The following is a 144,179-nucleotide window of genomic DNA, read 5'->3' as shown; positions in this document are numbered from 1 at the left end:
GCAGACTTGTGTCCTTGGTGATTTAGGCACCAGGCGAACACTGGCGAGTCGCGGGCCCCTCTTTATCCTCCATTGCCTGAAGTCTGAATCGCAGCCACAGGCTGATTAATGGTCCTCCTGATCTTGCCAATGCACATGCATTTCAGGTCTTATGGCCTTTCTGAGATGTTTAAACTGGAGGTAAAATGTTTATAGTGAAGCTTTCCATCAAGGCAGTGGTAAGCTGAACTGAATTTGAATGAGACTGAATTTTTCCAGCCTGAACCACAAATAACAAAAAACAAACAAACAAGCAAAAGTAAAACTTTAATCAGGTCTATATGATTCTGCATGTCATCAAAAATTTGTGGTAGGTTACCATATATTATTTAGTCCATACCTTCTGTGAAGTCCAGAATTATTGGCACCATTGCCTGAGCTGATGAAAAAAAACTAGAAAATAAATACCGCAGGTAATGAGCTACAGACAGGTGACAAATTAAAGGAAAAACTTGACTAAATGAGAGGAGAAACATAACAAATGCAGATGCTTTCATACAGGTGTACTACATAATACAATTACGCTACATCCTACCATGATCTGTGGCAGGTATAAAAATACTAAGCAGGCCGAGTAGACCTTGATTTTGTATCAAGATGGCAAGAGGAAATGATCTAAGGGACTTTGAAAGAGGCTTCATTATTGGGGCATGGATGGCAGGAGCTCACAAAGACTGCTCAACTGACTAGTGTTTCAATAGAAACAGTGACTAAAGTGACGTCTGCATTTAGATCTATGGGGAAAACATCAGTAAATAGGGTCAGAAATTGTGGTCAAAAGTACATATTTGATGACTGTGATGCTCATGCATTAGTGCAATATGTAAGGAAAAATGGAAGAGCAACTCTTCCTCAGGTGACTGAGAATGTCAATGCAGGACATTATCTGACTGTCAGCAAGAAGAGACTGTGGACAACTACATAGAGATGGATATTATAGTAGGGTTGCATTTCTTAAACCCCTCATTAGAAAGATAAATGCATATTTGAGATGTTCAGTGGTGCCAGAACCAATAGGCACTGGTCTACAGAGATGAAATGGTATGATATGGTAAAATGAGTCATCCTTGACTATATTCTCGACAAGTGGGCAAGAGCATGTGTGGAGCACACCAAGAGAATGGTACAGGCCTGAATTCTTGACCCCCACAGTCAAGAAATTTTATGCTGTGGGGGGAATTTTTCTGACATGGTTTGGGTCCACATGTCCCCTTAGAGGGAAGGGTCACTGCAAATCAATACAGTTATTCTGAGGGATCACCTTATGATGACACATTTCTACACTGAATGGTTTGATGAGTATGAATATGATGTGAATCATATGCTATGACCTTTGTAGTCACCAGATCGCAACCCAATCGAACACCTATGGGAGATTTTGGACTGACGTGTTAGGGCTCTCCACCACCATCATCAAAAATATCAAATATCTTTTGGAAGAATGGTGTTCTGTCCTTCCAGAGATTTGTAGAATTTTCCGGCAGCTTGTGGTGGCCCAACACCTTTCATTTGTCACCCGTCTGTATATTTTTTGCTCAAAAGGATCAGAGAAAAAGTATTGTTCTTAACAAGTAGTACTTTTATTTCCCAAAAAGATAGGAGTCAGAATTATTGGCATCCTTGTTTTCAGTTCTTTGAGCACCCTCCTTTTGCAAGGATAGAACTACTGAGTCATCATCTATAGTAATCATATCGGGGTGGGGGGTATTTGACTAACCTTTTGTCCTTGTTGGAGTGATTCCATTAGCCTTAACAAAAACTCCAGAGTAAATGTAAAACAACCCTATAACATCAAGGGTTCCCCACTCTATTTCACTGTAGCTACATAAACAGGATGGATTATCTGGATAACAGGATGCTGTATCTCATTTATCGTTATTTTGTTTTACTTTTCTTTCATGACACCAGCCTTAGTGATTTTTGAATGGCAGTGGCTTCAGTACCCAACCATTAGTAAGAATACAAGTATGGAGTATACAGAGCTGCAGGTCTTCTACATTGAGCACTACAGTACAGGGGCCAATGTGTGGGGCAGAGGCTTGGCTCAAGAGTGATTCTGCCCCCTTCTGAAACAATGGCATCACTACAAGTCATAGAAGTGTAGACAAGGTATGTGCGCTCACGCACGAACACCCATAGAGTAAATTAGAAATTGGCAACCCACAACCCCTAATCTCTGTTATAGATGCATACACATAGCTTACATTTTAGGTTTAAATGGAGGATCTTCTTCTGTAATAACTTCCTTGCTTGGCATGTTTATGTTTCTGTCCTCTACCTGTAAATGTCAATGACTGTTGTAAATTGAAAGTGTACAGTAAACAAGAACAGTTTGGTCCAGTCTATTGCTGGCGTACAGTGGTGTAAACACAACCAAATGGCCAAAGCCTATGGTCACTCAATTCATAAGGGTTATGGGGGATTCTCTAAATTGTGTGAGCGCACTATAGCCGAGGCCACAGGGAGTATCTTTGAAACAGACCACCATTTCAAGGTTAAAGTATTCAGGGCTGAGATCTCTCTCTCTCTCTCTGTCTCTCTCTCATGGTCTTTTTTTCTCTTGCTACCTTTTCCTGCATGTAGTCATCTGTGTCCTAGTGTAATTGACAACCTTCCATCACCCCCTATCTCCCTCTCCCACTCCACGGTCTATTCTACCCTCTCCCTTTCACATTCAAATTGAAATGGCTTTGCTGGTATAACAATAGAAATCCTTTATTGCCAAAGCACAAACACATTTAAATATATAACAATCAAAATAATAGCGAATAGGAGTAAGAAATTAATTATTCACTCTTTTCCCCCTAATGAAAAGGGGAGTTATTGTTCATCTTCGAGACCTGAATTGACGGTACATTTATTAACCTCTGCTTCTCTCCATCATCCTCTCCCTTGACTCCTCTCTCTAAGCACGTAGATAACTGTATCCGGAAATAATGGCTGCCTCTCCCTCCCTTTGTCTCTCTCTTCTCCTCCCACTTTCTCTCTCCCTGGATGTAGTACTCTGCATCCTACCTTATCATTTTACTTATAGTATAGAGTACTGTTCAGCAAGCTGTGTCAAGTGGGGTCTTGAGTAATCAATCATTCTCATTATGCTGGTAGTAAGTGAAAATAGAATTGGTGCACTCAGTCAATAAGTGTTGCTACAGGTGTGTGTAGCCAAAACCGATAATGAGAAAAAGAAAAAGGTGCCAAGCCCACTCTGCATATACCATTGGACACTGTTGTCTAGAAAAAATATATTCATTATAAGTATAAAATCACAAAAAGAAAAAAGTTCCAGTGAAAAGTGCTAGACAGATCTAGAGCAAATGTTTCAGCTAGATCATGCTTTCTTCACTGCACAGAAAATGGCGATACATGGTTCACATGAAGTAGGAGTCTACTAATGAGATGACGACATACAGGTGGGGTAGTAAGAGGATCACATTTTTTTTCAAAAATAAAACTGATTCACAAGAGATATGAAGTAGATATCTCAGACAGACTGAAAGGACACTATATCTACCAAAATATATAAACATGATAAATTAGAGAAAACAACTAAGAATGAGATCTTCATTCCTGCCATAAGGGAGCAGGGACTGGAACTCATACACTGTGTCCAGAAGGTTTCCTTTCGTAGTAGTATGACATCAGAGTTACGCCCTCTATGATGTATAGGAATCCTTTCAATGCCTAAAAAACATAAACATGCAAGAGAGCCAAAATGTCTGGAGTCAAAACGATTTTTCGTTACGCCAATGAATAGTGCTCATATGCCCTGTAATTCCTGTCCATGGAATTGTATATGTACCAATGATTTACAATTACTTTTTAAATATCATTATTTTCTTATTATACAAAGACTGCTCTTTTCTGTATCTTTTCTATAAAGAGAAGAAACAAAATGGCTCATTCAAAATCATTTAGTGTACAGAAAATTTACCTGGGTGATACCCATATGGTGAGTGAACAGAGGATCTTAAAGAAATTGTGGATATAACAAAACAATCATGAATGTACCTTTTAAACAAAACAAATGTTGAAAATGGGTTATTGTTAAAAATATACATATATTCCAGATAACCAAGGCTGGCATAGTAAAGGGCCACCCATGGCTGTGCCCACTGTAAATAATCCATTATCTATACCTGCTCAGGGTTGCGGGGGGTGCTGGAGCCTATCCCAGCGTGCATTAGGCGAGAGGCAGAAATTCACCCTGGACAGTACGCCAATCTGTCACACACACACCATTCACTCACACCTATGGGACATCTACACATTTAGACATTTAGTCTCCAATTAGCCTTCCTGCATGTCTTTGGACTGTGGGAGGAAACCAGAGTACCCGGAGGAAACCCACACGGATACAAGGATAACATGCAAACTCCACACAGAAAAGCCCAGGCCAGGATGTAAACAATCAGAATTCTCAAATAAAAAAATATTTCTGGTGAGGGCCAAAAGGGCCATGTCTATTATGAATTATGTAGGCACAGATGATCAAAAAAATATTTTACAGCCACGAGACCTTCATTGTGAGGAACATTTGTGTATACAGAAGTAACATCCATAGCTAAAACATTATAGGCTAATAACATTTGTCATCTAATGCAGCAAGGCACTGAAGAAAATCACTCATATCTCAAAGATAGGACACGAGAAGTAATATCAGCCTTAAAACAAAGTCAACAAAATTAGAGAGGCTTAGTTAAACTATTGTTGCCAGCCACAACTAGTCATTCTTGTAATAATATAGTGAGAATGCACATCTGAATATTTCAACATCTTTTGGAAAATGTATGATATGATCCGATGAGAGACACTTATCAAGAGTGATGTTCTGTAACAATCTAAAATGGCCCCTTTTCACCTGCACTTTTTTTTCTCAATGTGTGTTTTGTATGTATAATAATAATAATGTATTCTTGAATTGCATTGGTAAACCTGGTAACTGTCTCCTGTTCAGACTCTTGCCTGCCTGAACACTGTTCACCAACTCTCTTTTAAGACATGCTTCAGAGAAGCAGAGAAATTATAGGTGTTCTTGTGTCCTCCTTATGTGACTTGAATATCCACAAATAATCTACAAACTAGCTGTTTCATACAGCCATTTTATTTACAAGCATATTGATACTCAGCAGTTTATCAGGCCCTTGAATACTAGGCATGACATTGTCAAATTGTGGTTCATGAAGATCTCTGAATGTTAGGACCCATGAAGGATAGCTCAGTGTTCAGCCAGTAGCAGAAGGTTCACCAGCGTTTCACAAGACCAGCTAAGACCAGCTGGGATTCTAAACTGGTTTAAGCTGTGTTTTCAAAAGCTGGTCAAAGCTGGCTTGACAAAGCTGGTCAAAGCTGGTTAAACTGGTAGAATAAACTGTTGGTTAAACCGATGGACTAGCTGACTAAATAGACTGGGAAAATACAGTTTAAACCAGCTTGACCACTTTAGGCTGGTTTAAGATGGAATTTTCAGCGGTGTTACTATAGCAGGCCACCAGTTGCAGGACTATACTGATTAGCTTGCATTCTCATAACACCTGATCCTCCTCTGGACTGCCTAACTTCGAATGTCCTCTAGCACACTGCCATAATGCGGATTTGCAAAGTGCTGGGGGCTGACAGCTCAGCTGAAGATGGATCGCAGGTGGGCGGTTAGCAGCCATTGTATGCTTGTTCGCTCAGTCTGTAACAAACTACAGAAACTGGACTCAAGGACAACATACTAGAGGTAACTTCCAGAAGGGCCTGACACACTACAGCTTCAGGGGAACAGCATCAGCCTAGTTTTATGCACTCAGCCTCAGTTAGATCAGACATCAACCTATCAACACAGAGGGAATTAGACTACCCAGCTAGCACGCACATAGAGCTAACTAACAGCCCGCTAACGGCTCACCACTTCCCCATCTATCCGGCTGACAGTGTTCAGTATTACACGCAATTGAGGTGCGTCAGTATATATGAGGCGACATAGCTCAGGAGGTAGGAGTGGTTGTCTGGCAGTTTGAGGGTTGCCGGTTCAAGCCCCACCCTGAGCGTGTCGAAGTGTCCCTGAGCAAGACACCTAACCCCTAAATGCTCTGGTGAATGAGAGGCATCAATTGTAAAGAGCTATATAAATACAGTCCATTTTTTACCATTTACCAATATGAAAAGCAGCTGTTAAGAGAAGGCAAATAGTTTTCTAAATGGACCTGCCATCTGCGGTCCTCTGTGGCACCTATTTGTGAAATGCTGTTGGAGCAACAGCTAGCAAAGACGATAGTTCCATAGGAGCTTGTTTTCTGGGCAGGTTGTTTTCGCCAATCTCAAAGATTTTCTGACTGACAGTGTTCACACACTGGTGAAGCTTTTGTACTGTATATTGTTAAGACCTCTGTCTTTGTGTATACATACGTTAGTCCTTGGGGTTTATGTAAGTGTCTCCAATTTTCTTCTGGTTTGTCATCAAATTAAGCTGTTTTCATCTCCAGTTACTCGGGTTGAAAAGGCACGGTTTGCCATTCACCTGTGGAGACTCGCCCTTTGGATTTGCTCTGTGTTCATGGATTGTGGATTACGATTACTTTGTTGATTTTGCAAGTTTGCTCTTATTTTGTTCGGCTAGCCATTCTAGTTTGTTTGCAGATGGGTTTTGTTTGACCATTACCTTGTTCTATTCAGCTCCAATTCTTGCCTTTGTCTGCCCAGTGATTTACATATGTTTCACTCTGTCTCATTCAATTTGACATCGACTCTCGTTTAGACACACTGCTCACTGTAAAGTGACTCTGAATAATTAGAATGTTCCCGGCTGGATTACAAATCTTTCCGCTATTTTGTTATTTTTCTTTGTTATTTTTGAAAGTGACTCTGGGTGGAATTCTATGGGATCTATTTTCAAGAATCTGTTTCAACACTGTTTAATGCAAATGCTAATGATTTCTACATTTTTGTAGATATGTAGATATGTATTACATATAATATTACATTTATTATGCCAAAAAGAGATTGATGCAAAATGTTAAACTCTGTTTATAAAAACAGTCTATCTATAATTTGTGCCAGTATTGTAGCTGTCATTTTAACTACAGTCAATTAAAATTAAACGATTGTTCAAGTTGCTTTTATTGTTGCTTTTATTCTTCTCATTACAGATGGGTGTAAGAAAAATAATGAAATACATTACCACAGGGACCACAATGAAGTGTAAGAACAGCCATAAACAATTTAAAATAGAAATGAATACCGGAATTACTATTATAAAAAAGGAAGGAAAAAAAAAAACTATGAACAATAAATGCAAAGCATGCATTTTTCCTTCTTCTGGGATTTATATCTGTCAAATTGGACAGCATATGATCCATGAAAACCATTGATTGGCTTTTAAATAGGCTGTGATCATGCACACATCACATGGGAAAGCCCTGAAATGAGCAATCCGCCCTATGCTGGGCAGTGATTAACACTGTAGACCTGTCTTGACGATCAGCCACAACATTAAAACTACCTACCTAATATTGTGTAGGTCCCCCTCGTGCCGCCAAAACAGCTCTGACCCGTAGAGGCATGGAATCCACCTTGAAGGTGTCCTCTGGTATATTTGGATTTCTGTATATATTTGTATCTACTGTATATGTGTATCTGATATTTTGTATCTACTGTAAATTAGTATCTGATTGTGTTACTTTGTTGTCTTTGATGCTGCAACAGTGCAAATTCCCCCTGGGGATCAATGAAGTACACAACTACTACTACTACTTATTACATTATTGGTTTTTATTACATAAAACATTTGAAATGGATTACATTATTGGGAGTTATTACACTATTGGTAGTTTATTACATTATTAGTTGCTACAGGGCTATAAAAAGCTAAGATATTGTTAGAGGGTGAATTATTTCCACATGATTTTAAAAACTCTCGACGGGTCAGAGCTGTTTTGGCGGCACGAGGGGGACCTACACAATATTAGGCAGGTGGTCTTAATGTTGTGGCTGATCGGTATATATATATATATATATATATATATATATATATAAATGCCTTCAAGGTAGCTCATGTGTAAAAATGTTGAGCAGGCCTAGCTGACCCTGATTTTAGCAAAGGTTAGACAAAAAAGACACATTTTAATGATCCACTGCATTGTTATCTTTGCATAGCATTCGGTCCGCCAAAGAAGCGGATTGGTCTCGGTTGTGCTGGCTGGTGGAGAGAGCACACGCACCTGGGCTGCATTAACAAATCAGCCCAGGTGCTTAAAGGTGCGCTGCTCTCTACAGTACGGGGCCGCGACCGGGAGCTCACATCGAGAGCGCGTTTATGATTTTAGTATCGTTTTATTTTGGAGGTTTGTTCGAAGCAGGAAGGATAAATGAAAAGAAAGTATTCCTCAATTTGGATGTTGGAGGAGCTGGAGCCAGCTGGGAAAGCGGGCCAGCTACGGGTGGGGCACGGGAAAGTGGCCATGCCATTTTACTTTTTTTTGTCTTTGTTGATTTAGTTTATCGTTTTTGCCCGGAACCTGTGAGGGGGAAGGGTGAAGGTGTCTGTTTCTTTTATTTTGTGTTTGTGTGGGTGCGTTCTCTCTCTCTCCATGCAGCAACCAACGGTGTTCCCCGGCACTGGGAACCCTCCCTCCCAGAGGTGTCACGTTGACACTTTGCTGCGGTAGGTTGATGTCTGATCAGTGTGACATGAAAGGATGCAGCCAGGCTGACCATGTTGACTGACAACAGCACTGAACTATGTGTACCGCATACCATGATGGCACACAAAACACAGCCAAGCACTGCCTGTTAATGAGGGCCTGAAGGTCTGAACGCCTGAATGCACACCGCTACACACTGCTGAGTGCAATCCTCTGAAAGGTAACATTTACATATCAACATTCACCTTATACGTGTAAGGCAGCTTGAGTTCCCAAAAATACAGGTACTCCAAATGAAAATATCCGTAGTTTTTTAACCATGCAGCAGTGCTATACATTATAATGATTCAGGTCATTTCATACTCAGCGAAATGTAAATTATTTTACAAATGGTTTTGTGCCTCTTAAGTTTCCTTCTGTTCCTGAACCTTTCCTCAGACCTGTTTTCGACTCTTGTCTCCTCCGCTCCCTGTTAAATCACTGCTCTCTGTCAGGGCGATCGATCAAGAACGGAACGTCCCTTCCTCTCGCCTCATTTTCATCATGAAAAAAATGACAAAACCTGCACTTGGTTCTGAGGGATGGGAAATGGGCAGTGGGGCCATGGTATCAGGAGGGAAGATTGATGAGTTTGTTTGGGAGGTTTATTTCCTGCAGGTGAAGTGCGTCCGAGGAGACTGGACTCGTTAGACTTCAACTATGCCAGGGAAGATAAGAACTGGCTCAATGCTGACAAGCACAAGGCCTGGAAAATGAGGCAGATAACCAAGGCTGTGTGCTCTGCATGCCAAACATTCTCTTGCTCCACAGTCTGCAAGCAATGGAGGGAGACCTGTTGCTAAGCACTGTTGCTATGGAGAAATGTTTTCAACTGACACTCTCACATTGTTCACTCGCCAGCTGTACACACTGAGGAGTTGTCAACTGAGAAACCATGACTTGGCAAAACCAGATTTCGGTCATCACAGTACCAATAGAAAAATTCCCTACATCGAAAATTGAGAGCGTGATATAACGGGTGGGCTGATATTGCCATGCTACCTGCATGCCAGTGGCAGCTGCTGACCAGAATTTTTGATGAAGCAACCCCCAACCTCCCCGTGAAAATGAAAAACCATACCCCTGCTATTGCCATTCTCCATCTGGCCATTTCTGAGATGTTACACACTGACTACATCACATGGCCAGCTGTAGGCAGAAAAGAGCTGGCAGCCCATTTAAATTGCTTGACAACTCATCACTATGGCTGTGCAATTTAAATTGAGCTTCTCTCAAAGAAACATCAAATAGAATACAATGACAAGTAGTCATGTACTTACACTTACAAGTCAGATTCTCTCATCACCTATGCATATTCAGTAGATAAGCAAAATAATGTAATTTTGTAATAAGTTCTAACAGTGCCATGAACAACTATTTGCCCCCTTCCTGATTTCCTTGCCTCCTCCCAGAGAAGGATATGTTGATGTATGCTACTGCAGAAGTATTTTCACATTTTAAGGTGGCACCATTGTGCTCACGCCCACATATATTGAAAGACCATTACACAGAATCTGACACAATCCATTATATGGTGCATATGCATGAATGGATTTATTCAATCAACGATTACCAGTGGACGTATTTATTACGTACAGATTTTATTACAGATATTGATTACAGTGGGAAATAATTGTTTTTCAGTGTGAACACTTAACATTGGGAAACAATAACACATAATGGACCTATGTTTCACTAAACTTCAGAAAGGTTTCTGAATTAGACTGTGAAATGCAATGAACTGGCAATAAAATGTAGCTAGGTTGTCAGTGTAACTAACATGCAGTAGCCTATATGTGGCGAATCAGTGCTCTCCATGTTCAGACATCGGGATTCTGGAATTACATTTAATTGTAATGTTTGTATGCTTTGAGATCCAGCCTACTTTGATCTAATGTTCCCGATCACATATTAATTAGAGTCTCGACGCCAACCGCAATATCAGGTTCATGTAGTTTCCTCTCTTATCCAAAATTTCACTCTGGTTATGCCCCCTAAAGGCCAGCTCCTGACAACCCAATAATTAAATTGCAATAATCAAACTCTTTAGAATGTCACGGTTTTTCCGCACCACTTTGCTATGCTTCGGCAGTTGGATGTATGCACCTTCATCAATCAAATGATCAATTCTCACATTTCCCAAAAGACTCAACTGCATGGTTGCACTGACATACTACTTGATTTTGCACAAATCTTAACATATTTTAAATTATGTAAAACCATCAAATCAAAACTATCTCTTTGATAACTTTGATCATCCATCTCCAGCAGCAGCACACTTAAACAACAGACATGGCCAGCAATGCATGCGTAAGCAAGCTATCTGCTAGCTAGCCACACCACCTGGTCGGACCATGAGCTATCTTAAACTCTGACTTACCGAGCCCACTCGCTGGACCATCTTAAACTCTGACTTAATGAACCCATTCACTCCCCTCTGCCTTCATTCCCACAGAATCCTACCCAGGCTGTTTACATCCAGATTGCATTTTCTGCCAAAAGATAGTGTAATGGAAAGTGAGCTAGTTTAGGTTTACATTAGCAAGCTAGTTAAAGTAATAATCTCAAAGATTTTCATTAAAATAAATGTCACTATCTATCGCCGAATTAGGTAACACAATGTTATTATATTCATTTATATTATTATTATTATTATTATTTATGATTAAAGAACTGGGTGTCTGTGGCGACATTCCCGGGAAAAAATCACAAGCGGCGCATAGTTAGTGATGCGTTTTCCATCACCCATCAATGGTTGGTCCGCCAGACAGGATAGGCGGATCTAACGCAACAGGCTGGCTCTTACACTCACTTGTGTGTGAGTGGCGTACTGTTTTTTCTGGTGTCTGCTAGCAGGCACAATAACAGAGGGGGGGGGGGGGGGGGGGGTTATGGAACCATAAAAAGTTTTTGTGTAACATGAGAGGTCATATTATTTGTTGATGTAGATTTCGTACTACATTTGATGACAATGTAACGTTACTAAATTACATAGCTATTTGCACAGCTAACGCTAGCTACCGGACCATGTCAAGAAAGGCAACATTAGTTTAGACAACGTTGCACACAGTATCCATCTCTCATATCAGGTAACATTGCGTTAGCTAACAATTAGAAAAAACGCTAGCTAACGCTACCGACCGGTACCGACCTCGCAAACCGTCTCTCGAATGCAATGCTACCTTGTTGCAACGTTGCAATGTAGCTAACTAAAGGCCAGTTCAGATCAATGATTTGCAACGAGACTGGATGCAACTTGCAAAATTCCAATACGTCTAATTGTAAATGTTCTAAAACTGCACTTGGCGATTTGACAAGGTGAGTCTTTTGAGACACCAGGCAACGACTTCAGACGCTCTGCAACTAACCAGTTCACACCGCTGCAATTTTCTCTGCAACATTCTAAAACCGTTTTGTCTCGTTGCAAATCATTGATCTGAACTGGCCTTAACGTTACCGTTATTTACATTGCCATCAAGTTCATCAATATATTATAATGATCGGAATAAAGCCGGGGAATAGGTGGAGCAGAGCCGGGTCTGATTTCTGTGTAAAGATGTCAAGCCGGAGAAAACTAAATAAAAGAATACGGCAGTATGGATTAGCGTTGTTATTATTTTATTATGCTTCCTCATATGTTCCTTCAGCCTTGATGCCCTTTTTTGATGAAATCTCCTTTGTTTTTGTTTTATTCTTCTTGTTCTGATTGCTAATTTAACACCCAGCTCAGCTTCATCCTCAAACAGTTTAGCTAGCAAAACCTGAAACACAGGGGGTAACATTTTGCAAGGCTGTTGTTTCAAAAATATCACACAACAGTCATTCACGAAAAAGACTGTTTATTGTGCATGAGATACATAATTGCACGAGCCACAGCGAATCCCGCGAATTCTTCTCTGCAGTGTAAAGATACCGGGCAAAAGGTGGATAAAGAACGTTTGTGGAAATTGATCATCACTAATTCTACCCCAGGTCTGCTGCAGCATTTTAACCCGGCTCGGCAGTGTAAAGACAGCTTAAGTTAGCCTAATGTTAGACAATGAATGAGTATGTACATACTTTTATAACAACCATTTTTTATTCAGTAAATAGTAAGTGTTTAGTTGGCGTGGCCCAGGTGCCAACTGGCTGACGTTACACAGGCGACACTGGTTGGACCCGGTTGGATCTCTGGGAAGTGAGGTCCAAAAACACACCTGCAATTACTGCTTCTCGCCATTGGTACCGCCAAAGAGAACAAAACGGAAATCTTCGAGATTGTAACTTTAAACATGAATGTTAGCAATTAGCTAGTTATTAGCTAGCAATTAGCTGGCTATCTGAGGTCTTGGTTTAATGGAAAAACATAGGCTAACACTACAACACCGATATGTTTAAAAAAATGATTTACGAATATATGCAAATCACCAACGACAATGACACATCTGTAAAAATCCAACAAATCGCTATCCCAATAATCGCTCGCTCTCTCTCTAATACAGTAACTAACTTGCCTCTACTAGCCAACAAGGAAATTTGGCAACGAAAATTTCTATAGCTATCTTGCTGGACTGCTGAACTCTTGTTTTCAATCGGTAGATATTGTGTTAATCATCAGGACAAGAATGTGCAAAAGAGCATGCATGATTGGAAAGACTAGTGAAGCACTGTTTCATGAGTGGGCTCAAAAATGCATCACAATCCATAACTGTCCAATAAAATGTTATAAAGTCGTCCACTGATGCACATTGTCTAGTGAAGCAAGCAGAAGTCTTGCCACACGGAAGTTCCTTTCTAAAAATCTGATGGTGTTGCTGTTTGGCAGGATACCAGGTATGTTTTTTGAACCAAGGCACTTTTTTTAAGGAAAATAGTAGTTTTGGTGATAATTTAACATTAAATGATTTGTGGGGTGTGTTATACATGTTCTTTTTTTATGGTGAAGCATTGCTTCACCTGTTGTCTTAGAGGAACCTCCTCTGCAGTATGCCAAAGAACTATGCCAGAGGCTAAGCATATTACTATTCTTTGAGATTGCCATGTTGGTTTGAATGGCAAGGTGTGGCCCTGTGTTTCTCAAGAGGAGGATGTGCCCTCTGGTTTCTCCACAGGTGAGGTGTGGCCCTGGTTTCTCCAGAGAGAAAGTTGTGGCTTTAATAATGAATTAGTCAACTTTTTCTGGTCAAAAAGCTAAGACGGACAAAAGTGAGAGTGGACCGAAGGTAAGATTTGGCCCCAGTTTATCCAAAAGGAAAACTGTGGCCATAATTTCTCCAGAAGAGAACACATGGCATTGGCTTCATTAGAAAACATGTTATGACCCTGAAGTCTCTGGACAAAAGGATGTGTCCCAATTCTTTATGTCACCGTTTACCAGGGTAGATACCATCTGCTATGCAAACATAGTAACACTTAAAACACAGTCCCAAGAGGATATGAAAAGTGACTTTTAGTTGCTCTACATTTTGAGTTCAACTGCTGCTACATTTCACTGACACAACCAGCTTTTTCAGTGCTCTGAATCTGTATTCATAACCTGTATAAGAATCATATAATGCCACAGGTTATAATTACGTGAATCAAAGGCATCAAATATTTCCCTGCTATTTTTTTTAAAAACAGCTTTAAAAAATATTGCCTATGAAAAATATTTTCAAAATAAGAATATTGAGTATCAAAGCTATTTAGCCATCAACTAGCCATTTTTTAAAAACCTTTTGAAATATAGATTATATTTATTTGTTAAAGATAATTTACATAACTCTGAGTAACCTATACAACGTTTTACATAGAACTCACACAGCAGGATAGATACTGAAGCAATGCATGTTAAGTACCTTAACCTATACAGCTTTTTACATAGAACTCACACAGCAGGATAGATACTGAAGCAGTACATGTTAAGTACCTTGCTCAAATGTACAATAGCAGCGTTATACGACATTGTACTACACAGCTGCCCGGAATACATATAATGACTAAACAATTCACAGTGCATGTACAAGATCACTCATGTGCTCTCTCTCTATCTCTCTCTCTCTCTCTCGGGCTTGGGAGAATCCATCAATGATGAGTCTGTGCAGCACGATTAAATTATATCGCCAATGTTAGGATGTTGCTAATGGTAAACAGTGAGAACACTCTCTGTGCCTCTCTTCCCATGGTGCACCTTGGCAGGAAGCTTCAAGGCCGGTGGTGAGCCCGCTCTGTGATCTGTGTATTATTCAAAAAGTTTCATTAACCTCAAATAAGGACAGGCTATAGTCTGTTACTTCATGGTAATGAGCATGTTTTATGAATGCAATTTACCAACAAAACTCTCAATATCATAAGTGACATGACCACAAAACAATCGTTTCAATCATAAAATGCCTGTATCAACTTCTCAGCCAAGTGAATCTGTCTGAGGAAGCTTACATTGTGAGTCAGTGTTATTGTTTATCAGTACCTCAACAGGGACACTGGGATGTTAAACTAAAAGCTGGTGTCTGACACAGGCAAAATACTTGTAATAATACTTTATAAATTGGATTGGTTTGATTTACATGTGGTGTTATTACAATTAAGACACTAGCATGGCTATGTTTCATTCCAGGAATCTGTGCGTTGAAATAAATAATGATATAATCTGGACTCCTCACTGGGCTTTTATACTTCAGTGTCATGAAAAGGACTGCATGCCACATGATGAAAAATGATCTCACCAATGAGTTTCATTTTCAAACAATATAAAACTTTCCATTAACAAGGTCCAAGTATTCACTGTAGGCAGCTCTGCAGGAAGCCAAAGCTGCAAACCTTGCACAATTTAATCAGGAGAAACTAGAGACAAAAATGACAGGAGGAGCTATTGCAAACACGCTGTGCAAATACCAATCTGTGAAGAAAATATAAATACATCAGTCTTAGTAAAAATAATTCTTATATACAGTGAGCTCCATAATATTTGGGACAAATACATTTAAAAAAAAAATATGGCTCTGTACGCCACTATTTTAGATTTGTAATGAAACAATTCACCTGTGGTTAAAGTGTGCATTCTCAGCTTTTATTAAAGGGTATTTTTATACATTTTGTTTTCACCATGTAGAAATTACGTCACTTTTTTATAAATAGTCCCCCAATTCAGGGCATCATACTGTTTGGGACAAAACCAGGTGTTCCTGATTAGTCAGGTGCATTCAGTTGCCTCCTTAATGAAGGTATAATAAAGCTTTCAGTGTCTAGTTTTTATTCTAGCCTTTTTATTGCCTTTTAGGGGTTATTCTTGATTATGGTGAGCATTCCTTGGCATTCCTTCACCTACCAGGCCCTTGTCGGAGGTCACCAGTGCTCTCTTTCTTCTTAATATTGTTCCAAACTGTTTTGGTTGGCCTATGTTTCTGACTGTTTTTTTTCTTCTTACTTCTCATAATGGTTTCCTTGACTTTCATTGGCACAACTCTGGTCCTCATGTTGACAAATGTCAAAACAGACTTCATAGGCAATCCAAAGACGAGGATCAAAACTAGATGCTGAAAGCTCTCTTATACCTGCACTAAAGAAGCAATTGAACACACCTGACTAACACCTGTGACTGCTACTTGTCCCGAACGCCCTGAAATGGGGGGACTATTCATCAAAAGTGCTTTAATTTCAACATGTTGGAACAGAAATATATAAAAATTGCCTTAAAGGCATACTATGCAGAATTTTTAGATTTCAAGGGAGTGTTCATTGCTATAGCTATAACTAGGTGATGCAATGGCCCAGATACATCGACGCAACAAAGACAAGCCGACAGGGCTTGTTCAAGAACTAGTGTCACTGTAACCTTGGAATTGCTTTTCCTTAGTGATGTCAGCTGAAGTTTGCCAAGGGGATGAAAAGCAACACAGAGTCTATGCAGCTAGGGTTACCAGACATTTTTTAAATGTAGCCCAATGTCCAGTTCAAGTAATTGATGGGTGAAATTCTAATGAATTTGCATGTCTGTGCCTCTGTCCGGCGCTCAGGGGTGAGTGGGCAGGGTTGAAGATGGAGAAGGAAACTTCTTGGATTGTAAACACAGGCTAAAAAATCTTGTATCGTATCCCTTTAAATAAAAGCTGAAAATGTGCCCTTTAACCACATGTGAATTGTTTGATTGCAAATCTAAAATTGTGGAGTACAGAGCTAAATTAATATATATAATATATAAATATATATACACAATATATATCTCTGTGTGTGTGTACGTGTGTGCATGTGTGTGTGGACATACCCGTTTTTGGTTTCTACTTTTTTGAAAATGTATTGATTTTGTATTCTAGCCTACCTTCAATTACTTTGACACCAGTTTATTTATTTTTATTTTTTTTTAGTACAGAAAAACTCCATTATCCATAATCTCTATTTTTGCTAACAAGTGAACCGCATGTGTTTAGTGGGGCGATTGACAGTGCTCCATTCAGAGGCTGGTGGAGCTGAGTCACTGGGCTGATGGTGTGCCTGTGAGCGTGTGGTACAGTCCTGCACAGCATGGTATCTTCCTGGCTGATAGTGGTCTGACATCACAGGAAGTAGCAATCTCAGCCACCACTGCCGCATCAATACTCCTCCAAGGTCAATCCTGCCTGCCGACAATACCAGCACTGTGCTGTGAGCAGAGTCATTCTAACATGGCAGGCAGCGCCCTCCACTGTAATTGCTTCCAGTGTTCCAATGCGCATGCATAACTGCAAGCAGTCCACAGTTTGGTTGCATGTCATAACATCTCTTTTGTAATTATCAATATAAGCGCAATTTATATATTAGGTTGCTTAAGGAATTAATATTTCAATGCTTTTATGTTTAGGTAAATATAGAGGTACGTGGAGAGATAATTACTCTTTACAAATCCTATATAATCACCAACAATGGTAAGGTGTGCTTACTGAAAAACACTAGTTGTGTCTACATGTAGAGAGGTCAGTTTTAACAACTCTAACAATAAAACTATTTAATGAAAGTAGAGATCTGTGATTGTACCACTAAAAAGGATGTTCATGTATTCACTATTGTTCTCATGAACTGGTCTCATAATTGGTCTCAGAGATATACGTTTGAAAAAATCACTCATTCATCTTTGTGTGACAGACTTACCTACAAGCTAGAAAGCCTGACAGTCGACTACGTCAAACCTGGACTTGAATACCCCAAATGTCTCTGCCTCTACTACATGACCTAGGAAGCTCTTCTAGGTTTTCAGAATTCTTTGTGTAAAAAAAACCTTCAAAAATAACTGAAAAATAGCAAATCCCACCTGTGCTAACTTGTTACACCAACTGAAAATCTTTTTCATTGCACATCATTAATCTCTTTTACAAATTTCAGTCAAATGACTGCAAGTCTGAGGTGGCAGAGTTCCATAATGGTTAGAAAACTAGGGCCACAACTCCAAGATTGTAGGTTTGACTGCCAGGTGGAGAATTGCCATTGTACCTTTGACAAAAGTACTTAACATTAATTGTTTCAGTAAACATGCTGCTTCATAAATGGATTGAATGTAAATAATATAAACTGTGTAAATTGCTCTGGATAAGTCTGCCAAATGCCTAAAATGCTAATTTAATGTACATGTCTTAAGTCTCTTCAAGCTCTGATCTGCGTGTCATACAAGGATAACTGTAGCATGGTGTGGAATGTAGCGATTCTTTTAGTATACTGACTGCAAAAAAAAAAAAAAAAAGCACTAAAAGGGATAACGGATTTCAGGCCTTCTGGCTGTTTATATTTCAAACAAATGTTTCACAGTGTTTCACAAGAAATGCTAAACATTATACCCAGAATTGTAATAGCTTCCAACCACACCTTCTCTGGGTCACAGCCCTGCTCAAAAAACACTAATGTTACTGCTTATATTTGAAACAACCATCAGTATGGTTTTCAGGAGTATTTGTCCAGTTAGATTGTCCAGAGCAGGTCGTGGTAAGATAAAAGTATCTTTGATAATGCTATTTAATGAAGTAGTTGCATATTTTCACAATAATCCATAAACTGGACAGTGCTCAAAGGCTCGTTAGATACGAGATGAAAGGGTGGCCTCAGGGAAGAGGCCCAGTGGAAAGACTATCCATGTGTGAAATGGGGAAGGACATCCGCACCTCATGTGGTCTGGGATTGGTCAGGCAGAGCTGGGCTGTGGTCCGGGTTATCTTACATGCCTTCCACACCAACAGACGATTTTTGCTGTGTTTCAAAAAGAAAATGGTGTCACATTCCATTACGGTCAATGGCGTTTTTCCACACGCACGTGCCAAACCCCTCCCCCACTTGTCACAGAACTTTCTCATTCTGCTTGATCATGCAGTTTGGCTGGATTTTGTAACATTGCTAAACTATTTCTGCACAGCGCCAAGCTCCACATGCCCACATTTAAACCACATTAACCTCCTCTTATGGATAACTGCATTCAGACACGATTCTGAAAGAGTTTACAAAAGATCATATCAATAGGGTCTACACATCTAATTTTAAAGTGTTACCTTAGGTGTACAAGCTAATTGGAGAGCAACAATCAGTCAGATCCTCTATTTTCAGGTAGGCTATACCGAGCCTCCTGAATGGACGCACAATGCAAAAACCAATCGTGAAGGAATCAGAACAGTCGAACTTGGGCTTGAGACAGGAGTCTGCAACCGTGGTCCTGTAAGGCTACTGCAGGGTCTGCTAGTTCTTTTTCATAAACTCAGCAACCATGTTATCCCATGAAACCGGGTGAGTTGAGCTAATGTGAAATCATCTGCCTTTATTGGTCAATGCCTCCACCCCCCCAGAGCTTGAGAGGTGTTACAGGTGCGCTAATCTGTGCATGCGGATGTGCTGTTGCTGGTCCAGGCCCCCATGATGCCTGAGCTGGGCTTTGTATGCTGTAGCTGAAGAGACAGAGACAACATCTGTGCGGCAGAGAAAGTGAGTACGGGGCCTCACCCTCACGCCCATAGATCCAGGGGAAGTGTAACCATGGCAACAGGACTTCCATTAAAAAATGGAAAAAAAGGGGACATACAAAATACCTTGATTCAGACCTGGAACAGACAGCACATATCCAGATATTCAAAGCATCTCCTCCCATTGCTGTTAAAAAACAATGGATTTACCGAAGATCTACAGAAAAGATATATCCTTTGCTTTTTGTTTTTTCTAACCAATTACTGTTAATCAGCAGTGGAAGTGAAGCCCTGCAGTATTGATTTCCTGTATCCAGTATTGAAGCAGCCTAGACTGTTGGCCTCTGGCTACAGATGGCTACATTTTCAAGCAGGGGGATGGTGCCCTTGCCTGAGAATGACATTACTGAGTTTGATAAATATACAGTAAATCCTTTTCTCTGACGTGGCAACAGTGTCGAGCTGAAAGAATACAGTTGTTTTCCCTGAGAGTATAGATAAATTCCACCGTGTTAATGTGTGTGTGTGCCATGTGAATAACAGCTAGGGTGGACACTGACAAGGTGAAACTGAGGAGTGAGTTCCAGCCAGCAGGCATGGTTTATTGAATACTGGAAGGTTGCCAGGGTGCAGGAGTTTGGGCGGAGCTCAATTCAGAGGCAGGGACAGCTTCCTAACAAAACAGCTAGCTGGCTTCAGGAGAGATGGGGAGGTTTTAAGGTGAGGATACACCCCTGCACATGGTGTCGCTTTCTGTCTCTGTGAGGAACTCACATGGGGGGTTTGTGTTAGTTAGGAGCCTACGATAGCTCACTGGAGAGTGAGCTCTAGTTGCTTTTAAGTTCTCCTTCAAGTAGAGTTGATGAGCAGCCCCTGGGGCAGATGACGAGGGATGGCTGGTCACCCCTGGCTGAGTGATTGTCTTCCCTGATTGAATGATTGCCGCTGCAACAAGCTTGTTAGTTCGCTACGGCTGCAGCTCCTGGTGGTGGCACAGAGATACAGGGAGAGGTGGATGCAGCGCCACTATATATATATGTATATATATATAGGCATTTTTTTAAAGCTGGTACTCAACAAGTCACATGTAGTTAAAGTGTACATTCTCAGCTTTTTAAAAGTTTTACACTTTGGTTGCACCTTGCAGAAATTACAGCACTTTCTATACATAGTCCCCCCCTTTCAGGACGCCATAATTCTTGAAACATATTAATGTTATGTAAGTGAAAGTAGCGATGTTAAGTACTTTGTCACAAATCCTTTGCATGCAATGACTGCTTGAAGTCTGTAACCAATAGACATTGGCCAGTGCTGAGTATCTTCTTTGGTGATGCTCTGCCAGGCCTGTACTGCAGCCATATTCAGCTCCTACTTGTTTTGGTGGCTTGTTGCCTTAAGTTTTCTCTTCAGCATATGAAACAAATGTTAAATTGGATTCAGATCGAAAGGCGTGGCCAGTCAAGAATTCATTTTCCAGATTTTGGCTTAATTGCTTTTGCAACTCCTTTATTGCTTTAGCAGAATATTTGGCATCATTGTCCTGCTTTAGGATGAAGCACTGTCCAATGAGTTTAGAGGCATTAGCTGGAACCTGAGCAGATACAACGCTTCTGTACACACCAGAATTCATTTTCTGCCTTAAGTTGTTACATCATCAATGGAGACAAGTGAGTCAGCACATGTACAAGCCATACATACCCAAACCATAACACCCCACCACCATGTTTTACAGATGAGGGGGGTTGTTCTAGATCTTGAAAACTTCCTTTTTTCCTCCAAACTGTGCTTTTGCCATCTTGGCCTCATGTGTCCACAAGACCATTTTCCAGAACTCTGCAGGTTCTTTTTAATACTTCTTAGCAAACTCTAACCTGGCCATCCTGTTTTTGCAACTAACTACTGATTTGCATCTTGTAGTGTAGCCTCTGTAGTTTACCAAACACCCAGATGGCACCACAAACAAAACATAGACAATATGTCTTTTCTATATTGGAGCGGCATAAATGCAAAGGGCAGAGTCACATGCATGTTGGCAAATACTGTGTTTCCACACAGACTGCGTGTAACTATTTTTAACATGTATGTCAGCATGTTTCCCCACATTGTTGGCAGTAGACAGACTTTCCTTCCAGCATGTAAAACAAAATGAAGTCAGAATGCATGACTGTGTCATTTAATACTGTTAGCCAGTAGTTTATCTCTGTATTTCCCTGGTGTTAATGTGACACATAATTCAAATTGGTAATAAACCAGTTTTATCTACAATTATGTTGATGCGCACATCAGTCAAACTGAATTGCCATCTGTTTGGGCTCCCATTAAAATTTCAGTCCGATAAATTTTTCATGCAAGTGTAAGGATTTAGATTTGATCGCAGGGAGGAGAGTGAGATCTACTGCTGCCAGGCATTCATCTAAGTGTTCTTTTGACACTAAGACCTTCTAACCTAGTAGGTGAATGTACACCTTGTCCGGGAATCTTGCAAATAATGTTTCTGTGCCATTAAGGAGCGACTTTAACTTGAATAATATGTCTGTCCAGCTACCGAAACTAACAGCTATACCAGGGATTCCTAACTAAGGTTACTCCATCTGGCGAGTGAGACTATCTAAATATCCCAGACCATATTATTTTCTGAAATAGCATAATAACACCAGGATCACACCTCACACTGACTCGAACACCCAGAACATCTGCACATCCGGCTTGTGAACCTATTAGTATGCCCAGGAAGTAACCAGTTCATGTTGTTACCCCAAAAGTGCATATGAGTCCAATACACTGATTGGTTCTCGCAGGGATTCACACTCCAGTCAACGTATATACAAACCACATACTGTAGGTGCACTGAAAAATGGAAAACAGTTTATAATGACAAAATATGACAGTTGGCAATAACCAAGGATGGGAAGTTCCAATGATGCTGAAAGATATACATTTTATTTTCAAAACAAGACAAATAAAGACCACCATTTTATATGAAGAGAAAAGACAATTAATACAATTTAACAAACTAATACAAAGAAAAGGAAGACAAAGAGAGTACTGATGTATGCCCAAAATGCTCATACAAGAGGACTATGGTAATGGCAGTTTCTTTGGAGTTCCCTTAAATGCAATCCTGAGCAAGCCTTCTACATTACATGCTTCCATTTGTTTGGCCAAGTAAGGTCTGAACAGGAACAGACTTGTAGGACTCCTCCAGAAGTCGTGATAGTAATATGATGCTTTGTATGATGGCGCATGATCTTATGATTGTACCTATCATTTCTCTACCTTTCTATTGAGGTCCCTCTGTGACCCAGGGACTTATGCAAGCATACACATCAGTATATAAATATCCTTTACTTTCCCCTTCATACATACTTGAGATCATAACCTCCCTATACCATGTCATAACAGCTCAGTGTGCCTGTTTATGTACGCATTTCAGTTGCTATTATTCACAGTCCACCACATTTATCATATCATCCCCTGTTATTTACATATACATACATATAATGCTTTCTTTCAGTCCAAAATGTGGGCATTGGTCAGCCAAGTTCCCATCTGACCCAGGGGTGCCTGTGGGAGTCCTGCCCATCTGTTTAGTCTCATTCCTTCAGGCCAGGAGTGTTGGTGGGGTAAAAAGGTCACAAGAGTGTCCCACGGCCTGAAAGTTGTTGTGACCCTGTTATATTGTCTTTCCAGCTGCCAGCTACAGCCTGCGATATTTGCAACTCCATCAGTGTGCTGGCAATGGAATTATACAGTGTGAAGATAAAAAGGTGCAATTTCATTAGAATAGTCAAAGTTGCACCTTACACAAGCATAAAAAGGTGCGGGGGACAGTGTCTGTATCACTGTGTTACAAACTCAAATAGACAGACAGACAGCTTGCAATCATCATGATTTGGTGCTTTCTCATAGGGCGACTGAAATTAATATTTCACATCTGTAAATGTTTATTTGTCTCATTAAAATATTAAATAAAATATATTAAAATATATTGCCATATGATGTAACTCAAGCTATATTTAATTGTATTTTGCACTGCAATTTTTAAACTGTCTATTTATAGAGCTGGAAATTTAATGTGGAAATTCAGGTTATGTACTCCACATAAAGGTCCTACTTAAGAATCTATCCTGGAATCTCATAGTGATACTATATTTCCAGCTTCAGTGTGGCTCTATCTCAAATCAGGATGGAGGTTAGACTGTGACCTGCCAGGTTAGAAATATCATACTGTACATCTTTTTAACAGCTGAAGATCATTATCTCACGATACTAGGTCTCTGTGTCTACCAAAATGTTTGATACTTCTCTTCACCTTTCCAGATGAGTGTCAGTATTAGAACAGGTTCATATCTGTGGCTAAATTTGCATAGGTTGATACCTATATTCTGTAGACATCCCTACCAAAGTTCAATGAATAACTAATGAACAATATGGTACTCTAATGACCAAGAATGAGTGTCCATTATTTTATTTCAGTAAACCTCATTTAAAAGATCTTGATACTGATACTGCAGTTATTCACACAATAGCTACAAAGAGGTTCAGATCTTTCTCATTACATATACTAGTTGCATTATACTTGTTTCCCAGTAATTCAGCCTGTTTTCACCTCCCTCTCTTCATTCTCCACTTTACTGATATTGGACCTCATTCACAAACCATGTGCACAATCACATTTGATCATAAATTGCGTATAAGAACGTATTTCAGCATTCATCATTTTTTTCTTATCTGTATTTGGTCATGGCTGTTTCCTTATGGAAATCACATGAACAGGATTGTACACAAAATTTACAAACAGCCAGCGTTCATCATCTCATACACCTGGGATATGCACAAAAACAAAGGTTTGCACATGAGTCATTTATCTCGTATTGTTTCATCGTAGGAACATTTTAAAGAACAAAAGTAAGAATAATTTAAGGAAGGTTTTGTGAATGAGGCCCATTATCTGTTTCTGTAGTGAAGGTTTGCCTTTAAAATTCAGTGTGCTGAAAGGGGTGGATAAATGAACACAGTCTTTCATTCTTAATGGTGGTTCTACAGCATAAAAGGCATTCGCAATCAGTCACTCATTGTCACACACACACACACACACGCACACACACACTCACACAAAAATTAACCAGTTATTTTTTGCCTTGTCTATCCACTGTCCATCATGTTCAGAACATTCTGTCTACATTATGTTACCTCTCCCTTATTGGCTATAGCCACTGTTCTCCTCTATGCTGTACGCTCACTCATAATTAAGATATGGGCTATATTTTAACGATCTAAGCGCACAGTCTAAAGTGCATGCCGCAAGTGTATTTCGGGCGTGTCCAAATCCAATTTGCTAGTTTAATGGCGGATAATCTGAGCGCAAAGTACGGTGCATGGTTCAAAGGGGTTGTACTTAGTCTCTTAATTAATCATAGGTGTGTTTTGTGCATAACATGAAATAAACCAATCAGAGTGTCATCTCCCATTCCCTTTAAAAGCCAGGTGCGCTTGCACCTTGGCGGATTGTTATTATAATGGTGGATTTGCCAAGTAGTAGAAAATAATATTATGACTAGCCATTATGACATGTATGTACGCCCTTAAAATAACAGTAAAATACTGTGCCATTGACTTAAGACCAGGTTTTTGTTGGTCAATCATGCAATTGCTTTCCATTGCGCCAACAATGCGCCTGACCATACCTCATTTTAAGACCAACATGCCCATGGGCGCTCAGATGGGCGCAAGCAGAGGCGTCACTAGGGGGGTGTGGGCGGTGTGGAGCGTACCGGGTGACACCATCAAAGGGGGGTGACACCGAAATGACTGGCGATGACTGTGCTTTTTGTAGCGATGGTTTGAAATAGCTAATTTCTCCGATGCAGTTTACTGCTGGTTGATTCAATTAGCAGTATTAATGTGACGAGAAGCGTTTTGTCATTTGAATGCATAACAAGCAATTCCTTGTGCCTCCCCCCCCCCCCCCCCCCCCCCCCCCACCCCCCCCAACGATCAACTGCACCGGGTGTCACCAACCCTGGGTGCAAGTACATTTGCTATTTAAAGAACGTGGGTGCTGGACAGGAAAATGACCACTGCGGCGGTCTGAAACTAGCAAAGACACTTGCGTTGCGCTTGGCGCCGCTTTGCACCGGGTGTAAGATAGAGCCCATGGTGTTCTGTAAGCAGTAGATATGTAATTATCATCAGAACCTGTGCCACTTATCAGACACTTCTTTTCACCACCTCTTCTGTCACAATGAACTAGACATTGCAAGTGGGGTGGAATTATTTGTTCATGTACTCCCACCCTGGAGCACTTATACACCATCCAAAAACAGACCAGAGCATTACACCATCTCAACAGAACCCAAGCACAATGAAATCCCTCAAGACTCCCAACTGACCACAAGCCTGCCTCAACATTATGCAGAATGAGAGGTTGGGTATGGAAAGGTAACTGTAACCTAAATGGTTTAAAAATGTCCGACTACAGCCACTGTGAATGGACAGGGAGTAGGGTTCACCTTAATCCAATTCACTGGGTTGTATCGCATGTTTGAATGAGGCAATGTAGGAAACACTTTTCCAATATAGAGGGGTACCTAAATCACCGTGGCACTAAAGACCAGCCTTGGGGAAGCTATGTTGGTGGAGCCCAGACTCAGTGGCACTGCTGTGGATCAGCTGGATCTGCAGGGCCCTGATGATATCGCTCGCTTGAGGGACCCAGGAGATTCACAGTGCTCTGGTGGCTGCAGACGCCCGGGTGATTCACAACTCACAGACGCCACTGCAACGCGCCCGGGGAGTTTATGGCAGACACTGCTGATGTCATCTCTGGTGCATTAGCGCCACATCTATCGCATGGTTCTAGATGTGCGATGTAGCGAACAGCGTGAAAAGAAAAGATGAAGGAGGGAGAGAGGGATAAGAGGGGAGCTTGCAGTAGGAATTCGCTAGCAGCTATAATGGATGAGGCCATCATGCTCGATTCCTGAAACCTGGCACTCTGCAATCTATTTGTGTCGTCCTTGTCTGTACTCCATTAATCAAAAAGCAAGGTAAACATGCATACCCATGGGAATGGGCTGCACAGTCCACGCTTTGCTAAATGTGAATCAGAGCAGTCCAAAATTATTCACATCTTTGATAAAAAATGAGCAAAGGATGCTGCATAAAATAAAAACGCAATTAATGAGTTATATTTGTATGCTCAAAAATTGGAAAGTTATATTATTTTATACAAGTACAATTGTTCAGAAAAACATTTTTAACAAATAATATTTTTTCTCAAAAAAATATGTGTCACAGCTACTGCACAAATGTTCCACAACTGATCTCAGGGAGCGGTATTCTGGCCTCCCACGGATTCCGGTTTCATTGGGTCATTACAAAACACGCATGTAAAGTCCGTGTGTCATCCACCAGCACAGAATATGCAAAGAACCCTCAGAAGGATACAAAGGTTTGTTGATCTGCACTAGTTAGAGGATGGGTACATTTTTCACTATTAAAGCAATAATTAATAAAATTATTAATAAGCCTAAACCACTGGAACGGTGGTAAACATGCCTGGTGTATCTTGCCCCCACCTGCACTGTGAGATAGGAAGTCCCCCCCTCCCCCCCCAAAAAAACAGCCTCTTTTGAGGGCATTTAACAAAAAGCATCTGGAGAAGGCTGAACAACACTGGAACTTAAGTTAGAACCAGATGTAATGGTCAAATGAGACCAACATTTTGGTGTTTGGTGTGGGTAGTACGATTTTTCTTTTTTAAACTCCTCATAACTACACTGAAATATGGTGGTTGATCTTTCATGTTATGGGATCTTTAATGGCTCTGGGCTTCCGGCGCTTGTTAGGGCCAAAAGAAACATGTATTCCACCTAGTGCTAAGATAGTTTGGCCAAAAACCGAGTGCCCTCTAGCAGCAAGCTGGAATTTGTCTGCAGTTGGATCTTCTAGCAAGATAAAGATTCTCAAGTATATTATTGTTTTGCAATGGGCATCTCAGTTTCCAAACTTTAATTGGATTGAACATTTGTGGTTAAATTGGAACGTACAGCTCATAAGCACAGTGCATTTTTAATACTAACATTCCACTAGAAAAATTGTATAACCCAACATTACTGTACATGCATTTCTCAATAAGCATGCAAGAAATGACAGTGCTGTCCCCTACAAAACAACGTATGCATAAGTACGTGCCACAGGCTCCTGATACAAAGAAAAAAAACAGGAACTGGTTAAGTCGACTGACAGAATGTCTCTGGCCGCAACAGATGGCGCATACAAACATGCTTTGCACGTTTTATTCATTTTTCAAGGAAAATCAATTACATCAGATTTGAAGGGAGGCTGTTCCTTCAGTGCCATAGCCTGGAATGGAGCTTCGAAATTTCAAAACGAAGAATTTCAGAATAGACAAGATATTATCAAGCCCATAAATTGCTTTTCAGTTGCGAATGACATGGACATGGCAGTTGAATACTGAGGTGGATTTCAACAACGTGAAAATTGAATTTGTCTTGGAATTCAATTTGAATGTTAAAAGCATACCTAGGAACATTCAAAAGACATCATGCCAAATGCAGTCCATTTTTGCCTGCAATGATGCACCTGTGAGTGGCATTTTGCCAAGCAACTTCCCTAAAGTATCTAAACTTGTGGGAGTTATTAAAACATTTTTAAGCATTGTTTAAGCAGAAATTAGCATAGACAACATTCCTAAGGAATGCAAAAATGGGAGAAAGGGTTAGATCTTCATTGCTATTATACCATTGCCAATACCTCACTTTCTGTCATGGAGATGGACATCTCACCAAATACTAGTTTGCTGGAACCATTGTGTAATACCAGTTTAGGGGCACAGCTCATATTGATCACAGAACATGGCACAGAAAAGACTTGTTGAAATGATCTGCTTGTTTGAGAGTAAAAAAAATCATAAGTACAAAGAGACTACATTTTTTTTTAAATAGCCAATGCTTCAAAACACTTAAAGCAGATGCAGTTAAACTTACAACATATTATAGGGAGCAAGTTTGATGTCATCAAGCAAGTCTAGTATGCTTGTAATGATTGTTTCTGGAAGATCTACTCTCCTGCACACAAAACATGTTAGGAAGGATTTTTTTCATGCAGAGAGTAGTCAATGTGTGGAATAGCCAGGTCACGTAGTAGAGGCAGAAACTGTGGATTTTTAAGACTAGGCTTGATACGGTGTTAGATTCCATCTAGTCTGTAGGTAATCAGAGCATTAATTTAGTCAGGAAAATGGCGAGCATTGTTCTCGTTGTCGTCATTATGTTATGTTATGTTATGTTCCTCCTGTGACTATAATGGCTGTCATGGTCATTCACACGTTTATGCATTGCATGGCTGTGAAACAGACTGTGTTGCATTATCAGTAGGTTTTAGGTTGTCTTAAAAATCCAATCTCATTGTCGGTGTTATTTTGCGATCATTATTGTGAATCAGAGATGTACTATATTAAGGTCCAAATGAAACGTTTTGGAGCTGAAATTTATGCATATAACACAACTGAAATATTCACAAGCCAGACAGTGCACTGTGTCGCTATTTCCCGAGTAGTGCAGTTGCTTGCCCTTTTCATCCACTGCTGTGTGAGTCATACGTGTTCTTTCTTAATCTTGCAACAGTTTAACAGTGCTTTAACAGGTGCTAAAGCATCACAGTCCTCTTGTGGATTCCCCCAGTAGTATTGCATCTATGAAGGGAGGGTGCACAAAGAACTGAAAATAGGGGTATGAATATTTATCACATATTGTTTTACTAAATGCATTTATAATTTGAGAAAATTGTGATTCCAGTGAATCATTATTAAAGTATATTTTACATGTTTCATATATACCATAGTACTTGCATTATTTATTTTACAACAATCATGTTTATTCATGTTTATCAAAGGTGTGAATTATTGTGGACTGTCTATATGAATGTATGTATGTATGTTCTAGGGTAAATATCCTTCACGGTGAATGTTGTACTGTATTTTGAATTGATTTTCTGTGGATAGAGAATGTATTTCTATGAGGATAGAATCCAGCACAGATGATGTCAAAGATGAAAGAACACTGACTTTGCTGCGGCACACACCAGCCTGCACAGAGCAACTTGTGATGAGTCATCCTCTGTTGCCTGGGCAACTGCCAATGGAGGGTTTGCCTGTTCAATTACCCCTGTCAGGCGATGCCACAGCCCCCTCCCTCTACTAAAAGGAAGGGTAAACACAGAGAACATTAACTATGTTAATGCAGAGATGGATCATTTTGGTTTTACTTGGAATGACTGATTTATAAAATCAAGCTACCTAATAACAAGTTCATAAGAAACTGCTATTGTGAATTCACCACATTGTAGATTGATTTGGTAAAACATAAAAATGAAAATGAATGCAAAAAACCTATATTAATGCATAATTACTTAAATACTCATAATATAAGAGAATACAAGAAAGTTATTAAAATAAAATAATTATTTGCTTTAATTTTCAAATGACAGGTTCTGATCCAAAAGCAAATGACTGCATGTTCTTTTTTTGCTGCTTCTCCATGCCACCGCTTGAATTTTTAGCCATTAAAATTGTGCATCGTGCATTTGCAGCTGATGTGTTCTGTGTGCATTCTTTCTGATAAAAGCAAACCAAATTAAGAATGAGAATAATTATTATGTGGATGTGTTCATTGTCTCAATAACCTTCATAAATATATAAGATTAAGAGTCCAATATATTTGTCATCATACACAATGATTTGTTTTCACATTTCATAATTCTTTCCCTGGTTATTATTCTGTGTCAGAGGAAGAATAGGTTTTTGAAGCACTCGTGTCCCTGTCTTATGATTGTATTACACATGAAATGTTTGGGCAGGACACAGTTGCTGTCTCTCCTCTGTGTGGTCTTTATGTCTGTGTGGCAATGTTCTCCATTTTAGCAAAAAATAACTATTTTACCAAATCAAACAGCCGCATCAAAAAACACAAAGCTGCTTGCTTAAATGTATGACTTTTAATCATTGATGCTTTCTCCATCGATAGTTCATCTGTTTAATAATATGGAATACAAATTCCTCCACATAAGCCACCTTTTAGGTAATGCTTACCATGTGTGCAGTATTCACATCAAATGCAATTTGAGTTAAATGTAGAACTCATACAATATACCATTTCAAGTTTGTAGTAAAACATACCTAGGCAATGGCAGGTACTGCATGTGCAGCTATTAACAACTCAGTATTTACAATCCAAAGACCACTGCAGGATACAAAAAAAGAAAAAGAAAAAGAAAAAAAAGAATACAGCAGATTTTCCCCTTTGTACAGGGAGTGTAGACTGCAGTGGGTCAATCAAATAGAGTAATTCTACCACCTAGTGGTCTCTACAGGCTTCCTGACTGCTATCCAAAGACATGTTAACTTAAGGACTTAATTTATTAAACAATACAAATGTGAACAGTGCAGTAAATACAATTATACCATTTTGTGTTTTTCTCTGTGGTAGTTTTCTCTTTATTTACATTTAGGGTTTTTAAGATGAGTTTTGGATATAAGCCAAATATATAATTTATGGTCATTATGAGTTCAGGACAGAAATAACTGGCTTTGTTCTTTAAATTATAATTGTAATTACAACGAAACAATTCATTTTCTATTTGATATTTAATAAATATCATATCTCACACAGAGCGCATGTTATGGAAATCCAATATGCGCATTAGAATGTATTTCTATAAGATGAAATCATGCACAACATCTTAAGCCAATGAGTGAAGGGGTATGGAAGAGATTGGCTAAGAAATATGCGCAGTATTGATTTTATTATAGCTGCACATTTCCCTAGCTCTTTTTAGTTGTGTTAAGTTGCATTTGTTGAAAGTACCTGTTAAATGCTTAAATTGATAGAATTGATAGATTTCTTATAAAATTAGATTTTATCTATTCGCACATATTGAACGAAAAACATTTAAATAGCAGGTGAGGTAAAAAAAAAGAGACATAAATACTTCACTGTACTAAAGAGATACACAGCATAATTACAAGGGCAAATTGCCATTGTAATTTGACAGAATACACCGACAGAATGTAAAATGGCAGTGGTGTTCACTCCTGGCCCTGGTGATCCACAGCCCTAATGTTCTCCAGGAGATGCCTTTTGCCAGCACCCACATCAATTTGGCATTCAAGCTCCCATCTAGTCCTTTGCTCCATTTATGCAATTAGCCAAATTTTCACTTAGAATGGCATGAATACATTGAACACAAGGCAAGCTTACATATAATTTCAGCTTTATTGAATCGTTAGAAAGACATGAATGTGATACTGAATGTATATAGTTATTTATCTGTTATATACAATACATAAAATGGTATTGTTGGCAGACTAAGCCCATATCTGGGTGTATCTGCTTAAATTGCTGCACATCATTAATGTGGTAAATATGAAAGAAGTTCATGTCTGGTTGGTCTTATTGCTGTCAGTTTGCCTGAATGTTATTGCACTCACAGCTTTGAATCAGTGCACCCATTTAAAAATTAGTTACTTATTGCATGTTATTGCAGTACGCACTAACCAATAACAGTCATAATCTCTCAACATACAAACTCAAAAGGCAATTTCTTCTGGGTATATTCAGTGTATGAAAGGAAATGCCTTCATAAGCTTATTTCAGGTGTTAGTTCTCTGGTTCTTATATTTTCCATGGCCCCTAGGACTGCACTACTAGTAATCATAACCACAATTATACATTTTTACTCATACCCATGTCATGTAACTTGATACTAGAAATATACTAGTATTAAATTGATCTTAGCTGTGGTTAGCAAGCAGATGACAGGTAAGTGAGGTTTTAAGTCACTAATTCAATTTCTATTTCAGCTGTTCAGTAACCACATTGGCAAGGAACTGACTGAACTGTATTCATCTGTAATTATGAATGTTAAAACTAAAATGTATAAACAAAACAGATAATAAATAAGAAAACAATACACTGTTACAATGACAGTGTTTTAGCCTTGTACCATCACAACTGCTTGCCAACTAGTCACAAAAAAATAATGAAGGATTATATGTAAATTACAAAATAGGCAGCCATGTAATCACTACATTTCTAACAGCTCCATGAAATGAAAAACTGATGAAGGTCTTAAAACGCTGATGTGGGAATTAATCTGTATCACACTTTCATTACACCTAATGCCATCACTCTATAAATGATTCATTATTACACAAATAATATAAATAAATAAAGAAGAAAAACATTTTAAATTATACTGGGAGACTACACTTTTTTCACGTTATTCAATTCAAACCAGGAATTTCACTTCAAGGAAGCTAACCGTACTGCATGAAGAACCCTCAAATTGGGAAATACCACATTCCTGCTACATGAAAAATAAGTGCAAACATTTGAAGCTAAATCAATAACGAACCATTGACATACAAAATAAACTGTGAGATAAAACACTTCAGTTACTATTGTTAACTCTTTAAATAATTAGTGTGCGTCAGTGACTGCGCCATTCTCAAGTGTGGCACGGACTTTTTCCTTAAGGAAAAAAAAGACATTTCATTTCCTCTGTTGCAGGATAGAATGATATTGTGGGGCGGTAGGTGTGACACCCAGTGGTGTGGGGTTGCACTGAGTCCACAGAACTGGACCAATAAGGGAGCAGCTTATGTCTGTGTTGTCTTCTCCTTCTGCTCCTGATTGTACCTGAGAAGAGAGAGTGATATGTTTCATCAACACAGAAGCCGGCCCTCCTTCAATTTAACCAAAGGGGATCAAATTACAGATGAGACAGGAGTGTGTGATGATTGCTAATCCATTTAAGGATTCCGTGCCAACTTTTGGTCTTAGTCATTTAATTATTTCAATCGTTTACTTGATCTGACATGGTTTTTAAATCACAAGATGCAGCTGAATGTATCCATGAAGGAAAACAATTCAATCTGGATACATAAGTGACCCAGGGGGGTATTGCACAAATTCGGATTATGGAGTTAGCTGGATAACTGCACGGAGTAAAACCCGGAGCAGCTTTTTTTACATCAGTCTATGTTCTAGACTTGGAGGGTTCCGGGTTTTGCTTTGTGCAGTTATCTAGCTAACTCAGTAATTCTGCTTTGTGAAACAGGGCCCAGTGCTGAATGAAACAAAAGCCAGCATAAGTACGGATTAGAGTTTTGCCCCCTGCAGTAAGCTTGTAAGGATGGTAAGTTTTGCTCCAAACAACATGGTTGGCTTAATCAGATAAACTTTTTATTACATTTATGCACACAAACACACACACACACACACATGCAAACACACACACTCACTCACCTCCATATCCTGAAGAGTTGAGAACTGCCTGCAGCACCAACAAAGAAGTTGACAGCAAAGAGGTTCCAGTTCTTCGGAATGATCACCAAGGAGTACCTGGACCAGATCAGACCTGAAATGATTAAAGAGATTAAAGGAATGTATGTATACTCTGCTGTTAAAAATTGTCCCAATAATATGTTTGGGTGTTAAACTGAACCTAGGTACCCTTGAACCTAGGGTCTAGGTAACAGCTTGGAAAAATGAAAAAAATATGACATACACAAACATATGTATGTACACGTATGAGCGCACACACACCGATTAAAAAAAAATAATAATCTTGTTCACAGTGAAAAGAGGAACAAAAAATGAAGGTGGATGAAACAGAAACTACCAAAATGTTCTGATTTGAAAAGGTAGGAAGAAGAAGAGCAAGGTGAACCATGATGCTATACCTTTGTAAGCATCTCCAGACATAGCAAGCAGTGCCTGCCTTTACAACCAGTCCTGGCAAAAGTAGTAAGCTACAACTAGGCTAATCACCAATTAACCTCAGCTGTGCATGCATGTACAGAAGGTCAGACCACCACTGTCCATGGTCCTGAAGGACAAAAATCAGCCATAGTCGACAGTGAGTGTCAGCTGCATAGTCCTCAGTGTCTACAACCCATGCTAGAGTAATTTACCACATCGCAACCCCTGGGTAGTCCTGGGTCTTACGTAATCATGAAATTCAGATATTTCTTTTTCTAAAACATATCCTCGTGTCCGTTGAGCTGTGAAATTAAATAAAATGACAAAAAAACATGGGCGCCGATGTGCAATCCCTCCCTGGAATACCGCACCTGTGGCCGTCAGTACTGCTGACTGGGAGGGGCTAAGCTTCTCCGCGGGCCGGGTCATGTCCGCCAAACCCGCCAGAACCAAGCCCTGAGGAGGAGACGGAGGAAAGAGGGTTTCACACACAGTCCCACTGACAGGACTACACCCATGCCAATGTACAAAATGCATCATTATCAGGTGCTATTTCTGCAGAACTGGGTGCAAATGCGGGGATAGTATACATGCAGATGGGTTTGGGGGGAAAGGGGACAATTTGCCTCATGTCATACTCCATGTGTCCATATATATATAATGGTGCTGGGGGTTTGAGGGTGATGCACCCTAGCTCGTTTATGGGGGGAAGAAAACCCTGATTTTAAATCAGTTTGAAAAGGCAACTAATCGGACCACTTAACTTACCCACTTAAATATGGGTGCCCAGAAAAAAACTGTCTTGGGTCCTGTTGAAGAAAGACATCAGAAGAAGCGGCTTTAGCAAAAATTTCAAGCAAATATGTAGCCTACACTGATCACAACAGCATGATAACTGTGCTTTAACACAATTAAAATGACCACTCTGCACTGTGATCAGGCTATACTGTAAACAACCTTCAAGCTGTAAAGAATCCACAACATCATTTTGATGGACATGTCAACACTTCCTTCCAATAGTTCTCACAAGTACATCCCCCACTCCATGTTAAGAAGCACATCCCCTCCCCCCCAAAGGCTAAAGCTTTCTGTAAAATTATACCTGAGGTGCAATCTTACACAGCTGCACACAGCTCATTTTAATCAAAGGGAGTGCATTTTCTTCCCAAGCTTCCTTCAAAAGGTAGTCTACTGTTCTTTGTGGAAGCCTAGTAGATTGCACCTGAAACACTATATCCCTGGTGGCTGAATAATTGTTCTCTTCAGCATTGAGCTAATGGAGAAACAGTCCAGTCCAAAAGTGCTACAAAGAGAGGGATGCTTGGGTGGGACTCTACACTGTGAGGTCACATCAAATTCTACAGAAGGGCTATTGACCTGCTGGTCTGTGGACATGCGAAGAACACTTCTCTAACGTATAAAAAAATCCAAGTCTGCACCTGCACTATTTCAGCATACCTCTTACTGGTAACAATAAGTAGACCTAAAATTAAGCATGATTTAAGAGAACATATTCTATATTTACACATGTAGGATCTTAACATGTTATAAACAGTGTGGGAAATCATTGACCTATGTGCATGATTATCAAACATTATTTGGACCCCAGGAGGTAGTAAGCTACTTGAACAATACTGTACTACATTCTAACACATGCTTCAAATTACAACAGAGAGATATCTCTTTTTGGGCCTCAGATCAGTAGCTAACCAAAGAAGGCATGCTATGCAGTGTAGTATAATAGATAAGGAACTGGTCTTGTAACCTAAATGTCACAGATTTCATTCCTGGATAGGGCCCTGCCGTTCTACCCTTGAGCAAGGGTACTTAACCTGCACTGTTTCAGTAAATATCCAGCTGTATAAATGGATGCGATGTAAATGCTACGTAAAAGTTGCGTAAGTCACTCTGGATAAGAGTGTCTGCTAAATGCCTGTAATGTAATGGAATGTTATGGCTATCTGGCCCATACTTTGTCTTGACTCAAAATCCAGTATCTTTTCACCTATGCAATATGTTACTTCAAAAAAGAAAAATAATAATAAAATAAAATAATAATAATAATAATTATTATTATTTACCATCTTACCATCACCCCTTTGTGTTTAGTGCTTGTACATTATCTGTGACAGGAGCATGGATTTCAGAAAAGATTTTCGGCAATCCATGCAAAAACCCTGCTGTTCAGAAGATGCCGTCTCTGATGCTGAGAATTAATTCTGATGACCTATCTGACTTTGTGGTCATTAAGGCTCCCGTTACACTTACCAGTGAGGGCACAGGGAGAACATGTAAACTCCACGCAGAAAGGTCCAGGCCGGAATTCAAATCCAGTACCTCCTTGCTGTGAGGTGACAGTGCTACCCACTGCACCATTAATTCATTCCATTAATAATAATAATAATAATAATAATAATTCATACTGTTACTTTATGGAACCCTACGACCCTGTGTTTCAAAACTACAGGTCCTTAGCTCCAGAAAATAAAAACATAATGGCTCATTACAAAATAAATGCATTGCCAGTCTTTGAAATGCATGATATACAGATTATTTATGTACGGAAACAGATGCAGTACAATATTCGATGCAACACTCGGGTTCCTGTGTTGTAGACAAGCTCCATGCCTGGGCAGGACACAGTGACCTCTTTTTTATCAGTGTTCAGCCAATCAGCACCAAGGAATATCTACAGCTAGTGACATCAGTCCGATACAGTCTTTGTTTTTGAGTCACCTCTATATTAGACACACATTATTTACCAACACATAATAGACAATGCTGATATCCGAAAATAAGCAGATTTAAACAGTAGTGCTTACAAAATATGGCATCGTTCAGTCGCATCATTCAAACGTTGCATGTAGGCTACACCATGTTAATTATGGAAGCTTGCAACTCAATATATCATCAACAACATGTGTCAGGCTAGAAGTATTATTGCGAAACGAACATACGGACATACATGCTTTATTCTAAGTTTGCATTGATGTATTGTATTAATGTTGAGTCGCATTAATAGGAGGTTGATGTGTCCATTGTTTAACAACCGTCTGAGAACAACAATATCTGAGAACATCCGAAAATGCCCACGAGAGCGCTATGGCTGCTAGGAAATGTTATATACATATATTACCTGCTGGATGACAGTAAAAAGGCCTCAGTTTAGCCGGTAACATATGTTCGATTTTATCCAGGATCCTGTGATACGAAGCTCTCAGTCCAATCGAAGCCATGCCTGCCAGTCGATTGACAAAATTTTGCTATGAACAGAGAGATAACCAATATGACCGGTATCTCGTTAAACTAGGCTAACACTACTGGATCAGTAAAACGTAATCTAAAGCGCAAAATATTTTATTGTAAGGACAGCTAGACAGGAGAATTTTATTATGGTCGCTTTCTCCACTCGTCGGGTCCTGATGTCGACCCTTTGTCCCCTGCGCTTCCCTCTGTCTACAGCTAAAACTGAATCGATGCGTTTGTGTACAAACGTGATAGTGAGTTGCCAAGGGGGCTGATGAACCACAAAAGGGCGTGTTTTAATTGGTCTGCTACGTAGCACCACATCTATGCTTCTATTGGTTCATTCCGGGATGAGACAGGATTTAGAGGGATATTCATAGACGTAACATCTGAGGTTTAAAACGACTGAAGGGAGATGTCAAGTTTAAACGAAATAATTACCTTTAAATGAACTGACCACAGAGGGTAAATAGAGTAACTGCTACATAAATTACCTTTATGCAACAAAATATTTTCCATATGGACATTCCATAATTGGATTTACCATGTTTTGTGACAATGTAGCCTTGTTTTGAACGTATTTTCAGCATCATATCAATCATATCAAGATGAAACGTTGCACTTATTTGCTAAACAAGTAACTGTAATGAATAGCTAATATACAGCAACACAGCATACAGGTATATAGCAAAATACACCAAATATTGCAGCTTTTATTTTTTCTTCTTAATTCTGTCAGTGTTTCAGAACTTCCTTAGGCTACCAATAGTGACTGTTACGTCAACATTAGGCTGTTCAGTTCAGACCATTCCAAAGACGTAATCTTACACCGTAAGGGGTTAATAACGCTTTTACATTTTTAAATTTATGCATCTTTGTTATCTAAGCGGATGACATTATTTTATTCCTCATCGGCCAGAAACATTACACAAAATTGCATCCATGTGTCACATGAATGCGATTTGTTGTAGTTCTGTACTATAGTAGGCTATACTGTGTTGCAGTCACAAGTGAGTAGCCTACACATTCTGATTCTTTGGAAATCAAAGTTGTCAACAACATTGTATGTCCTCAATGGCCAGCTGAAAGTAGCGATCACTGGTTGAGATTGTTTTATAACAGTTTTGGAAAAGAGATAGGAATCAGTATTTGGTAATGTCATAATACCACATTTTATGTTTGTGGTATTTAGTTTTGTGAAACAGAAGTAGCCTACATTTTTATCAGTTCTGCTAACGTTGATTGTCATTCTGTGTCACTTAACTGCTCTTGTTTTGGAGGACGAAATAGCCTATTTCAATAGACGTAAAAGCCATTTAAATTTGCCGCCATTCATCAAAGTTCCTCCTCGCCATAATGTGGACCAATAACAATGCTATGCGTTGCGTAAAATTACCAACGCAAATTATAATTGTACGCGGTTCAAATCAATCCGTGGGAGAACAGGCTGTCAGGTCATTGACAGAAACTTGTTCACCTACAAATTTACACGAACATAAATATGTAATACGTTTGTAGATATTTAGGAAGTATGCTCTTTTTGCGTATCCTCCCCTTTCTCCAAATGTAGTAACGTCGGAAGTTAAAAAAAAAATATTCTTTGTGTCGAGTCTTTTATAGCTTTGAGTTTATTGGCTGCAAGCCTGGAAACTAGGAAGGAGGGACGTAAATATCGAGCCCAGAACACTTTCCGAGTGCACTGTTCGGGCTTGCTGAGAAATACTGAGCTAACGTTACGTCGCTAGTTGGCTTACGATGCGAGAAAGAGGGGATATTAGACAGCCGGGTCAAAACAGTGTAGCAATAGCCAAGTGGAACAAAATAGGTAGATAAGTACCTCTGGAAAAGGCAAAGGATTTGATCCAAATGGGTAGCTAACATAGTAGCCAGTTTACCAATTTCTTCGGTGTGGTTTTTAAAGAAGAATCAAGCACAATGTCTTGCTCCGGAAAATTGATTTGGGACGTAAGGAAGCGCTCCATCGGGTGCCATGAACGAAATGCTGTCCGGAGCCACTATTTGGGTAAGAAAATATTAAACCAAACAAGTAATTGCTTCCTGTTGGTTTCTTGCTGGACCTGAATTCGTTAAGGACTTAATCTCTCAAAAGTGACTGATAGCTATGCCTCCCATTATTACACGTATTTCAGACGACTGAAGTCGGATACCCTCTCACGTTTAACGGCAGTCTTTTTTAAGTATCTCACTGGTCTTTTCGGGACCCTCTAATGATTTCTCTTGGATACTGAAAATTCGTATAGTTTATGGTAGGCATAACTTACACCGTTATTTTACTGCTGCTGACAAGTGGCTATCACATTTCAACTAACTGGTTATTTGAAGTTCTTAGTTGGGCTAGCTAGCTAGGTACTGTAGATTTCAATTTGCCGTTACTCAACTGCAGTTTAGCTTCGGCTAACTTTGTTTGCCAGCTCAAGGCCAGCTTGTATTCCTCGAGTTAGAACTAGGCTACATCATGTAGCCTATGTAGTTACACCTGTTCTAAGCCCTGACAGACCTGTCTCAAAGCTCCTGATTATATAATTAAATCTTTCTGTTGTCTGTTACTGTCGCTATAAATAGGTGTATGTCTAGGTAAAAACACATTTTCAACATACAAAAAATCCAAGTTACTCTTGCACACAAAACATTGTCTATAATTATATTAAATAAAATCTTGTAAAATCTAGGCCTGTCTTTGAAATACTGATATCAAAACGAGGCCGAGTTACAACAAACAATGATTAGCTTTCTTACCTCACACAAATTAAACGACCTCTATTTCGAAACAATGTTACCCCATGTTTCCTAAATTATCTCATGTAACTTGGCCCTGTGTTTTTTCATTTTAGAGAATGCAGTCATTCAAAGTTTATGTGTCAGATGAAAGTGTGAAATGGAAATCATTTAGAGTGGAAATGATCTACAACTGTGCTGTGTTATACTTAAAAAAACAATAACAAAACAATGTTTGAACAATTCTATGCATCCTTTGCTTTGGGTGTGGGAAAGCACAGCATGAATAAAATAATAATAATAATAATAATAATAATAATTATTATTATTATTTGTTAATTATTTTTATGGATGTTATTTTGTTTAGATTTTTTTTATTTTACATTGTGAAATCAATTGTACTTATTTGGCTAAACCTTATCTGTCCCACAAACATACAGTACAGTAATGGGGCAAACATATGTATGGATAGGTTTGTAATATTCAATAATTATTTAATAGGCCTAAATATGTCATTTTTATCTGTATTCATTAATTAATTCTGCCCTCTTTTCCATAGTGAGTGCTAATGATTGTATGTTTGTTGGTTAACACATGACCAAATTTTCAATGAGTGGCAAGTTATAGTCATGTAAGACTTAGCAGTTAGTGCTGTCTGCGCATAGCCTAGATGGTTATCACAGCATTGTCAGACTTGGAGAGAGAGGCGGCCACTTCACTACATTCATTTTTGTGCAACTGTAGGCACTACACTAGAGTGTATTCAGGCTCAGGAAATGCCATTAGGTCCCGAAACACATCACCTATTTTGTTCCACTTGGCTATTGCCATGCTTACAGCGAGCATGTATTTTATTACCTTTTCACCAGTTAAATCTGTTTTGTGCTTTCGCTGGACAGCTTTCACACTGACAAGGTCTCACTATGAAGTTGGATGTTTGTTTTCTGTGGTCCCTTGGCCTCTGGTGTTTGGTTCTTAGGTGGGTTAACATCACAGATGTCGAAAGTGTCGAAGTGTGGTATGCGAATTTGGCAGCACATATTTTTCACTGAGCAATGTTTTTATTGAGCTTTTCAAAATCATTCCACACAGCACTCTTAGATTATGGTGCATTTTCAGTGGGTTATTGTATACATGATAGACCTGCTAATTGTTTGTATGTCGGCAGATGATCTGTAGGCCTAGCCAACATTAATTTTAAAACGTGGCATTTGCAAAGTACCTACAGAAGCCTAGTTTAAAAGTAGTTAACACTAGAAATGCCACAGTGGTCAATTTGATTGTCATTAAGAAAAGCAATAGCCTAAATCTGCCGTCATGGAAATCCCTATGAATCCTCCATCATGACTTTTCCTAATATAGGCTATGTTTTGAACATGGCTGGGCAAGGCCTGCAATAGTAGTCAGAGGTTTTCGGGCCAACCCTGTAGTCATGTACCTGTCTTCAGTCGCGAATTGGGTTAGGTACCAAAACCCGGTAGCACTATGGCTCCAGTTCCATATGACCGGTACCTTCCGGGCTGAATCGCAATGCAGATTTCGGTGCTTCATGATGGTGCCATCTTCACTAACATCACACTCGCTCTGTCGACTAAGTCTGTGAAAGCAGGTACCGTTAGCAAGCCAGCTAACAATAAACTTGGCCAAAATGTCAAAAACAAAACTGTAAAGTGTGAAAATGATACCCAGCAGGGAGAATTATTGATTGCTGGACTGGATTATTTGTGATGACAAAATCAACAGGAAAAAGAAGGAGAAAAACACAAAATAATGCAAGTTTGGGGCTTTATTGGGTGGATGTGTGAAATTGTATCTGAATTCTTTGTGTTTACATGAAATCATAAGGTAAATAATTTAATGTTCTTAAGGGCTGAGAGTCTGCCATTATGGTTATTTCTGTAGGAAACCCTGAAAAGTGACAAACTCTTGATGCTGTATAGGTATGGGGCATACCGCCCCACCAAGCCGTAACCTGGCGGTTGCCATACCATCCCAATCTAAGTGAAGCTGTGTTTCCCATCAGGTCGAACTGCAGCTCTAGCTAGTGGCTTGAAGAAAGCATCTGAACACATTAGCTTCTTAGCTGCCTGGCATTTTACTAGTCCTTTTACTATTTCCAAATCTAAATGACATCCTCAACATTTCCTTTTGAAATATCGTAGGGCATTTGTAGACTAACTGCCAGAGGAAACAGAGTTTGACCAACAGGTAAAATGACCCTAAAGCAAAGGCAAACAATCACTAGTATTTGTGGAAGCATTGATCTTTTAAGTACTGATTTTTAGCTAGCTGTGTAGCCAGCTGGCATACCTACTTTGCTCAGTTGTGAATCCAGTTATTGTCACCATATTTTATTTGAATAGAATTTGTCTGAACCCTCGATTATTGCCTTGCCTATGTAATCCGCTATATAGCCTGTTTTGTTTACAAACCTGTGTGATGCATGGCCAGAATATAGTTTAATCCACTACCCCCACAAAATGTCTCTGTACACTGCACCACAACGTTGTGTCTGGACTGACAGCACATAGCCTAGCCTACCCTGGTGTCACAGTTGTTGTCATTTTGTGATGTTCTGTTGCCATGTTGGAATATGTTCAGAACTAACACCTATACTTCTTGGTTTCTCAAGGATTTGAACAAACAGGCTCTGGTGAACTTCCATTATGCTCTTTCAATATGCTGTTCTTTTTATGTAGGCTGTAACGCTTAATGACTAGCCATTCATCCAGAAATAAAATGGAACCTGATATTTTATCATTGTACGGAGCCCCTCAAGGGACCCTAGGAGATTTTTTTTTTCCAACATAGAAATCCATATTCCCAGTTTCCCTATCCATATGCACAGTTTTGCAAACCGTGCGCTTGGTTCTCCAGTCCGTATGTTCAATTTTGCAATCCTTGCGCTCGTTTCTCTAGTCCATACACTCGGTTTTGCAACCCACGTCCTCAGTTTTTGACAGATCACTCGGGTTTGCAATGTTAAATCCGTTTTTAAATAAAGGGCTCATTGCAGGAAAGTCAGACACGGAAGTATCATAGCTACAATTCACATTCGAGGAAACGGGATAGATATTAAAGCGATATGGTAGAAGGACCCGTGATAGCCTATGTCATGAATATTGGCCAGGCTAGGGCGTGTTGTTAGGCACGGCTAAAATTAGATTTTTTATATTAACTCTTTAAGCCTTGCATTTATTTCAGAGTGTGGTTTAAAATAGTTTGTCTGCACCATCTATGGTCTGCACAGATACTGCGGTTGTACTGTTATCTCAGTAGGCTAATGGACTATCTTAGCATAGCAATGATTTGAATTTCTCAAGAGTGCTAAGTGGGGTCCTGTTCCCAGTGTTATGTACCAGGACTGTCATTCAAAGTTTTGAGTCTACATATTAGCCTACATATAGCCTAAATATTAGACTGATAATCAAAAAAATTTGCCCTTTCTCTTTTAGATGTTTGATGGATGTATTGCTGCTGCAGAAAGACATTATTCCAGGTGTGGATATCTGGAACCTCAGTATGTTCTGCACAGCAGTGGGTGTTTGTGTTCATATGCAAACGGTACCGCCCCGACACCAGTATTGCAGTTTTTTGGAAGCATTGTGATGAACTGCTTCCATGGGCAGTGATAGTTTTAAATGAAACACAGTGATGATATTTATAACCACTTTGGTTCTGAGGTGCATACAATATTATTGTATGTTTCATACCTTTCATTTGTAGATCACTGTGCTATTTATTTTCATTTGCAGTGCTAACTGTTAGTTTGTCTGGCCAACTTTACACTTTGTGAGTAAATATGGGCCTAATCAAAAGCAATTAATGCAAAGCAATGCAACATTATCACAACACAATGCAAATCGGAAAACACGTGACAAAACACAAATAAAAATATGAAAACACAATGACAAAAAAGAAGAAAATACAAAATCATGGGAAAGTAAAATAAACCTCACAACGACAAGAAAAAAATTGGAATGCAACTGCAAATTACGAAGCAACTGCAAATCGAAAACATAACAACATTACAGAAATGTGCTGCATTTCAGAAAAATAACAACGGAAGTGTTAACTTATGACCAAAATACAGGTGTTTTTTTCTTGTCGTCGTGCAGAGATGTTGTTTGTGGTTAGATGCCAAGCTTTGGATGCTTTGGCCACTGTACTTTTGTGCCTTCTTAGTGGTATTGCAGTTTTGTACTCCTGAGACAAACACAGATGGTCTCTACTTTTTTAACAGCCTCTTTGCAGAAGAGTGTCTGCTAAGTGATTTAATGTAATGTAATGGTAACCAAAATGAACTGTACTTTGGCCTATAGTTAGTAGAGTTGCAGTGATTATGCACCAGTGACACATTCAGGAAATTGGGTTTGATTTTGTTTCTGTCATTCTCTTTTACGGTAATTTCAATTGATGACGTTTTAATTACATTTAGGCTATAACCTAATATATATATATATATAATATATAACCATTTATGCAAGGTTATGAAGGCAATCATACTGGCATACCAAATGAACTCAACCACAAAGATATTGAATCGAAATATAAACACCGGTTAGTCTTTTATGACAGCTGTGTACATTATGTCAAAATCTGGCTAGTTGTTTTATGGTAAATGGTAAATGGACTGCATTTATTTATTTGCAGTTTTATGACCTGTTGTGAAAAAAAGGTATGGGAGTGATGGTGTCACTGCCTGGATGTGACTGAGAGGAAGCCCACACATTTGCACACAAGTCCTTATGAAATATCTGTTGTCCTGTTCCTCAACCTTGACCTTCAGGCTAGCCTACATGTTGCAGTCAGGTTTTGATTATATCCAGTCCAACTCTTATCTGTGTAATAAATATTTTAGCTAGGTTGACAGTATATGTTAGGCTTTATATTAAATGTGTATTAGCCTAAATGTAATGCGTATTTCAGTTTCACAGGTTTTGTTTTTGGGCATAATGAATTGTTAAAGCTGAGATAAAAACAAAGAATTGTCCTCTGTGTCTTCTTATTGATACTGATGTTCTCCACTACTGTATGTCGCTTTGGATAAGAGTACCTGCAAAGTGATTGTAATGCAATGCAATGACAGGGGCAATCTGATTCTAGATCGACGTTCCTATTTTGAGACTATGAATACAAACCCTGATTTAGGAGCAGTTTTACCTTTTAGCTGAGAATGGATAAGGTTAGTATATGGACAGGGAATGCCTGTTCCTGGATCAGCACTCCTAATCTGAGATGCTTTATGACTGTGGGCCCAGAGCTATGCTCTCTTGCCAATCTGACATTACACAAACTATCTAGCCTGTCAGTGCTGCGTAGTATTACAGCTGTCAGACTTAATTGACGGAAAACACACAAAGATGTCTGTAATCAGACCGGGGAGATTGTGTGCTGGGGAGTCTAAATTTAGAGCAGGGCCAGCGTGGGGCCCAGCACTCAGGATTTGTCAGCCCAACAAAGGTTAAACATGTGCCTAACAGAAGGCCTGTCCTGTGGTAGGAATGTCATGTTTTCACAACAGCATTCAACACTTTGTTTAGTCTGAATGGTTGGACTAGGCTACATGCTTGCTGCTCATTTTCACTTTAATTAATTTATTACAAACAAACAAGCAAATTATTTTATTATTTAAATTGATTTAACTCATAAAGCAGTTGGAAACATCAGGTCAGAGAGGAGTAAAAAAATTAGTATGGGGCATTGCCTTAATTTGCTTGCACTAGCACACTCTTTAATGGATTTCCATACAGTATGTCAGAGTGTTAGAAGTCCATGACATGTAGGCTATGCATACATATACGTATCATAAGTCTTAAATGTACAGGTTTACTACAAACTGCATTAAATGTACATGTCTGTATTTCTACAAACTACACAAGGCTAGGCTTTAATGTTTGTTGATTATGTGCCAATGAAAGTTAAAGGATAACTAACTGATCTATCTAGTCACTTGCTTCAAAAAAATTAAAAATAAATAAGCCACAATAAAATCATAGGTATGATCACTGGAGCAGTTTTCATGAGCTTTTTCTGTGGTATTGATGAGGCTTGTTCTTACACACAGGATACAGTGGAAGGCCAAGGAAACGCGTGTGTATGTGCAATATGTTTCCATGGTCAGGCATGGGTTTTCTCCTTTGTAGCAGAGTATTTTCTGTGGGTAATCAGGAAGGGGATGCAGCTCAGAAGTTCTGGAAACTCTTGACCTAAGCTGGACAGCAGACATCTGCCTGTGTGCCCCACCATCACTGTCTTTTCAGAGTTCAGTTTCAGTTGGGACCTCAGCCCCCGACCCCATACAGTCAGTCAGTATCGCTGTCAGCCGATCGCAGGGTACTCTGGGTATCCACTGTGATGTTACAGACTGCTGGGTGGCTGAGCACAGAGCTGTCCAGAGTTATTGAACTTCACTGCGTTAGTACTGCATGTTGTTCTCACTTTGTCATATTCCATTTCTTGCATCCAGAGTTTGGGGGCAGAATGTTCTGTAGTTTTGTTCAAAATGAAACTGGTGCTGGTATTCTGCTGAGCTCTGGCTTCTGCCCTTAAAGTTTATATAATAATAATAACAATAATAATAATAATAATAACAGAGATAGGTGTTGCCATCACACTTTCTGAGATAGGTAGACTGCTGCAACTCCTCTCTGGAACATTCTAAAACAATTTCATCACATTGTGAATCTTTGGCCTGAACTGCACCTTACTTAGCCAGTAATCCTAGAGACTGATATGGCCATTGCAGAACAGATATTTTGTGATCAGTTAATCATTTCATGGTTGATTTTGAGGTATTCTTTGGATCACTGTATTGCAGAAAGATACATGTGTAGCCAATTTTGAGCTTCCTGAGGGCAGGGAGCAGAGGGATACCAGGCTTTTTGACCAAAATATCTTTATACTTGCTGGGGTTCAGGATTCCATTGACCTCAACAAAGGACACATATTCCACCATAGTTCACAACAGATATGATTTTCTCAAGGTTTTTACTACTACTTTTCCTGTTTTGAGGTTGGAATGAAAACCAGCATACACAGGGGTCCCCCAGGACCGAGAGCTTTGAGAACCACTGTCTGAGACGGGCTGCCTGTTTTTTAAATGTTTTTTTTAAGCCTCCTATAGGAGAAACGCATTTCAAGACATTACAATTCCAAATACCACTATCCCTGTAAAATGGCCCCTTTACAATGTGTAAATTCTTCAGTATAAGCTACATTTTACCCCAATTCTGGCACTTAGGCCTACAATATGTAACCCTTCAATAAATATTGAAATAGTTTAAAAATATATATTTTTTGTCATGCCTTTCATTTTTTCATTTTTTTCTCAATGCATTGTGGTGGCTGCTTGAAGACCAGAACTTTACATTCTAAATGTAGCTAAATATAGGGAGACAACATGTCAAGCTGATAGTGGCAGTCAAGCTGGACCGACTGCAGTCACTGTCACACAAAGTCCCCACCTAAGCCCTTGTTTTGAGCCAGGAAAAACCCTGCGTTCTTTTCAACATAAACACATCCTTGGACATCAAATCCACCACTTTTGTATGTGGCTAACAAGCTATTTTGGTCTCATTTAAGCATAGCACCTGCTTGAAGTGGAAGTTCTGAATTGGAATTTCAGTTGGGACTGGGTGTTATGGTAACCAGAACTGAGCTTTTTTGCAAGGTCCAAGACATTTTGAACCTGGTATCCCCTCCCCTCTAGGAAACTTACTCTTAGCCATAGATGGATCGTTCTGCCTACATGGCAGAAATGTCTGCATGGATATCCACGTGTCACACCATTTTAACTTCATATGAAGCTGTGTTCTAATATTCCTCCTTTCCCTTCCTCTCACCTGTTGCAACAGACACATGTAAGTTACTCAGGAAATAGCCTAAGTCATTCTTTGTAGGCAATCCTGTGTAACAACCCTGTTCTGTTTGAAACACCTCGCCCATGCAATTGTGGAATCCATCTTTAGTTCACACACTGGAGTTATCATTACCTGTCATACAATGCAGCTTGTTCTCACATGCAAGGGTAACCAACAATGGATCTTTTTATTTTACCTTATGTGTGTGTTTTTTTCTGGCTCTTGCTGTTAAGCTGTAATTTCCTCTGCTCTAACCAGGGCTTTTATCAAAGGTCAGAAGCATATGGTCCAGTTGCTGGCCCCATGGTTTTCAAAGCTTACAGCCTAGTTGTAGGCCCTGTGGTTTTCAAAGCTTACAGCCTAGTTGTAGGCCCCATGGTTTTGGAAGCATACGGCCTACTTGTAGCCAGTATGTCACCCATTGATTTGTACTTTAATAATTGTTTCTCATCTGTTTTATTTCAGGAAGAAGAGAATTTGTTCAAAGACTCAAACTTGAAGCTACACTCAATGTGCATGATGGCTGTGTGAGTATTTGAAAGATGTGGTTTCATTGTATTGAACCTATACTAATCCAGCATGGTACCAGCTAAACATGCCTGAGAGAGTCTGTCACATACTGTAGTTTGCTTGGTTAACTCTTTACTGGGTTACTGGGCTACTTATTTTCATGGACTGCTGGGAGCAGAATTCCTAGGGTCATCTATTATTACTGCTGCAGTTTGTAACTGGCAGTTTATTGTACATTTCGTAGCTACACCTTTCGTGAACCTAACACATCTTCTTCGTTGCACGTCTGTGTGTTATGTGTGGGTCTATGTCATAGGGCCTGGGAATGTGCCCGTGTTTGTGTGTGGCGTGTGTGTCACTATTACTTCCTCTATATAGTAGGGCTGTCACATTTTTATCCAAATAATGGTATTTGACAGTTGAGAACATTTGAACATTAAGTGTTACATGCTAAGTGGATGTGTGATAAATTGATGGTGCATTTGTATTATTGTAGGTATTGTAGATTGATGATTTATTAAGGTTACTTTCACACCTTCCTCGTTGGTGCCGACCAATCAAACTTTTTTGTTTGGTTCGTTTTGACGGGTGCGAAACCTCCACCTGCACTCAGGCGTGCGCCAAACAAGTAAACCTTGGTTTGATTTTTTTTTAAAAATCGTGGTCTCAGTCCTCTTCCAAGTGAACCCTGGTGCAGTTTGTTGTTGGAGAGATCACAGTTCCATGTTGGTCCAAACATGATTCTTAGTGAAGGCGATAACAAAGTATGCCGCCTTCTTAGCAATGTGTTTATAGCAGCGCGCCAGCAAGATGCGGCTGTTCAAATCTCGAAGTCTGAAAATGATACAATGTAGCAATCCAAACTCGGGTACGGACTTTAGCAAACAAACCTAGAAACAGCCTAAAAAACCCTCTATATGGAACTTACTCTGCATTCAAGACTTATGGAAAACTTAAAAACGTACGAGCTGCCGACTACAAAAGCCCCAACAGAGTGGCTGTCCAATTCAGAATTCATAGTAGGAAGCCCTCATTTCTGAGCTCAGGTTTCTAACATTCAAACATTTCTGATAGCACGTCATTATGGCATCCAAAAAACAAATAACGCCCTCACGCTGCTTTTTAGCTCCCAATCATGATTTTTTAATGCTTTCTCCCAGTGTAACATTCTTGAAAAATAAATAAATCGCGATCCTTTGAATCTCCCTGGTTTATTTAGTTTTTGTCTCCCCCTTATGTTCACACTGGTGATCATCTGTTTTTTCCTTCATTTGTCAGACAATTTTTATGCATTTTACATTATGTCTACTCAGTTGCATTGTACCTACATACCAATACACCATTTGTATGTTTTTGGTGAAATTAATTTTTTCTGTGTACGAAGACCTTTATTAGTGCCTGAATACTGAAGTTTGTTGTGCTTACGGTGTTAATGCACGCATACGTGTGTTTCTCCGTACCTGTGTTTTTATATGTACCCCCCCCCCCCACTTCTTTCATGTGATTGTATGCCTGACAAAGACCTCTTGGGTTGAAACGTTACACATTAAATAAACCACAAGGGAGCATTCGCTGGTATGTGGGTATCCTTTACTTCTTCATTATCTCATTCTTTTTCCCTGCACCTGGCCATGGTGTTGGATACATGTATACTATGTTCTTTTCAATCATGTGGACAACCATAGAGAATCCTTAGTAAATCACGATACGATTGTAAATCAGTTCATCCCTCATCCCTCTTTTCTTCGGTTCTGAACTTGTAAACACCCTTATTTCATTTTTTGTCAGCCAGCTATCCCCTTACTCAGGAGACCCGTGCGTGCGCGACCCCCTGAATTCCAGGCGCAAATGCCATCTGTGGGGCCAGGTTGGCCTTTTCACCCCCGTCGCCCCTCACCTCCGGCGAACGCGATTAAACGGACGCGGGAGCGTCTCGTGGCATTGGTTGTTAACCCCCAGCGGTTAACGGACATGCCCAACATGGCAGCCCTAAACGCTGTGGAGATGCTGCAGCGCGTCAGGGCAGATTGAGCGTGACACTGGGGAGAGCTGCTCTAAAGGGGGCTGGTCTCCCTTCGCTTCCACCGCCCCTGACGTTGATGAAGTGCAGTGACAGCGAGACTTACTTGTTGCTGCTTCTGTGTCTGTTTGTTTTAGGCCCACGGTGTCTGTTTGAAATTGAACTCGCTCAGTTGTAATTTCAGCCACTTTCACACTGTTTAAAAAGACCTATTTAAGCAAGCATGTCAGGCATTGCATTCTGCTACACACAACTCAAAACACACACACGCGCACACACACACACACACCTACTTTGCAAGCACAAACATGTAAGCTATGCACACATGTATACACACAAAGCGCATGCACACACACACTGCATGTAAGCCCTCGCACACACACACTCACACAAGCAGCATAAATATGTACTGTATAATCACAGATAATAACTGAAGTACATATGTTTTTTATTTTCCTTTCTAGGTAAACACAATATGTTGGAATGATACTGGAGAGTACATCCTTTCTGGATCTGATGATACAAATTTAGTCATCTCAAACCCTTACAACAGAAAGGTAAGACTACTGCTCTCCACCCTCACAAATTCACTGTAACCGGCATGTGGCGAGTCTAATGTAATGTGTCTTGCTGTATTAGTGATTAACCTCTCCAGCTAATGCATGCAAATAGCTCCCAGGTGTGAATGTGTATGAGTGTGAAGCAGGGTGTTGCTGCAAAAGAGCATTTGTGCTCAGCGAACCTACCCTGGGTAAATAAAGGTTAAATAAATAAATAAAATTAGCTGGAGAGGTTAATCATTAATACAGCAAGACACATTGAGCCTCATTCACAAACTTTCCTTAAATTATTCTTACTTTTGTTTTTAAAAATGGTCCGTACAAAAAACCAACATGGAATTCTTGAAACACCTTCGTTTTTGTGCTTATCCCGGGTGTATGAGATGATGAATGCCGATTGTTCGTAAATTCTATGCATGTGACTGAAACACCTTAGCAATCCCATAAAAGGCAGGCCAACTTCAGGGTCATGTGCAAATATAAGCCATTTATCGCTTTCCGCAAACATATCTGCATGGTTCCTTAGGATGCGCTCTCTCCCCAAAGCATGGTTAGCCAAGTAATACAAAAGCCACAGATATGCCATTGCTAAGTGTTGGGTTTGACTTCTCACTTGTGTCTTTATATAGCCTATTGTCATCAACCATCATCAGTCACTTTTTATCAATAAACAAAATTAATTTAGCATGTTCCCAACAACATTATTATTGCAAACTATACTAAGACAAAAACAGGTTTATAAAAACATACTAAACTGAAATAAGTATGAAAATATTTTTTAACGAAGCAAAAGCTAAACAAAAACTGGCAAATCAGCTCAAAACTAGCTAAAACTAAACAGAAATTTATATCTAAATTGAAAACAAAATAAAAACTAGGGAAAGATTTGAGTTTATTCAAATGGGGCAGTTCATGCAGTTAAAATCGATAGTCTATTTATGCCATAATTGTAAACGTTTTGTCTGTATCTATGTCTTGACTTTGCATAGATAATAAATCAAGCTAAATATAAATATATTCTGCGTATATGTGTTTATAAACACATAGATTTTGATCATACCAAAGTACAAATTCAGATAAGAAAAAAATGATGAATGCCAAAATGTTCGTGGAAATTTTATGCACAATATATGATCAAATCTGATTTTACGCATTGTGAATGAGGCCCATTGCCTTGAAAGAATGTGCAGGAAGAGTGAAGTACTTCCATAATTATGTAATGGTTACACATTCAAAATTCAGTGCAAATTCAAAATTCCTCATCGAAAAGTACAAAATAAAAACAAAATGTATTATTTCTTATGAGAATAACTTTAACTAGTGGCAATCCATCTCATTTTCCATTCCAAGTTACCATTGTCCCCTAGGCCCATTAGACTTTTGTAGTCATAAGTAGCCTTAAAAATGTATCTACATCATGATTTTTCATAGCTGAGGTTTCAAAAGCTGAATCATTGGTTTTGCTGAGATCTTCTGGAAGCTTCCACAAGGGTATCTCTCTCATCCTCTCTCATCCCCACTTCCCTCGTCAGGTGAAAGCAACCATTCGGTCGGGACACCGGGCGAACATCTTCAGTGCGAAGTTTATGCCATGCACCAATGATGAGCAAATAGTGTCCTGCTCAGGAGATGGCGTCATCTACTACACCAACACGGAGAGGAGCTCTGAGCTGAACAAACAGTGTCAGTTCACCTGTCACTACGGCACTGCCTACGAGGTGCGCTGACATCATGGTGGACCCACAGCAGTGTTTCTCATGCATTGACTTTATTTGGGGGGCCCGCCCAAATAGATTAGCCCCCACCAAAAAATATTATTTGAATTTAGTTGTTTATTCTGACCGCCCTGTCAACAGTTTCTAATTTACTGCTGTACAAATGTGGTTCAAAAGGTAAATTCATGTGAGCCACAGACATTGCCACCAGTGCAAACACCAGCGACAGCCACACAGCCATTAGTTGAATGTTGATGATGTGACAAGGGCAGCAGTTTTAGATCAGGTGTCCTCAGTCTCAGTTCTGTTTATCTCGATTGATTAAGGTTGTTGAAAACATTCTTCCAGTTTTTTTCTTAAGTTTATGAACAGAATACAGGTTTAGCATATAGCCATCAGTTGGTGTTGACCCATCGGCTTGAGCACAGACTCATTAGTTGTACCCAGTTAATTTAAACCAATCTCCTTTGTCCTATTGGTAGATCATGACGGTGCCGAATGACCCGTACACCTTCCTGTCGTGCGGGGAAGACGGCACAGTCCGGTGGTTCGACGTCCGAACGAAAACTAGCTGCACAAAAGAAAACTGCAAAGATGTAAGTGGGCCTCACTCCAGATTTCCTACTTGCATGCGCATGGGTTGGAAGGCAGAAGCAGCCAGCGCCAGCAGGTAGTAGGAACGAGCCTGTGATTGGATGAGCCGAAATGTGTCCTTCCTGTTAAGTCGGGCAGCCTCCATGGCCTTCTCTCCCTGTCCCATGTGACCAAGCAGAGGCTGCGAGGACCTTGGAGGCCGAAGGAGTTTGCTGTGTCAGAGGAAACACCACGTAGGCCTTTGTGTTTGTGACATGTTTGCCAGCTAGGCTATGACTGTCCAGAGGATGTCCTAGGGCTCCTCTCTAGATGTAGTTACATTTGCATAGGCATTTAGCAGACTCTGAATAATAGCCACTGAGTAGCAATGAAGGTCCCTGACCTCTATACTACACAGTTATCCCTTATGAACAAGTGCAGCATCCTTTCCCCTACTGAAATGGAATATCAAAGAAAATATACTGAAAAAATATTATAAAGGTATTGCAACACTTTGCAATTTAAAGGGGAAATATACAATTCATTGCCTCTTTCAGGTATTGCAGTAGGCCTATATTTTAAAAGAATGGACTGTTGCGAAATACTGCTCCTTCCGAAATGATTGGCACCCTTGATGAAGATGAGTATAGAGGGCTGTATAAAATAAAAAAGACATAACTGGTTTAAAACAGCATGTTCAAGATTTTTGGAGAAGGAAATAATGTTGATACTGAAACTTTTTCTGTAAAAAAAAAAAAAAATTTCTGTAAAGTCTACTAGACATTGTGGCATATTCCATTACCGTAAAGGGCTCTGACAGAATTGGACCACGGTGCAGAACAGTCAGTATTTTCCTAGGGCTTTCAGCTGCTTTCTCTCTCTGCCTCGGAGGACTGCCGATTTTCATGCATCATTGATTGCGTTTGATTGTTTTCCACATTCCCTGTCTTCTGCTCTTCCTTATCGCTGTTTTCATTTGAGGTGTTGAATCAAACACGGCTCTACGGCTTGTTCATGGTTTTTTTTTTTTAAAATCCCTGCCAAAATTTTCAAAAGTTTCAGCATTTTTTCTTACAGTTGGCCATGTGCATGCCTTCTGCTACATTCACAGAAATAGGATACACTGCAATATGGTAGATATGTGGACACACTTATGTGGACATGTGGGCAAAATATAATATATATAATATCAAAAATTTGAGAAATGTAGTCCACAGCAATGCATTTTTGACAATACACTATCACCTCCATCACCCTCTCAGGTTCAGTGAACCTTTCTGTTTTTTTATTTCTTAAAAAGGACATTCTCATCAACTGCCGGCGGGCCGCTACCTCGATATCGATCTGCCCCCTGGTACCCTATTACCTGGCTGTCGGGTGCTCAGACAGCTCAGTGAGAATCTATGACCGAAGAATGCTGGGAACCAGAGCGACTGGTGAGCTTTTAAGGATCTGTCCAATATGCTTTTATTTTGTTTTAACTTCTCTATTATTTTAGCTTTAGGCTTGGATTTAAGACCGTTTTTATGGTATGTAAGACGTTTCTGTCTTCTGTGGCTTTCATTGTAGCTTTTGGTAGCTTTTATGATTATTTTCATTGTCATAATGAATTATGTTTATTGTAATACAGTTCCCATCAAGCATTTCACCAACATCTCACAGACATAATAGACCTTGCAATGAGCTTGAGGCAAGGGAACTATCAAAATGGCTGTATGCACTCTATAAAGGTTTAAAAGATACTTATTTACACTCCAAATTGCTCAGTTTGCACACACACACACACACACACACACACACACTATTGATTATGTCGGTGCAAGCATAAATTTCAGTGAGATAAGTATAGACTTCCCAGTCCCAAATGTGTCATCAAGAGTAATTTGTCTGAATTTTAGGAATGCTATCTCATGAAGCAGGGCATTAGATGCATCATTCTCTGGGTGTTTACTCAATTGTCTGCACATGGTGTCCCTTGCCGTAAGGGTCTCCCTAACGATCCCCTCCTAAACCCCACCTCCCCTGGCTGCCTAGGGAACTACACGGGGCGCGGGATGATGGGCATGTGTGCTCGCTTCGTGCCGACGCACCTGTCCAGCAAGTCCTGCCGCGTGACCTCGCTGTGCTACAGCGGCGACGGCCGGGAGATCCTGGTCAGCTACTCCTCCGACTACATCTACCTGTTTGACCCCAAGGACGACCAGGCCCGCGAGCTGAAGGGACCATCCGAGGAGAGGAGAGAAGAGGTGGGGCAAAATGTCCATGAGATGAAGTCTTTCTGCGCAGTGTGTAGCTTTCATTATATTACATTTAGGAATTTAGCAGGTGTTTTTTTTTTTTTTTTTTCAGAGGAACTTACACAGCTTCCTGTTTTTACATGCAGACCATTTATGCAGCTTGCAGTTCAGCATAAGTACCAGGGTCTAGGGTACAATGGGCAGTGTCCTGTCTGGGGCTTATACCTGTAACCACAAAGCTGCAAGCCTTGTTCCATAGAAAATATAGTGCATGATAGTGGGTTTGTCTTGGCATTTTTACCATTTGCTTTGGCACTAAGATATATTTAAAGATAAACAGGTTAGATACAGGTTAGTAACTATGAGATGATGTTGTGTGGCATAAAAAATGACTCCAGCGGGGATCACTTATGCTAGTGTCTGATGTGAGATTGTGTGACTGTGTGATTTTTAAACTGTGTGCTCTTCTCACAATCCAATTATCTCATGCGATTCTGTCTGGTTGCTGTATGCTTCCAAACACATTTTGTTTTGAAATGGTTGTCTTTCGGGTTCACAATTTATTGGGCGAAAGTACCTTTAAATGTGAAAGTAGTTTGTGGTGGCAGGTTTCTTTTGCAATTCCAGCACGGTTACTGAAAGTCCTGCAAGAGCTCATCAGTTATTCATTGCTTATACTCTGAAATACAAGATTGTTTCCATTCTTTCCCGTTTTCTTGACAGAATTACAGTTCAATAGTGTGATGCGAGAAAGTTATAATGCTTTCTGAAATGGTTTGGAGAAAGCTCTCCTGTGATTATCACCATGGCAACCCTGGGGACAGCCCGTCAGGGCTGGAGAGCTATGTACTGGAGAGAGGGCTGGAATCTGCCTCAAACCTGGAAAAGTTTAAGGGAACTAATGTGCTTTAAGCTGCAGTTTGAAGCTATAAATGTATTAAGATACAGTACAACTGTGTAACGTACACATTAAATCTTGGTTTTAGCATGAGCAAAAGGTTTAAATGCACACAGACCACTGTTGACCAATTATTCAAGCACCCTTTGCTCATGCTACACCCTTTAGTGAATCAGGTCTTTAACAAGAATGTACTGAAAATATCTTTAAATAAAAAGTACTATCAAGAAATTGGAGAAATTCACAATTTATGAGCAAATATACAATTGGCACTGTCAAATATTGAATTAAAAAAAAAAATCACTTATGCATATAATTTTTTCCATTGTCTATATTATCATTGTATGTATTTTTTTAATTTACAGTGTCAGTATATTCCCTTTTCTTAAGGGTTGTTGTTTGTGAGCACTTTCTCTCTCTTTCTGCCTCTTGGCCTGTTCAGGGTTGCCAGTACTATGTGTACTAAGTGGCAGCGATGCGGATTATCCTCTTAATGCTCATGGCTGTTCAGGATGTAGCCTAAACAGCGGCGGCCACTTCTGGCGCTCTGAGGGTTATGTCTCGCTTTTCTTCTCCGAGAAAGCAGAACGTCCTTGAGTAGCACTGTGGATGTTTTTGTGGCCGCCGTTGTTTTCTTCCCTGCTTTCCTTGTGAGAGCTTTTTGGTGCGAGGTCGTGTTTAACACACTGAATGCCTCTAGGGTGGGGTAAGTGATTGGGTTCACCTCGTGTGGCCCTACAGGAAGGACAGAGAGAGTTGTACATCCTGTCTTATTTGCTGTCTATCAGCAGGAATAATAAAACCGCAACAGTCAGAGGAGCTCCACCAATCACAGGGCAAATAGATAACTACTTCGGGATTACCTGACTATCCAGTGATAGTAAGGTAAGGATAGGACATGGTGTCGTTAATGAATGGTAAAGGAAAGTTGAGCATTTTAGATATTAATGGGTGTAATTTATGTTGTAGAACAAAACACCCATTTAATACCTCAACCATGATTTTCAAAGCTGTTATTTGCTTTAATAAAGTAAGTTGCTATACTGAAACTACAACAAACGGTCGCATTCCTCCAACGACACATCATCACCATTCAAGATGCCTGCACGAGCCTTTGCTCAGATGTACACAGTTGGCATACTTTGGTAGAAGTAGTAGTTCTCGATGAAACTGCACAAATAAAGCTGTGTGGATGTTTGTGAGTAACCATGGCAATATATTTGGGAAGGGACATGGCTGTTAATTTTTTCAAATGTAAATTTTCGGCCTATTGAGCACCACAAAAATATGGATCAACAGTGGTCCGTAGTATCAAGGTTAACTGCATCGAGGAAACTCATCAAATCTAGAAAACTCTTCAAAATTCAAATCTCAACAAAACTTTCTGGATGAGTAGATAGTAATCTGCATGGAAACATACTTCATTTCTGGGTGAATTGCCCCTTTAAGGTCGTATACACTGCCCAATCTTCTGAAGAGATTCAGAAGTTTTTGCTATTTTTCGATGGAGGTTCCCTTTCTGGCAGGCGTCAGAAACGGAACATCCGAACGCAACTCCTGCAGGGGCACGTGCAGTCCCTCCTCAGTCTCCCTGGGGGCTGAGCTCCCTCTCAGTGGCAGCTGCAGCCCCCCCCCCCCCACCCCCACCCCCACCGGGCAGAGGGCCTCCGTGTCGCGTGAGCGAAATGCACCGGAACCCTCTGCCCCTCTGACTTCAGCCGAGTCTGGATTGGCCCGACTCAAGATTCCTTTCCAAAAACAGCCGTGGGCACATGCTGCTCTGTGGACAGGAATAGCACAGGACAGGGAGCACCATGTGAGCCAGGGGACACGCTTTTAGCAAGCCCCCCCCCCACCCACTCACCCAACCAAACCCCCCTGGCCCCTTAAGCACTCCCCCACTTCACCGCTCACATCCGCTATGCCCCCTGTATAAGTAAACACACACTTTAATTAGTTCAGTATTTCCCTCCCTGTACACCTAGGCTGATGTGAGCTCATTGCCCTAGTATAAAATGGCTGCTGTGCATCAACGTGGGTGGGTGCTCCACATTGTTCATGGTTGAGGAGAGTGTAACTCCTTCACAGTAAAGCAATTTAGGATCATCATATGAAAAGTGAAGTATAAATCCATTATTATTCTTATTATCAATGCATTTGTGATCACGCTCATGAAGTAATTTCTATTCTCGGTAATGCATTCTCTTCATGCTATAAGTAGCATATGCTGTTGCATACGTATTAGCACAGTTTCATGTCTGTATATTTAGCGCATTTAGGAAGCCATTCTTTACACCACCCGATGTTGATATGTGAAACTTCTAAATTTCTATTAAAAGCCTGGGTATTTAGCATATTCATTTTTTCAGCTAATGTTAATAGTACAGCAACCTGAAAGTTGTTCATCAAAGCTCTATATACGGGATAAAGGAAATGGGTATACTCTACAGGGCCAAACATTCTGGCTGAATTACAAGATGTCCTGACTAATATAGGAATGTTGGCAGCCCCACTGGTTGGCGGTTCTGTGTTCACCGAGAACACAGACCGAGACTGTGGTGATTGTTAGTCTCCTATGTTTTCTCTGTCCCTGACTGGAGCCGTTTCTGGCAACTCAGTGTCCTGAGGCTGTGGAGGGCTTTGTCTCGTTAACTTACAACTAACAAGTAACAAGATTAATTGAGGTCTGGCAGCATACTTCAGATCAGGCAACACTAGGGTTTGGCACTGGAACTCGGTACCACTATGGCACCAGTTCCCATGACCACGGACCGAATCGCAACGCTGAGTTCAGTGGCACACACACGTTCACTAGCTAATGATACACTCGCTCTGTTGACTCAGTGAGAGCAGGTACCGTTAGCAAGCTAGCTAATGTTAAACTCTGTCAAAATGCCAAAAACGAAGCAGTATAAATTATATGTGCAAAGTATAATTTAAACAATCAAGTAAATCATTTACATTGTTCAGTTTCTTTGCCTTTGCAACAAAAAAGACATTGTTTAACATCATCGTTTGCTCTTTAACTTACCAAAGGTATTGGTTTGGGCACAATTGAGGCACCAGTATCATATTTAAAGTATTGTTTTAGCGTCAGTATCAGCAAATTCTAAACGATACCCATCCCTGGCCAATGCACAGGTGGGGAGTGAGGACCGATTCACAGTCCGGTAATTGGCCTTGTTTCTCCTGGCTGTCGGAAACCACTCCACACCCAATCAGGAGCATGTTCTGTTTCACAGCCCTGTAGGGCCTCAAAATGAAATAATATGGCATGAAGCACGGGAGCTGTAACCTCAACCATCAGATTCTTCCACAAAATTAATTCCATCCATTTCAGATTTTGATTACTGAGTGTTATGAATTTTAGTCCCCATCCACGTATGATATGAAGTTAGATGCCCGTGAGGAATTCATTCAGATGAGAAAGGTTTTAAGTTATGAAAGCCATTTGCAAGTGAATAGCAGGTGAGTATAGGGCATGATGGTGCAGTCTGATGCAGAAAAGCTCTGAGATGACTTTTGTGATTGGGTGTGGAAAAAGCATAAGGGAGAAGGAGAGGTGCTGATTGGTCTGGGTGTGGAATATGCATAAAGGGAGATTGAGAGGTGCTGATTGGTCTGGGTGTGGAATATGCATAAGGGGAGCTTGAGAGGTGCTGTGATTGACACGGTGTTATTTGGTGTGGGTGTGGCATATGCAGAAAAGGAAAAGTGTGGTCGATAATGTTGTTGTTTGACCTGGGTGTGGCATGTGTATAGAAGGAAGAGGGGTGCTGTGATTGACGGGGCATTATTTGGTGTGGTTATGCGCAAGGAGAGAAGCAGAGGAGGAGTTGTGGATGACAGGCTGTTGTTGTTTGGTCTGAGTGTGACGTGTGTAAGGCGAGACGCGGTGATTCTGTGATTTACAGGATGTCGTATTTTTGGTCCCTCAGCTGCGACAGCCCCCTGTTAAGCGGCTGAGACTGCGAGGGGACTGGTCCGACACGGGACCCCGAGCTCGGCCCGAGAGCGAGAGAGAGAGAGATGGTAAGACACACACACACACACACATATCGGACACATGGACATGTATCGGACACGTGGATATGCAGACACACATTTATACGCACATACACATACGCACATGGATACATTTACACAAAGACCTAAATACGGATGCTCACATATGTACACACACTGACATACATATGTTGTACAGATGCACACATGGCAGCACACATGCCCACGGACGCATATACATATACAGACGCACGCACACACACACACACACACCCCACAATGTTTATAGCTCCCATCCGATGTTTTACCCAATTGTTTGGGACAGCATGTGCTGGGTGGCTTGGGTACACCTTACTGTCTGTGCCAGACTGCAAGACTAATCTCATTTGCTTAATGGTAATACTCTTAGGGGTCATTATTTTCCCTACCATACAGCCCTGTGCCTGAAACAGGCTTGCACAAGGATCCTGTTAGTGCTGTGTATGTCCGAGTGGAAATTAGGCAGTAGAGTTATTCACGGTTCTTGTGAGAGCTAAATGATTAACTTTACCACTGCAATGTCACATGCTGTGGAGGAGGCTGTGAACACTTTTTTTGGTTTATCTTGCCAAGTATGAATGAAAAATGTGTAATCAAGAAAATATGTATTGCTCTGAAAGGTTAGTCTTGATTTTATGAGTTTGCAGTTTGAATTCTGAAGGCAGTCATAGAAAGTATTTTCCTCCTATTTATTTTTTAAATTCTCAATAACCAGCACTTCATTGGTAGAGGTTCTTTTGTGCAGAAATCATTTTTAAATTTAAATTTAGATTCATTAAAATTTGTCACATTTCATTATCTCCAGGAGAACAGGGTCCCAATGTGTCCCTGATGCAGAGAATGTCGGACATGTTGTCCCGCTGGTTCGAGGAGGCCAGTGAAGCTCAGAGCAGCAGGGGCCGTCAAACACGTCCCAGGGGTAATGCACTTCCTGTTTATTGATGTCACTTCCTGAGTCCACACAGTGGTAACAAAGACAGATGTTTTTTCGCTTTATGTGTGGAAAACAGAGAAGAGCTCCACAAGTGACCTTGGCAACAATCAATAGAGCAACAGGGGCAGTGATTGGTGGATATAATGCTGGGCATACTTTGGTCATCATCAGAATTGTTCTCTTGGTTGTTATGAAAATACATTGTGATATGTGGAGCTTGTTTCTGTTTACTGCCAGTAAGATGATATCACAGCTGCGTTCCCCTACTCTATTATTCCTGTCTGTATGCTATCTTTTGACATCGCCATCTTTTTTAGAAAACCACGTCAGTATAAAGTAAAAAGAAGGTATCGTACTCCTTTTTACAGCAGAAGTTTTTAGCCTGTTCTGCACTTTATTAATTTTGGTTTGTGTTTCTCCCTTTACTTTAAAAGGTTTACACCAGTACATGTGACCTTGGTCATAAATGGTACTGTTAGTCTGAACAGCAACAGTCAGTTGATAAAACTTAGTGAGTCTCTGCCAGTTAAGCTGTACTGTGTTCTTTTCCAGTGAAGGCATTCCCCTCTTCTCCAAGCCCTTCTATGTGAGAGATAAAACTAGTGAAATCCTGAAATCTGGATTATTTACTTTCCCAGGTGCTGCAGTTCCACCAGCAGGGGGTGCCACTGCCCCAGAGCCCGCCCCGCAGGAACCCATTCCACCCACCCCAGGGCCAGTGGAGGCGGAGTCTCCTGCAGAGCACCTCCCCAAATCAGCTCCCTCCTCCGCATCCTCCTCCTCTGGCTCCGCCCCTAGCTCAAATGCCACTGCGACCACTACGCCTCCCTCCACGTCCTCTTCTCCAGAGAGCTCCGCCTCCACAACCTCATCACTGGAGAGCCCCGCCGCCTCCTCCCCAGCTTCCGACATCAAAAGCCAGGACGCATCAGCTGCCACGCCCGCGCCCCAAACGCAGCCCGGTAAGAGATTTTCTGCCCGTCACGCGCTCCACATGGGCCAGTCTCGCGCACCGCCCACAGCCTGCCCCCTAACGTCTGTGGGCCTATCACAGAGCCCCAGTGGAACACATTAATTACAATCCCAGAATTTTAACAAACAAGTAATTTTTTTTAAAATTAGGTGCTTATTATATTTAGAGGGACTATTTACCCTCTTAAACCACAGTATGTCTGAAATATCTATGCGTGCCATGTATAATAAAATTCACACATGTTCATATTGTGCTACATTGCAAACAATCACATAAAAAGGTAAATTATATTTAACTGATCAAATTAAAGGAGTTTGCATGTTCTCCCTGTGTCCGTGTGGGTTTCCTCCAGGTACTCCGTTTTCCTCCCGCAGTCCAGAGACATGCCGGTAGGCTAATTGGAGACTCTAAATTGTCTATAGCTATGAGTGTGTGAGTGAATGGCGTGTGTGCCCTACAATAGATTGGCGGCCAGACCAGGGTGTATTCCTGCCTCTTGTCTAATGCATGCTGGTATAGGCTCTAGCACCCCCTGCGACCCTGCCCAGGATAAGCGGGTATACATAATGGATGGATTGGTGGATGATCAAATTAAAGGCTCTGGTGAATCAATAGGTTTGTGATTGGTCAATGTGTGGACACCTGGCCACTAAAACTAACCATCTGGAAAAGAATGAAGAATTCAAAGACAAAGCAAATGACCACAAGCCAAACCTACCTACATTGGGTTAATACATTTCAGGAAATTAGACTCATGTTCAGCTACATGTTGAGGAGTTTGTTTATGTAACTGTTTGCAATATAGTACAATAAGCACAATATGAATATGATATTTTTATTGTTTGTGGCTATTTTTGACATAATTTGTCTTAAGTGGGTAAATAATCCCTCTAAACATGAAAAACTCCTAATTAAGAAAAATGAAAAACTTGTTAAAAGTCTGGGATTGCAAGTGTGGTTGCTGTGTGCCCAGGAGCATTGTCATGCTGTAAGTTGGAATCACAGAATCATCTAGAATGTCATTGCATTAAGATTTCCCTTCACTGGAACTAAGGGGCCTAGCCCAAACCATGAAAAACAGCACTAGACTGAGGGGTGTCCACATACTTTTGTCATATAATGTAGATTTGTGCTCAGCAGGCAGGGCAATTATCAACAAACATTTACCCATGTTAAGGAGTTAATGCTTTGAACTTTCCCACCTTGTCAGCCAGCTACACCAGTTCATAACAAAACAGACATTCAAACATGTGCCAATAGTGCCACCTGCTGAGGGTTTTTCATAGTTTTTTTTTTTTAGATCATCTGTCTCTATGGAAGGAAATGTATTTGGCGCTTCACAATCCTTTTTAGGTATTTTAGATTTTATAGAATTCCACTGAGGAGGGTGTCATGTTGCTAATCGGATGCAGAACCGTAATTTGGTTGCCCCTTACTGTCCGTCAGAGTGCCTACTGCAGGACTGCCTGCTCTGCAGTGCTGGCATACACTCTTTACCCAACATCAGCTCCATTTCGTTTACAGTGTCTGCTTCGTGCAGCAGCGCTTGATGGGTCAGGCACTTTATTCACAGTGGTCAGCTGAATTGGGTTAAGTGTCTGCCCGTATACATGGAGGAGAAAGTGAACAGGCATCTGCATTGTGCATGTGGGGGGGGGGGGGGGGGGGGGGGGGGCACTACCTCACCAACCTCTTCTCCGTATTTAAACCATGTCCGTTTATTATACAGTAAACTCGTTTCACAGGATTTCCCCAACAAAACTGATCTCTGCTGCTTGTAACTGTTTCTCTTTTCCTCTATTTATTTCTTTTTTTTTTTCCTGCTGCCCGATTGTTTTTATTTTGACTTTTGTCAAAAATTAATCTCATTTTTATCATTTTTTAAAAGTACACTGTTATACAATATATTCAACATTTTATTCTCAAAATTAATGTCCACGGGTTTATAATATATTGCTGTATATTCCACTTCCTTGGGAAAAATCCTGTAGTTTGTATAGGAAAGGTTGAGGGAGGAGTTTGGAGAGGCAGCAGTCATGTGCAGTGCCCCTGTGCTTGTTTCAGGAGGCTCAGTGGGCGGGGCCGTGAGCGGTGGCGGCGGGTCCCCCTGCAGCGGGAGGCCCAGTGCGGGAGAACCTGTCCTCAGCCTGCACTACAGCACCGAGGGAACCACCACCAGCACCATCAAACTCAACTTCACAGACGAATGGTGAGGACTGCTCCCACCTTAATGCAGGCACGAAAACACGCCAGCCAATCCACCGACCAGAACAGTGTTCACTCATGTCTCAGGGTCTACACATCCACTGACTATAGAACAGTCTATAGAATAGTGTTCACTAATTACTCTAGATCCAACCTAAAGGCCAGAACAGTGTTCACCAAACACTCACTGCCCCATACAGTTTTTGGTAACATTATATTTGAATTATGAAATACACCATGAAATGTGCATGTCGAACGCTTGTCATAAGCCTGAGATAACGTACACTATATGACCAAAAATATCTGGATGCCCCATTGATCTGGGGATGTTTGTCATTGTTTGGGCTAGGCCCTTTTGTTCTAGTGTAGGCAAATCTTAATGCTACAGCATACAATCACATTTTAGACGATTCTGTGCTTCCCCAACAGTTTGGGGAAGGCCCTTTCCTGTTTCAGCATGACAGTGCCCCCGGGTACACAGCGAGGTCCATATAGAAATGGTTTTGTCGAGACCCGTGTGGAAGAACGTGAGTGGCCTGCACAGAGCCCTGACCTCAACCTCATCCAGCACCTTTGGGATCAATTGGAATGCCAACTGCGAGCCAGGCCTAATTGCCCAATCACTGCCTGACCTCACTAATGCTCTTCTGCCTGAATGGAAGATAATCACTGCAGCAGTGCTCCAACATCTAGTATAAAGCCTTCCCAGGAGAGTGGAGGTTGTTATAGCAGTAAAGGGTGGACCAACACCATATTAGTGCCCATAATTCTGGATGAGGTGGTCATGATGATGTTGGATGTCAGGTGTCCACATGTTTTTGACCATATTGTGTATCCGGTCATGACAGAAGTGCTGCACCCAGTACAGACCACTAAAATGATGATACAAGCACCCCCTTCATTAACACCTTGGTCAGACAGCACAAGCGCATGCTTGAGTTTGAAACTTTAGTGTAATTGTGTCATTTTAGTAATATTATCCACAACATGCTCGTACAGCGAACAATGTTTAGGACCATGAGCAGTAATTGAATAGTCTGCATTGTTCACATTGACCCTTGTGCAATTGCTTTAGATCAGACATCACACAATAGATAATGCAGGCATGGTATCAGGAATAAAAATATTGTATTTATTCTTCAAGCCAAGTTTATTCAAATGAAATTTTTACTTGTAATTGCCTCTTTACAGCTGCTTTTTCCATTTTCAGTCCAACACACATTCAGAATGGAAAGAAAATTCTATAGCTGTGCAGGGTTTCATTAACTGAAAATTGCCCCTCATTTAGAAATGTGAAATTCGCTGATGGGAAAAAATGTAAGTTTCCATTATCTTGACAGACAAGCAAATAAATTGTTCCTTTAACAAGCTCATGAGTTGTAGCCAATAGGCGTAATACAAAACAAAGCACCGACTGCATACCAACCACCTGCTTGAAAGGTACCCTCGGTCCCAATTCACCTCCTAATCACTTCCCCTCTCTTTTGAGTTGAGCTTAATTGTAAGTGTCACTGACGTATGGGCCACTCACAAGCAAGGGCAGGCATCGAGGCGACATACATATAAAATGCATGTGGGTGTGGGATACGCTTTTGGTCTGCTCTGGCGACCCTGAACGGAATTTACAAAGAATTAATTATTATCCATAATAAATCATCACCACTTAAAAGAACATCACTTAACAGCTGGCCACAGTGGGCTACTTTGAACTGCCACATTTCCATTACTAATAATGATTACCGCAGTTTACATTGGTGTTATCGGCATACTTTGAACAACGGAGTTTGCATAATTTGAGACAACACTCGTTTGCACACAAGGCAGTACTGTGATGACCAAGATAACTGTCTTTTGAAAGATATAACGTCGCAGTCGGCTTACATTTGAATGTGGTTAGCACACTGCCACTCTTTACCGACTGTGGTAACAGCATTATGGAGTTTTGGGACAACCCTTGTACAAAATGGCAACTCTTGTGAACACGTTAGTGTGTGGGTTGAGTGATTAGGTTGGGATTAATTGGGACTGGGCATCAGTTTAGTTGTCCGCGGCAGAAGTCAAAGTTTCTTTTTCTTGTTGGTTGTACACTGTACGCTGCACTTAACCGTACTGCTATTCAACCTTTATGCACTTCAACCTTTAAAAGGTTAAAGGTTGAAGTTTAGTGTTTAATGAACTGTATCTGTTGCAGTGTGGTATTTTGCTCCACCAACCAACCTCAACATCCTCATTTCATTAGTTCTGCAGTAAATTGAACAAAAGAACATTGTGTGTTTGTGAAGAGGCTTTCCTGCACACACTTTTTTGCTGTCTGTTACCGTAGTCTGTATTAACTCCAGATCTACATGTTTTCTCTGTGCGATTCCCACTGCTGCCATAGAAGGGTTCCTTACGTTGTTAACAGCTAAATGCATATCCATATGGGAGTTAGATATACTGCAAAGTAGTTTAAATTAAAATACAAAAATAAGAATATTTCACAGCCATGTTTTTTTATTGTAATTTCAGAAAACAGCAGCACATTTATTTGTATATTTGTTCATGTATTTATCCATTGTGAAATGTATATTTTATATAATTTCTTGTATTTTCTGAAGTGTTTCAACATCTCAATAATTTATTTTTATTTATTACAGTATGTTGTCAGTATATGTCATTTCTGTCAGGGTATTGGCATACATGGGAGGGTCATGTGAGTGAAGAGCTTTTCTGCGTGTGACTCTGTCCCGTTTTCTCTGAAAGGAGCAGCAGGCCCTCTGGTTCCAGGGCCAGTGGTGGCCCCAGGCCAGGGAATGTTGGGCCCAGCCAGAGACTACAGACCCCAGAGAGCTTAGAGCCAGGTGAGTCACTGCTCAGGAGATGTGCTGGGAACAGCACCCCCTAGCACAGGAGCAGGGAATGATACTGAGTCATCCGCACAGTGAACAACGAAACTGAACCATCAGCACAGTAATAATGAATCAGAATCATCTACTTTCCATCATCAGTCAGCCCTCCTGAGGTGTCTGACTCATAGGCCGTACTTATTGCATTACGTTACGTTATTATAGCCGATTATAATACCAGGTGCTGTTATCCAGAGCAGGCTTCGCAGCTTATCTGTCTACATTGTCTACATTTATATGGGTAGATATTTACTGGAGAAATGTGTGTAAGATACCTTGGTTAAGGGTACTGTGACGATGGTTGTCACAGTAAGAAAATGGTTGTCATCTTCATTCATAACAGCATACATTGTCTTAGTAGGTTAGTGTATTGTTGTCTTACATGAAGTCCATTAGACACACGAGGACACTGTTTTATTGTTCAACCATCTTACTTTTTATTGTCTATGTTCTTTGTCGACTAGCACCTTCTAGAGGCCTTTCGGTACCACTATAGATAGTAGGTTCAACTTCATACCCATATTTCAGCATTTTTCATTATTTTTATAGAGCGTATGCATTGACGTCACTTTCCCACCGGAATACGCCCCCTCAGTCGGGACTGAGTGGCAAAACATGCTGCGACATGGCTGCCTTTAGTATAGGAAACTGCAAAAGATAACTCTTATCTTAATTTAAAGGCAGTTTAAATTAAAGGCAGTTGGACTGGACAGTGATCCTTACAGCTTACCGAAGAACCGGTGGCCCATGGACATTCAACAAGAAATCGGAGCTATCTTTTTACAGACTGCCGAAAGCTAAAGAAACGCGCGGATTACGATTTTCGGCTGCATTTATTTTTTGCAGCAGCTGCGAGCTTGTCGGAACCAGTCAGGCAGAGTGGTTTGGGAGTTGAGGAGGGGAGTGTCCAGAGCGGGCCGGCAGAAGCCTCCGGTTCTTCGGCCCGAAATCTGTCCGAAGCCACACCCACACCCGCACCCATCGCGCCGGGCCCCCGGGGAGCCGTTTCGGGGAGCTCCCGCACCAGCCAGGACTCGGACAGTGATGACGACCCCATTCTCATACCCGCCACCAGATACCGCGCAGGACAGGGGCAGAGGTACGTCTCCCGACTGCGGAAGGTCAAAAACGCTAAAACAAAGGCTGCTTTTAAAAACCAGCTGAAAGGAAAAGGTCCCAGGCACTGCACAAGCTGGCAGGGAAGCTAATCAGATTTATTAATGGCTAAGCTTGCAACTCTTCCGGCCTTCATCAGAGCTTTGTGTAAAACAGTGATCACGTTATTATTATATGTCTCCCATCATTACCTCATGTGACATGGCTGTATACCTATATAACATTTTTTGTGATATTGTTATACATTACATTATATATACAGTGCCCTCCAGAATTCTTGCCATCCTTGGTAAAGGTGAGGGAAAAAGGCTATGGAAAAAATGTTATTGTTGTTCATCAGCTTGATCTTGCACTCAGAATATGAGAAAAATCTAGCATCTTATGAAGCAACATCTAATAGTAGTGTATTGCCATTTATATGTTACTTTAAGTTCCCCTGCGCCTTCAGGAACACTTAAGTGGTTATCGATGACTTCTTGTTACACTTGGGTATACGTATGAGGTCACACATTCCAAACAACCTTAGTAATCCGTCGACATTGGGAGGTCATGGAACGCACAAATGAAATGAAACCAAAGGTTGTTGATCTTCATAAATCAGGCCCTGGCTGTAGAAGTTAGCTAAACACCTGAAAATACCAATCTGTACGATTAGGGCCATAATGAATAAGTTTTTTGGAAGGCTTTTCGCAATACAGCCTCTATTGTCATCAAAAAAGAAACCTAAGTGCCTGTAGTATGCTGGATGCCGTTGTAACTTTGAAACTATTCATCAGCTGAGATAAACTTAGAGACTTTTGGCCATAAACACCAGTGAGTTTGGTGTCGAAAGAGGAATGCAGAAAAGCACCTAATCCACATTGAAGTATGGTGGTGTGATGTTGTGTTTTGCTTCTGAAGACCCTGGGAAACTAGTTAGGATACATGGCATCGTGGACTCAAGTACGTGGAGATTTTAGACCAAAATGTGCAAAAACTTTTCTCTCTCTTCTTTTCTCTCAGGAATGATAATCACAGCAAGTTTATATAATTCACTGAGCATACAAACCAATTAATAAGCAATAACGTGAATTTTATCCAGCATTTTCTGTTATTGTTCATTCCAGGTGCCAATAATTCTAGACGGCATACATCTTACAGAGATTTTAAAAGTTTTAACAAGCCTTCAATATTGGTTAGCCGTGTCAGTTGTGGTGATTTTCTGCAGAAAATATGTGAACAGAAAATACAGTATTACATCACTATAATAATTATTCTTTTTGATACAACCTAGTGCAACACTCTTTCAAAATAAGACCTTTTTTCCATTTTGTTCTAAACTATTACCAACTCAATTATGTTGGCAGTACCTTTAATGGGTAATAGGGTAAATATGGTCCCTACTGGAACCATGTACACTTCTGTTGGAGCTGATTGTGATAGCTGTGGTGTTTATTTTGTGTTTCTCTACTCAGAATGAATAAATGAGAATGCATTTTCTCATGGTGGGATCTGGGTGTTGTTCTGTGCTCTTGGCAATCCAGCGCTTCCTGATAAAATTTGTCTTAAATTGCTGTGTCCCGCTGTCCCTAATTACTGGTTTTGTTCATTTGCAAATTAATTTTGTGTCTATCATTATCTATCATTCATTGTATTATCCATAATTCATAAACTGTATGTGGTATTTTTTTAATTAAGATTTTTTTTAGCATCATAAGCACACACTGTGTTCCTCTCGATAGATTTAATTTCAGAGGATCAGCAGTAGGAGAGAGACTTATCAGGTAATGTTAGCATCTCTGCTACTAAATCATGTTACTAAACTCAGCTGTAGGGAGTGATTTCTGTATTAGTTCATTTCTTTATTAACTCCTCGGGCATCCACAATTGTGACAACCATTAATCTGACTGACCCGTTTGAAACAAGCTGAATTCAGCAGTGTGTGCGTCTGTATTTTTTGTACCAGAACTTTGTAAACAAACACTTAACTTCAGCACGTGTGGGGCAAAGAGACTGTACAATGGCATGCACAAGTGTTTGATGTCCCACTTATGGAGAAAAAGATCTGCTGGGGTAATTGAAAGATGGAAGCGATGATAAAACAGGCAAGGTTTGCAGGACCCTGTCGCCCAGATACAGTATTACACAAAACAGTACTCTGCCCCTTCCATAGAATCCTGCCACCTGTTTGTAAAACATAATACTGTACTCTGAGTAAAGTACAGTTATTAGATTGTTTGTCCTAAACATTTAGGTTGTTGCTAATTTGAATTGTTATAAACTGTGTTTGTGTGTGTGTGTGCGCACGTGCACAGTATTATTATTATTATTTTTATTTTTTACAAATGCATTGTCTTGAATTGTCATTTTTGTCCTGAAAGTATGTCCTAATGAGGCCACAGACATGTTTCCACATAAATGGACAAGAAAGAATAATCTATTCTGTTCTGATCTAATCTAATATGAGCTGATCTATTCTGATCTAACCTAATCTAGTCTGTGATCTGGTCTGTTCTAAGGAATTTTCAGGTGAACAGCCTTTTTTTCCCACTCCGCCAGGCCGAAGCATCTGCATGCTGAATTTCTGTTTTATTGGACAGTGTTTATTGTGTGTATTCATAGTGGATTGGTCTTTTTGCATGCTGTTTATGGGCTGGCATGTTTTCACTCAAATGAACTAGATCTGAGCTATTGTTCAGACATGAATGCGTTTTGTTTTTTGTCCACAAGGCCAGGCTTTATGATGAGTTTTATCTGCATGTTTCATTTTGTTGTCATGACACTTTCATATATCTTGCCTTCTGTTATTTAATTCGGCAAAAACATTTCTGCTATTTATCTTTCAAGTCCAAGACCATGCACTCCTGTTCACATTGGGCAAACACATTGGGCCTCAAACACATTGATACATTGGGCAAACACATTGGGCCTCAAACACATTGCTGCCTACACACATAGACACTGTTGTGAAATATACTGATCATATTTTCCAGTGGTTCGAGCTTTCTTGGGTTTGAGGTGAAAACAAAAACTAGTAGTCCTTGCAGCTTTCTAGACCAGGAGGACTACTGCACTCAATACACATGGGGGTCCTTACCTAAATGTGCACCCCCCCCCCCCCCCCCCCCCCCACAGGCGCTCCGCAGCGGCTCGGATACAGGAGCTTTTTCGCCGGAGAAAGGAAAGGAGGGAGATGGAGGAGAGTGAGACCCAGAACATCCGCAGGCCCTCCATCAAAATGGCTTACAAGGGCCACCGTAACTCCAGGACAATGGTACGTTGTACTCGCTACTTCCTCATTACAGTGCACGTTTACAGTGCATAATTACATCATTCACTTATAACTAAGTAAATAATTGAATCCATTTACATTTATTAATAACATGGCGAGCACACTGCTTCCCCTATGTGTTTGCTAATGTCTATTTATTACACGGCAGTGTGGTAGTGCTCAGTGTATGTTGGGTTTGGTCAGCTCTCCAATTTATAGCTGTGCTTTTTGGACCTCGATATCTCCGCCGTTTCAAAACCAATTTCAGTTTGTAAATGATTTCACAAATCTGTTGAAAGAAACCATTTACAGATTTGTGAAACCATTTACAGATTCGTGAAACCATTTACAGATTTGCGAATCCATTCTTCAGATTTGTGAAACCGTTTGCAGATTCGTGAATCCATACTTCAGATGACATTTTCTACAAAAGTACCTCCGCAATAACACTACAACTGCTTATGTTGCTACCGTATTGTTACCATGTAACGTTATCCCAGTTTTTACCAATCTGGATGGATGAAATATTCAGGTAATTGCTTCTGGAAAACATACACCTAAGTGTTAATTATGGTGTTAGTTACTGTGAGTTTTCCCATTGTGTTTTGTGTAACGTAGAAGCATGTCCTCGTGAAGAACAAGCATTTTAGATAATGTTTTGAATACCATATGGTATTCGGTGTGCAAACTAAGGAAATGAATCACAAAAAGCTACATTTTAATTGAAATGACAAGAAATTAAATTGATTGGCCCTAATGCTAACATCAGCCTGCTCCCTATCAAGGTGTATCAGCATAGACCTTTGACAACTGCTACAGCCCTGTATATGTCTACAGTACTTTAAACAGCATGTACTCACCACTGGGCAGAGCGCTTAAGATTTAAACCTTCATACTCTAAGAGTATGAATTAGGTGCTGTAATTATTTGATTACAAATCTAAAACTGTGGAGTACAGAAAAGTGTGTTTGTCTAAACATTTTAAACAGGTTATGATCACTGTTTGTCTTCCTGTTCCACATGCTGTCAAGTCCATATTTTGGAAAGGTGTTCATCAGATTTTACATTTTATTCCACGTTACCATTGATTTCAAGGTCGGTTTCAGGTCCGTCTTTGCGGTGGTGTTGCAGAAGAGTAAGAGTGGTCTCCTTAAGTGGTGTATATGCGACCCTCTTAATTTTCTGTGTCGTAGATTAAGGAGTCCTGTTTTTGGGGGGACAACTTTGTCCTGAGTGGCTCGGACTGCGGGCACATCTTCATATGGGATCGGCGCACGGCTGAACACCTGATGCTCCTGGAGGCTGACAACCACGTGGTCAACTGTCTGCAGCCCCACCCGTACGATCCCAGTGAGTGCTCCCACAATGCACCGCTTCATACCATAAAGGAGAACATCACCCCAATTTAAACTTTTTGTACTGTTGGAAGATTAAAAAATGTACTTTTCATATTTTTTATGTTGACAGGGGTGTCTAATCTTATCCAGAATGAGCTGGTGTGGTGCTGGCCAAAACCTGCATCCACAACATTTCTCTAAATACATTACCGCGTCTTGTATCCAAAAGCACTTCTTTGACTTGGTTATGCATCACTACTACACTGAGTGGGTGTGGCTGCCCTGTCATCTGGGTAGATGTTTCCAGGAAGGGAAATGGATATCTAGAAATTTGTCGTGTTGTAAATATCATAGATATAAATACTAATTATTTTGTCCTGTTTTGACCATATTATAAGTGGACAGATAAGTATACTGTCAAAGATTGCCTATAGGGTGAACTTCCCCTTTGAGCCTCAATATGTCTCCTTGTAATCTTACAAAAGGGAGCTCCAGTTAGCCGGCATCAGTCCATGATACTGTGCATACATTGTCAATGTACTGTAGTTTGTAGTGGAGTAGTAATTCTGTTCAAGTGAATGCTGTGATGTTAAACAGACAATGAAGTAGTAAGAGTCCATTTTCACCGTGATATCATTTTTGGCTTCATTCCAGTTCTTGCTTCTTCTGGAATAGACTACAATATCAAGATCTGGTCCCCGCTGGAGCAATCGCCATCGTTTAATAGAGTGCTTGCTGAAGAGGTACGGTGCCCTGCCTGGGACATTTTTCTACATCCTGTACTTCAGTTGCCCTTTTGACGGATTTTGGGACAACTGCATTTTCAAAAGCGCTCACAAACCACTTGTAATTTCCGTGGTTTTTGTACAGTAAAATATTTGCCAATGAATTTATCATTTCATTTCCATGTATTCAAACGAATTATTTTTTGTACAGCTTACCTTATGAGACTAATGTTAAAGCAAATATTAGATATTTTTCCTCTCTCTCTCTCAGGTGATCACACGTAATGAGCTGATGTTAGAGGAAACCAGGAACACAATCACGGTCCCTGCTTCCTTCATGCTGCGAATGCTGGCCTCACTTAACCACATCAGGGCAGGTCAGCATACCCTTAGCCCCTCCCACCCGCTCTCTCTCTTCCTGCCAGGCACATTAACAGAGTCATTCCAGGAAAATCTTCTTTTTTTTTTTAAATACCCACATCGGGAGCTTCGTGTGCTGCACACGACAAGGGATCTCCTGTTTGAGAACGAGTACAGACAGGTTCGGTCTCGTCTTGTCCGACGGGGGTCACTCGGTCAACTTACCTCAGCCAAAATAACTTCCTTAAGACGTTGCCCAGCGTTGAATTGCGCGGTACAAGAGCTCTATTGTAGAGACAACTGTCGGGAGTGAAGGTATGCGTGTCACGCGCTCAAGACATTTCTGCATCAGAGGCAGCAACACAGCACAGCGTCTGTCTTTCTCAGAAAAAGCTCACTCAGCTCACTGTTCGTGGAAATTTGGGTCAGAACACACTTTTGGGTTGTTAAACGCACGCTTAAAAAAGAACTTTCTCTACTTTAGACCGTGCACTTTCCACTGCTGTTCACACACCTCAAATTAATGTACTTGTAACACATACTGAGAAATATTTTATAAAATATATCTTTTTAATGTTTAATTGGGGCTTACACAGACACGTGAAAATGTAGTTTCTCATTAAGTGGTTTACGGGCTCAGAAGGTTTGGGAGCCACTGAAGTAGCTCACCTTGCGTTGAATTCCAGTCGTTTACTGAGAAGTGCCGCTTCAGCAGTTGCTGGCGATTTGCAGTAATTCACTGGACTTTGATTCATCCTGGACTGTGTAAGCCTCCCAAAGCTCCCAAGCTTTACTGGTTCAGTGACCCTTTAACAGGTAACGTGACCAGCAGTTCATCCTGAGAGAACCTTGAGAGATTCTGCAATGTTTGTGCTGAAAGCGTCCTGATTGATAAGTTGATTCAACGGAGCTCCTGCCTTTACCTTTAAGGGCTCCTTACCCCCGCCCTCCCTTTTCCCGTTGCAGATCGATTGGATGATCGCTCGGAAGGTTCCGGACAGGAGAACGAGGACGAGCAGTAGCCAGCAGTCTCGTCTTTTTATTTATTTTGGTCTAAGTCACTTTTTTCCCCATATCTTACCATGAGTGCAATTTTTCTTTTTTAAAAAATTCTATTGTTTGCAATAAACTGCCTTTGGGACTAATAAGTGTAAATGCAATCAAGGCAATACAAAATATATGGAATGAATGATGCTTGAGGATGTTATGTGCAATATTCTGTTTTCAAGAGCAAATGTTTTTAACTGGATCAGTGTTGAGGTGTGTGTTTTTTTTTTCCATGTAAAACTCATGTCTACACACATGAAGTTATGATTGTAAACATACAGGTTTTTCCACACAGCTTTAAGTAAACTATTTTGTCGTTAAAATTACTTGTCTTCTTTTTCACAAAGTATGTTTAAAAAGCAATGGATGGGTTTCTGTCAGTGCAAATACTTGAAATGTTTTCTAACTGACTTTTTGTAAAGCTTTACCTTTACCCAGATTTCAGAAAATGATTTTATTTGCATCCTCTTTGACCTTCACCTTTAAATTGGCAACATTGCCATTTGTCAACTGTTTATCAAATAAGAAACTTACACTACACATACAGTTAATTTATTCAGCTGGATATTTTACTTAATTCAGATTAAGTACCTTTCTCAAGGGAATGGGCTTGCAACCTCAGAGTTGCCTGTTCCCTAACCATTACACTGCACTGCCACCCTCACTCCTTGCCAAAGCGCTGTATGAGTTTAAAAAAAAAAAAACATGATTATATGGAGGAATAAAAGGATTGAGTGATTCATTTTTTTCCAAGTATTTGGATTGTTTGGTGGTTTCTGAAATACAGGTATAATTTTTGGTTTCAAAGTCAGACAATACTAGGAAGAACTGTACTTATAGGTACAACAGGGGTGTGTGTGTGAGAGAAACACTGCATAAGGCACTTCTGCACAGGTCATCGGTACCTAAAATGTTTTAATACAAAACGTTTCAGTGAAAATCCTTACATCAAAAACTTTGTCCTGAACAGCAGTAACAAAATTTGAATACAGTTTCACTACCTACATTACTGTAGACATGCAATGTCTGTCTTTTCACAATATACAATGCAGTACCATGCTCTTATGATAGCAAATAAAACTCAAGTATTGTATTTTGCACCCCGGATTTGCCATTTCGCAATCACTTTGGCCGTCACAGTTAACGATCAGGCGGTGGGTTCAAATCCAGCTGATCCTCTTGGAAATAGTCAGCCAACTTTCTGGAAGGAGTAGAGTACTCAGTATGCATTTTTTTTCCTCAAGGTTACCATAAAAATAAAAATGTAAAACTAGATCCTACAGACTGGAGTGCAATCATAACAATGCACAAACAGGGAAAACATCCCTCCCAATCAGTAACATGGATAAACATGTATGCTTGGTCCTATGTTTCAAAACCATGACATTCACATCGTGCTTTGCCTCACAAACACAGGCTACAAGACGATGGCACACAGCATTCCATGTAACACAGTGGAATGCCATTTGGAATACCTTGATCTGGATTATGAGCAATCGCACAATCCACACATTAGTTCTGTGTAGAGTTCATGATCCTGGCTGTTACAGTTCAGCCAAAGCTCACCTTTCTCACCTGAAATACTTGAGGGTACTAACCCTCACTGCATATTGTTCTGCATTACAGACTTGACTCAAGCTTCCAAAGAAACTCTGATGGAAGAATAAGTCCAAAGAAACGACTTATCACACATGCACACGCACACGGACACACAAAGACTAGGCACAAATTTCTTCAATTTCTTCGTCCTCTTCCTCGTCCTTGTCATCGTTGACTATTCCTTCATCGATGCTCTCCAGTCTCAGTCTCTGGCCGTCCAGGTATCGGGGTCCCCTGAAGGAGGCCCCCGTGATTCCCAAAGTGGTCTTTGCTGAAAATAAGGCCCCGGACAGGACCTCCTCCCCAAAGAGCTGAACTTTGACATCGCTCTCAATGGCCTTGGCCAAGCAAGATGCGTAGCTGTCCAGAGACTTGTGGATCTCCGCCTTCACTTGGATTGTAGAGGCACTACAATTATCTAAAAAAAAAAAAAAAAAAACATTCAGATATGGATCATAAATACCAATTCAAAGTTTTGTTAGCTGTGATTGACCAAGGCAAGGTGTCTTAAGTCACGCTTCTGGAGCTTACAGAGTCAAGAGCTTGCATGTTTCGTGAATCGAGAAGGAAACCAGCTCAGACCCAATATAAAAACTGACACTTCAAAATTGTGAATAAATGCTATAAAATCTGTTCATACAGTAAGCTCCATAATGATGCTTTGAAATGGAGTACCATGTATAAAAATGGCTGTCATTTCAACATGGTGAAACCAAAATGTATAAAAGTATCCTTTAATAAAAGTTCAGAATGTGCACTTCAACCACACATGAATTTATTACAAATCTAAAATAGAGGATTACAGAACCTAATCAAGAAAAAAAACATCTTTGTTCCAAACATTAGGGAGCTCAATGTATATACAGCTACTCGAAAGATAATGTCGCTGCACAATGTTATTACACTACTGAGGGGAAAAAAACTCAGCATTCTGCTTAGTAATCTGCCTAAAATTCATCAGACAGCAAGTATAAGCTCTCTTAACGCTTGTGTTTCCCACAAAGGTCTGACCCTGCACAGTTAGCGGGTACCTTTGGAATGCTGCTCCACCTGGTCCTCAAAGGTGACTGAGCTCCTCCTCTTGCCGGACAAGAGGCTGTAGTGGGGGGTGTGGGAGTTGTCAGAGGAAAAATTCTCCAGAAGCATGACATCTGTTCCTGCAAAAAAAACATCGACAAAGCCCTCAGGACCCTGCCCTCACGGAGTGTTGCACTGGAGAACTCAAACATTACACACACAGTCAGTCAGTAGAAGTGAATACATAAATGTTACACAACAAGAAGAGCTGATGGTAAGCGATAAGTGTAGCTACTGATAGTAGAACAGTACATAAACAATATAACAATATATAAACAAAAAAAAGTTAGGCACTAAGGTTGATGCAGTGGGGGGGTTGAGGAAGTAGTACTTTAAGTATTAGATGGGTTTGAGGATAGGGTGTTAGATGAAGAATGCAGTTATAGCTAGTTTCCCCAGCACAGATGCGCAGTCAGTGTTAGTTCAACCAGGAAGCAGCGCTAGTGGTTGCGTTTTCAGTCTTTGGCGGAAGGTTACAGTGCCTCGGCCAAAAGGCAAGGAAGATTAGAGGCAAGGGGACAGAGAGCCCATGTTGTTCTCCCTCTGACATTTACGTATCAACAATGAGGCCCCTGCGCACGTTCCTTGTAACACGCCCTACTAATCGCACCCTGCCAAAACATGACCTGTGCACAAAGAATCCAGGCTGGCTGCCACTGGTGCGGGTGACTGCTTCCGGGCTTAGGGGTTTTTCCTGTTGTCAGCCTACATCGAGCTCTTTTCTATCAATACACATACACAGCGACACACGTTTACAAAGCAAGGACTGAGGTGGGGGTTGAGAAAGGAGGGCTAATCATTTTTCCTGGATTTTGCGCTGCGCTCAAAAAAGAATTCTTAGTTCAATCACTCCGTATGCTGTTGCTCGTGTTTGTTGTAGAAGTAGAAATTTAACCCACTATAGCAACTCCTTTGAAACTTTGCTAATCAATTTTCAAATTAATTTTTTGTCTAGCAAAACCAGTCTTCCAAATTGGCATGTTAATATAATTCACATAAATAGTTTCACCAGCATCTGAAGTCATGATAGGCAGAGACCTTGAAGTGAACTGCAAGAGCTAGAGGCTAGGGAAACACAAAACGGATGCGCCTTTCAAGATAAAGTTTAAAAGATAGGAACATGGTATTGACATGTCAAATTACAGAGTGAGATTCACAGAGTACAAAGTACCGCATGCGTGGCCTACAGATAATCCATTTTGTAATCATAAAGATAATGAGACGTAGCCACGAGCATGGTTGATGTACATACAGCCTACTTTTTCGTAACACAAGACCTGGAAGTGGCAGACGTCATCGGGCGTGTTTGGTCAAGATCTTAGAAGCTTCGTTGTGCCAAGCATGGCATTACATTTGCCACACTCTTGTCGTTTTCATTATCACCAGCCAAAAAATACATAAGCATTTTTGTGCAAATTGTTCAACTATACAACGCAATTAAAGTTTTATTATTGCAGTTAGGTTCTTAATGCCCCCAAATAAACATTTTATTGTGCTGTAATCTGCAAGTGAACCAGCACCGAGGTATGCAGCTAATCAGCTTACCTAACCAGGGCAACTCAGTGGACACAAATACCTGCATAAATAAAAGCTCTCCAGGGCTGCAGTAACACAACTTGAAAAAACACAAGTATGCCTCTCCCTCTCCTCTCCTACCCTTTCAGTAGTATGTAGACTATACACAGAGGCACCGGGCTCTTGACAAATCACTTCAGGCAAGTTGAGACGTGCGTCTCACGGATGCTTATAAAGATGACGAGCAGAATGCAGCTGCCCCTGTCTATCTGCGAAAAGGCTCCTCTAACCTCTGAGGGCTCAGGTACAGAGGTCAGAGGTCACTGACCAGTGGGGACTTGGTTTAATAGCTCAATTCTGCACACACAAACTTCAAACAAATCTTTAAAAGGCATTTTATGACGGACCTTCTTCTTTTTTATTATTACCTTTGAATTCCAAGTAGTTGGACGAGTATAGTTTAATGCTTTAGAAATCACAATATTAGTGACAAGTGACCTGATTGTGAAAGCATAAGCCCTTTTCACACATGGAACCAAAAACATTGCTAGGCTCAATCAGCCAGGTTAGGTGATGGTTTTCCCTGGTCACATACAATTCTCCTATATGGAAAGATCTTGTGTTGAGTGTTTACACATGACATGACCTTTCTAGATAGATTAGGCAAGGAAGGATGTTGCTTACGATGTTGCAATGCTACAGGTATGTTAGTGGTACGATGTTGCGCAAGGTACAAACACGTTTTCTAAACAGGTGATGTTTTTGCGTATTCTCCTCAATTCACCAAGACGCCTGGGAGATTTTAGAAGCTTGGATGAGAAACTGAAGAGAAGCTGAGACTACTTTGTCGCAGCTAGGCTCCAAAGATGGAGACGCAACATGCAGTTAAAGTCTACAAAGGCTGTTCGGCAACAGAGCGGCTTGAAAAGAAAGAAACAAAAGCTCATTTTGGAATTAATCTCCTTTAACATTATTTTTCATTTCACTTTTTCCAGAATTTTCTAATCCATCACCAAAAAAAAAAATTAATCTAAGAAGGCAGAAAGGAAAGAATGAAGGAAGGAATGCAGGAAGTCAGTCAGTTAATCAGTGCAAGAACCCACCAAAGTCCTGTGAGCAGTTAGTCAGTCAGTCAGTCAGTGCATGAACCCACCAGAGTCCTGTGAGAAGCTGAAGCCGGTGTCTCCAGTGCTGCTGCTGTGGCCTAAGAGCTGGCCTCCACCAGCCAGCATCGCCGTCAGGTGTGGAGACATACCCAGATCTACAGGATGACATGACAGTCAGCCACGTGACAGAAAACACTCAGTTACATTACAATACAGGCACAGTAAACCAGGTAACACAATACACATTCAGCCACATAACACAACATACGGTCAACCGCATAACGCACAGAATCGGCCACATAACTAATTACACAGTCAGCCACATAGCACAACACACTCAGAAAAAAGCAGCAATACCCAGACCTGCAAAACAACACAATCAGTCAGTCAGACATATGGCAGCATTTTCCATCAGGTGTGGTGACATTTCCAGAGCTACAGGATGTCATGAGTCAGCCACACAACAGGACACACTCACTCACACTAAGAGCTATACTCAGATCTGCAGTATAACACAACGTCAGGTAACAAACACAACAAACACATTCAGCCATATAACGCAACACACAGTCAGATACAAAACATAACACACTCGGCCAGAAACAGCTATAACCAGACCTGCAAGACAACACGATCAGTCCCTGATAACATGCCTGATAACATAACACAGTCCATCAGCCAGACAGCTACACCCCAGTCTGCAGAATAACAGTCAGTCAGACAACACTAAAGCTGGGTGGTATCCAGATTTTGACACTATCATACCATTAATGGTTCCATTAGCTGTCCATAACTGACTGCACAGCCATTTTTTCCTTACATAAGTGCAATGGGTCTTTTCTTTAACAAAATGTAGCCACTGCACATATGTCTGCATGACAGTTTTATGGCAACACTCAGTGGCAACATTTTCCTATGACATTCGCACTGTGGCAAACAGAAAAGATTTGTACTTGACTTGGGTATTCCCTGGCACAGGCTATACCCAGGTGTGGGCTACACATTCCATTCGAAATTACATACTGCAACAACAGGCTCCTTTCTTTTTAGTTCCATCTATTTTCCTGATCAAAATATATCCATACAGTAAGCTAGCTATATCTAAATCTAGCCACATAGTAAGCTATCTATATCAAAATCTATCCAAATGGCAGGCTTGTGATAGCAAAAATCTACCCATACAGCTAGCTAGTTATGACAACATCTAGCCTATGCATAGGCCTATAGCTAGCTAGTTATAACAAAAACTATTTATATAGCTAACTAAATATAGGAAAATATATCCATATAACTATATTAAACCTTTTTAATTTGACTCCTCAACTGCTGCAAATTGTATACCGCAGCTACAGGGTCGCACGGTTTCCATAAAAACTGGATCTTTTTTCCATAAGAACTGAAAATTGAAATGGACATAAAGGCCTACTGTACAAAAAATGAAATATTTCATAGTGAAATAGTCCAACCCTAAACAACACAGTCAGTCACTCATAATGGTAAAAAAGTAACTTTTCCCATAAAAAAATAATAAAATAGGCTATATAGTTTAAATCACATTGCTTCCCACCCCCACTGCAACGTAGCCCACAGCACATGTTATCGCCAAATGATGACCTAATGTGTTTTTCAAACGCGTCTCTGTTCGACATCGTCAGCATCTGCAGAGGACTCATTCAGCAAAAAAAAGAAACTATTTCAATGGAGCTCAGAACAAATGGCGAAACTGCCCAAATCCTTTCAGCACAATGGCCGGACTTAAAAGACTGGACTGAATGACGGGATGAGGGAAAAGTAGGTCAACATGTGGCGTTTTGAATGTCGACACAGCAAATTGGTTTGGCTTCACCCAGACAAACCAATCACTTATTTTTAAATTTCATTTTTTTAAATTTAATGCAGGAACAAGAAAATGAATGTGAAGACAGGGCGACGGCTGCCTTCTGCTCTCAGGAATGCTACATGCTTGTCACTGGGGGCTTTTGTTTGCTCGCTTTTTTTTGGGACCGAGGAACATTTTTGCTTTCCAAGCTTCGCATAGGCTAGGCTTTTATACGGCCGACACAAAAATGCCATTCATCCACATTCCTTTGATGTGGTTCCCCCTGGAAGTGCAGACTTCTGAGGGCAAGGATTCCCAAATGGCTTCGATTCAGCAGCTGGCTGAGAGGACCCTTGCTGGTAAAAGCAAGCAAAAAAAAACCGCCTTGTCGGAAGTCTCGCTACAGACCACAAACGTTATTTAAGAAACTCCGGACGGTTCCCTAAACTTATATTCCCACAGGTTGACCTCTTTATTTTTACAGAAAAACAAGCATTTATTCTGTGCCGTTTAAATTACGGTCTTCCCTGCTAGCGTTGTCTGTCTGAGACTGTTCCCTTCAGGCTCTGCAATTACCCAGCCATTATGCCTGAGCAGATGGGAGAAGAGTCAAAATCACACCCGTCTCTGTGATGTGAAAAAAGTTGGTAGAAGAGAAAATGACTTCGCTCAAGGCTGAGAATAACACCGAGAGCTTGAGGAGAATAGCAGGAGGACATCACTGCTTCAAATGGTGCAGACACATTGGCTTTAATAAGCCAATGTGCAGCACACGCAGATACCCTGGTGCAGCTGTAAACATACTACATGTAAACACTGCCATGCAGAGACAGCGGCTGTAATAAACACACTGACTGCAGTGCAGGTACTGCTAAACAGATCATGATCGGGGTCCGTTCAGGTTCAACTCAGTCAATTCAGGAATTTAACACATTCATCAATTGAAAAATCCCATATAGAATATTACTGGAATTTATATATTAATTAATTGAATGAATTCAGTAAACTGAAAATAAAATTGACCCCAACCCTGCTGTAGACCCCCTGACCACGATACAGACATGCACTGGCCCGACCCTCTCACCCGTGATGCGGTTGGATATGCTGAACAGTCGGGACGTCCTGTGCCGGGTTACGAAGGACTCCCGGTAGTAGCGGTCCCCGAAGCACATGCCGAGGAGCTCCTTCCGCACCGTCTTGTTCCACAGCCCGTATATGAGCGGGTGACAGATGGCGCTGGTGAACGACAGCCAGGTCACCAGGGTCTCCAGGCGGGGCGAGACGCTGCCCTTCCCCCACAGGGCCTCGGAGCTGATCACGGCCACGTAGGGGCCCCACGTCACCAGGAACGTCCCCAGGACCACCAGGATGGTGACGAAGGCCTTGCACTGGCTGCCCGAGTACACCAGGCTCTTCCTGCTGCTGTTGGAGGAGGTGGAGGTGTTGGAGTTCTTCCGCCCGTTCTTCTGGGCCCCGCCCGGCTCCTCCTGGGCCACCACCGTGCCGCAGTGGACCTTGCGGGCCTTGACCCGCGCCACCCGGAAGATGACGCCGTAGCAGACCAGCATGGCGGCGAAGGGCAGCAGGCTGCACCAGGCCACCCAGAAGGCCGTGTAGCTGGCCTCGCGGTGCCAGGCGGCCGTGCACGTCCACTTGAAGCGGTCGAACTCGAAGGCGGACCAGCCGAAGAGCGGAGGCAGGCAGCCCACCAGGGAGTGCAGCCACACGTAGACGATGGCCACCGCCGCCCGGTTCCCCGTGATCTTCATGGGGTAGACCATGGGGTACAGCACGGCGTAGTACCTGCCCAAACACACAACTGACATCAGGCTTTTCAACAGTGGCTAACATGCAGCGGGTTTACATGCAGTTTCCTAACACTATAAATACTGCATATTTGTTTATTACTATGTGTTTAATTCAAGTTTTAACACAACATTTGAATGTGCATTAGGGTGGGTCTGAGAAAATGCATAATTTGTTAATGAAGTCGGTTGCCAGCTCAGAAGGTTTGGGAACCAACTGCCACAGACAACTTGCCCAAACATAGACATATGTACAGCAATGGTGTTCACCTCACCTAGACATGTGGTCTAATAGAGCTCTCCCACAGCCACAGAATTAACCAACGGCTGCCAATCATTCTGGCAGTTAAGAAGCAAACCAGCACTTCCAAAGGGAAGACTACAGTTTGCTCACAAATGTGGGGAAAATCTAGCTTTTTTAAGCAGACTGCGTTCTCAGTCTGTAAAGTGTTTGGCAAACAACAGCTTACATTCACTACCACAGGTGCACAACCTTCTATGTTATTAGTTGCAAATAATGAATATGAATCATGAGTTTGATCCCAGGTGGATGAGGCCATTTTAAAAATAATGAACAGTTCAGCTGCCGCTGAGAAGAACAAAGATGCTGCACAAGAATAATACAAGAAGGAAAATACATTTTGAGTCTGGCTCCTCCCAAGGTTTCTTTCAATTGTTCCACCAAGGGAGATTTTCCCTGCAACTGTTGCCCTTGGCTTGCTCTGGTGGGGTTCTAGGCCAGAATCTGCTGCAAAGCTTATTGGGGAAAAAAAATATTTTTTAAAATATTTATATTATATTTTATTTGATAAAAGTTCAGGAGAAGGACCAATGCAGAAAAACCGAATATGGGTGTGAACTCTTTTCGTCAATGTATCATGCAATGAAGACAGGCTGTTTTGCATCAATATCTGTGGAAAATGCGATTCACATAAGGTAAAAAATGTTTTGTGGTCATTAGATTGTGACAAGCTCTCAGTGAGCTCCAAAAAATGTTTCAAATAGCCTACCCCATACGAGACAAATGGCAAGAACCAGGTAAGCAATATAGCCTACTGGTAGTAAGGAGGTTGTTGTGACTCATTCTGTAGAAGGCTAGGATACACATCCAGAATGTAAAAGGTTATTTCATTTAAATGAAGAAAAACTAAAAGAAATGTTATTAAATAAGCACAAAAACACCCCATCGTGCATCAGTGGTTAAAAACAATTTCCATTGACAACTCAAGGAAAAACAGCGCCAGACCTGACTATCCACATTTCCAAACCAGTAGTTTTATGTGCATAATCACTACAGCCCTACGTGGTAGTTAACTATAATGTAACTATAATGATCTAGAACCAAGACATCATCAAAAATCCTTAACGACGATCATATGTGAATATAGAAAAACATCACACAGCAGCAGAAAAACCTGAACTTATGACATTGGATAGGGGTGCTTTGGGGGTGGGGAGACGCAGGCTGAAGAGGAATGCTAAGACCTGCGCCGTACCTGTCTATGGCAATGGCCCCCAGGGTGAGCATGCTGGCCGAGCTGATGAGCAGGTAGAGCAAGGCGGTGAAGTTGCACCACACGACCCCGAACATCCACTCGCGCCGGACCGAGCTGGCGGCCACAAAGGGCAGGACCAGCACCGAGAGCAGGAGGTTGGACAGCGTCAGGCTGAAGACGAACTTGTTGCTGGGCGTCAGCAGGTAGGGCTTCTTGTACAGGGTCACCACGATGAGCAGGTTGCCCAAGCAGACGAGGAGGGCGATGGCCACGATGAAGACCGACTCCACCACCGCGGCGGCAGCCGCTCCGTCGCCATCGGCGACACCCGCTGTGACGTTCCCCACTGACGTCCCATTCCTGCTGCCGTTCATTGTGGGTAACCGGAACGCCGGAACCGGGGGCTCATACTGGGCATCTGGCAGGGATGGAGGGCACGAACACTCACTCTCATGTCACTGATAAAACAGTAATAAGAAAGCTGTGATATCACTTTAGGAGCTCCCTTTTAGATTTTTACACATTTAGCAAATGCCTTTATCCAAAAGCAACTTAACAACTTACAATGTTTACATAAAATCCATTTATACAACCGGCCATTTTAATGAAGTAATCCAAGCGAGTTGCCTTGTTCAAAGATACAGCCCCACGTCCAACCTGAGTTGCAAGCCCTGTTTCCTAACCATCAATCATGGAGCATGTTGATAACAGCCAATAGAAAACAGCAAATGGTGATTACATTTTCTGGCTATACTTCTGGCTATACCTCCAGGATACCTGTAGAAATTACCAGGAAGTAGACAGAAACTGACTGACTGAACAACATGGGTATTGTTGGTTGTGACAATGCACTCTGTTATTGGTGGAACTCCTCCCTATTTTCTACAGGTAAGATGGTATCGCAACTGCCTTATCCAGATATCACTATTCCTACCTACACACTGACCAGGGTGTTCCATTAGCACACCTGCTTGCAATATGCAGAGAAACGTAGGGGAAAACTGAAGGTATGTTAGCAGACCTTTGGGTAATGGCTAATACTGAGAGCCATACTTGCTGACCTAATATCTTCCATTACTGAGTTTGCCTGAAATTCTCCAATGGAATACAATGCAGTCATGTTTCATAGCCAGGTTTCTTTAGTCCTCCCAAGATTTAAGATTTCAAAAGAAAGAAAAATGCCAAGTTTCTTTATTTTAGGATTGTTCATCAGTGTCATCAGATCTGTTAGTGAAGTCTTCCTCAGTCACAACCTAACATTGCCTGCTTTGAGGTTAAAGGGCAAATTATGGAAAACCACTTCCTGTATACAGACTGCTGATGATTTAAATCAGTCTTTGTAACATTTGTTCATAAGTAAATGAAGTATCAATGTAATAGACATTATTTTAACTATAGTACGATTTTTTCTAATTAATCCTTGCAAATGCAATTGGTTTCACACTAGTGTCATTTAAATAATTTCTGAGATTATGATCCCTCCAATGAACCCCAGAGGATAAAGGGTGGAGGAAAAAAGTCAATGCTCTCAGTTCACAAAATCAGGAATTTATACAAGCGTGTATCACATCAGTTACAGGTGTAACCCAACTGCTACTGAATAAAATGCAGCTTGACTAGTAAAGCCTGTGAATTTCCCATATACATACGTAGAGGCATACAGCTGTCCACAGGTTTGATATGCATTTTAAAATTTTAACAGCCAACGGTTCAATAGCAATTATTTAAAAATTATTTGACCACAAAACTCATAGCTTATGTTGTGGAGTCATTAAGGTGTTCACAAGTTTTAACGTGATTTTATTCATTTAGAAGTGAAACTAGCCTATGTGTGTACACATTGTTAATGGAATTCCTATGTAGTTTGGCGTCAGGGCATTCTTGCCCTAAGGACTTCACAAATTGGCAGCTGCTATATTTGGAAGTCGATTCTATGTTTTACCCCATAGTTCTCCCAAAATATTGCTGGGCCTCATTCCTTTAATGGCCCGGGGATTTCCTGAAGTCTAGCCAACCGATTCCTTTGAAACCGATACAAATAAACGAAACAGAGAGAACCTTCCCATTTAAAAAAGTGGCTATGCACTGGAGTATTACAGTTACGGTATATGAAAATCTCATACCCTCGATATTTGAATGTTTACAACCAATATAAACACGTTTCGTGTACTTTCCATTATTTAGTTTACGATAGCCTATGCTAAAATGTCATGTAAAATAGTAAAGTGAATTCCATAAAATACAATAAAAACATGCAGTCAGTTCGTGTTTTAATTCTCAGATTGCAGAACATTTTTCTGTGAAAATTACATTAATCTGACTTGAGTCTTATGTGAACAAACATGCAATGTTAACGTGCGGGTTTACACACAATAAATAGCTACACTCCAGTTATGCAACGGTCAGTGTTAAATTTCGCTCGGGAAAAGTTATGGTTATGTATGCAACTTTATGTACTTGTAAACGTATTCAGCCTGATTTAAGTCCCCACATGTATTAGTTCACGACGAGAAAGTGGATCACTAGCAAAAACTTTCCCTTCTTTGTCCGCACGATAACCATCCTCTTTCCTCCTTCACCAGTTCACTCACCTCGTACGCGCTGTTGCAAACTTGCATCTCCTCCCGAACAAGATTCAAACAAGCAGGCTAAAATTCCTTAGTGGCTCGGTGCTATTAAAATATACATTTATTTTGTTCCTGTACTCCAAACTCCCTACTTAATCGGCTGATTTAAATCAAGACAGGCAGTTCCTGGCAACAATGGCGTCCGACTCTCTTAGTCCGTCTCCCTCTCAGTTCTCCCTCCTAGCTGGCGAGTTCCCCCATCTCAACAACGCTGCTAGTGGGTGGTCTGGTATGGCTGCAGCAAACTAGCAAGCAAGCTATCTGATTTGCCCCAGGGTACCAAGACAAATAGGCCATTCCATAGGAAACGTGCTCTGAAATGTTCCCTTTGGATTGCCTGATTGCTTTAAATGTGTTACTTTTGCAAGACATTCGTTTAAGTGAGTTAGTCAACGTTAACTAGCTACTTTATACTTCACTTTCTCCACAATGTATTGCATCAGGCCAAAAAAACAAAAAAAAACAAAAAAAATAGAAATTGATGTTTAAAAATTATATTAACCGATGACATGTTTAAATTAACTTTAATAATGAATACATTTAATTATAAGTTTTAGTTACAAGCTAGTAGTAGTAGTTTCAGCACTCTGGACCACCAAGATAGATCAAACATTCCCGCAGTAAACTTCACCCTTGTCACGTGAAGTAATCTCAACCTATCAGCTATGGGAATTTAAATTGTTTTTCTCCTCGCATACAACGCGCACTTGTCGTTGATTGGGTTTTATTGCCTACTCTCGCGAGCAGGCTAATCGCGGGCCTGTAGGTCCGTTTTGTATTCGAAGAGATATGCGATTTTATAGGCTGACGGAGAGGGAATATGACTGCGATCCAAACCCGGGAGAGTTCTGCTCAAACACATCTTACGTCAGAACATGTTTCATTTAGATGTTTTAATACATTATGTTCATAAAATAAAAGAAAAAAATAAAATAAACATAGTGCAATAACATAAACATAGTGCAAACAGTAAACAATAAACAATAGTGCAAGGGGACAAAGTGTTATAATATATAACTAAAGATCTATCTAAGATCTAAAATCTTAATTAATTCATGGTGATTTAAGTCTATGAATTTCTGCTTTGAAATTATTTAATTTAGGCTTGTTAGACACAAACATAGTATTGTCATCCGGGGCAATTCTTGTCATTTGTAGGTGAAAACTGAAATTGTATTGAATGTAGAGGGAATTCTGACAATAACAGCTCATCATCCAAAATACAAGGAACTTTTAGTATTGATCTAAAAATGTCCACAACATACAAGTTGGCAATGAACATAATAAATCTTGCTTAGGCAGGCAGTGCCTGCTTTACATATTTTTATTATTTTAGTCATATGCAAACGTATTATTATAGATTAAATCAAACACACACACGCACACACACGCACAAGCACATGCATGCACGCACGCACAGACACACACACACACACACACACACACATTTCATCCTGATTACTCACATTAAAGATTTGGTGCCTGGACACTGTTCATATAAAAATGATTACTGACATTCAATAGCCATATGAATACCCATACCAAAAAACGTTGCACTGGAACTGGGCTCAAACATCCATTCTCACATTGAGAGAATAATATATTTTGACAACTAGGAGTGTGAATTAAAGGCTTGACAAACTTGACAGTTTGACTGATTGTTCATTGGCTGATTATGATTCAGTATCCTCAAGTGACTGACTGAGGCATAAGCACTGGCTCACCAAGAGAGGTAATTGGGCTCAGTTAATGTCATGATTAAAGCAGCTGAATGCTAAGTCTGGTGAAAATAAAGGGAAACAGATTGACACATATACAACCAATATCCGTATCTGAAGAAAAAATGCCTTCATTTTATTGTTGTGTTGGAGGATGGACTGGATTTGAACACCCTACTGCCATCTGGAACATTCACTGCCAGTATTTCTACTTTGGCAAGATGCTAATGTGGTACTATCCAAATTATTATGGAAATTATGAGTACAGTCATCAACACAGAGTGATACATGTCTTTTAATTTTCAGCATTGAACAAAATAGTGGACTTATCAGGCTGAATACCTTCAAGACTACTCCCTTTGAATAAAGAGGTTTACATCGTTAATACCACAGTATAGGGAAAGGAAGAAATAAAATGTCTCGAACCAGAGTTGTTCTGCATTCTTAAAAAGGAATTGAGATTGGTAAAGACCAAAGACAATTTTAACTTTACAGTTAGAGTTATTGTTAGCTGGATGGCTGAAATCATAATGAATCACAAAGAAAGGTGTCCTTTGAATTATACAGTGAATCGGCAAGAGTAAATGGCACAGTTAGATCCTTGTGAAAGGAACATGTAAAGCAACTGAACTCTCAGTGCTTTGGGATAATCCATTTCCCATGCCAACTGTTTTCTCAGAATACCTAATACACCAGAACATTCCAAACATACAGTAATTCCAGTTGGTTGTGTCCAATAAGGTTGCAAGTGTACAGCCATCATAATCCAGATCGATTCAAATTCAAAGAGCTTTGCAGATTTAAATCTCGAGGTAGATTTGATGGTTTTACATGGTCTGCTGCCATGTATTACATTACATTACATTACATTACAGGCATTTGGCAGACGCTCTTATCCAGAGCAACGTACAACAGAGTGTATAACCATAACCAGGAACAAGTATGACGAAACCCCTAGAGAGAAGTACCGGTCCAAGTACAGGGAACAACCGCATAGTTCAACTTGGACTCTGGTGGTTAAACTGATTAACACTAACAACGAGAACGGCAACAACGCAATCTATGGAAAAATAAAAATAAATAAAAATACAAGTAGTCGTTAAGACTGGCACATCAACTAAGTCACCTATTAAACAGCTGCCTAGTTACAACCCTAAGTTTAGTCATTTACAGGGGGGGAAGGGAGGGATGGGGAGAGGTGCAGCCTGAAGAGGTGGGTCTTCAGTCGTCGTTTGAAATGGGTCACAGTCTCAGCTGTTCTGACCTCCACAGGGAGGTCATTCCACCATCGTGGGGCCAGAACAGACAGGAGACGTGTTCTGGAAGTGCAGGTGCGAAGAGGGGGAGGTGCTAGGCGTCCTGAGGTAGCAGAACGGAGGGATCTGGCTGGCATGTAGGGTTTGAATATCTTGTGAAGGTATGCTGGGGCTGATCCCTTGACTGCCTGGTATGCTAGAACCAATGTTTTGAATTTGATGCGAGCTATAACAGGCAGCCAGTGGAGGGTAGTGAGCAGGGGAGTTACGTGGGAGTGTCTGGGGAGGTTGAAGACCAGACGAGCCGCAGCATTCTGAATGAGCTGCAGGGGTCTGGTGGCAGATGCCGGTAGTCCAGCCAGAAGAGAGTTGCAGTAGTCTAGGCGGGATAGAACCATTGCTTGGATCAGGAGCTGGGTTGAGTAGGTGGTGAGAAAGGGGCGGATTCTGCGGATGTTGTATAGGAAAAATCTGCATGCCCGGGTTACTGCTGCAATGTTGTTGGAGAGGGACAGCCTGTTGTCCATCATCACTCAGAGATTCTTGGCGCAGGGTGATGATGTCACTACGGTGTCCCCTAAGGAAATGGAAAAGTCGAGGAGGGGAGAGGATAGAGCAGGAATAAAGATTAGCTCCGTCTTTCCCGGGTTGAGTTTCAGGTGGTGATTGTCCATCCAGCTCTGTATGTCCCTCAGGCAAGCGGAGATGCGGGCGGGGACCTGTGTGTCCGATGGGGAGAAGGAGAGAAAGAGTTGCGTGTCGTCGGCATAGGAATGATAGGACAAGCCATGGGCAGATATTACAGGGCCAAGGGATCTGGTGTACATGGAGAAGAGAAGGGGACCAAGGACTGAGCCCTGGGGAACTCCGGTGGTGAGGGGATGGGGTGGTGATATCTTACCCGCCCAGGCAACCTGGAAGGAGCGGTCAGAGAGGTAGGACTCAATCCAGTCAAGGACTGTGCCGCGGATCCCTGTTGCTGCCAGGGAGGACAGGAGGGTAGAGTGGTCCACAGTGTCAAATGCAGCGAAGAGGTCTAGAAGAATTAGGACAGAGGAGAGGGAGGCTGCTCGTGCGGCATGGAGTGACTCACTGACCGAGAGGAGTGCAGTCTCAGTCGAGTGGCCAGGCCTGAAGCCAGACTGGTGGGGATCAAGCAGGTTGTTCTCAGAAAAGAAAGCAGAGAGCTGGTTAGATGCAGCACGTTCAAGTGTTTTGGATAGGAAAGGGAGGAGAGATACCGGGCGGTAGTTCTGAATGACTGAAGGATCTAGTGTGGGTTTCTTCAGCAGCGGGGTGATGTGGGCCTTCTTGAAGGATGAGGGGAAACATCCAGAAGATAGGGATGAGTTCACGAGGGAGGTGACAAAAGGGAGGATGTTTGGTGTGATTGCTTGAAGGAGAGATGAGGGGATAGGGTCGAGGGCGCAGGTGGTAGGGCGGTGGGTGAGCAGAAGCTGGGAGACTTCAGTGTCTGAGAGGAGAGAAAATGTGGAGAAACAGGGGGCGGAGGACGCAGAGGGGGCGGAGGACGCAGAGGGGGCAAAGGAGCTGCGGATGTCTGCAATCTTTTCGTCAAAGAATGCTGCAAAGTCATCTGCAGTGAAGGAAGACTGGGGTGGAGGAGGTGGCACGCTGAGGAGAGAAGAGAAAATAGAGAAAAGTTGACGAGGGTTAGAAATGGAGTTATGAATTTTGGTTTGGTAGAATTTTGCCTTAGCGGCAGTGACAGAAGAAGAAAACTCTTTCAGGAGAGACTGATAGACTGAGAGGTCAGATGGGTCCCTGGATTTGGCCCACTTCCTCTCAGCAGCGCGGAGGGTGGCCCTGGAGGTGCGCAGGATGTCAGACATCCATGGACTGGGAGGGGATGAACGTGCTGGCCTAGGGACGAAGGGGCATAGGGAGTCGAGTGCTGAGGAGAGAGATGACGTCAGGGTGGAGGATGCAGAGTTAGTGGGGAGCTTGGAAAATGATTGAAGAGTGGGGAGGGAAGCAGTCACTCTGTGAGCAAGAGAAGAGGGTGATAGGGAGCGGAGGTTACGGCGGACAGTGACAGTGGGGATGGGAGGGGGAGAGGGAGGGTGTGGAGAGAGGGGGAGGGAGAAGGAGATGAAATGATGGTCAGACGTATGCAGGGGGGTAACCGTAAGATTGGAGCTGGAGCAGGTCCTCAGGAAGATCAGGTCTAGGAGGTTGCCTGCCTTGTGGGTTGGAGGAGAGTGTTGTAGGGAGAGGTCAAAGGAGTGAAGTAGTGATCATATTCTATCCAGTGAATGACAGCTTGGATGAATTTCAAGAATATCAGACCATACGTGGACTCTCTGTTTAAAAAAAAATCACTTCTTGGATAAATGGATAGTAAAAGAAATATTAAGCATACTACCTGAGCTGCTCAGTGAGGAATAATATAACTTCTCAAATGCTCATATTATCTGTCACATTCTGTACATGACATGACAAAAACTACACATAATTTACACACAGTAAAATGTTCAGTGTTGGACTGGATTGGATCCACATGTACTCTGTCAGAGTTGAATTAACACTGGACATTTTATTGTGCAGCAACAGATAAAAAGCATTTAACATTATAGCATATCACAGGGCTGTGTTCTGTGTTAAATTTGGTTTTAATCCTGCAACCTCCCTACCATTCTGTTTTAAATATCCCCATTTCATGACTTGCATGCTTGGAACATGGGAGAAAGGGAAGGGAACTGTGGGAAACAGATATCTTTGGGCAGTATAGGCACAGGAGAAAGGCCTTCACACACAAGGGGTTATGCTGCATAGAGACGGTTCTCTTTACATGTGCATCTGATCTACAGTGAGAAGGTTGCTTATTCTCGAGGGCAGTTAGGGGAAGCCACAGTCAAAGCACTCACCAGGAAATCCATCAGACCGTGAAATTAATAAATGCAAATAAGAGGATGATGCTAGTTGCACTCATATGAATGTCAATATTTAATGCAGGTGCAAGAATCGAATCTGTAGTTTGCAGAATTACCTTTTACTGTTTTAATGAATTATTAAATTATACATTACTGCATTACATGCCAAACATGAAATTGGGATGTGAGTGCCCTCACTGCAGAGAACAATTTTGGGGGACCTAGGCAGCTGGGTGGCTCATTCTGTTAATTAGAATTAGAATTGTCCATTAAATATTGCACGAAATGGAAATTTTCCTTCAGCTCAGAGTGCATAACAAAGAACACATCAGGGACAGAGGAAATATATCAGTGATTAAAAACCGTATTAGTCATCAGGCCAACATAAAAATCTTTTTGAAACACCTCCTGATCACTATTCACTACTACATCCTCATTTCCAAGTCTCTGATCAGTTCATTTTTGAGGGAGATTGCAGAGATAACAAATGATCATTAAGAAACTGGCCTCCAAGGTCTGGTATCTAATCTGGATCTTGTCAACCAGAGACACAATTGGCTGTGCCCTTGAAAGGGTAGGGGGGATTTTGGTACTTTGTGCGCCCCTATAGTCCTTTGGCCAGGAATCCACACAAGCTTGCACAAACCCCACGTGAAGTTTTCTCCTCTGACTCAATGCCTGTGTGGGTTTAATTGGTGAACTCTAGAATGAAAAGGAGCAGTGGCAAACACAATGTCTTTTGAATATAATAAATATAATAAACTATAGTGCATTATCTTGCATTCATGGGTCTGTATATTTATTTTGAGAAAGATTATATCGCTGTCAAATTTGCTGTCAAAGTTTGTAGGCGCTTGACTGCATGAGTGTGAGATTTGTATGAAATTTGTAAGATGCTACGTGTGAGACTTGGGATCTTTAAATAGGATTGTCAGTGTCTCAATGGTATGTATGTGGTTGTGCCTTGCCTACACATATTAGCATAGTTCTGTACAATTACCTCCTGTTGCTGCCCACGCTCCTACTGTAACTGTGATGGCACTCCTCTGCGTTCACCGCCTCCAGTTCTTTTAGTCTGCAAGGGTACATTTTTTTATGCTAAACGTCTAGCAGATTAGCATATCCAGACATGATCTGCCTACTCAGGGTCATTAGTCTGCTGTGTGTTCAACAAGGCAAACATTAGCGACTGTTGCAGAAACTGACAGTCTGAAAAGGCAGCATGCAGTGAACAAAAACAGAAGAGAAAGATGCTCAGTGAACAAGTACGTTCACAATCATTTGGCTGTTATGATTCATTTTAATGTATGTCATAAATGTTCCTAACAACAATCTTGAATCAACTTCACTCTGTGAAATAAAGCCAAAGAAAACGGATTTCCATAGAAATCTTAACTGTTACAGCAGAGTAATACAGGAACATAGGACATAGTAATATACATAGCCCTGAATGATCTTCCCTGTTTAATCCACACCTTGGTGGAACTCTCAGAGGCTGATTTTTATTTTTATTTTTTATGAGAGCAGTACCACATGTCCTTCACCAGAGCAGCAATTAGCTACTTGATGGACATTGTCATGGAAATAGAACAGCATATTGTGAATGTGTGTCTAAATAGTAATTAACATTTCATTTCACATGAGTGAATTAAAAAAATTGCAACACCTTCAAGTGGCAATAATATGCATAGATGCTCACATATCATGAAGTGTTTATATTTTATGATCTTGAAAATACATTAGCACTAGCAGCAATTAATTAAAAATGTTATCACTTCGGATGAAGTGACTCCCACCTCACTCCTCTGCTGAGGTCACTCCACTGGCTACCGGTCGCTGCTAGGACCAGGTTCAAAGTCCTGACCCACCCATCAGGATGGCCGCCGCCTACTTACAGGACATGATTCAATCCTACACGCCATCTTGACCACTCCGCACTGCGGCGGCAGGGCAACTCGCAGCCCCTGCCATCTGGGTAAATGGTTCTCGCTCGTCCCTACCACGGAGCTTCCCTACCCTAGCTCCCCAGTGGTGAAACAAACTCCCTGTTCCTCTATGAACCACTCCATCATTGCCCATCTTCCGCAGTGGTCTGAAGACTTTGTAACACTATGTCGTTGTAGCTTGTCTCCTAGTTTGACTTAGCACAGTTTAGGTCAGAGTAATTTTTTACTGTGTGAACTGGACTTAATGTGTTCATGAATAACTGTTACAAAATGAGCATTGTACCTCATTGGACCTGTGTTTTGTAGTTGTTCCAATGACCTTCAGTATGCACTTATTGTACGTTGCTTTGAATAAAAGTGTCTGCCGGATAAATGTAATGTAATGTCATGTAATGGATGATGCCTGCACAAAGCTTGAAATTCATCCTGTGCTTATGCTAAACATGCATGATGCATGTATATACGCCAGGGGGCGGTGTTGCATTCCAAATGTGCAATTTTCACCAGTGCAATTCAGATCGTGGAGCATTGCCTGCTACTCAGTTAGGCTGGACCTCACCCAAACAAAGAATTCTATTTCGCGAAATGTACAGAGGTTATAATGCCCAGAATATTAAATTTATTCAATTTCTTCATTACTTCTACTTATAAGTACTGTCACTTCCGAAATCACTCAGAATGTAAAAGCATATATAATGAGCAGTAGTTGGTAAAAATGTAGTTTATTTGTCATATATCAGAACTGTACATAAATAAGAACATATGCTGCAACAGTGCTCTTAAAGTAAACAGAAATGTTTTCATGTTGAAATTTTGTTCCAACAATATCTGCCCAGTGACAAAGCTGGTTCTGATTCCCAAATTAAGTAGCTTCAGGTGAAGCAGACAACCAATAAATACATATGCAATATAAAAAAGGAAGAAGTCCATACTCATTTATCTACAATAGGAATGTCTATACCTGTCAAAATAGCCCTTTTCCAGTTTGGCATGAACAAAAAAAAAACATCAAAACATGGTAACAAGTTCAGACAACTAACTGCCAGACTGGTATCAACTAATATACGAAAGGAAATAGGGGGGGGAAAGAGGAATCTGGAATTTCAGCCCTGTTCGTATCTTAATTGAACACATGAAGAAAAATCCCAAGGTGTAGGTCGAAGAGGGAAATTTCAGGGAAATGTTATACCTCACCCCTCAGTAACCGTATTCTTGACGATAGCCTTCATGGTAGCCATGGTGATGATAACCGTAGCCGCCATACTCATCTTCCGGGCAGCGCATGCCCAGAGATTGCTGGATGGCCATCTCCTGCCTGCGCAGCTGCATGGAGTCCACCAGGTCGTAGATGATGGCCATAGACCACATCGGGGAAGGGTACCAGGACTTCACATTCCCGTCCTTCCCCACCAGGAGCATTGAGAAGTACTCTGGGCTGATCTGAAAGTAGTTCCTGATGTCCTTCACCAGAGAGACAGAGAGGCCTTCACGGTCCACTGTCGAGCTTCCTGCACGAGCAAGCAGATTTGTTTCATTGCCTTTTCCACTGCTTACAGCACTGGTGCCACAGTGGGCTGTGGGAGTTAGGGTCAGACCCCTTTTCAACACAAAATGAACTGAAATTCAATTAATACAATATTATTATTGTATTAATAGAATATTGCCCACAATTCTCTATGGAGATTTCTAGCCATTTGTCAATGCTTGCATTCTAATTAAATTCCTGAATTGACAGATTGAGAAGAAATGAAATGGAACTGACCCAAAATCCATTACATTACAAGCATTTAGCAGACTTTCATCACTTCTTACATAGCATTTACATCATATTCAATTATACATACTGAAGCAATGCAGGTTAAGTACCTTGCTCAAGGGTGCCAGAGCACTGTCCTACCAGGGAATTGAATCCCTGAGAACACAATCCCACAATCCTTGGGAACACACACTGGCTAAAAAGCCAAGGACAGTTTGGAACAGGGACAGTTTCTAGATGATGAACCCCCCCCCCCCCCGAAAAAAAAAGAAATAGACTTGTCTGTACTTTAACACTGAGACCTATGAAAACCAATACTGGATGTTAAAGCTTTTAGGCAGTAGTTACTCCAAGCAGATATCATGGGCTCTCTGTAGACTTGCTTTTTGAAGAACTTGCTTTTATAGACTTGCTTTTTAAAGAACATTAGAAAGAAACCACTGCTGATTCTGCAATGACTACTTTTGTAATGTTTGTGTTTCTTGAATCATCACTTTAGCAACAGGAACATCTGAAGCTTTGAGGTTGCTGATGCGGCGTTTTGGATGGCAGAAAACCCACTTCCTGCTACTACAGCTGGACAAGTATACAAAGAAAGGGCCATTGTGGTTGGGTCAGTGCGTAACATGTGTAAACTCCCACTTCCATTTATCTCCATTGGCAAAATACTTTCTGTGTGCATGTTTCATGGCAATTTCCCAGAATGCCGTGCCATTTCGTTCAGGAAATAAGGAGGTAACCTTGGCCTTTACAATTGAGACCAGAAGTTTACATACACCTAGGCTAAAAACATTCAAACTCAATTTTTCACAACTCCACACATTTCATGTTACCATACATTTCTTTTGGCAAGTCAATTAGGCCATCTACTTTGTTAACATCAGAGGTAATTTTAAAACAATTTTAGTTTAGAAACAGATTTATTTCAGCTTTAATTCATTATATCAGAATTCCAGTGGGTCAAAAGTTGACATACACCAAGTTGACTGTCTCTTTAAACAGTCTGGAAGATTCCAGAAATTGATGTAATGACTTTTTAGAAGCTTCAGATTGGCCAATTGTCATAATTAGGAGTTGTAAAAAACTGAGGTTGAATATCTTTAGCCTAGGTGAATGTAAACTTTTGGCCTCAACTGTATACCGTGGAAGATTACAAACTATACCCTTTTGCAATATGTTAGCCCACCACAAACCTTTCGGGCCAATGTTCCTGACCCTTTGACAAGTAATACAAAACATCTTCCAAGTAGTGTTGCAAGACATTCAATGAGCTTTCTGTTCAGTTGTTGGAACATTCAAAATGTAACAGAACATTCTGCCTTTTGAATAAGCCTGAGATTCTACCCAGAGATCACAGCACCCTTACCGTTGATTGGATAAAGCTCCAGGACCCCACCCATGTCTTCTGTGTCCATACCAATCATCTTCAGGACTGAAATATGACGCAGGCCTGGAGGAACAACCGGACAACAGCTGGTAAATAATCACGAGAATGTGCTCTCCACAGCAGTCAGGACAGCCAAGTCATAGCTTCCAAAAACTTCCCCCAAAGACTGAAAACTTGCTCCAAACTTGAGTGCTACGTTTGTAGGTTTATATAATGACTCATAATATCAACAGTCATGCAGAATTCCACTGCACTTTCATGAACACTTCCTGAACACTTTTTTAAGTCACTGTGAACACGAGCATCAGCAAAATCACTCAATGCAAACTTCACTGGTAACACACAAACCAATCACAGAAAGGCCACACATGCTTAAATCAACCTTAATCTGCCTGATGTTGTTTTCTATGAAGAACTCTGTGATGTTGGTGGTCAGTAGAAGCTTTCAATTTCCACTATTTCATTCTTTGGTCCTCGCATTACCAGATTGCTCATTATCGTAATTGTGTTATTCAGTATGCCTGGGCCCATGCCGAGAAACCTGTTCTTCATCAGGGAAACTCGACATAATTATAAACAACTATTTTCATTAAACTGCAAGCCAATAGTATGTTTCTCCACCCTACCAGGTTTGAAATCAACAGAATTTTCCTCCCATTCATTTAAAGATTGCATGCAGATTAAATGAAAGGTGCAACATCTGCTTGTGAAAAAGCAAATGTTTTAACATTTTTGTTTGCCTAAGTAAGCATATACTCTCTAATGCTGCACTTTTTTTCATTTAATCTATCTGCAATATTAGTTTTTTTAAGGAGGCACCCCCAACTCGTTGCTGGAGCAAAAAAGTTCCGATGTGCTATTTTAAAGGTTTTGGAAAAAAAAAGCTGTTAACTTGTTCAACAATAGATGCTAAAAAGGTTATTCAAGCAGAAATGTCTCTGTTGGACACAGATAGTTACTACTGGAAAGCTGTGTGCATCCTTTGGTCAAGACAATATAAAACATTTGACAGTGACAGCCTGTCTGTCAAGAGAGATAAATGGGAAAGCAGTGGACAGCCAGTCCCGCTTGAAAGATCACCCTGTCTTTTCCAAATGGGAAAAGAATTCGTAGAATACTTTCCCACTTGGCTCCTGTTCCCTGACCATGAGAACAAGAGTATCTGGACTAAGGTGTGGCCACATGGTGGAGGTCAGAACTGGAAACAAAAACCATCCACAGCTGGGTGTGGTGCGCGCAAGACAAACACAAGCGCTGCTGTGGACTCCCTGTGAGCTGAAGCCTGAATATAGACACAGTTTGGCACACATCTTTCCACTTAACATCTGATTTTAAACTATAAAATATTTGGTCCTTTTTAAAGGGAAGTGGTTAAATTAAACAAGTATGTTAATATTCTTTCTTGACAACACAAATGACTATCAATAAAACTGCAATTGGAAAGGGTCAGCCATTTTGCATGTGGCTGAAATCCAGCCCTGACGTAAAGGTCAGACGCAGTAAGCAGACCTGCTATTTCCTACCCCATGCTGCTATGGCTCTGAACTGAGAAAACTATTAAGTAGTAGTAGTAATGTATGCAGTAACAGGCCATTGGTGAAATGCAGACCAAATAAAATGGCTTCTTCTGTTAGTTAATACGCTATCGTATTCATTTGTAAGGATGGGCCTGGACTAATCAAGTGTGGCAAACGGGGGAACACTGTGGGCCACTGTTAATTCTTCCTGTTCATTTTAAGTTTGTTAACATCTATCACTTTATTGACTCGCTCTAGATTAATCTAAATAAAATTGATGTTGTTAATTACATTACAGGCATTTTCAGCAGACAGTCTTATCCAAGGCAACTTACACAGCACTTACATTGCATCCATTTATACAGCTGGATATATACTGAAGCAATGCAGGTTAAGTATCTTGCTCAAAGGTACAACGGCAGTGTTCCACTCGGAAATTGAACCTGTGATCTTTAGGTTACTACATTGCCACCAATCAAACTAGTTAATCTAATGTGTTAATTTAACTAGCTCACTGGCATGTGGTAACACTACCTAACAAAATTGCAGCTTTTATGAGTGTGTTTGAAGCAAGTAAACATCTGACAGTTGCAGTAAGTGTGCCTCCACTTAACATAGTGACATGGACAATTTCACTTACCTAGATTGCAGGCCTGACTATTCAGAGAATAAAGCTGTTGCTGATAGGCCCATTCCTCATCATTGGGAGCAGATATAACAAATAGCCTGCGTCTCCAGCGGAACCTGAGGCCCGCACAGTCCAATCAGAGAGAGAGGCAGAGTACCATCACAACCAATGAAAAAATACAGTTACAACCCACGTGCCACTGACCATAGCTCTCTGTCATCTCTTTGACTGTAATGTGTTGCTACATCTGGTTTCATTCTGGTTCATCTCACCCTCATGCATGTCAACATCAAATCAGTCACCCATAAGCTTCTCTGTACATGTAGCATGTTTTAGCACCTTTGGCTCCAGCCACTGACCTCCCTGATAAATCCCTTGTTTATCTCCAAACCATGAAGGCCAGTTGACTCAGGCTTTATATTGATAACTTTTTGTCTATAAATTATCAATACTGTCAGAAATTAGTCCAAAAATTGATCATTTCCAAAGGTGGTTATCAGGAGAACTGCAGTGAGAGTTTCAGCCATTGTTGTTTAAATTCCACTTTCGCAGGAAAAAATTGAAGACTTAGAGTCTTATAGGCCATTTGAGCCTTGATGCTAATAAGCTAATAAGTCATAGTTAGTAGTTACACAGAAGGCTAACTGACATAAAGCAGTCCACTACCCATCACAAGTGTGATTAAATGTGTACTTGCAGTACTGTACCTTGACAAGAAGTTTTCCAGAGATCTGGGCTTATCTTCCTTCTTGCAGGACACACCATCCCTCTTCTGCTGCTCCATCTCTTTGATGCGTGATGAGAAGGTGTCAGTATAATCAAATACAGCCTTCATGGCTATGGGCACTTCATAGTATTGCTGCAAAGAAAAAATAAGATAAAGGCATAACCGAACAGTTATTTTTACTTCAGCCTTTCTCCTGCAAATTGGAATGGCCAACTGTATTCACAAGCTCATTACTACCACCAGCATAAAACATGTGCAGTTTCAGCAAGCAAAATGTGGGCACCTGACTGACCAGTGGGGTTCACAGGTGAGCAAGGAGACACGGTCATTCCTGCTTACTTTCCTGAGTCCCTTCCTCTCTGAGCAACGCATTATGCATCATCCTGTGGGCCTAACTAGCAAAGACTAGATATGGGACAGCATCATACTTAAACATAATATTTCAGTGGACATGTCTGCATTATACAAACATTCATTATTTAATGGCTTAGAAAGGCACTTTTTTGTTGTTTTGGCTTTGTACTCCAGCACATTGAATGTGAAATGAAACAATGAATATGAGGTTAAAGTGCAGACTATCAGCTTTAATTTGTGGGTATTTACTTTTGGGTGAGTATGTAGAAATTCCAGCCCTTTTTATATATAGTACCCTCATTTTAGAGGACCAAAGGTAATTAGAAATTTGGCTGCTCAGCTGTTTCTTGGCCAGCTGTGTGTTGTTGCATCATTAGTTCATGCACAAAAAAGCTAACAAAAGGTCTAGAGTTGATTCTAAAAGGGGAATTTACATTTGTTGCTATTGACTCTGGTCATGAGGACCAAAGACATGTCATTGGCAGTAAAACAGGATTATGGGGTGACATGAGGCATAGCTAAACTATTGTGTGTCAAAATAAGCTGTTTGGTATATCGTTAATTAAGAAACGAGAACGCACTGGTGAGCTCAGCAATGCAAACAACCTGCTGGACCATAGAAAATCATTGCAGTGGATGACTAAATAATATTTTCAATTGTGAAGAAAACTCCCCTTTCAATTGTTCAACAGATCAAGAATACTCGTCAGTATGTAGGCATGGATGTGTCAAAGAAACAAAATAAACAGAAGACTACACCGGCAAACCTCAGAGGGTTCACTGCAAGATGCAAACCACTAGTAAGCCTCTAGAACAGAACAGACAGGTTTGAGTTTGCTAAAAAGTACATTTAAAAAATTGTAGAGTTCTGAAACAAAGTTTCATGGACAGATGAGATGAGTATTACCCTGTAACAGAGTGATGGAAAGAGAAAAGTGTGGAGAAAGGATGGATTTGCTCATGATCCAAAGCATCCAGCTCGTATTTGAAACACAGTGGAGGTAGTGTTATGGCTTGGGCATGTATGGCTGCCACTGAAACTGGCTCACTCATTTTTATTGATGATGTGACAGCTGACAGCAGCAGTAGGATGAATTCTGAAGAGAACACAAACATCTGCTCAGATCCAACTAAATGCTTCAAAACTCAATGGACAGCACTTCACCTTGAAGCAGAACAATGACACCAAACACACTGATAAAACAACCAAGGAGTTTTTTCAAGGCCAAAAAGTGGAATTTTCTTGACTGCCCAAGTCATTCAGACAATCTAAATGCAAATGAACATGCGTTTGAAGATAACACTGAAGGCAAAAATCCCACAAAACAAACAGGAACTGAAGATGACTGCCATACAGGACTGGGCTGAGCATCACCAGGGAAGATACCCAGCATCTGGTGATGTCAATGGGTCTCAGACTTCAGGCAGTCATCGATTTCAAAGGACTTACACCCAAGTATTAAATATGATGACTTTAAGTTTATGTTAATTTGCCCAACTATTTTTGGTTAAATTAAAACCTGACAGTCCACACTTTAACCTCATACTCATTGTTTCATTGCAAATCCAATGTGCTGGAGTACAGAGCCAAAAACAACAAAATTGTGTCACTGTCCATATATTTACAGACTGCACTGTATAACCCTCCTACATTTTTACAAAAACATTTTCATTGATCCACCAAGAATCCTTTAAATGTTCAAATAACACAACAAAATGACCTAAGCTTCAGGAGGAGGAGGGAAAAGCAAGAAAATGGGGCAACCAACCTTGACTTTCATGTCAAAGTCAGTCAGCACCATGAAGAACTCATCGTCCGTCATCCCAAACTCCTTCCGCAGTTCGACAATCAAGTCCTGGTTCACCAGGTCCTCCTGCCTCAAGCCTTTCATTGGTTTGTCGTTCTCTAAGAGGGAGGGGGGAAAAGAGAGCTTCTAAGTCATTGGAGCACTCCTATCCCACAAAATGTAAAATTCATCTGTGGTGTTCTGACCCCTGGCCGATCACAGATGTGCGTTCACTGTGGGAAAGGGTGTTCTACTCCGATTAAGAAACACTCCCCCCCAAGGGAAATTTCTCAAACCGCTGTAGAAAATGGGGGGAGTTGCAGCCCATCCAATCAGAATTGTTTGGTCTCCCTCAGTGCTGCTACCCCCACTTAAAATGCTAGGAATTTCCCACTGCAATCCCTAATGGACATGCCTGATACAAAGAAAGTAAGTACAGAAAATACCACTTCAAAATTATCTTAAAAGAAAAAGTAAATCTGAAGGTGGTCAGTCTGGATTGAATCTATTACCACATGCCAAGTCTCCTCCACTGTCTGATTATGACTGACTGATTGCTGAACCTTAAGTCTGTGTCTGTCTCTTTTTTTCCTGGGTCATCATGAGTTCTTAAAATTACAGCATTTATGTGAGTCTTACAAGCTTCAGAAAATATGCAGCTGCCAGATAAGCTGAAAACTATACAAACCATTCATTAGAGCTGCTTACATGCACTGTAGTGGAAAGAGAATTTCTGAGGAAATTGGGGGCAGGAGCTACTAGCAGGTAAGACAGAGAATATTCCTTCCTTGTACTGAATCGTCTATGAGCTTCGTATCATTAAAGTGGGCTTCAACTGGTAAAAAATCCACTCAACATACAAAGAGCGATAAATGAATAACATCTGTCATCTGGGTCCAATTTGAAATGGCTGACATATTTTGTTATTTGTAGGTCAAAAAGGCTGAGGCCTTTGTTTACAAACACAATGGAGCAATGCACCATGGGACTTCAGGCTCCCTGGCTCTTCGTTGCACGTACAAATGTCTTGCACACTTTAAATGAAATTACTTAACCATATTACAATAAAAAATAAAATGGTACAATGAAAAAATTATCTGAGCTTTTGTTGTTAAAATTATTTAATGTTGAGAAATATTTACAATCAAAAATCATTAATGTAATTTAATGAGTTTATATGTCTGTCTCAAATTTCTTTCTTGCAGGCCACTGTTGCTGCAGAGATCTTCAATATAAACCTGAGTGCTTATACACAAACACTGCACCTATCCAACCCATTTTGACTGTAACATGGACATGTCTGCAGAAAAAGGCACTTTATTGTGACCAACTTTCAAAACACTTTCGGCTAAAATGTTTCCTTCTTTGTGGATTCTAATGCTGAGGGCTGTATTGTGAATTAAACTCCCACAACCCACAATAACTATCATTAGTTCCCTTGAGACCAGTCATATTTCTCAACCAATCACGGCACTCTTTTCTCAGAAGATGTGGGAGACTGTACTGTTTCACTCCTTCCATTACTGCAACACTGGACCTCCCGCCTTTTAGAATGTGTGACTCATACCTGTGTGTGTGCGTGCGTGTGCTTGTGGGTCTGTGTGTACATGCGCTTGTGTCTGTGTGTGTGTGTGTGTCTGTGTGTGTGAAAAATAGTTTCTCCAGACTTTATTCATATTATAATACTTTCCAGCATTCTTACGTACAGTCAGAGGTATTCTGATATATGGACCTCCATGGAATGTATGCATAACGAGAGTGCGTCATGCTGGAAAATATCATTTCCAAACAACTGACCCCAACAGAACAATGCAGTCCATCACTTGAATATACTCTTCTGATAACTATAAATCATGGAATCCAGGTTTAATTACACAGAGAAAAATAAACTAAAATGAAACAAAAAAACTGTTCAATTAGGAACAGCTGGAAACTACAATGAGGAGAAATGAGTTTGCCATTCAGATCAAACATGCCTCAGTTATGAGACCTCTTTGGAAAGCAAAGTCTCTGAAGATCTACAGTTTACCTACAACTTTTTCAATTGGAATCACAACTCTATTTCCGTCCAGTATGATAAACTAGGAAGGTAACTCTGCCAAGCTTTTTTCCCTTCAGTTTCATGCCAAGCAACTTGCCTGGCCACTTGGAAGAGAGTCTATTTAATTTCAAGCTCCAGGCTCCTGTGCTGTCAGGCTGACGCCACTACGTCACTTTCTGAATGTCTTTAGGGGTCAATGCCAACTCTCAGGTCAGCCAGGTTTGCACTCAGGGCACACACTATAGTCACTACAGCTCTCATGGGAAACATCCCGCTCTGTAAATGAAGTATATTTCCTCCCCCTGCCACCCTGAACTCATCAGCCTCTGCGGGAGGGCGGGGCTGGGCTTCTCCCCACAGTGATATGAGGATCTGCCTCAGTATGCTCAGTCTGAAGGGCCAAGTGCTCAGAGAGGGCTGAACACACTATTGCATTTACTATTGGGGATGGGGGGTGGATCTTGATAATATAAAAACATCATCAAAATGTAGAAGGTTTATTTTTAAAATCTGTAGATGAAAATACCAACTTTCAAAGCATGTTATATGCAATGCCCTGCTTCACAAAATTTTCCTTAACACAAATTATCCCAGATGACCTAGCAGGGAACAACTTCAGCTCAATATAAAAAGCCTATATAGATTGACATTCATGCTCTTAGCTTGATCGGAACTGCATTATAAAGCTAATCGGATTACCAGTTTTTCCGATCATTACCTGAAATTTAAAGGGTATGTTTTTGAACTTATAATGAATCAAGCAATGCTGCAATAGGTTCGTTTACTACCATGTTAAACATAAGCAAAAGAATACAAAGTGAACTAGTTACAGTTCATTTTTATAATAGAAAAATACATGTTCACCAACAAAATACTCTCCAATAATTTGAAATACAAAGTATTGGTTTTCCTTTAAGATTCTCATTTCAACCTGAGCTGCTTGTGTATTAATCCAGCAGATTAAAGGTGTTACAGAGTGCTTAAGGCAATAAACCAAATAAATCCACATAAAGCATCATTTCCAAAGAAAAGAACTTGAATATGTAGATCATTCTTACCCAGCTGATAATGGTCGATTTTCATGGTGCTGTTGGTCAATGTGCCCAAAATGGTGATGATGGAGACTTTCCTGATGGCCATTTCACACACATGCTCCAGGTATTCATCCCTCTGCTGTACATACATGCCATTCTCATCCTGAGGAGTGGTGATCAGCTGAAATAAAAGATTAGGGTTAGAAACACCGACAAAACCTTGGACTATAACATTTGATGTGAGTGGTAGTGCTGGGAGAATGAGGTTTCACAAAACCAAAAAAAAAGAAAAAAAAAGACAGAGCTACTATGTGATATCAGTGACATACTGGTTTGAACCAATCATTGGATTTTGATGTGAAGAGTAATACCTTTTGATTAGTTAAAACTAATCAGTGATTGGCTACTTATTGTAGTCCCAGCCATTATGGAGTTCAGGAAAACTTACTTTCCCATCAGTAGTGAACACCAGTGCTAGGCACCAATACTGGGGGTTAATTACAATTGAAATCAGGAAATGAACTGAAATTCAAATCACAAATTTTACAATATTCATAACGTTCAATGCGAAAATTGAATATAATCTAATTTCCTGAATTGAATGAACTGAAATGGAATTGAACACAACCCTGATACTAGGTGTAAGGTTTTTGGGTGTGTCAACTCTCACACGTTTGCCCTAATTTCTACATCTGCAATATAAAAAAATTTGTGTGAATTTTCTTTTTTTCACGTGATGTCAGAATATATTCCCACTCACTGACTCTTGTCTCAGAAGGAAAACCTTAATTTTGTACAGTATTGCAGCATGCACTGACATTATTAAGAGGGGATTGTCATTTTTTATTAATAACATCCATCCATCCACCCATTATGTAACCCACTTATTCCTGGTCAGGGTTCCAGGGGGCTGGAGCTTATCCCAGCATGCACTGGGCGAGAGACGGGGATACAACCTGGCTGGGTCGTCAACCCATCGCAGTAATAACAAATGTGTTTATTTAATTTTTAAAAGCTATGTATGCATTCCAGATAATTCCAGCGAAACATATGCAAATGATCTGGCTTGCTTTGCGGAAATTAGAGCAGGTCAGTAATAAACGACAACGCCTTGCAGATATTAGGTCATAAAAGATTTGTTCATATTCAAAACAACCTAAAATATATGACAGTAATTACAAAAATACAATGCAATATCAAAACCTGAAGTACTGCATCTCAATGCCATTTAAGATAATAAAGTGCATTTTAAACTTCAATTAGAATCAAGAAGAAATAAATTTAAACAAAGCTGCAGAACACAAAAAGCAAGGTGAGAAAATGGGGTAGGAGGGAAAATCATTTTGTGTGTGTGTCTGTCTATTTGTAAGAGGGGTGGGGGTTACAAGAAGTACTGTAAGTAAAGAAAAGTGAAAGATCAACATTTAAAATATATAATACATATAGAATATTAATTTAGCAGAAGCCCATGTCACACACTTGCCATTGAAAAACACATAAACACATGCAATCCTATATTTAATATTTAAACTTTGTGCATGTTTGTGTGTGCTTGTATTCTAGCAATAAATAGGTTTTGATAACAACTATTAAGATATAGGATTATGAGTTTAAAAGTTAAAAAGTTAATATCTTTTGTAAATTAATATCCAACATATGGAATAGCAAAAGAAAGAAAATACTTACAATAAGTCGTCTTCTGCTCTCGAAATAGTCAAGGAAGGAGGCCAAAGCTCCCATGGAGGTTGGCGGCTTCTTTGACGGCTTCTGGAACTCATCTTTATCCTGGTTCTTCTTGGAGGCCTTTTTGTTGCCACCGCCTCCCTTCCCCTCTTTAGCCTTCTTCTCTGCTTTATCTCTTTTGCTCGCCTTGTCAGCCTTTTCTGACTTTTTCTTCTTCTTTTCGGCTTTGTCATGCCTGCCCTTGCCCTTCCGCGTGGGCAGAACCTCTGCCTCGATCTCCTCCAGGACCTCCTCCGTGGGCAGTTCTCCTTCGTACCTGTCCTCATACTCGTTCGTGAGAACTTTCTCACCTTTCCTCTTTGGTGGTTTCTCTTTAGTCGGCCCGGGCTGAGCCACAGAATCGCCTGACGATTTGCGTCCATTAGATTTTTTGTCGGTGTGGTTTTCTTCATAGATCCCAGTGTAGGCCTTGGTGTGGTACACAGAGGTGGGATAGGGGGTCGTTCTTTGCTTGTGTCTGCCTCTACCTTGATTGTGGTTGAGAGGCTCAGCTGTGGTTTTTGGGGCAGGTACCCAGTAGGGTGTTGTTTGGCCTCTGGTAGGCATCTGGGGGGTAGTAAAAGCAGTAGTGGCGGTTGTTGTTGTTGTTGTTGTTGGGGGACGAGTAGTGGTGGTTGTAGAGCAAGTTGTTGTGGTTGGGCGTGTGGTGACAATCATGGTAGTTGGCCTTGTGGTGGTGGTGGTGGTTGTAGTTGTAGTCGTGGGCCTTGTTGTGGTCATCGTTATTGTGGTAGTTGTTGGCCTTGTTGTTGTGGTTGTGGCAGTTGTGGGCTTTGTTGTTGTGGTGGTTGTTGTGGTTGTAGTTGTGGTGGTCGGCCTTGGAGTGGTGGTGGTTGGTCTGGCAGTGGTGGTTGTTGAGACAGGGGTGATCTGAACAGGCCGACGGACAGTTTTACGAATCCCTTTTCTGTCTGGCCTCCTCTCTACTGGTGTTTCCACGTGAGGATCTGAAGCAGAACTTTCAGTCTCTGTCCCAGAACCATTGCTCTCCACCACCTGGCCCTCTACCCCAGCCCCCCTACACTTCTGGACAAACCCCTTTTGCCTGTTCTTCTCCAGCTTACGCATGGGTGCTTGGTCGATCGTCTCGTACATGGCCTCCAGTCTGACTGGGTATGGGTACCGCTCCTCCACCTGCAGTGTCTTCTTCAGTAGCACCATCCCAAATTTCCCCTTCTCCAACTTGAGGAAGTTCATCAGCCTTGGGATCAGCACAGTGTTCAGAGGCTCCTCCATCACCTTCCCTTCCTCTGTGATACGTCTCACTTTCCCACCCATTTCTCCCTCCTGATGGAACATGATGATCTGCTGCACGTGTCGCTCGGCCAACTCACAGTACACATCCGGTTTCAGCAGGCTCATCATCAGCCGGTAGTAACCGTCAGACTCGTGTGGAGCAGAGATGATTAGCACACGGTTTTTCCCTGCAAAGCTGGCTAAGAGGGTGGGAGAACCAGTACCACCTGGCATACGGCCTTGCCTTGGTTGACCCCCAAGGGCACCATCAGCCTGAACCACCGCAGTCTGTTGCAGAGTTGGCCTCCTGCCTGTCAGCACCCGTCTAGGCTGCCCAGTCCTTAAAGAACTTGAACTCTGATCTTGCTGCATTTCCTTGAGTCTTTCTGAATTCCTGGAGGTGGTCGAGGGACGCACGGAGTGAGATTCCCCGCCAGCATTCTCCGTTAGAATTGGAGTGTCAGAATGTGATTGGTCTTTGTTTACCCCTGCGCGACGGATGGTCAGCCTTCTAAGTTTTGAGCGCACGTCAGCCGAACCGTTGTCAGCAGCATCTCCTGTCCAAGTTAGCAAAAGCAGCGCTACACCAAGCGCCAATGTTTGCTTCATTTTCAACGTTCTCTCAGAGAAAACCCCAATGCAGAAGAAAGAAAATCCAATTATTTGTCATATGTTTGCCCTGTTTATAAAACAGATTGCACCCAAAAGATATGAAAACTCTTCACAGGACAGAATAGCTTTACGGCAAAACACTATTCTGTATTCTAGCGATTACAACGTGACATGTCGATGCAAACACTAAATAGAGATAATGACAACCACCAGAAACAGCATGCATTTAGACTAACTTAAAACATAAATACTACGAGGCTCTCAGTCAAATTCCAAAAACGGAGGTATTCGGGAACATAAATAATTCCACAATGAAAACAGACCCGAAACTCAAAGACACTTAAGTAAATAGCGGAAATATTTCAAAACCATTTTCCATTAAAGTTACACAAACAATAGAATTCCAGTGCACTCCAGTCCTTGCTTGAGAAATTGAACTGCATTCGATTCTCAGTTCACTGTCGAGGGTAAACGAAACGTTTTAGTCCCATCGCCGCATCCAAAACAATTTTATCCAGTTTTTGTGCTCTTATGAAATAAATCAAATATCAATAAAAGTCCTTGTTAGACATTAATTCCTTGAATAAGAGAACATTGTTCTCTTATTTTAAGAGGAGAGAAATCACAAGCGAAAAAGCAAAAGAAATCCTGGGGAAAAAACGGTAGGGAAGAGTCTCTGCTCTCCTTTTCCTTTACCACTAGAAGCAAGCCCACGAACGTAAGAGAAACCACAGGCTCAGTGCCCTCTGCAGAGCACAAGCTAGAGAGAACAGTTAGAGCACCGGCATTGCGCATCTCACTAAATTCGGCACCGCCTCTTTGTGTGTTGAATAGTTTGTAAAGTGACCCCGGGGACTTGTACTCATATACAGAAATCTCAGAGTCTCTCAAGACGCATTTGGACAACTGTGCGCGTTGTTTCTGGGAATGGCCATCTGGGTAACAATAAAAAATAAAAAGGACAAAGTGGTCAACCCATTAATTTGCATTCTAAGATCCAAATAGTTTACCCAGAGTTTCACATGAACAACGTCAGCAGTGTATGCTTTATTAGCCGATTAAAATAAATCAAAATATGTGCTGTTTTATTTATTTATTTTTTGTGCAAAAACGCGACTCTATATATAGGCTATAGTACTGCTCATTGATGGCGTGTCCGAATTTCCGGGACAAAAGAGATAGCTCGCTTTGAGTGGCCTTGTATTGAAAAATGCGATTTCAGACAGCAAGTTAAACATATTTCCCATTCCCATCCCCAAGTTAAGGTAAATTGATTGACGTAAACTTGGCTCTTGACCTTGAGCGCAATGCTGCTACAGTTCCCAAGATGTGGAATACATTAACACTACAGGGAGTACTGCACCGAGATAAATAATCAGTAAATCTGAACTGTTGCTTCAAATTATCCCTTAGTGCGTTGCATGTATTACATCAGTATAATTTGGCCTATTTGGCATACCTAAGTCAGCATTTTGTTTGGGGATATTTTGTTACTAAAATGTTCACACTTGGAGCGATGGGGTCATCCCTCCTCCTTTTTTTTTTTTTTTTGGGCAAGAGAGAGAGAGATTCTTAGAGGCAGCAACAAAGAGAGTGCAGCTGGAAGTAATGAAAATTCCTCAGCACTCCCACCATTGATGCCGAAATAATTAAAACACTCATTGAGAACGCTGTGCTGCACGCCAGCTTTCAGCCAGCCCCCAACGATGACACTGGAATATTCCACGTGTCATCGTTTTGGAAGTAACTTAAGTCCCCTTATGTAGCTGAAATAAATAGAGGGAAATGTGTATTATCCTAAAATTGTCCAATAGTACTATGCAGTTATGCAATGCAACGTGCTGGCCGTTGGAAACATTACATATCATTTAGCAGATTAAATTCATGTGTAAGATGAGTGGACAGAACTTCTGAACATATCACATTTGCACAGTAGCTATATGTAGACAAGGAGCTGAATTGTCGTGCAAAGAAAATAATTATTACATTCGTTTCTGTCATTCGTTTAGCTCATCTGAACGCTAGTACTGATTCAGAAGAGACAGCTCCAAAAATTGGGTTATCTGTTTATAATTGAAGAACATGATGTTTATCATCATGGGAGTTTAATGTTGGAAAAGGCAAATTAGGAGAACAAATGTGTGGTACCTGCCCACCTTTCTCTCTCAGTTCAAAGAGATAAACAGAAATAGCATCAGGAAACATCTGAACCTTAAGGGGCTGTATATGTTATTAGATGTGTTTTGGAAACTACTTGCTCCACCATGGTTCTCTGTCAGTAACTCCCCTTTTGTAAAATGGACTGCTTCTCTATTTGACTTCATCTGAACTCTGACCCTCCACCCCCCCACCCCCCACCCCCCACCCCCCAATCATTTACATACATGCAGTGTTCTTGTAGAGGTTGGAGAGGATTTTTGTTAGACTGCACTCCCTGCCCTTTACATTTGTTTAATTTTGTACAATATAATGGCTATTAAATTGGAGAGGAGCCATTCCCTGAATTTCCTCAACACTGAATTGATCTATTTGGAAAATATGCAAATAATATTATTATTGGAAAATATAGTAATGCAGCAGTATATATTGTTTTTTCTATCCTTAAATATCTGCAAATTCCTGCAACATCTGAAAATGGAAATAATTGCAGGTTTGCCCATGTATTATTTTGCAATATTTAAATGAAATATTTTTCCAGTATGTTCCATTCTTATAAGGAAAGCCTACTTCTGAGTCTGTACCGCTGAACTGTTGGCTTTATTGAAGAGTATGCATTACAGCTAATTAACAACTAAATGGGAGAAGTGCTTGGGCAGTGATTGTGATCATTCCTACAGTAAAGCTCATCATGCATCACCAACAGGGGCCTCTTCAGATGTTTTATTTCATATGCTAGTCAGAGATTGAAATAAAGAATTTCTTTTGAATTCAGGATGATCCAAGCATTCTGTTGGACGGTGTGGCAGTGTAAGAAACCATAATTATCTGCACTTGCATGTTTTATGTATTTGCAGCAAGCCCTTCACTCTGATGTGGTCCTTATGTTACTCTGTTCATATTTTACTATTGTTTGAAGAGCAGAAAGATGTAAACTTCTTCAGTCCATTTGGTTCCAATAGCAAGGAAGAGCTTAAAAAACACCACTTCATTATTGGCAGCATAGGCAGCAGTAGAAAACGTCTTGTTTTAATTTGAGTTTAGTGTGGCGCAAGGACAACCCACATGAAGAGACTCAGGTCGCTATTTAATCAACGGTTGTCCTTAACTAGGAAATGAATGTAATTGTGGCTTTTATCTCTACAATCCCTTTGGCAAGTTTTTAAGCTGCAACAGATGTACACGCTTTATCAGTTATGAGCAGCCAAATCAAAGGAAAGGAGACAGAGGTTTGAACCACTGCAGAACAGAGCCTCTGAGCTGAGTTGCCTTGAGTAGAATAGTATTACATTAACTCATATAGTACAATCAGTACATTTGATCTCTGTTGGACTCATATAGACACTTTTTGAGCTGGATTAATACTGAAGATTTTATTGTGTATGTGTTGAATCAGATTTTGTGTACGGCTTGTGACAGCAGGCACAGTTGGAAGTACAAATGGGAGAGAAGGAATCCCATAGGCAACCATGTTGTAAATGATTGATTGTAGTGTTGTGTGAAATTTACAGAAACACAACAGCACACCCCTACAGTTACATAATTTTGTATCTACTTTAACTTACTATGCCATGGTAGCATATATTTACAATGCACAATAAAATGTACAGTGTTAAATTAACTCTTACAGATTCCAAATGGTTCCTGTTTGACTCATTAGTACTCTGTTAGAGTTGAATTAACAGTGGGTATTTTACTGTATAGAAGAAGAAAAAATTACTGTATAGAAACATTGGCATCAAAGCTACAGGTAAGAGTATTGTAAACAATGAAGTTTATTGTCATTATTAAAATGAAAAGTAAGTACCACAAAATGCATAGATCTGTTATGAAAACTTGAAAATGTAAGTATGAAGAGGTAATGCTGAAGTTGCCGTCTTCATACCTTCAGAGGCCCTGCAGACTAATGCGCTGAGATTCTTTTACTGTGATTAGCTTTACTGTGGTTTGTGAATCTGTATATCCTCACTTTTTTAACACTTTTTTTGTGGTCAGTTTAATTCTAATAAGACCCCATATGTATAGACTGATTCTGTAATCTTATAAAAACTGGAAATGTGATGAAATTAATAATATTCTAATATTCTGTCCATGACATAAAACCCTCAGTGTAATAACAAGCAGCCAGTATGTTTGTTTTTGTATGTGTGTCGATAATGTTTGACCGCTACAGAGTATTATACTTTGGCCAAAATATCTGTAGAGTAAAAGGATCAATAAGTAGCTTTAATGTTGATACTTTTAATGGGAAAGCAAAATGTAATGGAAAAAGTATTAAAATAATAATAAACAAAAATAAATAATAAAGAATGGTATATATTAAATAAAACCTAGTTTAATATTTTCCATTACTGCCAATACATGAAACCATCAAATTATTGAAATTATGGAAAAAAAAAATCACAGTCTCAGAGTATTTTCAATTTTATCAATTCATGAAATGAAGGTAAATGAAAGAATTGAATAATTGGAGCTTTAGAGACATTGTTCAATTTATGAATCGAATTTGAATTCATTTTGTGAGTTTACTGAATTAAAAATGTCACCAGTGCATTTGTAAATACATGGCCCTCGTGTAAAACAGCGCAGGAGCAACTATCAATCTGAAAGCAACCATGAATCTGAGAGCAGTCATGAATCTGAGAGCAACCGTGAATCTGAGAGCAGTCATGAATCTGAGAGCAGTCATGAATCTGAGAGCAACCGTGAATCTGAGAGCAGTCATGAATCTGAGAGCAACCGTGAATCTGAGAGCAGTCATGAATCTGAGAGCAACCGTGAATCTGAGAGCAGTCATGAATCTGAGAGCAACCGTGAATCTGAGAGCAACCATGAATCTGAGAGCAACCATGAATCTGAGAGCAGTCATGAATCTGAGAGCAACCGTGAATCTGAGAGCAGTCATGCATCTGAGAGTATCTGAGAGCAACCATGAATCTGAGAGCAGTCATGAATGTGAGAGTATCTGAGAGTAACCATAAATCTGACAGCAACTGTGAATCTGAGAGTATCTGGGAGCAACCATAAATCTGACAGCAACTGTGAATCTGAGAGTATCTGAGAGCAACCATTAATCTAAGAGCAACCATGAATCTGAGAGCAACCAGGAATCTGACAACAACCATGAATCTGAGAGCAACCAGGAATCTGACAGCAACGTGAATCTGAGAGCAACCATGAGTCTAAGAGCAACCATGAATCTAAGAGCAACCATGAATCTGAGAGCAACCATGAATCTGAGAGTATCTGAGAGCAACCATGAATCTGAGAGTATTTGAGAGCAACCAGGAATCTGAGAGTATCTGAGAGCAACCATGAATCTGAGAGTATCTGAGAGCAACTGTGAATCTGAGAGCAACCAGGAATCTGAGAGTATCTGAGAGCAACCATGAATCTGAGAGTATCTGAGAGCAACCAGGAATCTGAGAGTATCTGAGAGCAACCATGAATCTGAGAGTATCTGAGAGCAACCAGGAATCTGAGAGTATCTGAGAGCAACCATGAATCTGAGAGTATCTGAGAGCAACCATGAATCTGAGAGCAACCATGAATCTGTTGAAGATAATTTACAGTTGGCTCTTCTGTTAGCAGCAGAATTTTGCAGCACTGCAAACTTAATTATTTGAAAAAAGCCTGAATTCTAGGAGAATTTATCTCTTGATAAGCGAGAGATAAAAGTATGTGACACATATTATCCTGCCCCCATAGACTGCTCTGGGAAGACATGAGATAGCTGGGTGATTGCAAATGCTGCATGGTGAATGAGCACATCCTGAGTAATGAAGATGGACACAAATACATGTGGAATGTGCATTATTTGGCATCCGGCCCAAAGGGTACAATCACGGGCACTCACACACTAACATCCCAGCAACACTGTGAAATTCCTGCCTCACAATGTTCATTCAGTCCCCCTGGAAAACAAAAGAGTGAACAGAGAACCATGGGTCTTCTTTAATTTGAAGCATGTTTGTAGGGGAGTTGGGAAAACATACACAGTTTATACTTCACTATATATCTCACAAAAGTTACTCAGTAGTTAATTTTCTCTAGTTTTCTTTTTCTCAAAAGGCTCATCACATATTCCAGTTTCCACTATGTCACAACAGAAAAGGTTCATTCATTCTGAAAGGAGTGAATTTAGACAAACAACACTGTACAATTCTGCTCCACTTACAGGCAACTTACTATTATAGAGTAAGTAAGCTCGCTTCATTGCAAATTAACACAAGTTAATAGGAATTACATTGTTCCCATACATTTATACAAACATGCATTGCATCGTCAGGGCGGTCAAAGCACACACAGTACCATGCTGGCCATGCCAGGGACCAAAACACCAACCTCCTGGTTGTCAGTCAGTCTCTCTCTCTCTGAAAGCCACCTACCATTTAAGCAATTTAAGCAATCATACAGTATATAGTTTAGTATAAAGTTGTGGAAGTGAGGTTTCATGAAATAAAAATTGGCAAAGTTACTACGTATAATGTTATGTTCTATAAAGGTGGGGGGAAAGGACAGTTAAAGCAATGGTCAGCAAATTCTATTGATTATCGAACAATGCAGACATAAACAAAGATGACCAAAGAGGGTGTTTCTGAAGTACAGTTGACATCTGCATTTCATTGTGTGGTTCACCAATGGATACTGAGCTCTGTACACCCTCTGCAAAGCCACATCTGGAAGTAATATTTAGGTCACTGGACAAGACTGGAGGGATGTAAGATCCAGTCCCAGTCAGAAAACTGCTATATCTTGTACCTCATCATCAAACAATGTAACTCACCTCAATCAGCACTGAACAAATTTCCTGTAAAATAAGACTGCACAACTGAATATCACAGCATTACCATGCTTCAATCATTTCACCAGATGAAGAAACAAACAAAATAATTGAATCATTATAATGAGGCTCAAGCCCGCTGGAAAGAATCCAACATTTGAGTGGCATTCCAAGCCCCAACCAGTTTAATCACATGACACATTCTGGGGGTCTGTGTCATGTTTCCTTCTGCCACAACATGCAAGAATACGTCTGTCTGAAAATAATGTTAGTAAAACAACAGTGGAAAGTTAATATCACCAGTCACTGTGCTCGATCAGAAATGTTATTCTTCCTGAAAGAAAAGCTTCTGATAACATTGTGATAATGTTTTCCACGGGCTGGGGAATTATGTATTGTGATGGCCCCTTCCTTCAGTTCTCTAGACTTTTAAAGGTTGGCATCTCTCCTACTCAATCATTTTAGCCTTGGCTGGATTTAATACTTTTACAGTTTTAATACTTTTAATACATTAAGCTAATCAAATTCACAATAAGTAGATTGGGTCTTGACAAAATATTCTACATCTTTGAATTAAGATAACAGTAAAAAGATTCCAGGCATTGGAATACAGTAAAAAGGTGAATGATTTGAACTGTTTTGTTGGAGTGAAATCTCCAAATGAGCATTGGTGCAGTGATTATGTCCTGGCATAGTGAGGCAGACATATTGGAAAAACAGTGGTTTCCTTTTTTCTCCCACTTACAAGAGCCATCAGAAATGGACTTACCTCAGTGGCCAGTGTGTGAGGATATACTTGAAATGAAATGTGTTATAGTGCTGTAAGTGTGTAAATCTGCATACATACTGTTAAAACTGAATATGCATTATTTTATTCATTTTTTGAATATTCATTAATTTTAGCAAACATCAGTGGTTTGTGGCTGACATACTCTTTTAGGTTTGGAAGAAGCAACATGTATGTGTTTAAATGAAAGAAATAACAAAAAATTATCGCATACAATAGTGATGCTGATACTTTTTCTTGCCCCCATGTCTGTTCCAACTTTTATAATGTATTATATACAGTAGGCTGTATTATGCACATATGGGGTAAGATGGGTTATTGAATATGAAACCACAGATCACCCTGATAATGTGCTTTTAGTTGTATTGTAATTGCAGTTTCATCGCTCTGTGTCACAAAGATTGAACCCCTGTCTGGGAAAGTATTCCTGATTGCATTCATGTTACGGATAGGAAAAAAGGATCATTCTAGACAAATGTTAATGTCCACTCTGCACAAATAAAACTTCTGTATGTTTCCACCATGTTTTTAGGTAAAAGGTTGTCTGTTTTTGTGTTTAGGGAGAAATGAAGTCATTTGAATTTCTCCAAGCCCAGAAAGCACTGATAACATACAAAATAATACCAAAAGAATTTCACATTTACCTGTGTGCCAGAGTGGGACGACATGCAAAAACTGTTGCATACTTTCAAATGTGTATGTGTGTGTGTGCGTGTGTGTGTATTGAGTGAATTAAACATTTTAGATTGTAGACTCACATTCAATCATTTAATTCTTGGGCTGAATTCTCCACTTCACAGACGCTTGTTCTATTTCCATTGCCGTAAAGACCACAATTGAGTTTTTTCACAGCAAACGGCGAAAGCTAATATTGAGGTAACCTCAGTGAGATGGAGGCCCATTTTAAATTGAGAGTCAGTTCAGAGAGGTCTAAGCTGAGCGAACCTCAGCCATTATGGGAAACAATTGATGTTCCATCAAATTAAGTTTCATTTTGCTATCTTGCGCTTGTGTTGAGAGCAGTACAGTAACTCATATCATTGAGCTTTGTGGCATTTCCTTTTCCCAAATTATACTGTACTTACTTAGCAAAAATTAAACCACCATTTCAAAGAGGGACATGAAACCAACAATACGTTTTCCAGATCTATACAAGGCATCTGCTTGGCCTGACCAGTACTGAACCCTGTCATTCTTCTTTTTGTTTTGTTTCAGATGTGAATAAGTTATAATGCCAAAACCATGTGTGGCTGTACACAGCAAAATGTTTAGTGCTAAATCAACTCTGTTAGAGTACATTTGATCCCATTTGCCCTCATATAAACATGAAAACTATCAGCGTTGAATTAGTGCTACAGTGTAGTTGCTTTTCGGGTTAAATATGTCATCTAAATTTGCAATGCGATTTTAATTTTTGTTTATTTGAATTTTCTCCCATTAAGAATAAAATGACATAATGAACATCTCTTAAAATCCTGTAAATGTGAGCACCGCCATGAGGACAGTACATTTTTCCACCCACATGCATGGTTTGAACACATCATAATGCTTTGACTTCGTCATATAAATTGTGGGATTACACTGTTTAGACTGTGGTAGTTGGATGTTTCCGGTGTGCACAAAGGAACTTGTTGTGACTTTTAGACTGAAGCAAGTGAGGAATTTAGACTGGAACAGGTGTGGTCTGCCTCTTGAGAGTCTAGGGATTAGATTTAGTCTCTTGACTCAAGCATGGTATGGCCAGTCATGAAAGAATGACTACAACTAGAGCGCTCAGTCTGTATTTATGGTGAGAACCTTTACTGACTGAGCCACTCTCAGGCTCAACCTACACTACTAGTGAGAAACGTTACTGACTAAGCCACAAAATAGGCCCCAGCCTGAGAGCTGTTACTGACTGAACTACAATAGCCTGCTGTGCTGTGTAGTATTACTGGATGAGCACTGTGTCAACTGGGTATCACGGCGAGAAGAGCAGCAGCAAGTTACTCTTAATTAATCTTGCATGAAGTAATCTTGCATTAATCTTGCATTAATTAAGGCCAGGCCTGTTCCTGGTCTCCCTCTGGACACTCTTACTGTGTCAGACAAAACAGAGCCACTCAACGATCCAAAAGTGTGACTTCACATTTCACAGGAACCATTCTCACACCTTGTCTGAAACAGCACCGTGGTTTTAGCACTTGCTGCATAACATCATCTGGTATCTCAGAAAGCTGGAACAGGCACACGCCTTGTCTCCTCAACCCACTTCATCTCATCGTCAAAAATGCAGCAATGCACAAAATGTGTAATTATTAAAGTGATATTCTCATTTTCCACATGCTGCAGCATTTTGAATGAAACCAACACAACAATATGTTGTCTAAAATGAACACTGATAAAATACTTGCAATACAACATTTACAACATACCAAACTTTTAAATTTCTGGCTACTGTCCTGAAAAAAAAATGCTTCTGAATTTTGCATCAGGGCAGCCATACTTAATCACAGTGTAGTAGTGCTTTGGATACAGAATGTGACAAGTGACATATCCAGACCACTGCAAGTAGGAATAACCTCCAGTATGTCAATCAATAAAATACAATAACACTGAATTATGGTCTAGTTTCCCTTATAATAATAAGAGGAGGTGTTATATCACTATGACATCATTTAAAAACATCTTGTTGATAGAAGGAGAGATATGATTTTAAAATGCCGGTCCAACCAATTACTTGGAGAGTAAGACATAACATACCAAATAGTAATTTTTGGTGGAAATTTGCATTTAAATTGTACGTCACTTTGTGTGTGCCTGCTAATCACAAACACGTGGAGGCCCCAGTTTTAATGTGACTTCTGGGTTAGGGTCAGGTGCTATCTCAGGAAAATGCAAAGAATGCCTCAGGCTCAACAACATGCACATTGTTGGAATGCCAAGAAAGTCATTACTAAAAAAATAACACAACTCTTGCACATTAATATGAACTACAGCTGCCCTACAGATGATAAAAACATTTCAATTTATCGAGAAACACAGAAAACAACATCCTGAAAGCCTGTGTCCAGTTAGCTAGGTTTTATACCTAATTTCACCCCAATATTTAAAACATGGGATGCTGCTTGCTGATGTGGGAACAAATACTGTATATTGATCATAACAGAAAAGAACAAAGACTTTTCAGGTAGTTGTGACATACCTGTTGACAGTTTACACCCACACTTTGGTTTCCCTCTGTTGATAACGGTTTAATCTATTTTTTTTAACTGGAAACCAACGAGCAGGGTTAAGTGAAAAGTTTACCACAGTCCCGTCTACCCTAACACGGAATCATGCCAACTTAAGCCTTGCCAAACCATTCTGCTGTCATGGATTTTTTTTTTTTTTTTTAAAGGCCAGTTCAGATAAAATAAATAAAGAAGTCTTCAGGCAATGAGACAGTTTTAGAATGTTTTTGTACTTTACAGAGATTTACAGCATCTGCTGATGGCTGCAGCAGTCTTTGAAGTTTAACATGTGAGAGTCCAGAGTTAATAACAAGACTGATCTGCTCAACCAGTTCATAGCCACTGTTAGCCACCAGAGCCATTGTTAGCTCATGTTGACAAAACATGAGCTAACAATTGCTTTTCAACAACTAAATGTTGAAAAGCAATGTAATGAGTCTGGCTGTGTGTTTTATTTAATAGGTTCATTAATTGAATTGACATTGTGGTTGCATTCTGAAAATGATATCTCATATTTTACTTATGAAATAGTAGCTTAGATAGCTTGGCTATGGTTAGAAAAGCGAATATTTGAAATTTGTTTGCCAGCTAAGCAAAAGTAGCTTTGTTTATAATGGCTCTCTAATAACCAAGTCAGGGGATCTGCTGTCAAAAGCTCCTCACTTCAGCAAATGTTACTTGTACACTTTTTTTTATAATCAAATAATCCCATCTGTGATCCATGTTGTTATAGTGAAAAAATGACTTGTTCCAAAAGTAAAATCATATGTCTGGAAGAACAAGTTGAATCCAAATCACCAGCTTGTGTCAAGCTTTTAAAACCTAATAAGGGCCTAAAAAACAGTTACAACTGGAAGAGGTGTTGGAGGACCAGTAGGGGCAGTCTTCCCTCTGGCCCAGATAGAAATCCAATGCCACTGAGCAGTGAGGCAGTGAGGCAGTGCAGCTGTAGGTGTGGCCACCTAATCATTCCCTACATTTGATTGGCTACACACTCCCTTACATTCCCCATGCACTTTTATTTCCCAGGTTGTTACTGCATAAAAGAACTGAGGTCCTGGTTCACCTATCTGGTTAAAACAATATTATATAAATTCTCAAAAAGAGAGCCATTGGTTTGCTGTAATCTGTGTTTCTCACAAAACTGTTTACTGGGAGTCAATAAATTATAGCACAATATTTAAATAGTAATCATTTGTTCTGGGTTGGATAGAGTCAGTTTACAAATATATATTTTTTCTTGAGAGTTTTTACAGGAAATGAATTCTGGCCTGATTTCAGTCAAAATTTGCTTCAATTTTTAGTCTCATTTTAAATGCTAGTATTAAATTTTATCTTCTCCAGAACAATTTAGCATATTCAGCATTCACCAGAATTAACCTGGCAAACTATTTTCATGAGGAAAAAATACTTCAGTTTAACTGCAAGTAAAAACATGACATTTTGGCACTCCATATATCTACCTTTAATCACATGTTCCGGTTACACTGGCAGTCAGCTTTTCCATTCCTCCTTTTTATACCACAAATATAAAGAATTTGCCAGCAGGCACAATGTCAACAACTAAGACTGACATGATTTTCTGACATGTAATATGGATGTAACTGAAAGCAAGCCACATTCATTCATTTGAAAGAATAATGTGAGAGCAAGTCTGGATCCAAGCTGCCAGTCTGGTTTTCATATAAAACAGCTTTTCTTAGCTGTCTGGTCTTGAAAATGATAGGGGATGTGTGAATGTAATGAGTTTTCAGATTTCTTAGCATAGAGTTTCAGAAAGGAGAAATTTTAAAAAGTAATCTGACACCCCAAAACTTCAATGCAAACTTTATTCTGAATTTTAAAATGACTAGTGTGCAGTTATTTTTTAGTATGTTTTCTTTCACCCATGCTACTTAATTCAGGTTGGTTAGCAAATTAATTAAATCTGCACCATTCTCTAACTGTACAGCAGCCTTAATTTGAGAAACACAAAACACAAAACCTAAAGTATTATGGGACAGTTGTAAACCTACTGAGGAGTTTGACTATACTGCCAGTTCATCCAATAAGCAGATATAGACTATCCATTATCATTTAAAGAGGTTTAAAGAAGGCCACAGAGGTTATGTGTGAGTCTTTTGCGGTGTTGTACAAGGATGTCATATTTCAATGTTCCATTTTCCAGATTGACAGTTATGGGCAAAATTCTGTTCATACTGGCATGAAACAGGGATTGAGAACTGACGTGTTCATTGAAAGTGTTCAGGAGTTGTACTAACAAACCAAAACATTTTCTGTAAAATAGTTCTTTGATTGATGAATAAAATGATATCACTTTTGCCTACAGTGAGCTATAAACTAATATCCAGACCACAAATTAATATGAATTTATGTGAAATACCATGCACAACTGTTGACACCCTGAAGTGTTGATATGAGACATCCTTCATATTGGCTTTAGTAGGCTTGGCAGCACTGTTAGGAATTTACGTGCAATTCTTCCTCTCCTGTACATGTACTATATTTTTACATACTTGCCTGGCAGTCACAGTTATTCTGGCCTTCTTACATTACTTATATATTTTTATTTTACATATTTTTATTGTGTTTAAAATGTTAAGGCAAACTACAACTTAATTTTATATTGAATTTTATTGATCACAGTCTAATTACTGTATTCTCTGTCTATATCTTGCCTCCTTCACTCAGCTCTGCATAACTACTACATTGAAATTGGTTCAGCGGCCCCAGTGATGCGAAATGTGTCACTCAGACAGATTTTTTAAGGACAAGAATGGGAGAAGGAAGACATTTAGAAAATTGGAATGCTGTTACTGGCAAAAAAAAGCTAAACAAAACATTTCAATACTTCATATGCACAGGTTCATCTACCGTTAAAAATGCCTTCAGGGTGAATTTCCTCTTTAACATAATTTGAATCTTTGAAAATTTTGCTAGCACAGGAGCAGGGAAATGTTTAGAAGGTTGGGACGTTGTTATTGGAAAATTATTTTTCAATATTATCAGTGGACAAAAAAATCTGTAGTTCCTCTTTAACATGTACTGAATAAATTAAAGTGCCTTACTTGGAGGTACAATGAAATCATATAATCAAGAAATCCAGCGGCACCCATTCTGGTTATTTACCCAGGCTCATAATCACATGGATACACTGCTGTCTATGTGACTATTCTCAAGTGCGCAGATGCTGAGGGAATGGAATCAACTGTGACTGTGGTTAAAAGACAAGCTCGCACAATACCACTAGAATGCTTAGAAGTACACAATTGGTTAACCTGGTAAATACTGTTCCAGAACCAAAGTATACGAGATCAAGGAAATATACTCCTGTATATTTTGAGAACAGAAAATTATAGTGCATATAATTCATCCATACTTTTCATTTCCTGACCTTTTTCCAGATTTCTGAGGAAGAAGAAAATAGGTTCAGGTTCAAATATTGTCAGTTAATAAGTATTTTGTTTCTCCCTACATTTACAATAATAATAAAGAACTAGATAGTTTTTTATGAAATAAGGTACTATATGAAGGCTGATAAATGATACACAGCACACATATGGGTAAAAGTTCATGGCAAGATAATGATGTCCAAGTGTGTTCCATATGTCAATAAGGATATACAGCAGTACCAATTGTAGTACAGTATGTATAGTATATAATATACATCCATACCTTTCAGCTAAAAGTAGTGACATGCCACCTACTGCACCTGGAACCATGGAAATAAATGGTCATGACCACATACCTGCAGACCTCATGAGGCAGCTGCCCTTATTTTAAAATCAATCTCATACAAAAATATTAAAAGTAGTATGTACTTTAGCTATAGCTTCAAATGAATAGCTGCTTGCTAACTAAAAAAATAATGCTAGTTTATTTAACAGATCACTAGTACCGTAGATAACAGAATATTCAAATGTGAACACATTTTTAAAACTAAACTGGCAGTGTATTTCTAAATATCCCATATTTCGTCATTATGTGTTGTACATATCCAAAATACAGAAAGGAACATAATTTATATGGTACCGTAAAATGACTGTCAACTCCTTTCTTTCTATTTGCTTGGGAAACTAAAACATACTGTAGCTCAGAGACTTATTGTGTATTTGCAGTTTTTCTCCGGAGTTTATTTTGATTAGCTACCATGGAACACCAAATTCTGTTGAATTACTGCTAGTTGCAAAAAATTGTTTCCAGAGAAAAATTGGGAGGGGAACTTTGAGACGGTCCATCTACTCTGATAGCCTCATACTATGGTTCAGATGTTATCCATCCAATTCAGATCAAGTTTGCTTTATTGCTTTGACAGAAATAACATTTGTTATCCATCCCTCATACATATGTATACCAAGATAACACAAAACATTCATGTACTGCTTTTTGACACCAGCCTCTTAAATCAAATCCAAGTTTATCAGGAAGAATGTGGTCTTTTATTGCTGTAGGAGACTGTTGGCCCCAAACTACCTTCCTCAACCTCAACACACACATACACACGCACACAGAGTATGAGTGACACAGGCAATGGTGGGCAAACTGTACAACACACCAAAAAGAGCACTATAAAACTTCATAAATATATCAGCCCCCCCTGATATATATCCTTGGCGTAACCATGTTTTTTTTTTTACAGCTGGTCACAAAGGCAACGTGTGATTTATTCATGTCACAGTCTAAGGAGACTCAGCAGTTCTGAGGTACCCCATGGTGAGAGTTCCCCAGTGTTCTCGTCTACTGTGGGAATACAACTCTTCCTGCCCGTAATGCAGCGGTTGCTACATACTGGGGCTGTCTCTAAGTCTGCTTAGCTGGGACCGCTGCATTTGGCCTGTTTTCAGTTAAACAAGCTGGAAGTCCGCCAACGCAATTCAATGAGTGAACTCAGCATACAGGCCCTGGAAACTCCTCGGTTATTTGGCAGAGCACCAGGCAATGTGATGCTTGGCCTTTTGAAAGCAAATCCAGCTCTGCTAGAGGGTATTACTTGCAAAAACTAGAGGCATTGATATCACAACACGTGTTGTTTTTCTTTCTTAAAAAATAATTAATTTGGTAATGAATATGAGACTTATCAGGAACATTAGTTAAAAAGAAAAAGAACAAAAAGCAGTTAGCAGGTGTGGTTACGCAGGATGTGTGGTTGTTATGGACATTTTATTTCTGTTCATTCAGAAACCAAATCACTACAAATTCTCCCAATCACAGACTCATGGAAAAGATCATATGGATCAGGCAGGGGAACCTGCATGCTCTGTGTAAACGGCATGGTTTATGCTGCAGTGACTTGGCACCATCAGGATTCAACTGCAGCATGAAATCCCCATTTTCTGCAGGCAAAGACAACACAGTGAATACATTTACCCGCCTTAAATACCTCTCCTCCCTGACTGTACAGCAGGCCTTTGTCAGGAAAGTTCCAGCAGGGTGGGAACCAGGGGGCACATGTTAAGCGTAGCAGGTGTGAGGTTCACATTGGAGGACATGGATATTTATGCACAGGCAGCAGGGAGTCCCCACGGAACAAAAAGTTCAGTGTTAAATCAACTCGTACAAAGTATGTGTGATCCCTATTGGACTGATATGTACTCTGTCAGAGTATAATTATCATTGGACATTTTACTGTGCAGCTGTACCACTGTCTCCATTACTTCGGCATGTCCTTACTGGATAGAATATCCTTGATGTCTAGGTTTCTGAAAACGGCAGGGCAGTGCCAGCACTATGAGGTACAAACAGGTTTTTACTTGGACCTCGGTGAACGGTAATGTTCAGCCAATGGTTGGACTGGAAATTTCCATTGCCATGGATACAGAAAAAAGGCTGGCTTTTTCTTCAGGAGCTTGGCAGAGTAGTTCTGATTCAATTTTTAGTAGTTATACTTTAAATTGGCCTCTGTTAATAAAAGGGGTAAAATATTCAGACACTCATGAATTAGCACTTGTGAATCTGATTTGTTGAATATTGTGTGCGTTGCCATGGTAAAGGTCTCTTGACAAAAACCAAACAAAAAAACAAACAACAAAACTGAATGTTAACCAATTGGAGATGAGTCCGGAGTTTCAAATGTTGTCTCAGGTCATAGCATTCTGCCACACCTGGTTCGCAACATCCATATCTTCACCACTACAACACTAATTAAGGGCAGGTGGGAGGCAACATGTATACATGCTTATTCTACTGTATTTCAGAAACATATGTGGTCCTAAGCCTCACAGGCCACAGACTTAAAAGGCCTCTGTGCATCTTAAAGCCCCTGATCCTGAAAGGCTTCTGTGAGCCTCCTGTATCCCACTGGGTGGCATTTGTTTTCAGAAAGCCTCAGAGGCTACGCTTCAGTGTTTTGCTGTGCTGCACAAGGCCCTTTTCAACACTGACCAGATGTATTGTGTTAGGCGACTGACGTAACGCTGTTACATCAGGATAAACATCATTTATGATCAATAACATGAAGATACTACTCTCCAGGCCTCTCAGTTTACATTGCGTGTTAGAAATTTTGAGCGCATTGTACCAAATTATTTTTTTCTTTATCCCTAATCTTGACTGCCAACTGTTATATATAAATTATGTGGGAGTTAATATAACAGAGAATTTTGCTGTATGCAAAATATTGACAAAAGCTTATGATGTCACATGATGCAGTCTTTTTTAGTTCTTTTACCCATTTTTCTTCACATTTGTGAAGTCTAATTGTATTTTACCAGCCATGCCAATTGCTGAAAATTTTGCTACCAGTTCAGGACAGCAAAAGCAAGCACATTCTTATTATCTCCAGCCTATTTTTACACTGCTGTTCATAAGTTCCACTTCTTGTGCAGAAATAAGTCAGAGGAAGACACTTAATGTGCAGCTTGAGCAAGCAGACTGTGGGTTCCCCATTAAACAGCAGGGAGTGATCTGACACGGTCATCCCTCATGACTAAACCCCTCCCTCCCCTGAGAAACACTACCCCCAATGCTGCATCACCCCGCGGTCTGTCAGCACCATCCATGATTATTATCCATTTTTATTACCCGTGTCACACTGTACAACTTGCCTGCTTCGTAAAAACAAGTTGCGCATTAAATGCACAAAACAAAATGGCCACAAAATCTATTTGTAAAGGCCATCATTGCTGACCTCATTTTCACAGATTTACAACCACTGGTTGTGAGTTTCTCAAGAAAAATACTGTCAAAAATGTACTGCCAATTGTCACAATACAAAATTAAAGCTGGAATAATCCAAGTGAGCCAGAAGCAAAAGCTCCATGGGAAATGAAGCATGACCCAGGCCGTTATCAGTGCCCAAATCCTCCATGGGCCTCACTGTCAGATTCAAGTGACCGTGGATGCAGATAAATCAGTATTAAAATATCAGAGGTAGACCCAGCTATCTGGGTATAAAGTCGGTCAGTGACTTTTTCTGCGATATACCAGCTTCTTGTGGTGGAAACTGACAGATGGCCATTATTACTTCCCCAGTCGGTCTGTTCAAGCCAGAGTAAGCATCTTTTGGAAGGGGGTCAAAAAAGAAATAGAAAATCTGTGATAGTGTGAGCCAAGGATAGTGGAGATTTTCTTTCTCATTTCAGTTTCCATTTAATTCATTTTCAGAACTGCAATAAATGTATTTTGGAGCCGTCACTTTGAACGTATTTTCATTTATTTTTAGAATGAAAAGAGTTCGATTCAAATAGCGTTTTAAATTACTTTAGTTTTGACCTCTCTGTCCTTCCAGACAGAGATCCAGTACTTTGGCTTTCACATAAAACCCCAAAGAACAGAGAGAGGACTGTAACCAAATGGTGCACAGGATAAGGCTATTCAAAAATTCAGTTATTTCCTATGTTTTCATCTGAGTTTACCCCCTCAGAGGCGCATCCTTAGGTACTGTGCTGAATTTCTGGAAAGATGATAACTCTTTATTAATCCCGGATCAGCAGACCGACCTCACTGTGCCTCACACAAAAAAAAAGAAAAGATAAAAACAACAGTCAGGGAATAAGCAGATTTCTAGAGCCTTACCTCATGCTATAGACACCGCTGCAGCTGGACGCACCAGGCTCGCTTCAAGAGATGCTCTCCAATTGCATTATTAATGGCACTGTCATTTCAGTCATCGCTGTATCTCACCCAATCAACAGGCCAAGTGAAGTGAGATCATTTTACTGCTTAAGCAATGCCACATGAACTACATTTGAATTACTACATATGGATTAACTGCATATAGATTCAAGATTTGTTTATTTGGATTAGTGTTTAAACTTTGATTTCATAAAAATTCCAGTTTACATTACATTAATTTTGCAGATGTTCACATCTAGCATATCCAGAAGTGCATCCACTGGAGTAATATGAGTGACAGACCTGGCTAACGACATTCTAAAGTACTAAATAGAACTTAACAATATGGTAATTAAGCAGTATAGCTAACTCGGTACCATCCTATGCTGAGCCTATTGCTGCGTAGATCAAGCTATGTGCCTCCAATGTCAAGGCTTCTGGGTGGCATTGTAATGTAATGCCTAGGGAACTGTGCTTGTAACTCCAAGGTTGCATGTTTAATTCTAAGCTTGGATGCTGCCATTTTACCTTTGAACAAGGTACCTAACCCGAATTGCTTCAGTAAAAATGTCCAGCTGCTTAAATTGATTGCATGTGAAAAAAATTATAGTACGTGCAATTTGTTCTGGTTCATAGCACATTCTCAAATCTAATTCATACTAATCTGGCACAACACCACTGTTGCTCCACGGCAAAAAAAAATGTTTACTCAAAATATGGATAGATTTATTTATTTATTTATTCTTAAGTTTTTGGGAGGGGGGCTCTTGATCTTGAAAAAAAACATCTAAATAAACATTGTATGTTTTCTCTCTTTTGCTCTACTTTTGATGATGACTTTTTAATGGTGAAAAGTGTCTGAATTAAGAATGGTTTTCTACATCTGTGTGATTTTCTTCAGATGAAGCGCAGTCAGTCCTTAAATGAAAACAGCTTGTTTAGGGCTGGCTCCAGCCTGAGTGAGTAGGAAATAATCCCCCTGGCTTGGCGATTAGTTATGTGGAACTCCACTGTGCTGTAACCACTCTGGTGAGCAAGATAAAAAAAAGTTCTACTATTGTATTTCTTTCTTTCTCTCTTTCTTTCTTTCTATTTCCTTCTAAAAAAAAAAACAACACAAAAATTGAGATGCTAGACACATGATTTTAATTCCACTAAATTCAAATTATAACCTGGTTCATGTACTGATTAAAGTCATATTAATCATGATTACATATTATATCTTTGCCTGAAACTGTTATTAATGTTATGGATTTGGTGTCATATCAGACAAAGTGGGATAGTACATTTATCATATTCTTCTACCACATCCACCACATTCTGCATTATCCTTTAAATGAGACATTAAACTGAGGTCCTGGCTCGGTGTGGTCATTAAATTTCCCATGGCACTTTCTGAAAGAGTTGGGGTGTTAACACTGTTGCCCTGCTAATATTCCCACAAACAACTGAATCTTTACATTTGACCACCTAATGAACTCCCATCACTGGACTGGCAACAAAATGCCTTGCATTGCCTACATAGTTGTGATATGTGATGCATATTTGGATGTGATGTATATTGTTTTTATCTGACAACTATGGTTTAAAAAAATGTGTATGGCTTGAATAAAAACTTTATAAACTTTAAAAAATTTATGTTAACTTTTCAGAAATTACCATACCAAAGAAAGAAAACATTTTGCATCATATGCATGTTCCATATTCTTTTTTTTTATTTTTTATTTTTCCATGGAGTTTGTACAATACAAAAAACATAGGCATTTGTATATTTAAAAATAATGTATGAACGGATGAAACACATTTTTAGACTTTTAAAACAGTCATGCTTGTTTGTTACTTACCTATGCACATTCATACAAAATCTCCTGTATACCCCCATATGCAAATACCTATAATTATCTGTTTAGGCCTACGAAGTGTCCCATATTCTTTAAGCATAAAATATGTTAATTGTTGCTGACCTGTGAGCTGGTGTTACTGCTCTACACCTCCCAATGTTCCAATATTATACAGCAAATTGAAATGATACATCTAAAATTTTCAATACACGGTATACAAGTTCGACCTTGCTTCCCAAAATTTTGCAAAAGAATTGACAACCTAACATGTAAGTTAATATCTATCAACTCCAATGGTTGCAATATATCCACAGTTGCATCATCAATGAAGACAAGTGAGCCAGTATCTGTGGCAGCCATACATGCCCAAACCATACCACCCCCACCACTATGATCCACAGATGAGGCGGGGGGGGGGGGGGGGGGGGTACTTTGCATCTTGGGCAGTTCCTTTTAGCCACCAGACTTTGCTCTTGCCATTCTTTGATACAAGTCAATCTTGGTCTCATCTGTCCACAATACCTTTCCCAGAACTCCGCAGGCCCTTGTAGGTACTTCTTAGAAAACTGTAACCTGGCCATCCTGTTTTTCCAGCGAACTAGTGGTTTGTATCTTGCAGAGCAGCCTCTGTAGTTCTGTTCATGCTTGTGTGCTAGCGAGGTAGTTACACTATTGTTGGCAGCTAGCTTTAAAGCCAGTATTGCTGGACTCAGTTTTGGAAAAGGAATCGGGGAAATCTGGGGCCACGCCTACTGATTAAGTAGACACACACACACACACACACACACACACCTGGGTTGTGCTAACTATCAATCCAGGGCTTAAAAATATGCTTGTTTCCACCGTATGTAGCTGAGACTTTTAGTTTATTATCTTTGGATGCTGTGAGCGTGAACGAAGATTTTGGTTTATTTGTTTGTCTCTCTCTTTCTCTCTCTCTCTCTCTCTCTCTCTCTCTCTTTCTCTCTCTCTCTCTCTCTCTCTCTCTCTCTCTCTCTCTCTCTCTCTCTCTCCTCTCCAGTTTATGTTAAATGAATGCAATAACAGTCCCATCTTGATAACTGAAATTGTGTTTCCATTGCTAGCAATAAATTGACCACAAATCTACATCTAAATGGCTGAAATACATAAATTATTTAATTATAGGACTATATTGATTACATTTACATTTAGTGGCTGGTTGAACTTCGGTCATACTACAACAGAAAATGACAAGATTTCCTCCTATTCATGAAAGATGCCATGCAAAAAATGGTAACCCATAGCTACATAACAATTATCCACAAATAAACGATTGAGTCAGTCGCTGGATGGTTCATTCAGCTGAGGCACCATGCCGTGGAGCATGGATTAACCTCACAGCCTCAGATTGAATCCGGACCATGCCAGTGCCGATTGTGGCCGGTATCAATCGGCAAGGGAACCGCGTTCATGAACATCTAGTAGCCCCCGTCTGGTTGATCAGGCACCCATAGACTACATGCTACAGCCACATTTGAAAAGTCTTCCTCTGACTCTGCTCTATGTGTAAGCTGTAGTCTTGGAGGAGAACCATAGATGTCTACACTCTCTCAAATCAGCAGTGGGGTTTGCAGGATGAATGTGGCTGTGGTTGCGGACAATTGCCTATTCCAAATTGGGGTGGGAATTGCACATGCTCAGCCCCACATTGGATGCCAAACTGAAGCCTAGCCCCTGATTCCCCTTCTTATGTACACATCCACAATTAGTCTTTCACAGTAAAATGCTTTATGTCAGAAAATTTAAGCTGACTGAATTCTGTGAGATGGCTGATATGTGAAATTGTGGTTGTTGCATATAATTGCCTTTTTGACCTATATTTTCCATTCAAACTTAACAAAGGTGCATGAACATTTGATTTACATTTCGTCTGGCAACGGTCTTAAAACCTCACATCCAATATTTTTGGATACCTAACTTTCTTTTCCATTTTCTGGTTCTATAAATATGTGAAGAGGTATGCTGTTTAACCCTGGGAGAGGCATAAAACAGTTTCCTTCCAGTGATAGACTGGGAAAGATGGTTGATGACATCACCACTGTTCACTACAGCAACAACTGAAGCCTTTTAAATCATGACTTTTTTCATAGAAAAATAAATAGTGTTTGTGCTAATTCCTTTCAGCCGAGGACTTTGTCAAAGGTTGTGTAAACACAGACTTGAGACTGTGAAGATCTGAGACAGCGATGGGGTTCCTGAACAAGACTCTGGCACCCCAAGCTCTGTTCCAAACCGATAAAGAACCTCCCCCACCCCCCTTGTCTGCGTGACCTCAGCCGGCCCCCTACTCCCGGCATTGTGCCTGACAGTCTCCTCTCGTATATCTCTCTATATCTTGTATAAACATGTCTCTCTCATGGCATTCCCTCCTGGCATCCATCAGTTTCCATACTGTTTCCATACTGAATCCCCTAGGCACTTATGGCCCCCATGCTGCCAAACCAATGCTTAATTCACCTCACAGATGTGGCAAAAGAAGACATGACTCTGCTACTGACTTAGCAATGAAGCATGCTGGCAGAGCTTAGTCTTCGTCCTGCGCCCTTAGTTTCTGTGAAAGTTGAAAAAGGAAAAAAATGTTCTTAGCCACTGAATTCCTCTCTGTGTGCAATCCATTTCCTGCATGTGGAGTTGGGATAGAGGTGGGATGGGGGAAGGAAGGGAACCACATGGCGCTGGCTACAGTGTTTTAAAAAGCCCCATCCTTGTGGGATGAAAACAGCGAGGAGGTCTGTACACTAAATATTAAATTTCAGTGAGGTTTTCTCTGAAGTCTGTTCTCTTTGCATGCTGAATACGCAAAAAAAAAAAAAAAAAACTTAAACATAACAAAAAAACTTGAGACATGACATGAGTCCTGTTTTCAAGTGATCCTCATTGCTATCCTTATCCAGTTTTTGGGCATGCAAAACATGGGCCCATGCTTATAAAATAAATGAGTTGCCTTGTTAAGCATTCATCCTTGCAGGCACATAGGCTGGATAAATGCTTATGTCCAACTCATCACAGCCTTTTCATGCCAGTGTGTTAAGATTCTTTTCCCAGTCAGTGATTTTTTTAGCCCTCGTGGTTTTTCTTTCTACTCATTGTTAAACTGCTACATACTTTTGTAACCTGTATAATTAGGTCATACAAATGTGGACCTACCCGACTATATGTAAGTCACTGTTACAAAATGAATCCCAGAAGACAGGTTTCAGGAGAACAGAACTAATTCATAATGCCACATAATCTTTAAATGGGAACTGCACGATACTGTCAAAACTTGCCAGCTGCATCATGCTCACATATACGTATCTCAATCCTGTATTGGAAAAGTATGCCAAAGTGCCAAAGCTTTTAGAATGGTAAATGGACTGCATTTATATAGCGCTTTTATCCAAAGCGCTTTACAATTGATGTCTCTCATTCGCCAGAGCAGTTAGGGGTTAGGGATTAGGTGTCTTGCTCAAGGACACTTCGACACGCCCAGGGCGGGGTTTGAACCGGCAACCCTCCGACTGCCAGACAATCGGTCTTACGGTCTTACCTCCAGAGCTATGTCACCTAAATCCACTACTGAGCCAAAGAGTCCGGGACCCTCCAACAGTGGAGAGCGCAATAAAATACAACATCAACAAATTAGAGTATAGTTTTCATTTAGATGTCATTAACTCAACCAAAATACAATGCAACATTAGTGTAACTAATGCGAGTAGCGGACTTTGACCTTTGTCTCTTTTTTATGACACCAGCACACCAACACTTCCAGTAACAACTGCAAATCACAGTAGATCCACCGGGGATTAAACTGATGAAACTTTGTAGTCATTCTCCTCCGTATGAAGGCCTAGTCTATGATTCACACACAGACAGACACACACAAACAAACACACCTACACACACACACACACATTTTTGAAAATGGAACATTCTACCAGTAAGAGGAACGTCTGGTTCACACAAAGAGACTCCTGTAAAACAAAAATAGATTGGTGATCCCAGACTTTTAATTGAGTTGTGTAACCCATAAAACTACCCCATAAAGTCTTCAACACAGCAGTGCTAAATACTAAGCTGTTGTTGAAAAATAAACTATATCTGATTCATATTTTAACCTGATACCCGAGACCCTAGAGTCATAAGAAATGAAACCTGAAAAAATATATATTGTGAAGGAAAACTTCTTATAAAAAATTATTTTATAATGCCTTTTTTTGCAATCTGGCAATAAAGTAAGACACAAAATCTTGTGTACCTCCTTTGGAATGTGGCAAACAAATGCTCACCAAATGAAGCATTACAGCTAACTATACCGAACTCTGAATGAATGGTTTCCATATTTGGAAGATTCCTTGGCCAAGTTAAGAAGAGTGGAACGTTTGTAAAATTAATAACACACACATGAAACATTTGAAGTGATCCTGTCTGAAACAATTAACGTTATACATGAAAAAAATAAAATTATGAGCCACTAGTTTTAAGCGATTTCACATGTTCCATCTGCCCATGCTTTATTGACAATTATGGAGAAGCACATGCATGTCTGGAACTGAAACTCTTGATCAGGTTGTGATGCCAGAGGATCCTATATAGTATACAAACACATACTGTATGGCCCTGAAACCTGGATGTTCTGCTTCTTCATTGTGCTGAGATGAAGCAGTTGGCCAGATATGTGGCCTTGGTTTGAGTTCTGTTGTTCTCACACAATTACAGAGTTCATTTTTACCCACAATATCTTAGCCCAGTCTCCACTGTAATGAGATATGAACTCTGTCAGGACATCAACCATGATTAAAACACAGCTGGGCCAAACACCACAACAGTGTTTACCTGTGGATTGAGGCAAGAGGAAAAACATACAATATATCTACAACTTAAATGACGCATGGGGAAGTTGGCCTTTCAATGACAGCTTACTCTACAACTAGTCATTCAGCAATGAGATGCCAATCCCACTTCCTCGTGACAGGAAATCAGCTGTTGACTGTTGAGCATGAAGATGACATGAAAACCTATTGCCTTGTTCGGGAATCTCGATGAATAATTTCATCATTGCCAATTAGACACAATAGCATGGGGAAAATGGCAGTCACGACACCCTTTTTTCAGAATAAAATCTAATTAATCCATTTTAAATGTTTACTTTTTGCTGATTATTTAGAGAAAAGAAACACTGAAATGCATTTTAGTCTTTTCACTAGTACCAAGCACATTGCTATTGACCAATATGTATCATTCTGTACATTAATGGATAATCCCTTATTTACAGTCAGATTCATTGTAAATGATCTTCAGCAAGGGCAGTGCAGGAGAGCAGATTTCAAGTGAATTATAAGCAAATAAACTAGTTTATAGGACATGTACTTATACAGGTATTGGTAAACACAGTGGACTTTTCACCTGCAGCTCAAACTGACGGAAAGGTATCTCAATCTCACAGCATGGAGACTATGCTTTAGAGACCCCGACTGGGCTGCTGTCGACTGGTACGTGGGGCGGAACCCGGAACTCCGAAAGCTAGGCGGCATCTGGAACCGAGGCGCCGTCTGGAAAGTGGGCGCTGTCATTGAAGTGATTTCAGTGGACGGACAGCGGCAGTGAGGCTCGTTCTCCATGAAAGATGTGACTGAGCCATATGGGTGGAGCCAGGGGGCGGGGCTCACATCAGCAACACGCTGTTTTTCTTGTGTTTTCTTGTAAACATCCACAGAAAACAGTCACTGCACATGTTGGAGCATATGGTGCTTTCACCCTGAATTGGCAGAGATAGCAAGGGCCTCATGGCAGTGTTTTTTGTTTTTGAATGTAGTCCTACTGATTAATATAGTATGGATAGTTGTTTAAGGTTTACAGAACAGTTCTTTGATCCCAAATACTTCCTCTTTAGTGGTGATTTCATGCACTACATTACATTACGTTACAGGAATTTAGCAAACGCTCTTATCCAGAGAGACTTACACAACTTTTTACATAGCACTTACATTGCACCCATTTATACAGCTGGACATATACTAAATCAGTGTAGGTTAAGTGCCTTGCTCAAGGGTACAATGGCAGTGCCACACCAAGGAATCGATCCTGTGATCTTTACAAGACTCCTTACCCATTATACTACTCACTACCACCCATGCATGAGAAAAGGCAACCATATCAACACATTAAAATAACCATGGACAGTAATGCTCTGTACAAACACTTTTTTCCACACACATGGGTATATGTATATGTGTGAGTGTTTGTGTGGTATAGAACTTTACAGCTATATTGCTGGACTTCTCTTCAAAGTTACAGTAATAGACTGAGTACAGACATATAGCTACGCATACAATTATATAAGATTCTTGATTATGTCAGTGTTTTTTATTGTGTTAATGAAGTTTTGGCTGAAGGAGGTGCATAGCTGGCTGGTATCAGCTTGAAGTAGGAAATGAGACAATTGGAAACAGGAAATGCCGTTCTAAGGGTTGATAGGTCAGTGCAAGCCATTGGTACAGGCAAGTGTACAGCATTGCCCTCTTGTGGTTACATACAAAATAACTGAAGAGATGTGTTCCTACCAGCGACTTCACTGATATCTAATCTTAAATCAAGTGTGTAAATATCAGGATTTTTGTCTTTGAATAAGTTTTCATCTAGGGAAATAATAAAACATTATACACCTGATGATTAGATTAATATTGCATATTATATATTATTTCATGAGATTGGATTCAAATACATATTTTCTTCTTGGGTAACCCCCACCCCTCCTCCTTAATATAATCCTTACATTAATATAATGTAAGGATTATATTTTTTAAAACTTCAGATCTTAAGTGAAGTTAAAGCCAATTTGAAGACAGTTATTACACGAAACACCATAACCCCTACTGCTTCTCTTGCAGTGACACATAGCTTTTTCTGGAAAATTCTGCTTATAGAATATGGAAAGCTGTCTGTAGTGAGTAGATGGGGCCTTGTGAAAAGACATGCTGAGACTCCCCTGGGTCTCCCCTGCTGCTCCTGGACTGTGTGATGTTAAGAGCTGAGATCAGTCGCCCTGACTCACTTTAGGTTGGAGCTCAAGCGCTAGCCCTGGGGTGTTGCCATAGCGATGATAGAAGCCCGGCTGCACTAAGGCCCTGCTTATACCTTTCCTTTCAAATGACATATATCCAATTTCTTGACAAATCCAATGCTTGTTGAATTTTATGATTGAATTGTTAACAGGAGATATCAGATGGGCTAGATTCATCCAAGTCTGAGTTGCACTGAAGGTAGCCTGTACTGCTGCCAGTATTGCATCTGGATGTGAACTCTCTCAGCATGGGTCCTCTTCTGTGACCAACATTCTACTGTACTGACAAATAACCTCCCATAATAAGCATGTCATGACACACCATATTATAGAGCTGGTTGTCAGGTCAGAAGAAAAATCTGTCTAAACAGTGTAAATGTACTGAATCAGATATGTTACACATTAAAAGTCAAGTGTAAACAGAGGACTATATATTGGATATACGGAGATCCTATTATATGTGGATTCTATACCCCCCCCCCCCCCCCACCCCCTTATAGCTTGTATTCATAACTATTCAGTCTCCCTAGCATTGAAGAGAAAATATTCAAATTTCATGCATTTTATGAATATTTATGAATGGGGGAGTGGTTAAGGTCAAAGCAGTGGTACGCTAATAGGGATTCTGTCCTTGGAATTGCCCTTTCATGAATATACATAAACTGCTGGGCCAGAAATGCAGGAACTGAATGGATTTAATCGGGTGACACGGTGGCACAGTGGTTAGCACGAAGCAGGTTCCAGGTTCAAGTCCTGAACCCTGCGTGGAGCTTGCATGTTCCCAGTGTTCACGTGGGTTTCCTCTCATAGTCCAAAGACATGTAGCCCATGGACTACAGATGAAAATTAGCCTCCTTGGCTAATTCTGGCAGATTTGCAGAAATGTAATTAATGTACACTGTCCCTGTAAAATAAACTAATCATAAATAAATAAAAAAAGAAATTAATTCCAGTTATCATCCAAGACTTTCTGCAGTTAGGTTAATTAGAGAGGTCAGACATAACAGCGGACTATCTAGATAGTAAAATCTGTGTTGGTGGACTGCTGCTCCTGCTCCACCAAGATAAGCATCTCTATGCCACATCCATTTTAGAGCAGTTTCGCTCTGCATTTCTTCTTCCTCTGCATTATTTCAGCCAGATAACACCCACTGAAGTGCTTCCTTTATTAAGAGTGGAAGAAAATGAGAAAATTGGTTGATGTCCTTCTATTCTGTGATATGATCACTGCTGGCTGATAGAACTATATTATTGTACAGATATGTCAGGCAGTCAAGTACTTAAGTGAACATGTAGTATATTGATATATGGCCCCTTTGCTATTAATCAGCAGTGCAAATTTTATGGTTAACAGTATATTTTCCAGCAAACAAGCACCAGCTGGGGTTTGCTTGCATTAACTTTACACCTATAGATGGCAGCAAATACACATATAATGCACATATAGCTGTATTAAACGTTGTTTGTTGCAAATTGTTTCACCTAACATGCCTCCACATTTTCAGATATGTATTTAACCATAACATTTTAGTTTTCTTCCAAAGGGGATTATTAAATGTTGACAAAAATTGCTCCAGCTAAAAACTGGCATTAAGTGCAGGAACTGAATGGATTTAACTTCACGATGCTGTCATCCAAAAAACACTGAAAAAATGCAGACACTATTGTTAGCTGTGACTACATTGCTGATCCTTTATTTGCCATTTATTGATGGATGTATTAATTGTTCGAGGTGTCCAGTCAGTTGGTCGGTCCAGTGAAGAACCCAAGCAATTTAAGTTACCCCTTACAGACATTAAATTTATTTAAATATACACATGTAATATATTACAAAGATATTTGGACATTTCACAATATAAGGGCAATTGTTGCAACAAATAATATCCATAATTATATTTTCAGAAAGGTCCATACATTTACAGTATGATGCAGTACTGAACATTCCAATTCCACAAGGAATCATCCTCAAGTTTCGTGATTTAAAAAGAAAAGCAATATTATGGTCATGTGGTCAATTGCACAGTGGTTTGATTAAATGCCCTGACAATGGGGTCCAGTGTGGTTCTCTATGCCCTGGTGCATGTCACATAATGATGACCTGACCCCGTTCAGGTAGTAGGTCCCGCATAGACAAGCCTCCATCAGTGAAAGCTTCCTCAAATTGCAGGTTGTCACCGACAGCTTTGTGGTGGTCATCAGGAAAAAAGAAAAAAAAAATTAATCACCCCCTTCTTCTGTCATCCTGAAAACCGCCTGGTTCTTGCTTCAACTCGCCCACACACAAAGCATAATCGCTTATACAACAGCTCTAATAAAGCGCGGAACCAGACTGGTGTCGGTGAACCAGCTCCCCCCAAAAAAGCATGAAGCTTCTCTGGAAGATGTAGCTTAACAAAATTCTCAGTGTCATTGCAGAAATCCAAAACCTGTTTTTGCCAACCCAGCCATTCAGTCGTTCCCTTCCTCAAGACCTTCCTCTCCATCCCTGCTGATGCGTGATGTTCTGGCAGAAAATGGCTGCTGCAAATCACCTGCTGGTGGTCGGTGGAGTGGGTTGCTCCCCCTCACTGTCTAGTCCTTTAAGATTTGTCTAACCAGGAGCCTGCAGCCTTGGTCCTGGAAGGGCGCAGGGTTTGCTGTTTTTTGGTTACGCCTTAAAATGAGAAATAAAATCGGATCCAAGAAACCAGGAGAAATGAGTAAGCTGCGTCATCAACTGCTTTAATTGGCCATTTAAGTGTTGAATTACAACAAAAAGCAGCAGCAGACTGCAATTTACCGCAACAGTTGCAGACCCCTGCTTATAAAAATGGCATCCATCACCATTATCCATCATAGTAGCATTATTTTGCACTTGCTTGTAAGGTTGTTTTCTTTCTTTTATTTGTGTGTCACTGAATTATAGGAAGGCAGTGTAGATGTAACCTGAGAAAGCGCAACGGCGCTGAAGTTTATCTGGTAAAAATATTAACGCATTTCGTAAACAGACTGAGGGTGGCATTGTTGTTCATTGGATAGCCTTGTTACAGTGGCAAAAGAAAAGAGGTTTGGCCCCTGCTAGAACAATTTACTATATGTGGAAAGATATATGCAAATATTAAGTATTAGTACATTTAATTTTTTAATAAGATCACATTTTTAAATGCCCTGGACATTATTAATGGCATCATATAGGACTGAGGGGTTCATTTTTCAAACTACTTCTTTGATATTTTGCAACCGATTTGTTCAGGCTGTTTCTATGACAACTTTCAGGGACTTGCTTCTCCTTCAGACTCATTTCAATTCAAAATCTCTGACTCACTGGATTAGAATTCAATGCCAGAATTCAAAGACATTTCACACGAAACATTGCCCACAATGACTTTGCGAATCAATGTTAAGTCTGTGTAAACAGGAAGATACAGATACCGTGACATTTTACCTTCTTAGTCACTAAGTACTGTTTAATGTCCAACTGCATTTAGTCTGAACTGTGAAAGTGAATCAATATCCAACAGTGTGTTAAACACTTACACTGTATCTATTCCCTATATCTTTGTTTGTTACAAATGAACATACCCTGCTTTCTTTATAGCTAATCATAAGGAGGAAAACATTTCAGCAGGGGACACAATGCATTGTAATACTGCAGACACAATGACTCTCAAAAACAAATTAATATATTGTTTTAATAAATGAACAAATGAGAATTCATTGCTGACAATATCAACAGCGAATCATTAGAAAATGACTGTAATGTTTTGAATGTGCAGCATTGTTTCAGCGGACACTGCTAGCAAATCATTTGATCAGCTGCATTGCACAGTTACTGATCATGAACTTGTGGTACTACCTCCAGAAGGAAGCACTGATCTTTAATGTGTGAATCATGATGCCAGTTTTCACAGCCAGACAGTATGTGCACAGTTCCTTTGTGACCCCAGACACCTTTTTCTTGAGTGACAGTGTATCTTAGTGATATTAAAAAAGATCACCCCACTCGCCCCCAAAGACATGTAATAATTATCTTAATGTTGTTCAGGAAACTATTTATGTTGTAATGTATAAGGTAGGTTGGTACATAAAGCAGAATGTTCCAGCTTTTATTTTGAGAAACCTTTCTCCCAGCTCATCTCTTTAAGTAGAGGCACATCAAATGTATTTCTGTCTCTATTTTATTTTGCCTGATTCTGTCCATCTATCGCTGTCATCCATCTGGCTCTTTCCCTCTCCATCCATCTGCCTTGCTGCCTCTTACAGGACACAATGCAGGAGAGGAAACTGTATGTTTGAGGAAGATGCGGCTTCCTGTTGTAGCACCCCGTAACTTCCTTCCTTTCCTTCCCATTGAATCAGTGGGGGATGCTCTCTACCTGTCTGGGGAGTTTAATATTGGAGGTTTCTTCGCGGCCAGTGGTCACCACTCCACCGCTCAAATAAACAGTCCCCCTCCCCTGCAGTGTATCTTCCACTGTCTGTATGGTTATCTCTTAGGCTGCAGAACCCCCAGTTCCGCACAATACAGGCATGCCAGAGTCAAAAACCTCACAGTACTCAGACCCTTTATTTGGTGTAAACAGAACATGTTGATTCACATCCTAAGTTATCTCCTCTACTTTTTTTTCCCCAAAGCTCATAAATTCCTTGGCGTCTCTCTCAAAGATGAACACGAGGGCAAAAGGAGAAGGGCTAGAGCCGGGCTCTTTTTAGATCTGTTGGTCTGGGAATGGCCTGGCCTGTCTTTTCTCAAAAGTGTTTATGAGAGGGTGAGCAACACCTGAGTTCTGTCAGAGGTCCCGGTTATTTTAAGACGGGGGTAGCTGAATGCATAGCAGCTGTAGCAGTCTGGCTACAGCAATGATTGCTCAATTGATCAATCTCGTACATTAAGTTCATTTCAACTGATTGCTTAATTGATCTATCAATCTTTATTTTTGTATAGTGTATTTCACATTCAGATTGACATCCCGTGAATTTCCAGAGGGAAAATTGAGTCCATTTTATTCAAAACCAGGAGAAACTTATCGGATCC

At 40.4% G+C, this 144,179-nt stretch overlaps 4 protein-coding genes across 6 annotated transcripts; 1 reads left to right on the top strand and 3 right to left on the bottom strand.

Annotated features, from left to right (window-relative positions):
- Positions 1 to 31,847: 31,847 nt before the first annotated feature.
- Positions 31,848 to 37,872, bottom strand: LOC118222410 (mitochondrial pyruvate carrier 2-like). Its single transcript, XM_035407992.1, has 5 exons — positions 37,493 to 37,872; positions 35,125 to 35,165; positions 34,728 to 34,812; positions 33,901 to 34,012; positions 31,848 to 33,291 (listed from the first exon to the last, which is right to left on the bottom strand). Exons 1-5 carry the CDS (start codon positions 37,590 to 37,592, stop codon positions 33,252 to 33,254), a joined length of 378 nt encoding a protein of 125 aa, XP_035263883.1. The 5' UTR covers positions 37,593 to 37,872; the 3' UTR covers positions 31,848 to 33,251.
- A 1,215-nt stretch (positions 37,873 to 39,087) lies between these two features.
- LOC118223506 (DDB1- and CUL4-associated factor 6-like) lies at positions 39,088 to 76,344 on the top strand. Of its 2 annotated transcripts, XM_035410144.1 has the most exons (19): positions 39,088 to 39,625; positions 48,666 to 48,727; positions 51,195 to 51,287; positions 52,823 to 53,008; positions 53,488 to 53,601; positions 54,879 to 55,014; positions 55,613 to 55,824; positions 60,652 to 60,745; positions 61,563 to 61,676; positions 62,330 to 62,653; positions 64,729 to 64,873; positions 67,612 to 67,709; positions 68,601 to 68,853; positions 70,592 to 70,633; positions 71,986 to 72,124; positions 73,315 to 73,471; positions 74,113 to 74,201; positions 74,455 to 74,560; positions 75,510 to 76,344. In XM_035410144.1, exons 1-19 carry the CDS (start codon positions 39,538 to 39,540, stop codon positions 75,563 to 75,565), a joined length of 2,508 nt encoding a protein of 835 aa, XP_035266035.1. In that variant the 5' UTR covers positions 39,088 to 39,537; the 3' UTR covers positions 75,566 to 76,344. The 2 variants fall into 2 exon arrangements, with proteins under 2 accessions (XP_035266035.1, XP_035266036.1); XM_035410145.1 differs by lacking the exon at positions 70,592 to 70,633 and having other exon boundaries at positions 39,538 to 39,625.
- Positions 76,345 to 76,477: 133 nt separating this feature from the next.
- gpr161 (G protein-coupled receptor 161) lies at positions 76,478 to 89,013 on the bottom strand. Of its 2 annotated transcripts, none has more exons than XM_035410147.1 (6): positions 88,599 to 89,013; positions 86,008 to 86,465; positions 83,791 to 84,509; positions 80,935 to 81,042; positions 78,221 to 78,346; positions 76,478 to 77,607 (listed from the first exon to the last, which is right to left on the bottom strand). In XM_035410147.1, exons 2-6 carry the CDS (start codon positions 86,379 to 86,381, stop codon positions 77,309 to 77,311), a joined length of 1,626 nt encoding a protein of 541 aa, XP_035266038.1. In that variant the 5' UTR covers positions 86,382 to 86,465; positions 88,599 to 89,013; the 3' UTR covers positions 76,478 to 77,308. The 2 variants fall into 2 exon arrangements, with proteins under 2 accessions (XP_035266038.1, XP_035266037.1); XM_035410146.1 differs by having other exon boundaries at positions 86,008 to 86,425.
- An 8,140-nt stretch (positions 89,014 to 97,153) lies between these two features.
- LOC118222310 (coiled-coil domain-containing protein 80-like) lies at positions 97,154 to 112,066 on the bottom strand. The gene is made up of 7 exons (XM_035407793.1): positions 109,366 to 112,066; positions 107,704 to 107,860; positions 104,587 to 104,723; positions 102,444 to 102,595; positions 101,749 to 101,852; positions 99,571 to 99,654; positions 97,154 to 97,956 (listed from the first exon to the last, which is right to left on the bottom strand). Exons 1-7 carry the CDS (start codon positions 111,265 to 111,267, stop codon positions 97,646 to 97,648), a joined length of 2,847 nt encoding a protein of 948 aa, XP_035263684.1. The 5' UTR covers positions 111,268 to 112,066; the 3' UTR covers positions 97,154 to 97,645.
- Positions 112,067 to 144,179: the final 32,113 nt, after the last annotated feature.

This window comes from Anguilla anguilla, chromosome 3 (genome assembly GCF_013347855.1).
Source record: "Anguilla anguilla isolate fAngAng1 chromosome 3, fAngAng1.pri, whole genome shotgun sequence".
Lineage (NCBI taxonomy): Eukaryota > Metazoa > Chordata > Actinopteri > Anguilliformes > Anguillidae > Anguilla > Anguilla anguilla.
This window is presented reverse-complemented; position numbering and strand designations above follow the sequence as displayed.

Excerpts from the sequence above, each read along its gene's own strand:
- LOC118222410 (XM_035407992.1), bottom strand. The coding sequence starts at position 37,592 with ATGGCTTCGATTGGACTGAGAGCTTCGTATCACAGGATCCTGGATAAA. Across the intron at positions 35,166-37,492 it reads TTTTTACTGTCATCCAGCAG|GACCCAAGACAGTTTTTTTC; the intron begins GTAATATATGTA and ends TTTCTTCAACAG. Across the intron at positions 33,292-33,900 it reads CAACTCTTCAGGATATGGAG|GTACAATCAGGAGCAGAAGG; the intron begins GTGAGTGAGTGT and ends CTCTCTTCTCAG.
- LOC118223506 (XM_035410144.1), top strand. The coding sequence starts at position 39,538 with ATGTCTTGCTCCGGAAAATTGATTTGGGACGTAAGGAAGCGCTCCATC. Across the intron at positions 39,626-48,665 it reads TGTCCGGAGCCACTATTTGG|GAAGAAGAGAATTTGTTCAA; the intron begins GTAAGAAAATAT and ends GTTTTATTTCAG. Across the intron at positions 48,728-51,194 it reads TCAATGTGCATGATGGCTGT|GTAAACACAATATGTTGGAA; the intron begins GTGAGTATTTGA and ends TTTCCTTTCTAG.
- gpr161 (XM_035410147.1), bottom strand. The coding sequence starts at position 86,381 with ATGAACGGCAGCAGGAATGGGACGTCAGTGGGGAACGTCACAGCGGGT. Across the intron at positions 78,347-80,934 it reads CAGCTTCTCACAGGACTCTG|GAACAGATGTCATGCTTCTG; the intron begins GTGGGTTCATGC and ends TTTTTTTTGCAG. Across the intron at positions 77,608-78,220 it reads GGTGGAGCAGCATTCCAAAG|ATAATTGTAGTGCCTCTACA; the intron begins GTACCCGCTAAC and ends TTTTTTTTTTAG.
- LOC118222310 (XM_035407793.1), bottom strand. The coding sequence starts at position 111,267 with ATGAAGCAAACATTGGCGCTTGGTGTAGCGCTGCTTTTGCTAACTTGG. Across the intron at positions 104,724-107,703 it reads AATCGACCATTATCAGCTGG|AGAACGACAAACCAATGAAA; the intron begins GTAAGAATGATC and ends CCTCCCTCTTAG. Across the intron at positions 97,957-99,570 it reads GGAGCTTTATCCAATCAACG|GAAGCTCGACAGTGGACCGT; the intron begins GTAAGGGTGCTG and ends TTGCTCGTGCAG.